The sequence below is a fragment of the Tachysurus fulvidraco genome, chromosome 4 (genome assembly GCF_022655615.1).
Source record: "Tachysurus fulvidraco isolate hzauxx_2018 chromosome 4, HZAU_PFXX_2.0, whole genome shotgun sequence".
Lineage (NCBI taxonomy): Eukaryota > Metazoa > Chordata > Actinopteri > Siluriformes > Bagridae > Tachysurus > Tachysurus fulvidraco.
This window is the reverse complement of record NC_062521.1, coordinates 15,054,427-15,198,605: the sequence shown is the minus strand read 5'-3', so window position 1 is coordinate 15,198,605 and position 144,179 is coordinate 15,054,427. Positions and strand designations below refer to the sequence as shown.

Genomic DNA, 144,179 nt, shown 5'->3' with positions numbered 1-144,179 from the left:
TTTCTTTTGTTTGTTTGTGTAGTTAGTTTTATGTTGTGTTTGTCTCATTCATTAAATGTCATAATTTTGAGCCACAGGTGATTTGTCTCTGAGTATCGCTCACAAATTAAGGTACCTGCAATATCTGGTCTGAACTACATGCTCTATTGAGTTAATTTAATTTAAATTACGGTATACAGTAAAAGGAAAGCGAATCTTTCTTGGCCGGGAAGATACCGCCTTCATAGAATTAATAAAGGTACATGGCCTGTTCGCCGGACGAACAGACCAAATAAGCGTAACCTTAATTCCAGTACCGTTAATTTCAACTTAGGTTAAAATATTTAGAAGTCACTATAACACGTTATAGTTACTTATAAATATTTACCTTGATTCGCGAGCCAAAATCGCTACATAAGACTTTCTATTTAGTATTTTGTTGCACCTATTTACATCTTTCCTTCTTGGGTAGGACTCAAACAAGCAATACGGACCAGGTTTTGACAATTTCTCTCATTTTACCTGGTAGAAGCACTCAAGCTCCGTCAGATTGGATTTTGAGAATCTGTAAACTACCATCTTGTTTGTCTAGGCATTGGTTAAGCCACTCATAGTCTTCTCTGTAATCGTCTGTTGCTGTAATCTAAACGTTGTGTGAGGTTGCATGTTTGCTAGAGTAGGTTTTCTATAAAGAACTCTGTATTTGGCTCCATTCATTCTTCTTTGAATGCTGACCAGTTCCCCTGTTTCTGTTAATGAAGAGCAATGCCATAGCATGTTGATATAACCCCATGCTTCACTGGAGAGACAGTAATGCAAGTTAATGAGCAGTACATATTTTGTCAAATGTACCAATTGGAGTTCAGTACAAAAAGTTTATCATCACACCAGATCTTTTTACTCATACTCTCATTTCATCCAGGAGTGGAAAAAAGAAAAGCCACAGACATTTTCCTCTCCTCTCTTTCCTCAACTATGGACCATCTCTGTTCTCTGTCCATGAAACCCAAGAAGACTTCTTGTACTGCTTCTTGGCTTTTAGATGTGTTGTGCAGCAATCAAAGAAACCCTCATAGCTGAATTCTGAAGACTTTGCTTTTTTTCTCAATCTGCCAGACCTTCCTTCTGCCCAGACTGCACCTACATTTCACAGCTAGGATTCCTCTACTCTTTCAAATCAAATCAAAGTTTATTCATAGAGCACCTTTTTAAAACAGCAGGTGTTCACCAAAGTGCTGTACAAACAATATAAAATAAACAACAGAACTAAAAAGCATAAAATAATAATAATAATAATAATAATAAAATAAAAACGTAATAAACATAATAAAAATGCAATAAATACAATAATAATTAGTATGTGATTTAAAAACAGCAAGTGAAGGAGCCTGCCTAATGTACAAAGGCAGATTATTCCAGAGTTTGGGGGCCGCTACTGCAAAGGCACGGTCACCTCTGCTCTTTAATCTTGCATTGGGGAGACTAAAAGCAGTTGCCCAGCAGACCTAAGAGCTCTGGATCTAGCATATGGCTTTAATAGCTCTGAAAGATACTTAGGACCAATATTATTTAATGATTTAAAAACTAAAAGTAAAATCTTAAAATCAATTCTAAAATGGGCAACCAATGAAGGGAAGCCAATATAGGTGTAATGTGTTCTCGTTTGCGTGTCCCTGTTAATAATCGTGCAGCTGCGTTTTGTACCCTTTGCAAGCGTGTTAGAGATGCCTCACCAATGCCTACATAGAGACTATTACAATAGTCCAGGCGGGATGATATAAAAGCATGGATGACACTCTCAAAATCAGTAAAAGATTTATCTTAATATTTATTAATCTGTTTTTCTAGTTTTTCTAGTCACCGTCCATTAAAACCCCCAGGTTTTTAACAACAGGCTTCACAAATGACTTTAAGTCACCCAGATCTACATCACGAGTATTAATGGTACTGCCAGGTCGAAATAAAATGATTTCAGCTTTATCTTCATTAAACTTTAAGACTTTGGGGGCCATACAGGCTTTAATATCTTCAAGACATCTTAGCAAAGGTGCCACAGAGTTTGCATCCTTCCATTTCAAAGGCAGATAGAGTTGCAAGTCATCTGCATAACAGTGAAATGAAATGCCATGTTTCCTAAAAATGGACCCTAAAGGTAATATATATATAAAGAAAATAAAATCGGTCCAAGAATGGAACCCTGAGGGACTCCACATACAAGAGATGCAGTAGAAGACACAAATTCCCAAGATGTACAAAGAAAGTTCTTTCACCCAGAAAAGATTTAAACCATTGTAATGCGGCACCCTTTTTACCAACAAAATGCTCAAGGCCAGAGATTAGTATACTGTGATCTATGGTGTCGAACGCAGCAGTAAGATGTAACAGCATAAGAACAGCATAGTTACCTGCGTCAGTGCTCAATAATAAATCATTATAAACTTTTAACAGGGCCGTTTCCGTGCTGTGAAGTGATTTAAAACCAGATTGGTACAACTCTTGCAAGCCATGCAAGTCTAGATAGGCTAATAATTGACTAAAAACAACTTTTTCCAATATTTTGGAAAGAAACGGGAGTTTTGTAATGGGTCTAAAATTAGCAAGAACCGATGAATCCAAGTTAGGTTTTTTTATCAGTGGTTCCACTATAGCGTGTTTAAAATGTAGGGGTACAACTCCATGAGTGAGACTACTATTTACAATCGTCAGTATGTTAGGGCCAAGGGTTTCAAAAACCTTCTTTAGGAAATCTGGGGAAATAATGTCTGAGGGAGAACAAGATGGATTCATTTTATCAATGATGTCTTTTAAACAAGCAAGAGACACTGGCTCAAACTGATTGAAAACAGAGGAGCACACAGGGAAAGAAGACATATCAACAGAAGGGTGAACAATATTGGCTCTAACAGTCACAATCTTGTCGTTAAAAAACTGCAAAAAATTTTCGCATGTTTCTTTGGAAAATTCCAAACTTATTTGTTGAGATGTATGTAAAACAGTATTAATAGTGTTGAACAGAACACGAGGACTATGAGAATTTTTTGCTATGACATTAGAGAAATACCTTGACTTTTCCGTTTTTACAGTTTTTTTGATATTTGAACAAGCTGTCTTTCAAGATATCAGACGAAACCTGCAGCCTATCTTTTTTCCATTGGCGTTCAGCTCTCCTGCACTCTCGCCTTGCAGCACGGGTAGTGTCGTTCAGCCATGGTTCAGATTTTGGCTTAGCACGCATAGTCCTGAAAGGGGCAGCAATGTCCAGTGCATTCTCACAAGAAGATTAAAATAATGATGTTAACACATCAGTATTATAATAGTGAATGGACACTGAGAAGGCCATGTTTGTGTTTTTAAAAACATCAGTAAACCGTTTTGCAGTTAAAGAGTTAAATGAGCGACAGTGATGAGCAAGGGCACGTGGTTTAAGACTACAGAAACAAGAAATCTCAAATAACACAGGCATGTGGTCAGAAAAAGTAGCATCACAAACATTAAGATTATTAACAGGTAGATCACATGATAAGACCAGATCTAATGTGTGTCCGTGCTCATGAGTAGCGCTGGCCACAAACTGCATTAAATTAAACGATTCAATGAGATTTAGGAAGTCTTTAACCAACAGTCTGGAGGGACAACAAATATGGATGTCAAAATCTCCAACGATGGATGTCAAAATCTCCAATCTCTCTGTCATACTTCGGCATGATTTCTGATAGAAAATCGGAAAAGTCGTTTATAAGGTCTATATGGTATTTGGGAGGACGATAAATCAGAGTGCATAGCACTGGGTCAGGTTGATTCAGTTCAAACGCAATCAGCTCAAAGCTTGAGTACGTGTTGCACATCACACGCCGGCAGTTTAATTTTTCCTTAAAAATAATAGCAACTCCTCCACTCCGTCCTGTAAGTCGTGGACAGTTGAGAAAGCCACAGTTTAACGTTAAAACCTCTGAGAACGGGCTTAACTCACCCTCATTCATCCAGGTTTCAGTCACGTACAGTAGATCCAAGTTGTTTGAGGTATAAAAGTCGTTTGAGATAAACATTTTGTTTATCAGAGATCTGGCATTTACCAGAGCAATCCTGGCTGGAGCTGGTTTATTTGCTATCCGGGCCTCACGATCCAACACCCGTAGGCACGATGAGTTTACTCCACCTCTCCGCAAGCGGGGAGACACTGACCGGGGAACCCCGGACTCCTCGTTGGCATCGACCACCGGTACCAGCCAGGTGTAAACAGGATCGAAAGAGCGCATGGAAATAGAAGAGCGCATGGAAATATAGTGGGAGCCTGCTATACTAGCAGGCTCCCACGCTTCCCCCGCCGTCTTTTTCTTCCGAGCAGGAAGCGGCATTCGGCAGAGATATGCAGGTAAATCGTGCAGGTGAGGTGAGGTTTTCGAGTCACCAGAATTATAAATTAACATATTTTCCATATTCGCTCTAATGTTCAGAAGTGTCTGGCGATCATACATCAGTAGAGAGTCTACATTGTTAAAAGTAGTTAGTAAAAACAACACAAACATGATTACGGCTAGAGAGAAGAGACGGCCTGCCACACACACCGGCGCCATCTTGCCTCTTTATTGTCACATTTCTCAACTTAAGCAGCAGAAGAGATTTTACAATTCATCCAGTCTTGCATCCTATCACCTGCCCACTGGATCCACTCCCTTACTGTGTTCCAGACAAGACCTTCTTCCCTTCATCACCATGATCATCAATGGATCCCTAACATCTGTTCATGTACCAATTACCTTCAAAAGCAATGGTTATTCCTATCCTGAAGAAACCTGCTCTGGATCCATCAGACATTTACATTTTCATATACAGCAAATTTACCTTTGCTGTAGATGATTTATGAATCTCTAGTAGTGTGGTCATTGGCATTCTAGGTCAGGTCACACTTATGTACCATCTGATTCACCTATGATTTTGCCATGATGCAAAAATAAAAACATGTTACTGACAGCAAAATCTTGTAAAATTTTACAGTGTAGGTCTGGTATTGTCAGGGATCAGCCCGGACTTCTGGGCATGTGTTATTGTTATTGTTGTTGTCACGTGTCTGCAAAGCCTTCGTCTGCTCCTCCCTGTCTCCTCACCTGATCCTAATTGTGTCATCATTGTCTTTCATATATAAGTGAGCCGCGTTGCCGATGGCACTGCGGAATCATTAGTTACGCTAGCCTTAGTCATTGTCAGTCATTGTTAACCCTTAAAGTCTAATATCAGTGTAATCAGCACAAACTGGACTACAATAATATGTGAGCAGAATGTATGTACATGATTGTGTTTTTGAGAAAACTATTTTTATGCATGGTTAGTGAAAAATGAAACATTATAAATCACTTGAATAAAACCATAAAACACATACAGAACATTGGTTCACAGGACTTTTGAGAACTGGATCTTGTAGCCTAGAGTTTTTGCTTCAAAATTATGTGAAATCATCTTGTTTACTCGCTCACAGAAAACAATATATTGATCTAAATTTTCTAAGACACTTTTTGTTTGTAAAGGGCATATGCGAGTAGGCGTCAACAATCATGCATATTAATGTAATTCACACCTGAGAAGACAAAGGCCTGCATAATGAGCTGCATAATGAGCCTTTCAGGTAATATTTTTTGATTGTAGTTTATTTAGAATATTTAACTAGTTTAAACAGTGCCAGGCAATAGATAAGTACTAAAAAAATCCTAAAATCCACATAAAGTGTATGTGTGCAACCTAGTGCAAACAGTGCCAGACAAGAGAGCAAACAGACACTATACTACAAGACAGATGCTTAAAATAAATAATAAAGTAACAATATGTATACAAGTAACAATATTGTATATGACCAATACAATATGGCTCTGTTAAAATCTTTAATGGAATCTTTAATGGAATCTTTTTAAATCTTTAATCGAATCTGTTAAAACTTGGTGCTCCTTATAGCATTGTTTGGGGGCGTTGATCTTGTTTGCATAGCCCGCGTCAGGTAATTTCCATATGAATGGCGCACGCGGTAGGTGGGATCACATTAGCGCTAATGAGGTCGAGCCAGAAAAACTGTACCTCTCTTTACTTACTGTACATACAGATTACACAAAAAGAATAAAAAAAATTTCATTTAAAAGTAGACATTTCAGGCTTTCATTAGACATATGTATCATGTTCGTGTGATAAGTATTGGCAGTTATCAGTTCATGTTTGTAACATGTTTCAGGAAGATGGTCAAGGAGACAGAGATGTCTGAATGCACACCCTGGTTATTTACTTTATTTGCCAAAATGACAGCGTTTTGTTGTTATTATGAAGGCACTCAAATAAAAGTAGACACTTCACAGTTTCGAATGATGTATTACATGTATGTGTATGATTATGAATGATGGAGTATTTTAAGTGGATTTCACGTTGAAGAGGAAAAAATGTGCCAAAGACGCGCTAGCGCGCCTTTGGACCCCAGAGGGTTAAGTGTCATCATCTGTATTGCTTTGGTTCTCATCATTTACTGTCTTTGTCTTTACCATTTATTAAACCCCTTTCATTTGAAGCTATCCTGTGCACGTCTCTTTCCTTCCCTGGTTGTGACAGAATGATTCCGCCGACAACTCAGACCAAGCAGGATAGCTTCTAGCTCAGACCAGCTTTTTTTTTGTCGTTATCCCCCCCCTATTCTAATCGTGGTCTTCCCCCAGACTGTTCCGTCAGTCTTCCTGAATCTTGGACCCGCATCTTGTTCCGGCGAGGGACGCCGCTCCATTTTCGAACCCACCGAGGAAGACGTCGCCTCACTTCATCCGTCGCTCGGCCCTTCAGCTTGGCGGTGGACGTCACTCGGCCCTTAAGCTCTAAGCTCGGCTGTGGACATCGCTCAGCCCTCTCTGGCTGCGCCGCCGTGTGCCCTGCTCCACCCACCTGCCTCGCCGTGTGCCTTGGCTCCCCTCACCTACCTCGCCGTGTGCCTTATTCCCCACACCGGCCTCGCCGTGGTCCTTGCTCCCCTCACCTGCCTTCGCTGTGGTCCTTGCTCCCCCATCTGCCTTCGCCATGGTCCTTGCTCCCCCCATCTAACTTGCCGTGTGCTTCCTCATCTTTCATATATAAGTGAAATCATTAGTTACGTTACCCTAGTCATTGTTAAGTGTCGTCATCTGTATTGCTTTAGCTCTCGTCATTTACTGTCTTTGTCTTTATCATTTATTAAACCCCTTTCATTTGAAGCTATCCTGTGTACAGGTCCGTCTCCTTCCTTCCCTGGTTGTGACAGGTATATTAACCTGACAAATTATCTGACAAAAATCAGATAATAATTATGATATCCAGTGCATAAAATGTGCATTTTAATATCTTTTATATCTTTATGTCATACTGTAGCAAAGATTTGTTTTCTGTTCTTGAAAAAGCTAAACATTTAATTTGTTTGGTGCCTCAACGTTATTAGACAGTAACACAAAGCTACAGTATAAGGGACTAACAAGTTATTAACATACTATAAACCATTCTTAGCACTTATTATTTTTAAGATAAACAAATAGTTTAATAGTTACTTTTGATGAAATAATGCACTTTGAACTAAATTGTTTCTATGAGCTTTGAATGTTATGACATGGAATTCAAAAGGTATGGCAGTTTTTGGTACTCTGTGCTTTCAGACTGCATGATCAAGGCTTGAAGAATCATCCAGGAAGCACTGTTAAAAAAAATAAAGAAACTCAGATTATGTGCTTCTGTAATTAAAAAAAAATGAATAAAACCCCTGACTCTGGCCAGACAGAATTTAACAAAGCTCCTAATTATCAGAAGCGGATGACTTATTGATTCGAAGACTTGATTAATGCAGGGAAAGTGTGGTGTGCTGATGAGATTGTGGGTTGTTTCAGTAATCAGGGTTCTTTGGGGATGCTGTTACAGGGCTTGGGGGACTGATACCATAGGAGTAAGTGTATGATGAAAGGTCAAGATTGAATTAAAGAGACATGAGAGTCATGAGTCAGGGTAGCTCAGTGTGCAAGGGGCAGGTGGAGAATAAGAGCAGAGGAACTCTTTTCTGTGAGGTACATTTGGGGGCACCAAGCTGCCAGCATATGTTACTTGCAGATAAGAAGAAACTGCATTAAAAATTTAACTGCACTGAGACTTCAGTCAGATGTTTGAGGCCTCAAATGCATATAGACCACATGTAAAGAAACTGTGATTTCAATGTGACCATTTAATAATATCTTGACGAGTGAATGATACTTTAAAACATAGAACACTCAGGCTGAAAGCTTGCAACAAATTAGGAGACATATTCAAGGCTTAACCTGAATCACACAACTTTTATAAATCCCAGAAGTTGAAGTCAGGGCTTTTCTAAGCATAACAAACAGATGAATAACTCATGCTCCCTTCCGTCACATTTTACATACAAAAAATTATAAAGAAATTATAACTTCATTATCTTGGATGAAGAAAAACAGTGTAATATACAATAAAATAAAAAAGAAGGTAAGTGCAAACACAAGATCACACCTCAAATTCTGCCCAGGTTACATGATCATTTTTATGATAACCTTGCGTATTCAGCTAACACCAGTAACCTGGATTTTCAACAGCAGAAGCAAAAAAAGACAAATAAACTAAATTCAATTAATTAGCATTAATTTCCTACCATTGTTTTTGGGCCATTGTCCTCTTCTATTGTTTTCATTCATGCGGTAGAAAATGAGTGAGTGAGATGAGTGGTCTAATTGTTGTTGTTAGATGTATTAGATGTTTGTACTGGGTCTCAGACGTTGAACTGAAACTATGTTTGATTTACCAAGTTACAAGTGACACAAATCAGATTTTCTGCTTTAAGGTAACACAAATCTGACATATCTTAAATGAGTAAAAAAAAAAGGAACTGTGCAGTTAAGCGTAATCTGTACATTGCCTCACTTGCTTGTGTAGAACCAGGTCTTCACAGGCTTGGCTCAGAGTCATAGCTCATTATGAACAACCTAAGCCATATCACTGAATCCCCAGACATAAATGTATATTTTTACGAGCTTGAATTATGTTATGTACCCCAAGATCAAGAACACACTTGATCCAATTGATATAGCTAACTAATTGCTGTTTGGATGTATTGGCTTTGCAATGTATTTGCAAGAGTGAAAATCAATCTACCAAGTTTGAGTTTATTGCATTCATAAATGATGCACTGTAGAGGTAGTTTACATTTGAACGGTAATACTGCACACATTTTATAATACCATATGCACAAAGCAAAGCATTTTAGCTGTAGCAAAATTACAAGCTGTGTATGACTAAGGTCTCCATAAAGTCTGTATATGAATCCTGTTTGTCTTCTGTTTGCAGCAGTAAGCTGTGACATGGCATTTATATTCATGTGTGTATGAGAAAGAGGGGCAGGGAGAGAGCGCAATTCTTCTTTGAGGCTGTTTTTTTTCCCACTTATTTCCATTTTAGATTTGATGCAGGGGCTGAGATTTAAGACTTGTCAGAGTAGAGTTATTACTATGGAGTTGGATATAGATGACAAAATTGGCTATAAATATTTGCAATTTGGTTTCAGTTGTTTATTTTGCCCTGTGAATGGTGATTCAAAGTGATTTACTTCACTTTATAATTACAGCTGCTAGGCTTTCTCTATCTTCCTACTTATTTACACACACACACACACACACACACACACACACACACACACACACACACACACACACACACACACACACACACACACACACTTACTTTCTGTGTATGTTTGAAATGTGACTGTTCCAAATCTTTCAGGCAAAATGTGAAGCCTTTTTTTCAGGATTCTTCTTTATATAATTTGCCATAAGCTGATTAGCCCTATACTGAAACGTTCAGACTAGCTGATATGAACTAATTCCCTATATATTTCCATTAGTTTGAAGCGGTGTATGTGTCTACCAGATACTTCATATCCACTTCCAGGCTTCTTCTGAAGAAACATCCCACCTTGAATGCTAGGTTACACACTGCTTGCATCATATTCACTTGAGCAATCACGACAAATGTTTCACAGATTTGAGATATGAGTAATGCAGTAAGCTCTCTGATTACTGCTGAAGCATATTATATTCGAGTCTGCAAATTGTCTTTTACTGAAAACTTTACTACCTTCAAACATCTCGTCATGTTATATTTACTGCTCGATGTTATATTATGAAAAGAAATAAAATATCCATTGTTAGATAGTATATATTTTCAATTGAAATTTTAAATAAAATATCCATTGTTAGGTAGTATATATTTTCAATTGAAATTGAAATTGAAAATAGAATAAAAATATTCCAGTGCAAGATTTCACTGTATCCATGCACAACTGTCCTTTCTGAGTACTAAGCAATGCACCAAATGACGTAACCAAAAATAGCTTATTCCAATTATAGACCATTAAATCTCACCACACATCGACATCTCCCATTGTCATATTTGGAGCCATCAAGATGAAACCACATGGATCATGAGACATGAAAGGTGGAAAGGTGGTTATGCTCTCCAATCACTTTTGTTTATTCATAAGCAGTAAGCTGTTTCAGAGCTTTTTACCTGTTTGTATCAACATTTCAAATATATCTTTCAAACTTTCCAGATCCTTCAGGCATGACTCAGGCAGCTGTCAAAGTATTAAATGAGATATGGCACAATAAACCTTCAATATCTCTTTTGGAGATAAAAATATACACAATGCATATCCAGGGCTATTTCTCACTCACCTTGAGGCAGGGCATCTGGACCTCTTTCCTTACTTAAAGCTTTATGAAAATCCCAAAGCTGATCCATTAAAGACTAAAGGCAATTTTGAAGTATTTTAGGCAGCAGTCTCTGGGAACAGATAATCTTCCATTTAAATAATCTTCCATCTTTCAGTTCACACCAGCTCACTTGCACATTTCTCTCTTTCAAGAAAGGTTCTGCCTTACTTTACACTTCAAATCTCTACACCATTTCCACTAAAACTCCACTGATATCATTTAAGTCACACCACTCCTGCTTTCTTTATAGATTCTGAAGTGTATTCTAAGGTGATATAAACTACAACAGTGTTATAGTTGTGCAGCATCCTCGAATAAACATGCTGTGTGTTCATTGTTCCACAATCTCGACTCATGTGATATAATTATGGGTTATATAGTTATCACTGACCTCACCTCTCAACATCAGTGTTGTTGTATATATGGCCAGTTTTAGTTTTCTTGATTAAAAATTGAAGCTTGTCATTGCTCTATGTTTCTATTTTCATAGAATTTATCTGTTTTAGAAGAAGTGTGGATTGGATGTACATTTATATATGTGTGTATATATGTTTATTAATTATTTAATTGATACTGTTATTTATATTTTATTTTTCTACACTATTTTAATGGCTAGGTTTTCACCGATATAACTTCTCTTGCTTGTCCTGCTGTGTCAACTTGAATTACCTCTTTGTGGGATTAATAAAGGTACATCTCATCTCATCTCATCTCATCTCATTATCTTAAATTAACCATTGAGTCATGCCCCCAAACCAGTAATGCGATGAGTTATTTTTGTATATTGTATTCACTGCATAAGAGATTGCTCTATAATGTTGTGCAAAGATTGTGGCATTAGAGTTGGCTCTGGCTATAAGACTCAGTTGGATGGAAAGGGCAAAGTGGGGTATTCAGCTGGTATTTCTGGCATAGATGGAATCACAGGATTCTTCCAAGCTGTACTATAATTGAGTTGCTACCCTCATTTCCATCTTGCCCCTATGCCAATAAACAGTCATCAAGTTTTGTAAGATTCAGTGAGATGTAAAATGTTATTATGTGAGTCTGATGTGTTTGGTACATCACTAAGAAAAATTGGCATGGGGCATTTGTCCAAAACATTTTCAGGGTGTTCTCCTTGAGATCAAATTCAACATTTGACAACTTGACAGTTCTCTGATTCGAGGGAAAGAAGCTCCCTGCCAGCCAGTTTGCTGGCTGAAATCCCAGAGTCTGTAGCACAATTCAAACTGCAGTGAAAACATTAGCTGCAGATCAGATGTAACAATGACTTTCACACAAACAGAGGGTATAACCTGTTTTTCATATAAAAGTTTGAAGTCAGACTACTAAACCAAACTAGTCCAAATTGTGGCATCCATATAAAATGACAGTTAGAATGATTTCCCAACCAAAATGCAGCCAATCCTTAAGACTAATTAAGGAAATAGACATCATAATATAGTACAAAATTAAAGGAAATACACACAGACAGAGCAAAACACAGTGCAGACTGGCTAATGGTATGACAAGCAAAAGATAAAACATTACATACAGAAGAGATGGAACTGGACCCTGGGTCATGGATGGATGAGATACATAACACAAACCCTAACTCTTGGCAATCCTCAGCATTTTCATGGCCTGGTGATGGCGAAAACTCCAAAGTAGCTTTTTTGTTTGTTTGTTTTATTTTGTTTTGTGTTGAAGATGTAGCTTAAAAGAGTTTTCTGATGTGCTTTAAACTTCAGACATGTGACTAGAGCCCTCCTCTAATGTATCAGAGAGAAATTGAATTTCAAAGGTTTAGCTTGGGCTAAGGATATATTTTCTGCTGAAAGAAAGCCTCTTTTCTTACACATCGAAGGATGTCCTGTTACACAGTGTACCACATAAGTGCCATTTTACTATTTTACTCTATGCCTTTCTACACTGGTTTAAAAAGGGTATCGCAATGTACGCCCTTATAAACCACTACAGGAAAAGAACATACCTAAAAATCTCTCCCTCTCTTGAACCATATGTTCTCATGCTGCCTTATCCTTAGACACTTCTACCGCTTTGGCTACTCTCTTTTTCTCTGTCTGCTTGAATTATCCTGATAATCTACTTCTGTGTGGGGTTCTGCAGATTTCTGTTGTGAATTGTCTCATACAGCCAATGATGTCTACTTCCAAACGCAGTTCATGTTTAAAACTGACCTTTGCTTCAGGTAATAATTTAAGTGAATCAATGACATTTTCTTCCTAATGTCACCTCTGGCTTTCTTATTAGGGTTATCTTTCATTACTGAAAGATTGAGTTCACACTATGTTTAGGATGTGTTTTTTACCATTTATTTCATTTTTAGCTATGAGAGTTTTTTGTTTTATAGCGATCTGTGGGCATTACTAAATGTAAGTCTGCTGTGCTGAGAATGTGTTTTCAATTTGCAAAAAGGAATCATTTCAGTTTAATTTGGCCCACAAAAGCATTTCAATGGTACTAAAAGATTTATAAACAAGGCCTTTAGTTAGTGAAAATAAGGAAACATTCAAACCTCTCTTTGAAGACTCACAGAAAAATACCCAGTGTTCCTCTCTGTTGCTTCTCACTTGCAGTTTTCCTTTGCCAACTGATTTAATAAACAGCCAAACCAAAGTAATTATTTACAACTGTTACTCAGTTCCATTGCAAAATAAACTTAGACAGATGTTGCATATTAGGAGTTATTTTTATGAAACATAATTCTTAGAAAGATGTTTGCACTGTTTTTAATAGGTACTAAGTCAAGTCTTAGGTGACCGATTTAAGAGGTATTTCCTATCACTGCAATACATTTCTGATCATTAATACTGAGAACCATTTGGAATATGTGGGTAATCTGTTAGTAAAAACACTGGGCTACAATGAGGGATAAAATATGCTAGTAAACAGAGTGACCACTTCTGAAAAAGAAATATGTACAATGTGTTATCTGTGAAGGCAGCCTGCTTAATCAAAACCTCCCTGAAAACAGATGATTACTGACTCCAGAACCATGTACAAATTTCTTAAAGGGCAAAATATTCTTTCCAACACAAACAATGATCTGCCAAATAAAGGAGGTTCTGTGGCTTCTTGATTGTATTGGATCTGTTTTTGTAGGGTTAAAGCCAGTGTTTGTGCATTTTCTTCCTGAGAGAGAAACACATTTGAAAAAGTAAAGGATAGAAGAAGAAAAAACGGCATGGTTGAATTTTAGTTTCTTTTTCTTACTCTCACATTAAAGCGTGTAATTCAAATAGGATAATGAGTGACTAATCTAGCTAGTTTATAGCATAAAATGTTATGTTCATTAAACTTACAATGTATTGCTGGATAAAATCTTAGGGTTTCACTAATGATATGAGGTATTTAAGAAAAGAAGCTTGCTATATCATATTTTTTTTACTCCTATTTAAGGATTCACCAGAAAACTCCTCTACATTTCTTAGCCATGCTAAAAGCACACTAACAGCATAAAATAATACAATTATTGTGGGTGATATCCGGGTGAGGCACTTATTAATCTCTGCTCTGCATCAGGTTCCCATCAAGCCTCTAACAAGGCTCAATTTGACCCACTGTAATAAAAAGAAGAATCGCACAAAGATTCTGCTCTATCTATGCAGATGCTGGAATGAACTTCCCCCAGCTGTTGGAACCTCGGATTTACTGAAGACATATCTTTGCACCAAGAGCTTGACTTATATAAACACTAGTGTAAAAAGGTCTCTATATAATCTTGTAGAATTATTAAATTCTGGCCATTTCATCTTGCAGTAAGATGATTTATACAGACATTAAAGGCACAAAAGCTTTAATGTAAAATGAAAATTGGAAAACTTAAGACACCAATGTAAATAAATATAAGGATGGAGAAAGAACTCTGCGGTGCACTGTCAAGACTAACATCTATGCATTTTTACTATTATTACTATTATACCATTTATTTTGAGTTCATGCCCCAACTAAAAGCTGCTGCGTTTAACTCATGTTGTAAGCATTAATTTGCCAGTAGGAGTGACTCTCTCTCGGGTCTGGCTTTGACGTGGCGAGGGAGCTTGCATGTTCCAGTGACCCCGGAGAGCGATACCGTTGGGAGCTTGCTCCTGGTAGGGTCACCCTAGGCGGGCCGGTCTCCAGGGTAGGTTCCAGACAAACAAAGACCCCAGCATGTCGGTACGCTGTGAGGTGGCAGCCTCACCAACCGACTATCCTGCGGAGGGCTAACAACTCACCCAGGAGAAACCTCTTTTGTTACGAAACCGATCAGAGAAAGAAACTGGACTACTCAACACGGTAACAGACCCCAGCCTGCCCCCGACCAACAAGTATGGATCAACCTTCGTCATATGACCCGAGTCGCCATCTCCTTGGCAGGGCTCTGTGAAGTTCGATGGCATGGCAATGGCAAAATAACAGAAGGTGACCATTGGTACTTCTGGAGTGGCCCCGAGAGACAAACAGGCCTTTATGGTGTGGCCCTTGCGATCTCAAAGGACCTCCGCAAGTCCTTGATCTGCTGGACACCCCTGAGCGACAGATTACTGTCGGCCCGCTTTCTCCACGAACACGGCAAGATGACAGTAATCGTCGCTTATGCTCCCACCGATGTTGCTGATGAGGATGCGAAGGATGCTTTCTTTAACCAACTCCACCAGGCTGTTGGCCTAGCCTCACCACATGACATCACCATCATCCTTACCGATGCGAACGCCACTTTGTCCATCAGTGATCGGTCCACAGGCTCACCTGTCGGCACAACCTTTGCTGACATGTCCACAAACGACAATGTTAACCGCCTTCTCCTTCTCTGCCACTATAATAACCTCTGTGTTGCTGATACCTGGTTCCCCCGGAAGCTTATCTGTTACTGGACATGGTAGAGCCCAGATGGCAGAACCAGGAAAGCGCTGGACCATATCCTTATCTCTCAACGCTGGAAGTCGTTTGTCACCAACTGCCATGTGTACCGAGGAGCAGAGCTTGGCAACACAGACCATCGCCTGCTGGTGGCCCATCTCAAGTTAAAGCTGCGAGCCAACCAGCACACCAAGACTCTGCCTCGCCTGGACTCCTCCCTACTCAGTGATCCAAACATCGCCACAGACTTCAGTTGCACCATCCGCCACACCTTTGATAACCTGGCTAAAGACAAGGTGAACGACTAGCAGACCTTCAAGGAAAGTATCATCCAGTCAGCTCACAATGTCTTCAGACACTTTTGACCTCCCCTGAAAAAGCCCTGGATATCTGAGAGGACACTTAACATCATCGACCAGCGATGTGAGGCCCGGCTCTGAGGCGACCTGAAGTAGTATCAGTGAATTGAACCGCCAAAGCAATGTGGCTATAGCCGAGGATGGAGAGAAGTTCTGGCAAGCAGAAGCTAAACACCTAGAGTCCGCGGCCAATAATAACAACATGAGCCATGTTTTCAGTCTGCTGCGAAAAGCCCTTAATGGCCCCCACATCAAGACAGCCCTGGTGAAAGATTCTGATGGCAACCTTATAGCAACTGAAGCAAACTGCCTCGAACGCTGGAAAGAGCACTTCAGCCTCCTTCTGCAGAATGGCACCTCCCCGGCCGATCCCACCATCTCATTGGCCGCTAACGCTGCAGCCCCAGTGTTGCCTGCAGTACAAGCCCTGTCACACCTGAGGAAGTTTGTGCTGCCCTAGGGAAACAACAACAGGAAAGCCCCCGGCATATGTGCAATTACCGCAGAGATGCTAAAGTCAGGCGGTGAAAGCATTGTTGAGTGGCTTACCTGCATATTCAGTGAGGTGTGGGAGACAGAGAGGCTGCCCAGCGACTGGACCAGAGGAGTCATCTTGCCCTTCTGGAAAAGTAAGGGTGACAGGCTAGTCTGCGGCAACCACAGAGGCATTACCCCTCTCTCCATCCCCGGCAAGCTCTTTACCAGGATCTTGCTTACTTGTGCTCTCCCAGCCATTAGAAGCAGCCATCCCCAGCAGGCCAGCTTCATGCCTAATCGCTCTACAATAGACCAAATCTCCGCTCTTCGTTTGCTGATAGAGAAGACCTATGAATTCTGTAAAGATCGTCATCTTTACATCGGATTCATAGATCTGAAGGCTGCCTTCGATACCGTCTGCCACACTTCACTGTGGAGTATCCTACACGCCATTGGAATACCATCCAAGATCGTTGCCCTGTTCAAGCTGCTTTATAGCAATGCTCAGAGCTGTGTCCGCATCAATAACAGAGACTCAGACTGGTTCCCCATCTCCAGTGGTGTTGGCCAGGGCTACGTGGCTGCACCTGACCTCTTAAACTGCATCATTGACCATCTGATGTCCAGGGTCTGGGAGCGGGTCCCCGGAGTGTCCTTCGGCAGCTACCATCTGACTGACCTGGAGTACGCCGATGACACCATCCTGCTCAGTATGTCCTACAGCCAGCTGAGAGACGCTCTGGCCATATACAGTGAAGAGGCGGAGAAGCTCGGCCTCCAGGTGAGCTGGACAAAAACCAAGTTCATGTATGTAGGTGACAGACCACATCCACCTTCCCTGCGACTTGACAATGACATTGTGGAACTTGTCAAGAATTTTGTGTATCTGGGATCCATAGTCTCAGAAAATGGGGACATAAAACCTGAGATTACCCGCAGAAGATCCCTGACTGCGTCAGCTCTGCAGTCTCTCTGGAAACCACTCTGGCGGCAACACACTATCTCACGCAAGACGAAGCTCAGGATTTACAACTCAGCAGTACTCTCCATCCTGCTATATGGCTGCAAGATTAGATGGCATCAGGTGGCCCGAGCGGGTTTCCAATCAAATGCTTAGAGCCCGCATGTGCCAGCCCAGAACATCCTCCCTGGCCGCACAACGTCGCACCCACTGGCTTGGCCATGTCCTCCACCTCCCTTCTGACCATCCAACGAGAGCTATTCTCCAGTTTGATCCGAAGGCTGCAGGCTGGAGACGACCACGAGGTAAACCTCACACCCGATGGCTTGACATCCTTGCAGGCGACCTTCAACAACAAGGAGTTGCTATAGAGGATGCAGAGCAGCAGGCACAAGACCGTCAGTGCTGGAAACAACTAGTTCATCTGGTTGGCTCAACGCACAGGGATGGGACACCCCCATACCCATTGCAGGAGCCAAATTGATTGATTGATTGATTGATTGATTGATTGATTGATTGATTGATTGATTGATTGATTGATTGAGTGACTTCATTTTTAACTTTGGCACCTTTGACAAATGTAGTGGAAAAAAATCATCTGCATCTATCCTTGCCCTTTGTTAGCATCAAACTAGCCAGCTAATTATGATGAGTGGTGTATATCTTCCTCTTCCAAACAGTAAACTCTGTTAATTGTACTGTATAGATTTAACTAGTGTCTCTTAGTGATTCATATAAATACTTGTATATACAGTGAAACTTATTTAAAGTAACAAGTACTACTTTGTCTACATTGCAGTATGTACCATGTTGATTTGACATCACTCCATGAACTGGTTTGGAACTCATAGCTGAAAAAGCTACCCCAAGATGAAAAGCTGTAGGATTTGGAGTTGAGGGAACGTTTTCCTTGGCTTTTTCTGCAGAATTAATCTTCTCTTAACCCTCTGTTAATCCATATTAGAATTTCATATGTGAGCCCACATTGGCTGCTGCTTTGGTTTATGAGATTCATTTCTGAACCTTCTGCTTTATTCATACTCATTCATTTCGATGCATTACTTGTGCAAGCAGGGAAGGAGATTGCAGTCATTGTTATAGGGTACAAATGCTTTGTAAATGTCACACTTGAGTATTAATATATTCATAGTATATGAAAAGGTCACTGCTAATGTGTTCATCAGTGTGTATATCACATTTAAACACCTTGAACGCTACCTGCTTGTAAATTTCTATTTCCAGTCTAAATGATGCGCTCCTAGGTGTGCCTCATAAAACTGACCTGTTGCTTTCAGAACATGTGACAGGATGTATACAGGCTGTGAGGAGAAAAGTTGCCATAGAATATGAGTATTAAATGACATATTTGGTGATAATGTCACATCAGTAATGGCGCCTGTCAGCACTTTCCCATGATCCTCAAGCTATTCACACGCTATGTTGATTGACACAAATCTGTTCACTATCACAGAAGACTTTAAATAACAATGGTTACTGAACATCCTTCTTTCAACATATGATTGTGAGGACTCTGAATTCATTTATTTTGTTTTCTCTGTTATCTCATTTTTATTAGACCATATTAAATCCAAGATGCTGTTTTACTGTGTACACACACACACACACACACACACACACACACACACACACACACACACACACACACACACACACACACACACACACACACACACACACAATTTGTAATTGAATGAAACTCAAATAAGACCAAGTACCAGACTTAGTCACATATCAGAAATACATCCAGACATTTGCAATTTTTTATTTGTTTGCATGCAACTGTGCAAATGGTGATATATAGAGTGTTGTAGTGTAAAAAACATTTTGTACTTTAGACTTATCAGCTGAATTCCTGGTGGCATCTGTTGCCTGAAATATCTCCAGCTTTTCACTGACGATAAATAACATGCAGCAACAAAGTCAGTATTTAATATGTGGCTTGATGACCTGAAAGACCGGCTCATTAAAATAATCTCTGTCTAAGTATTATGCACTTTGTAATGGAAAAACATGTAAATTCAAATGCAAGAAAACCAAAACAGTGGATATTGTTCTATTGTCCTTAAAAACATAATACATTTTGGTTTAAAATCATTCCAATGTCAAGATATTTCAAAATGTTTATCTGGTTTAGATAAACATTTTGAAATATCTTGACATTGGAATGATTTGCTTGATATGGTTATTCATTTCTATTATTGTTCCCAAGCCAATATAATAGGTGTTGGAAACTGCCAGTGGTCTTGTCAATGGAGATATTGACGTTTATGTGTATTACTCACAATGTCTTCTACATAGTAATGAAGGCATGCCCTCAAATCCTACAGTAACTGCTCATCTCCCAGAGACATGGCCACATTGTTAATACCTATTTATTCCTGCTGTATGACTCATTTGTCCCTTTGGAGACTTGGTTGTTTTCTTGCAACTTGACCTTCAGACACACTTTGCCTTTAAACCTTTCCTCTCCTCATTATGATAGCACAAGCCAATAGAACAGTACACGACTACAAATGTCTATCGACTGTGCGTCTGTTTTTGTAAGAGCAGCCATAAGGCCCTAAGGTCAGTCTTCTGAATAAAATCAGCTTGTGTTTGGAGAAGAAGCTTTTGTCAGCATTTTAAAATTAAACGTGATCAAAAATCTTTATGATGTAGATTATAGCTGTAAAAAAAGGTAAGAAATGGAAAATGAAGTAGAAATGCTGATTTCTCTGGGGACACATAAAACTTACAAGGTTGTTTGTTGAAGGAAGGTCTTGGTGGAGAGAGAAAAGCTTACTGCAGCATTGCTTAGGCTGTAGAAAAGGACAGAATTTTGCCCATTAATTTCTTAAACCTGTCTTTTTTGTTTTGCACTCTGCTACTAAGTAGCTGTCATCCCCTTTCAGTGTAGCTGTGCCAAAAATGTGCCAATTTTTCCCAAGTTTTAGTGCTTGTGGAACTGGAATAAAAGATATACAGGACTGTTTGTATAAAAATAGACTGTATGGCACAGAGCCTGTATAATTAAACTGCATTCAAGCATGAATATGGCACACATCTGAGCAGAAAGTTAGCATTAAAAATATGCAATTTGTGTATAAATGTGTAATACTGTATAGTTCTTTTACAATTTTGTAGCTTTACAATTACTATTTTATATTTTAGAACTGGAGTTAGGGGGTGTGGTTGTGGGCTAAGGCACAATATTTAGTTAGGGTACTTATCAAATTGATAAGTTAGTCATAGACAAATCGGAATAATACACATAGCCACTGATGTCTGGTACTGCTATTAGTACATGACAGAAATGTATTAAAAAATAGCTTTACATTGAGCAATGCAATGCATTATATCCTGAAGTCTCATCAAAGACATGAAAACACACACACACTCTTAAAGGCAGTTTCATTCAGGATTGAATTTAATGCATTTAAAGTCTGTAATGCTCTACGGGCTTTATGTCTTACATCAAATATAGTAAACGGAAAACACTACTACTGTACATCTGTCCGTTTTGGTGCAATTTTATTTTTAGATTTTCCTCAAAACACATTTTGGGAAAAATTGATAGAGTATATAATTTCATGAATGTATTTTGCATATGCCTTATCAGTCACTGCTGTCAACATGGTACTGCTGTGTCAGTGTTATGTGCTAAAAAAATCCAAAAAAAACAGTTGTAACGAAGATCAAATCCATGTTCTGTCTGATTCGGTATAATCACCTGCCAAGAGTGTCACTGACAGGCTGCATAAATCTGCCACAGCCTCACTTTTTCACACCAATCTGTATATTTTTTTCTCACAAGCTATTCCACAAGAGTGCAAAAATGTCTGTCATAACACATTTGTTAACAGCAAATAATCTGAGTTATATTGCTATTTTTAAATCTCTGATGGATAAATGTGGCCCATTTTCCAGTGTCCCCCCTTCCCCAAACATATCTATCTTTATATTACACACAAACATACACATGCATCAGACACAGGTGTAAGTCCTTGTTAGACAGCTGCAGTGACCTATTCAAATGCTGCTGTGTTGTGAGTCTGTATATAAAATGCAATGTGCAAATTTGCAAAATGTGCAAGAGGGCTTGATGAAGTGGATTTTAAATTGGAGGGGGGGTTGATTAATTAGGATCTTCTTAGCAAAAAAAATGCAACGCTAAGCACAGTGGTGCCATATATTATTGTGCACAGCTGTGGAAAAGCTATAGATCTGGTATGTTAAGCAGTTTGTATGTCTTTAATCTATTCTTCACATATATCAGGTTAAAGACAGTTCTTAATTATATGCTTCATTACATTATACTGTTCATTGAGCTCTATCATGAAGGAAGATGATTATAACTCTTACCACTCATATCCATTAACTAAAATATTAAGTCAGTGTAATTCTTGCAGCTAACTCTGATATACACACACTGATCAGCTATATCATTAAAACCACCTGCCTTATATTGTGTGGGTCTTCCTTGTGCCGCCAAAACACCTCTTTTACATTGGGGCATCGACTCCACAAGACCTCTGAAGATGTGATATTTGCCACCAAAACATTCACAGCAGATTCTTGAGAAGTTGGATCTTTTAATTCCTGTAACTTGTGAGTTGAGGCCTCCATGGATCAGACATTTTTTTGTCCAGTACATTTAACAGAAGCTTGATCAGATTGAGATCTGGGACATTTGGAGGTGCCAAACTCTGTGCTGTTCCTCACATCATTCCTGAACAATATTTGCAGTGTGGAAGGGCATATTATTTTGCTGAAAGAGGCCACTGACATTAAGAAAACAGTAGTCATGAAGCTCTGCAATGTCTTAATCAAATTTAAGGTAGGAGGTACGTATCAAAGTAACATTTGCATGAATGTCAGGACCCAAGGTTTCCCAGTACTGACTGTTCATCTTAGCCTAATATACCCCACCTTTTAACAGCTGCCACTGTAATGAGATAATCAAAATTATTCAATTCACCTGTCAGTGGTTTTAATATTATGGCTGATCAGTGTATATAAACAACCTTATTATTTTAATCAAACAATTCTGTGCTTGACTGATGCAGCTAGGAGGATTTTGGATTTTTGAATACTGGTTTGGGATTTCATTATATTGTGAATCCATTACATTATTCTGTGTTATATTATATTAAATCTCTTCCTGTAAAGCACTATTATTATACATGTTCAGTAAAATATCATGTTATACATACAGGAGCTGGTTTACATATGAGCCATATTCCTCACTTTCCCTAACAGGGATTTGGTCTCTGGACTTAGTGTAATGAAACAACCTGCCCCAGTTTTCCCTGTAGTCAGTGCTCATGGGAGGGGTTGGTGGTGCCACAGCTAAAAGTCTCTTGGGTTACATATCTTTTCTGCTTAGGCATTCAAAGTAAGTATAAGGGATAAGACATTAGACTAAAGATTTCTGATCAGAAAATTTTGAATTTCCAGTCTTTCCAAGATGACACTGCTGAGCCCTTGAGCATGGCCCATATCCCTCAACTGCTCACGTGTAAAAATCGATAAATACAACTTTAATGTCAGGTACATAGCAATGAAATGTTGTTTAGCATCAACCAGATGTGCAAATAATAGATGAAAGTTGAAAGGTACAATTGCATATAAATATAAAGAACAAATAATTAAACAAATAAATAAAAGTATTTCATGTAGTATATGCATTTGAATATGTGAATATGTGCTAGTTGTATAGACAACATATCTAAAAAATATAATTATGTATATCTGTGTACATTGTAAGCAACAGTAACCAAGATAATATACAGTGCATGTACAGATATACAGAAATGGAGGTAATCTAGGGTAGCCAATGAATTTACAGTTATATACATTTATGATGATTTATAAATAGAAAAATGATACGTCACACTAGAATGATGTCTACCAAATACTTATGTGGTAATATTTTTTCAAGTGTGCACTTTTATGCACAATTTTGTATCAAAACACATAAAAATATTCAAATATTTACATTTTTACATTGGGTACAAATGTATCCTGATCAGACTCTATTTTAATACTCTGATTTCTAGCCTATTCCTAGAACACTCTGCTTGAGGTGGGACACATATTCAGCGCACACACATATACTTCACACATACTGTATTCACCTCCTATTCATAACTGGTTTAGAGTTGTCAGCCTTACCTGTATGTTAATAGGCCAGAAGAAACAGGAAAACCTGGACAAAACCTATGGGGAGATCATTATAGAAACCCTGGAGTGGTGAGATGACACCCATTGTGCCATGTAGATGTTTTTAATTATATTTTATACGTTTTGTGTAACATCTCCTATGGAAATATTCTTCTAATTCAGTTGTGATGGTTGCCATACATTAAAAGTGTTGTTAAAAATATCAGATGAGACAGATCTCTCTCTCTCTCTCTCTCTCTCTCTCTCTCTCTCTCTCTCTCTCTCTCTCTCTCTCTCTCTCTCTCTCTCTCACTCTCTCTCTCTCTCTCTTTCTCGATCTCTCTCATAACATTTCTGTACATTTAAATATACCAGGCTGCTACTGTGACTATTTTAATGCTGCTTTTCTGGGAACCTCATGTTAAAGTTTGTTACAGAATAAACATTAGTTAAATATTCCATTCATTTTTTGATCCCATTCCACCCACACATAGTCCAAAGCTGATTGATATCACTGTTTTAGCATTTCCGGTCTTGTAGGGGCTAACATTCGGTGACCCTGTGTACAAACATAGGCCTAAGTACTTTCCTGTAATGTGCCAAGAAAACAAATGTATATAAGTAATAATAAAATAGGTTTATAAAATGCCTTTTTGTATAATGACATTACCACGGTGGCACAGTGCAGTAGACATAAATATGCTTCACTATTATGAAACTGTGGGGCATGTTTTTTCATGATCTAGCTGTTTCCTACAGGAGAAGTAGTAAGGGGAAGTAAAGTTCTAGCATGCAGCTCATATATAAGAATGAAAAGCTTCTGGGACTTTCTTGCTTATCAGGGGAATCATTACTGGCCTAACACTGTTTCATATGGAGTGGCAAACTCCTTGGTGCAATTAAAAACATATTGATCAAATCCTTTAAGCATTCTTAGTAGGTCATTATATTAGTAATTAGGCCTTATATTATATTTAATGAGTATGAAGGAGAATAATTGTACTGGTATTGTCCAACTGTTTCAAATTGTGAGTGACTCAAATGAATTCACTCACTCACTCACTCACTCACTCAGTCACTCACTCACTCACTCATTTTCTACCGCTTTATCTGACTCGAATGAATTAACTCTTCAAATGATTCTTTTATAGGAATCTAAAAAAGATCTGTAATTCCATCCTAATAACATATCCTCAAACTCAGTATAATTCACACATCATATATTATACATCTTTTTTCTTTGAGCTTAGCTTAAATTTTATTCAGTGCACATGTCATAATAGAGTGCTTCAGTTATTCATTAATGCTTGTATTTCCTATAATGACACAGCCAAATATGGTACTAATGACTGCTTAATTAAATGTAATCATCTCTCTTCATTAAACATAATAATTATGGCTTGCAATAATTATTTAAAAGAAATCCATCCTAAAATATCTTATTATAAACATGCACTTGTCTATAAATAAAAAACTTTTCATTATGCATTGTACAGGATTAATTATAAGAGGTAATGAGTTGTTTGGGAAACACTAGAGTAATTTACTAATGAACAAAAAGTAAGGCAATAAATTATTACCATGTACCCTGTTACAGATGGATATAGAATCACATAGAGTAGCTTTACATCGTTTGTAAATATGCTTGCATGACAAGACATTATAGTTGGTTTTCATACTAAAGACACACACATTGTTCTATCTTTTCATTGTAAAACATGTACACAATATTTTTATAATTGATAATGTTTAATAGATATACACACAATCAGATACAAATGTATAAAATACATATACAGTTACAATATATAGCCAAAAGCTTGAGGACATCAATCCATAGCACTCATATGAGCTGTGATCGTGGCTGTGGGAATATGCTCACTCATCCACAGGAGCATTAGTGAGGTCATGCACTGATATTGGGTGAGGAGGCCTGGCATGTAGTCATCCCGAAGGTGTTCAGTGGGTTTGAGGTCAAGGCTCATTTCTACCTTGTCTTCATGGAAAATCATGTTTTAATGGCAACGCAACAGAACAAGTACTGGAACAAGTTTAGGCCTTTTAGTTCCAGGTAAGTGAAGAGAAAATTGTAATCCTACTGCATACAAAGTGATACTATACAAGTGTGCTTTCAACTTTGTGTCATCATGAGTGTAATATTGAGGTGTCCACAAACATTTAAGCCATTCAACATTACACATATTTATATAATTTAAAGAGAATATCATGTTTTAAATGCAGGACGGACCTGTGTACTTACACAAGTCACAAATTAAGTCGATAAACCATGTATTTACAGATGAGATACTGTCATGCGGTTTGCTAAGTTTGATAGGAAAGACTTAGATTGGGTCAAGCTTCAACCTTTAGTCCACTAAACAATTTTAGGATGAATAAGAACACCGACTGAATACCAAAGCCTTCCTACTTACATCACTTATCTTCTTGTGTCTGAATGAACATAAATCCCCACAGTGATGCTACAAAATGTTGTAGAAAGCCTTCTCAGAAGCACAAAGTCTGTTATAACAACAAAGGACAGACTAACTCTGTGTTAATGGCCATGATTTTGAAATGGACATATATGCACGGGATGGTCAGGTACTGTATCCATATGCTTTCAGCCATATACTGTAACAAGATTCACATTTATTAATTAATAATAAACCAGCCTGCTTGTTTGCTCCACTTGCCTGCTATTTACTCTTATCAAACTTTGCATTCATTTCAAATATATATATATAAAAAAAATTAAATCCATAACCTGCAGATATTAAACAAAATGTGTGTCCTTTTTTATCCTTGTACACATATCATAGAAAATTAACAAAAAACTTAAAGTAACTATTTAAAAAGAAAATGAGAATTCCAATATGGAAATTCAGTTTCATAACAGTTCCATGCTGTTTGACATCTTTCTGTGTTTTTTTTGATAAACTACAGCAGTAATGGAGCAATAAGCTCTAAATAGAGAATCTCAGTGGTTGGTTTTTACACTGAAACAATGTGTTCCATACCCTCCGTTCAGAACATCTATGGCCTAGATCCAGCTAAAGTTTAAATGAGGTTTTTGAAATAAGAATGTCTCCTTTTCCAATCTGTAAAGCAATGTGAACTTTTCAGAAACTTCTGCTGCAGCATGTATAAACACATACCGTTATTCACACATCCACAGCAAGCTGCATAAGCACCATCCATTATATTTAGATGAAGCGATTAGTTTTATTTCTAAGTGTTTATGATCATCCCCGAATCCAATATTGGCTGCATGTCTGTTTGAATTGGACAATCCAGCACTACATGTGAATGATTTCTGGAGACTGTAAACTGACATTAAATTGCTTTTAAAGTAATCAGTGCTAGCTCTTCTGGGACTGATTTGCCATAATATTTGCATGCTCTGACAGTTGTAGATTAATCTGTCCCAGTTGGACAACAGCTCTTTGTAAACATTTGATGTAACTGAGTGCTGTATTACAGTTTGGTTTCAGATTCAGCAAGTCTGAAGAAGCAAGTATTAACATGATATTAATGGCTTTTCAGAGTGAAATGTAAGATAACGAGGAGGTCGAAACGTCTCTTTTTCTGCTTACTATCAGTACACTGGCTGTTTCACAATAATTTTGTTATCATTTGACAGTATTACTATATAGTCTTTCCTTACAGTGAGCATATGTGTCCCACAATACCAATACCAGATCCTTTCATTCTCTTGTCATTTATTCCTTCCTTTTATTAACCTTATTCTGTTTAAGTATAACTCATTGCTTTGTTTGTTGGGGCTCTGCTTCTGAAGATTTAATTAACCTAATGCTCTTTATTCCTTTGTAAACTGAGATGTGGCAATAAGTCTAAAACTTTAAGTAGAAAAAACATGGAAATGTGGAAAAAAGTTTTTAGAGTAATATAGAAAATATGTGTGTAGACCTTTTTACAATACACTAGAAATGGACATATGTGATAACAGTTTGAGGTTATATCTAAATTTCTTTATTTATGTTTATTTTGTGAGGGTCATTTAACTATGCTTTAACAGATAATTGGCTTGCAGTGAAATTAATCTTCTTTGCCATAAGTAGAAATGTTTTAATGTTCTACAGTTTTGGGATGTGTCTTGAAGATGATTCAAAGGTAAATCTTCATAAACAAATCATAGACATGGAATTCTGTTGTGTTGAGTACAGTTTCGGTGCAAGTGATGCATATCGGTATATCACAGCAGTTAGCCTAAAGAAACCATACAGTGGGCAAAGAAATTTATTAAAATTCAAACGTTCTCCCTCTAATTCTTTTCTAGCTAAAGGCATTTCAGTGTTTGTTTCAAAAAGACCTCTGACTTTGACCAAAATTATTGATTTGATTGGCAAGATTTGATTGGATTTTGTCAGACTTCAATTACTTTAGGTATGTGGAGTCTGCATTTCTAAGGAAAATTTACTGTTCCTAAAATCTTCTATGAAGTTAACTGTGCTGAGATGTAGCCTATTTTGATAGAAGCCTCTGTGGAAAGAAGAACAAAAATAATTATCTTCAGATTTGACAGTCTCCAAAATCAATATGGCAACCTTCACCGTTTCCAATGGGAAAATGCATTCCTCAGCCTGAGCTTTGAGTACTTTTTATTGATTTTTTATTGATTTTTATTTTTTGAGTTTTGCATTTTAAAAATGAATAAAACTGTAGCCTTAGTGACATTATTACAGACTGAATTAGTTCTGATTAGAGTTTCTAAATCATTGATTTTCATATACACTTTATAAGGCAAAGGTTTTTGGAAATCTGATCTTAACACTCATATGCTGTTTGAAAATTACAGATTTAGTTGCCCTTTGCTTTTATAATAACCTCCACTCTACTAAGCGGGCTTAGCACCAAATATATTTTGTGTTGCTGTGGGGATTCGTGCCCATTCCCCTGCAAGAGCTTTAGTGAGGTCAGGCACTGATGTTGAATGAGGAAGTCTGGGGCACAGTCAGTATACCAATTCATCCCAAGGGTGTTCAGTGAGGTTGAGATCAAGGGTCTGTTCTTATTACAACATGCTGGAAGAGATTTGGGCTTAAACAATTGTGTGCTTCTACATTTGTGAAACAGTTTGGGGAAGAACCATATATGGGTTTGTTGGTCAGGTGTCCACTTACTTTCGGTCATATAGTATACTTCTGAACATTACAATCACTGACATAGCATGAACAAGATTTTTAAAGCAGGCATGAGAGAAGAAAAGTTTACAACAGATAAAACATACAAAGCAGAGGTCTACAGCTTGGATTTGTTCTGTATTATACATGCAAGGCAATGAATTGTCTGAACTTCTGAACTGTGCACCATAATAATAGCTAATGCTGATGGAGTAAAGGAAATTTGTGAATAATATCTAAAGCACCAATAGTGAAAGACTCTTTCATAATGAAATTTCAGACAACAGAGACTTCTAGGAAACATCAAAGTAAATAATGGCAACATGGAGCTGGATATAGAAAAGGAATTATTAGTTAAATTTTGATGCAGAGGCAGCTACAACAGCACAAGGTCAAATTCAATCATACACAGTACAACATGTAGTGAAATGCTTTGTACAACCATCCTAAAATAGCCAATATTAGTGAAAAGAAGAAAAAATAAAGGAATATATATATAAGGCACAAGTGAATACAATATAAAAGAGATACGTACATACATACATATATGTATATGTATCAAGTATATGTCATGAAGTATATATCATGAAAGTATCAAAGTATATAAGTAAAATGTAATACAATATAATATAAAATATCATTTTAAAATATCAAATCAAAAATAATGTAATCTAACATGTAGAGGTCATGTGATGTAATAATGTGCATGAGTATAAACATAAAGGAAACAGTATTTGGACATATATAAATGTTAAAGTGCAGGATGCTCTTGTAGTGCAAGTGTGTAATGTGCAAATGTTTAGCTATGGTTGTGGATTTTGTGCAGATTTTATCAGTCCAGAAAGGGCTAAAGGCTCTAGCCTCTAGGTGGTCACCGAATAGCCTGTGGGAAGAAGCTACTGCTCATCTATCTCAGTGTTCACCTTCAAGGTGCGGAAGTGCTTCCCTGAGTACGACAAAGAAAAGAGTTCATTGTTTGGATGTCTGAGGGCATTCACTATATTCCTGGCCTTGTTCCAGCACCAACTGCTGTTTATAGACTCCAGTTCAGGGAGCTCTGTGCAAATGGTTTGCTCAGCTGATCGCACCAGCCTCTGGAGCGCTTGTCTGTCCTGTCTGGTGCTGTTCCCAAACCAGGATGTGATGCTTCCTGCCCGATGCTCTCAATAGAGCTAGTGTAGAAAGCACCTGAGAAGGCAGTTTAAATTCCCTTAAGCATCTGGGGTAGAGATGCTGCTGGGCCGTCTTCACCCCAGTGTTGATTTGACAGGACGGTGACAGGTCCTGCATTATGTGAACATCTAGATACATGAAACTATCCACTCTTTCCATTGGGCTCCTGTAGATTGTGAGTAATTGGTAGTTCCTCTTCTGCTTTGTGCTGAAGTCCACTATCAACTGCTTTGTCTTGATGAGATTTGAGTGATTAATCACCTCTAGGTAGGCCCTCGCATCATTGTTGGAGATCAGACCCACCACAACTGTGTCATCAGAAAACTTGATGATGGTGGTGGAGTCAGAAGTGGCCATGCAATTGTATGTGTACAGTGAGTACAGCAGGGGGCTCAGAACACAACCCTGGGGGCACCAGTGCTGAGAGTGAGAGAGAATGAGACATGTTTGACCACCCGTACTGTTTGTGGTCTGTTAGTCAGGAAGTTGGAGATCCATCACCATATGGTTCAGTTAAGTCCCAGAACCTCCAAATTAGAGTATGGAGGGAATTATTGTGTTGAATGCTGAACTCTAGTCTACAAACAGCATTTTAACATAATTTCCCTTCATGATGTCCAAGTGACTAAGGGCTATGTGATGGAGGTGTGAAATGGCATCCTACAGTGGTGCAAACTGTAGCGGGTCCAGGGAATCGGGTAGCAAAGAAATGATGGAGTCTCTGACCAGTCTTTCGAAGCACTTCATCGCTACGGAACTCAGGGCTACTGGGCAATAGTCGTTGAGGCAGGCGGGCTGGGGTTTCTTCGGGACAGGAACTACGGTGGACCATTTAAAGCACGTAGAAAGCCTTATCCGTGGGGGAGCCTTAACCGTGCCAATATGTAAGAGTCTGTAATACTGCACTAATCAGAGGCATTATGTTGTGAAATTGACAGGCTAGATAATTCTATGCAAGCTGTTGATTTGTCTCAGCAAGTGGGCTGTTATGTGCTCTTCCACTAAATAGTGAATTGTAGCCAATCAATAGTTATAGAATTAAGTAGAAGTCACATCGGATTTTCACATAGCAAATTTCTTATTAGAAGGAAATCATTAAGGTAAATCATTAAATGCTTGTTAGCATCCTAGAACTAACTGCCAAATAATGCCTAATCCAGTCGCTGCTGTTTCATAAAACAGGGTGCCATGATATAATAATAGACAGTTCCTCTATGTTGAGTCTTCCAAAAAGATGTGACCCTAAACTTGCACTCTTGTTTTCTATTCGCCCACACTTTCAGATTGGATGGGTTAAATTTCTTGTAGGAAGTGGAAGCAAAATTAGTCAAAATTATTCCACTTATTTTCAAGTCAGTAGGTTAGGAGGATTTTACTCATGCCTTACTGTTGTCAAGCATCCTGATTTTCTTAAAATAATTGTTAAATCCTGAGACAGACTGTGACTGCTGTGCATGAAAGTGGACATCAAACAGTCCAAAGCAGTAAACAGAAACAGAGCACAAAACATGGAAATAAAAACAGATATCAATAAAACTCTACTTGAGTTATTGCAAGAGTGTGGCTAAGATTCAAGGCAGGTGGAAATGGCTTGAATTATGACAGGTTTAAAACCCTGCTTCCACAGAATTGCTCCTGATGCAGCAGAAAATTCTCCCAACAGACAAATGTCTACAATGTGCTGCTTGTCTATTTAGATGCTGTTGTGTGATTATGATTAATAGTATAGAGCTTCTGCTTGTACCTTGTCCTCTTCTGTGATCCATATCCATCCCTTTTGGATATGCTTTCTTCTCCTGTGGACATTCATACAGCTGATGGCATATGAGGGTATCTTACTTTCTATATGTGAGGGACGACTGGGTACAGACATTGTTTTGATGGTTTCAGCATGCACAGATCACGAGAACTGAACATATTCTTCAACTTTCCTATTTAATGTTTGCCACCAATACAATACAAGCCAAATATGATATATATATTTGAGATTTATGTATATACCCTAGATTTCTATAACATTTTACAAAACAGTTCAGTGCCAGTAAGTGAGGCCACATTATTATTAATATTAGAGGTTGTAATTATCTGTCAGTAAAAACTTGAAATACTTCATATCCTAATTCTCTAAATATTTGGTTTATTATCTAGAACACTGGCCATACAAACATGCTTGACATGCATGCTTTGCTCCATTCTGATCCTAGCTGGTTTCAGTATATGTCCATCAAAAGCAGACAAGTCTTATACAATCAACAATTTTAAAAAGAACTAATTTCCCAGTAGTCTCAACAACACTACTCATGCTTGTACTCTTTTGTGGGTGGAATATTAGTGTTATAAATCAATATATTCAGTATTTTGTAATCACCAGTTCACTGTTAACCAAACCATAAGGCAGCACTACATATTCCTAATAGCCATAAAGGATCTCCATGCCATCTGTCACTCCTTGCTGTGTCTAAAATTGCATTTAAGAGAACCTTAATGAACTCAGTGCATGGCAAAACACAATCACACACTAATTCATTTATTGCATCCCATGTCTGTGTTTATTCAAGAAAATGATTTTCTTTTTGCCAGACAAATTTTATCCAAGCTTGGTCTGGCCAACCTTGTATTGTATAGTCCCAATGTAACAAGTAAAATCAGAAGCAAAGATGACTCAAAGTTTAATTTAATTGTAAACTATTTCTATGTATTTGGGGGATTAGACCAACTGATTAAATGTTAAAATAGTGTAGGTGGATACAAACAGAAATATCTATTGGAGTAGGCAGGAAAAGTCACAGTATGTGCAAATGTAGGTAGGAATGGTCAAGAGTGTTTGCAGGAGTAGGTGAATGTCACAGTTTCTAAAGGAGCAGGTGGCATTCGAAATACCACAACAAAAATGTCATTTTTGTACATCACTTACTGTACACTTCCTCACCTTGATTCTATCTGGCACATGGTCAACCTTTTATTCAGAAGATTGGCAAACTGAATACCACAAGGCAGTTGTTATCCACTGTGTAGGTTGGAGCATAAACAGATTATAATGCATCCAAACCCAAGTTGTCAATCAAAACCGAAAAACTGAACACTTTTCAAAACTGAGGAAAGCTTTGTTTATTAAGTGCCTGTTTCAAGTTTAAGCAGCATGGTGACATATCAAATAGCGTTTCTTAGGTCTGAGGTTCTCTGCTGAACTCTATCAGTGTAGTTTCATACACTGTGTTTGTGTTCACGTGGGTTTAAACACTTGCTGGTAGGTGGACTGGCAACTCCAAATTAAAACAAAGTGTGAAGACGTGTGTTTATGCGATGCCCTGTGATAAACTAGTATTGTAGCAGGGTACATACTGATGCACAAGTAGATTATTCTAGAAATACCACGTTGCTATGGAGAGACTTGTGGCATAAGTGAGGAATGACGGTGATCATCCCTTCAAGATGCTGCACCGTGTTATTCAAAATACTGCCAAGTCATTGCCTCTTGTTGTTTAGTGTAATGACAGTAATAACCATCATGTCACAGATTATGTCACTTTACAGAAACAGTGCTGATGATGGTAGTTAATGACCTGAGACTCAGTGCTGATTATGACAGTGTATCTGTACTTGTTCTGTTAGATCATTCTGCTGCCTGTGATGCTGTTGATCATTCAGTATTACTAGACATGAAAACTGTTAGGGAAAAGGTTTTATTCATACTTATCATAGTAATGGTAATAATTGGATCCTATAATGCTTTTTACAGGGACCCTCTTCTGTTTTCTATGTATATGCTGACACTGGGTCCAAACATTGTCTTACACTATCTACCGGTATTTTAGGATACGATTTAAATAGTGCTACAAAACTTTAAAGCACTTAATGGATTGGCACTTTGATACATTCTAGATTGTATAACCCCTTTTTCTATATCATTCACAAAGCTATAGCACTTCAGGCCCAATTGACACCAAATCAACAAAAATATGGTGAAGCAGCCTTCTAGTGTTATGCACCTGAAATGAAGCAGTTTCCCAAATAATATCAGACACTCTTTATGCTTTATGATTTATTTTCAAACTCACCTCCTTGTATAAACTCTAGTTTATATGAATTCTGTTTCTGTTTATTTCTTATTTTCATGTATATATATATATATGTGTATATATACACATATTATCCCCCCCACTGGATTCTTATTGTTATTTTATTTATTTCATTTTAGTGTCTTTTTTTTTAAATTGCCATGTTAAGCATACACTTTCAAGTGATATTTATGCATGAAAGGTGATATAAAAAAATCAAGCTGATTATTATTTCTTATTTTAAAATTTGAAAACAGTTTACGAGGTGTATTTCAAACAAGCCACAACATACAATAGTTGCTCATATTTGCTACCTGAGCCCATTTTTTAGCATGTTCCTTTATGTATTTTTTCAAAAATGTACAGAATATTTTCTACAAACTATAAATACGGAATTTCGACCTGGAATGCCAAATACCATACTACTGGTGTCCTGAAAAAAATCTGCCTTAACTCAGCAGATAATGACTATTGTAAGTTTGTAAGTGTGTTACAACAGGAAAATGACCAAAAAGTGCCGGACTCTGTCTCTTCAGGACATCACTATAGAGACCATCACCAAATACACATTTAGTTTCATGTTAATTTGGAATTTCATTACACAACATGAACATTACAACAATATGAATAGCATAAACACTGAGATAAGGTGGAACCAGTGTCATACTCTCTACTCCAGTGACATGCTTATGAAGAACTCTCTAGTAGAACAGTGTATGAATAAATCCCCTAAAATGAATTTCTTTAGATCCCAAACCATGATTTAGAGAAAAGTTGAAAAAAAAAAAAAAAAAGTTTTTTTTCCATTAAACAGTAATGTCATTCAACACATCCACATAGTTGTAGTTAGAATTATCCAGATGTTTTGTGGTATAAATAAACATTCCTATTAAAATGAGGTTCCTGTCCATGATCTGATGGCACAACATCCCAAATGAATAAACTCGACCACAAATGATTTCGATTTGCAGCAGACAATTCATACAACACCTGAAAGATTACAGTCTTCCTATAATAACACTTAAGGGCTTTAAAACATTTTTTCCTGATACTATTTATTTACATTTTTTGCATAATTAATCCAATTTAAAACAAAAGCATTGTGGTGGTTAATAATTGGATTGCATAAACGATCCGCCTCCTGAATAAAGTCATAAACTTTTCTGAAGAAGGAAACATCGCAAAAGACCATAATATCTTCTCTAAAAGCAGTCCTTTTGACATCATTAAAATACACACAGCTGGACGCCATCAATAACTTAGTATTTGACTATGTAAATGTGAATGGTCTGTAATTAATTCAAAATAATAACACAGCATTATTCACTTATCAAGCGAAGGAAATATAATTGCATTGCTAATGATGATCGATTCAGCATATAAGGCAGAGCTTCATACACTCAGTAGCTCTAGATCCACTCTCGGCAGTACTACTTTGCAGAGACCTGTAGGAATGTTTTCTTCATATGAAATATGCTTTAAACGGAATAGCTTTGTTAAAGAGAAAATAATGTAATCTGTGTGAGATTCTCATCTAGGTCCACTTCTGTACTACAAGCAGTCAATAGGCTGTACCTCTGACCATTACTAGCAACATTTAAACACAAAACAAGACAATTACCAAATAAAATGTAGTCAATAAATGACCAACCTCCTTTGTGCTTTTTCCATTGTGAAATGCCTAAACAGTCCACCACAGCAGTGTTTGCAGGTATCAAGGAATAGACTGTAAATATAATAGATAATTACATACTTATTAATATACATTATTAATTATATAGACTTTGTGAATGTAAGAAAATACTCAGTGACCCTGTCTTCTCAGGCTAGTGCTTGTATACAATGAGTGCCATCGTGATTATTAGAACCACTATAACACAGATTGACATCAGTTTGACATGAAGTTCATACTTTACTTCTACAAGATAACAGTGTTTATTCCCAGTTCATGACAGTCGAATTTACTCTGACCTACAATACAAACATAAAGCACAAAACAGTCGAGGTGCCTCCAAGGTATTAAGAAACTCAGTGAAAGATAAAGGTATTGTCCGAGGTGTCCCTTTAATCCCTGGGCATCTCCACAAATGTTTGTAAGTACATCCATTTCCTGTTTTCTTCAGCGCTTCAGTAGCAATGCCTCTGTTATGTCCAGCATTAATTTTCATTGCTGATGTTGTTGTTTCAGACTGAAAGAAAATCAGAAAATTTGGCATTTAGGACCAGAATTATGTTATAACAAAGAGTAAAGAATTATTTGAGAATCGCAAAATTATTCCACATCATGAAAATCTGTCAAAATCCTGTGTATGTTGTATAGCTTTGCATTACTGCAAGTTTTTCCATTTTCTTTGTCTATTACAAAGTTTCTCATCACTTAGTTGAAATAGTGTTTGCTTTCCATAGTGAAGGATCTATATAGGCACATCATTATACTCTTCTGGTTAACAGCTATATTTAAAAAGAGTTGTCTGAAAAGTGATAAACGCAAATCTATTTTACATTAAATGGACAGAAATGTCCATTACATAGGTTACAATCTATTTACAGCTAGATGTATATAATCTACCTGTAAATAGATTGTAACCTATGGACTTACAGGCAATATTTTCTTCTTTGTTTGTCTATTCATTTCCATTTCTGTGCAGCATTAAGGAAAAATATCAGACAGAATACCCAGTTTCCTAGGCAGCAGTAAACACAGTGGTGTTTGCTGGTGTGTCACATAATGTGTAATGTCTTTTCAGTGTATTTTTCTTTCCAGCCATATGCAAGTTTGTAATATTCTAGTATCCAGTAGAATGTCAAAAAGGAACAACAACAAAACTTAGGCTTATCTTATATATATGTAATATTACGTCTGCAGTGTGCTCACTTTTTTCACATTTTTACGAAGCAGTCTGTATGGTGTACATTTGACATTGAGCGATTCATATTAGTACAAAGCTTATACTAAGGTTGCAGTCATATGCAAAAGTTTGGGTAACTTACATATTTTATTGATTATTGAAAGTGAAAAGAAGTGAACTCAACCTCTGCAGTAAACTAACTTATTTATTTATTTATTTTGGAAAATGTTAATGCATAATGAAGTGTGTGTGTGTGTGTGTGTGTGTGTGTGTGTGGGGGGGGGGGGGGTGTTGCATGAGCAAATGTTTCCAGTTAACATATTATCTTAGTTGACTTGTTTGATCTCAACAGGCATGTCAACATAGTCACCGAAGACTACATTCTTGTTTACTGCTTGTCACTTGTTGCTGATTTACTCAGTGGTACCAACACATTCGCAAAAAACTGTATGCATTTAACTTCACAAAATTACTTTCATATTCATAATCCAAACTGAATATTAATAACATAGTGACAGGTGATCTGGTATAGCTGTAGCAGTAAAATTAAGTGGAATGAGCAGTGTCACAAAGGGGAATATGTAATGTATTTAAAGGCACTTGAAATGCAAATGATAACAGCTGACACAAAAGGACATCTTTCACCCAACTGAAGAATGTGATTTAGTAGGTTAGCTCTGATGCTGAAACGGATTTTTATCAAAGATGGGTATTTTTATCATCACACCTTCAAACTCAGCTTGTCACTGTTATTATCAACAAGGTCCATCACAAACCTTGGGGTAATGATAGATGAGCATCTGTCTGGATTACCATCAGTAACAGCAGGGAGATTGGACCAAACCTGTTGGAGTTAAGTTACACAACCTGCCTCACTCCAGTTGCTCTATTTAGCTGGTGAAACCAATTAGTCCTTGCTTGCATTTAAGTAGTTCACTTGGCATACGATAAATGTCATCATTGCCTATATTTATTCCCACTCCCTAGAGCATGCTATTGACACCTTAATTTTTTCGCTTGTGTTTTTGCAAAGCTGGAATTTGTTTTCCAGCATCTGATTCCGTTAGACACTGTATAAAAAAAGCCTAAAGACTTAGATATATTATGGTTGAAATTAGAGACATTCTTCCTGAATGTATGTATATATACAATCAGTCATTAAAGTCAGTCATATGACTTAAAAATGCAGGCTTTCAGCTTTAATTTGGTTCCAAATCGGGTGACTGGTCTTTTAAGGGGACCAAAAGTAAGTGGAAAAACTATCATAAATGAAACTAAATTTAATACTTGCTTGCAAATTCTTTGCCACCAATGACTTCCTAAAATCTGGAAGTCATAGACATCACCAGATGCTGGGTTTCTTCTCTTGTGTTGTTCTGCCAGGCCTTTACTGCAGCTTCAATCACTGTTCTAGTGAGTTTGTCTTCTTCACTCCATCAGTCTATTTATCATTTGATTGTTAATGACCAATGTTTATTATCTGTTGGCCATTTGTTGGCCTCTTTAATAAGATTATTGGAATGTATTTATATTCGTTTAAATCAGTTCATATAAAAGATTACATGAAAACAGTGGAAGGATTTGGTTGTATCTTGCAAATACAAGGAATGTTTGCTCACAATAATCTGTGTCAGACTGTTCAGTCTTCTGCAGTAAAATGAAAAAAACACATGCAATGCACAGCTGAGATTGTCTGTGCCAGACTTTAGGCGATTATGGAAAAATAAGGGAGACGGAGATTAAAGAACCAGTGCTGAAGGACAGGGAGAGAAATCGTTTTTTACAGCCAGTGTCTTTATGCCCATTTTCCGGCAAGGACCTAATCTTCAGTGACTGTCAGGCAAGCACTCATCTCACCGCCAAAGCTACTTACATGAGTCGACACTCACTCGGCCTGCTCTGGGCTGCAAACTGGGGGTAAAGTCGGGCTCAGTGGCCCACAGACTCTGAGGAGACTGTAGGGTATTATCTTTGAAGCTGTGTCATCACACTATGCCTGAATGCACTTTAGGCAGATTATTCCTAAAGAAGACAGAAAGCTCAGTCATGTCTGACACGGTCTGATCATTTGCTTTAAGTACATACACACAAAAATATGGAAAGGCTTTTAAAGCCAGTATTAAGATGTGTGTATATACAGTATCTGTTATCTATTATATGAATTTATTCCATATTAAGATTCATGAATCACAGTGCAATGTACTGGCTCTTTAATGGGCTCTCTTCTGTGTGATCATCTGCTCATTTCATCCATCATTTTAAAGTACAAACCATTTGTTATATACTTGGCATATATTACATATATATGACACAGTGGCACAATATTAACCTCCTTTCACTCAACATGTTGTTGGATAATTCTGAAAAAAGAAACATTCCATTTAACATCACTGAGAGAAATGTTTTCAAGGAAAGTTACAAGCTATTATAGAATATAACTAGAGAGAAATAGTAGCACACGATATGATGCAGATGGAGGGAGGTGAAAAACAAGAGATTCATAATTGATTGATGAATTTATGAAGTATAAAGTCATATTTGTCAGTAACAGAGCTCGTTGTTACAAAGGGGTAGTGGAGAACATTCCACTCTGAGACAAGAGACAAAAACTCACAGTGCTGCTAAAAATGCACAGCTGCACTGCCAGTATTCTGGGGTTTAAGAGTCACTCTTTGTGATGAGTTGCTAAGTCTGGATACAAATCACATGCTACTGCAGTTCAGAAATGAGGCTCTAATACAGAACACCACTCGAACTCACCAAACTGCTGCTTTGTAGTTTATTTGTAAAAGATTACAATAGTGAAGAAGACATTTATGGAATGGTAAAAGCGATAAAACTGCACATAACATTTTTCCACATTGAGGAACTCACATTTTCTATATTGCAACCTGTGACAAGTGTTCTAAACTGATACTAAAATGAAAGCTGAAAGATAAAATGGATCAGTGACATAGAATAACATAAAGTGGGATTTAAAATGGGATTAATTTTAATAATAACATATCACATTTCATGTCTAGCAATCATGTCATTATATAAAAAAAAAAAAAAAAAAAAAAAAAAGAAGAAATTGCCTGGGCTTATTTTAGTAAGGAACTGAAAATTTCTTTTGCCTTATAAAAGTTAGCTCGCTAGTGTCAATATTTCTGTGCATATTCGTTCTGTGCTCACTGCAGAAGCTGTGTTGCAGAGCCTTCTTTTTCCTTTGATAAAAACAGATCAGGTCTTTATTTGGCAGCAGGTACACCATCTTTCTGCCTCCGCTGGCCGACTCTCAGGGGCTTCCTCAGTGTAGTGGAAGTATGCAGCCCAGACAGAGTGATTACACAGGTAAAAAGAGGCCACTGAGCTGGAACTCCATATCTTTTTCTAGACAACCCAGAAAATGTGTGAAGCTGCGGATTGACTAGAAAGACTGGTCCTGAACAATCAGATCTCACTGTTCTCATTTATTTAATCAGCACGGCTCTTTAAACAGACCAGTATATTCTCGGTATAAGTCACTTTCTTATTTCTCAGTGTTACCCATTTCTCATTCTCTCGTTTCCAATGTGACAAGTTCTCTGAAGATACTGTTCATCCATACAGCTCTAAGCAGCCTGAATCTGCTCTAAGCACAATCTGTGACACACTACATCTTCCCCATCCTGCCCTTGACAGACTGCTTTCCTTCTTCCTCACCATTTGCAATAAAATGCATCATTGTCAGTATTTCTGCTCTTGGCCACGATGCTTTCGAGTAAATAACTACATTATCTATGTCTCAGCCTCTAGGATGGCAGTAAAAGCTCGTGGAAAGTGCTGAACTGTGAACAGACCCTGAATAGAAGCAGGCTTTCTTGGCCACAAAGTGACGTAGTAGGTCGTGAGCTGGCCGCTCGAAAGATAACATGCGTGTAATCACAGCAGACCAGACCTGTACCGCTCAGCTGCGAAGGAGATAAGAGCCAAGCTCAGCAGGAAAGAAAAGTCTATGTTTCTGTGTGATTTTGTGTGTGTGTGTGCTTGTGTGCTTGGTGTGGGCAGATGTATATATCAGTGAAGGGCAAGTGCTTTCCGCACCTACATCGGTAGCTTTAATTCTTCTTTGCTTTCACCTGCAATACAAGAAATGTGCCTACATGTAGTGCAGCAGCAAACGTCCTGATAATGGTTGTAAATACAGGAAGGAACTGAGCCACTGTTTTTATGTCAATACTGCTGTTTGGTCTGTAGTGATAAATGTTGGATGGATATTTTCAAAGCTAAATCTGCCTTTTCTGTAAGGACAGACAGGAGATTAACTGACTCCTTAATATGCTCTTCTATACCAGCTCTTTTATCTACACCAGACCACTTTACAATTGATACAAGGGTTATGATGATGCCATGGTTTCACTGTGTATGATCTGAACGGTTACTTCATTGGTGACTAATTACTGATTTAAATCCGCTTTAGTCTATTAACACCTAAATTTTATTTTTTTTCTCTTAAGTAGAAATGTTCTACTTAACAGCCTCTGGTCTCTCACTCACAGTCAATCTGCCACTGTAAAAGCTGGAGTGTGTGTATATCCGTATTTATATTGTAATCACTGGGTGCTTGAGGAAAAAAAAGCTTCTGACTGCACTCACTGCTGTATAATCCAAACCTGCTGTACTGTAAATAAACTTTATCTTACACAATGGCTATTAAATGCATAGAAAAACATGGCATTTCTCACATCCTTTGCTATGCAGCATTACACACTGCTCCACTAATTACACTTTATTACAGGAGTGCACACCTTTCCTCATACCTGTTTAGTCTTTTAGTTTTGTGTGTTTGCATCGATCAGTAAGCACATATATCAGCCCAGATATATGTGCTTACTGATCGATGCAAACACACAAACCATGAAACACCCCCAGCTGACAGATACAGTACACACATTGAATGGAATAACAGAGGTCAGTAGGGTGTGTGACTGTTCCAGCATTGGGAGCTCTGTGGCATTAGCATGGAGACTGAGCATTCACACTCAGGAGGCTTTAATGCTATATGAGGACTGACATTTATGCAAATGATGGCCATGTCCTGGACATATTGTCTTGAGGAGGCTTAACAAAAGCCGGTTTAAGACAAAGTGCCACTTTTTTTTTGCAGTATTACCCTGTGAGCATCCTGGTGGAAGACAGTCCTAGCCACTGGCATATAAGCACAACTAAGTAAATCTGGCAGTGCAGACAAGCATGACCCTGTTAGCCTGTTTCCTTTATTCCATATTGAGGGAGCAGAGCCCAGCATGGCTGTACTAAGGTCAGTGAGCATGATTAGCTGAGAGGCAGAATAGAGAGGAACTTGGTGGTTATAAATAAAATGGCTTTTTTTTTCTCTGCAGGTTGCCTGATGTTTATGACTGGAGATAACAACCTGGCCAGCTTACTGCAGGGCACAGGGGGTGACACCAAGGGGATCTCGGAGTGACACACCCCTCTGCCAGAGCACCAACAGACTGGACCAGGTGGAGCTGATTAGTGCTTATTAGCACTGACTGACCAATACACTGTCCCTGTGGTCTAAGCTACATATTCAATTTGTGTGGATGTCAGTTTCTGTTAGTCACAGAACAGTGTGTGAAATCCACAGCAGCCCTGATCGATCTTGGTTTAACTGATCAGTGGTTTTGATTGATCTTCACAAGTAGACCGATATTATGTAGTCTCAATATTTCCCTCTGTCTCTGCTGATTAATAGTATTAATTCAAGTGTGATTTCCTAATAAACAGCAGAAGTTCACAAGGATTTTAAAGTATAATACAAGACGATAGAAGTACAAGTTCATATAAAACAAGTAGTTTCCTTTAATAATTTCAAATTTATCTTTTGGATTATGTTCAAGATCATTTCATAACTGAATTTTTTGCTGGCAATTTTTTTCACAAGGGAAAACTGGTATTTAAATTCTGACAATGCTTTTCACAGAAAAAATAGAACACATTGTACATAAAAAAAGGTTTATAGTTATGTGTAATGTTGCAGAGTGTCTGCAAAACAATTTAGTCACTCTTATTATTTATAACAGCTAGGATTTCTTTTTTTCCACCCAAATTTAATAAGACCAAAAATCCCCACACTTTATCATGTTATGAAAAAAACAAACAAACAACAACAAAAAAAAAACACATCTGCCTTGAAGACTTTCTTATCTCAGGAACAGTTACAGTGGTGTTGAGGTCAGGGTTTCATACAGGCCACTTGAGCTGTTTTAAACCAAAATTCTTCTTTATGGACTCATGATCAGGTTTGAGCTGGCCACCTTATTTCTAGTGAAGGTAACGCTACACTGTACAAATACATTTTAGACAATTATGTGCCTCCAGCTGCATGGTAAAAAGCTTGGGTATATGTCAGCTATGGGGGCTACGATCAGGCGTCCACATACTTAGATCTCTGTGTTCAAAGAACAGTATGTGGACTGACACTGCAGATTTGGTAATTTTAGTAACTAGTGAGATATGACTGCATCCAATTCATAAGCTCAAACATCTTGACAGAAGATGACAGGAAATGAACAGGAACAGATACAATACAATGCTCCTACAGTCTATTTATGAGGTGCTATGCTAAGATTAGATTGTCTGAACATGTCTTTGGCATTTTACTCTATATATGATGGTCATTCAAGCACACATATACATGAAACTAGTTATTAGAATGTTTGTAGCATCACAGTTTGGTTGTTATTCAAAATAGCACGATGTTCATGAATGTGTGTGTCTGAGTTGTATTAACGCACTTCACAAGAATGCACTTAAGTCTTCAAAAGATTACTGTAATCTCATATATCACTCAGGCCACAAAGAGACATGGTATTAGAATGGTCTGTGTGTGATGTGTATCTGCATGAGAGCACTCCACCTCAAATAGATCATTTTCCCGAGCTGAGAGAAATAACACTGCTGCTATAAAACTGCACTGGATGTTGCTGAACCAGAAACACACACCCTGCCTTGACATGATCACCCAAACATTGCCCTCTTTAGTGAGACTTGTGATGTATTTACATCTGAACATTTCAACTCTTTCGATGTACACTTTAATTTGACGACAGCAACAAAGCACCTCAGGATCTGTGTTATTGACAGCTAGTAATTTAGCGCAGATGTGCACAGCATGTATGTGACAGCTTTCTGTCAACTCAGAGGAAATATTTATTGCATTTTTTTTAACCCATTTTGCAGTGGGATAATAATAGCTGACACACACTGTCGATGTTACTCCTCATGGAATCGCAAAATGAGAAATAAATATGATGTGCTAGGGGAAACTGGCAAAAGATCATTAACAAAGTGCAACATCGCAAAAGTGGGGACATTCTGTATTTTTTCACCTGTTTAAAACGTAAACCAGTATAAAATAGTATCCAAGTGGAAAAAATGTGCATTATTACACATAACACAAAACAATTAGTTCAGTTCATGGTACTAGTTAATTTATTAACGATTTTTTTTTCTGTAGCGTAAAAAAAAACAAAAAAAAACATTGGAAACTTCCCCTATAGCAATGTCACAGTTGGATAAGAAGATATGATTAATGTATTACTTGTTTTAGACTGATACACTTCTTGGTTTTCTTCCACATTAGTACCAGTTCCTTTATACTGAATATACCCCGGTTTGTTTAACAGTAGTATTAAAAAAACAAACAAACAAAAAAAACTTTTACAACTCACGTTACATTAAGGACAAATGTACTAGGATGATAATCTTCTTCTTCATTACTTTTATAACAGAAATTTATCTTCCATGAAGCTCTATAGGTGCATCCCAAATGGCATACCTACTGTATGTATCTATTCTATGCTATTTTGAATTATAAATAGAGAGATTAATGTGTTCACATTCAAAATAACAAGTGCACTTGTATCGAAGCTATGGGATGATGCAGTTATTCAACCCAAAAATAAAGTTCGGAATGTTGGATGCTTCATGCACTCATTAGGCAGTTGTGGCCTAATGGTTTTAGAGTCTGATTCGTAACCCAAAGGTTGTGGGTTCGAGTCTCGGGCCGGCCACGACCGAGATGCCCTTGAGCAAGGCACCAAACCCCCCAACTGCTCCCACGGGCGCCGCAGCATAAATGGCTGCCCACTGCTCTGCGTGTGTGTTCACGGTGTGTGTGTGTGTTCACTGCTGTGTGTGTGCACTTTGGATGGGTTAAATGCAGAGAACGAATTCTGAGTATGGGTCACCATACTTAGCCGTATGTCACGTCACGTCACTCACTCGCAGCAATGCTTCCACGATGGAAGAAGTGCAAGGCTACAGGCACTGAGGCTGGATGAGTATTTTCAAAATGGTTGATGACACACTGTTAGACAAGACATCGTACTAATCTTATTTGTCCACGTTCTGTGATTTAGTTTTAAAAATTTCCCATACTTTCCACATTTGGCATCATTTGCAATTACTGTAACTGGGAAATGGCTTGTGCTTCCAATCAGTAAAAAAAAAAAACTGTAATTGAGATGACACTACACTTCTAAAATTCATACACTAGATGGTGCATAGTGTATAGTACGTCATTTAGTTATATATCTTTGTACCGAATCTACTTCAGCGTGATGATTACATAACATATTGATGTCTGGGGTCTTGATTTGATAAGTTTCTTCTCAATGGTTTTTAGAAAATCAACAGACGGTAGGTGAAATGAATGAATATAAACATTTTTCAAACCAACTAGTACTATTGCACTTCAAAACAATTACTGTAGGGAAAGCTGGCAACAGTCAGGAAGCATAAACTGTAGAGTACACATATGGTGTAATTTTACTGCCAGTAGTCAAGAGCATAGTCATTTCATGTAAGAGCGTCATTCCTTTACACTCACTCAAATATGAGTGGTTTTAAATTTGGACTGATTTTCCACTCTTTTTTTGAGAGCGATGACATCCTCTCACATGTGTCTTGCAAACTGCTTACCTTTTTCTTGGGTGATTTTTTTTTTTTTTTTTAGAATTTCTTTTTCTTTTAAACGAATAAGTGATGATCTTCAGTCTGTTTATCTCTGCCATTAAACCCCAGGCAATGGGTGATCAATGCTCTAAATTGGTGTGTAAGAAATGGCAGAATATACAGTATAAGGAAATTGGCATTTATCACATGTGCACATACACAGCTGTTTATCATGCCGACGTAATCTGTATTCTGAACGCACCTCCGACTACAAAAATGGCTACCACAGACTCCATCTCTCAGGCCACATGCTCTGGTTCACCTGATAACTGATTGCACAATCCTCAACACAATCATCACCATACCACATGAGCATGTTGAAAACTCAGACTCTTTGCCAAGTATTTGTTCAGCTCTTTTTATCATCTGATGTACAAAGTCTTTCGATACATTTTCGCAATTTCCGATCAAAGTTGATTTCATGATTGAACGCCTGTTTGTACATCGCCTGACCTTCCACATGACATTGGATTTTATGATTAATATTGTGTTTTGGATTTGTCACTCGTTATTTTAAATAAAACCACTGTCACTTTCTCTGTCATCTGACAATGGTGATAAATAATACATATTCATATTCTAACCTACTCTGCATTCATAATCACACTCGTGTGAACAATTACTGTAAAACACCCGAAATCAGCATAAACAAATTCCTTTTACAAATATATATAAAGACCTAAGAAGATGAACTGTTATTTTAAAGTAGAGCACAACAAACATGGCTTATTAGGCACTTTTACACATAGTTTGTCTAAGAAATAAATTGCGATTTTTATTTTTTTTTGGCTACATTAGAAAAACTGCAACTGTGTGAAAATCCCACATTATCCTTTCTGCTGCCATATTGGGAGATGTTCCAGCATGAGGCATATGAATGAATAGAATATCATTATTTGGCCCTCAGATGGGTTGAAAATGCCAGAACTGGCTCTAATTTTTCTTTGAAATGCCTAAACAACTGTAGAACAGTGATTAACTAAATCAGCACTGGGCAAATGAACTGGAATGATGAGCCACTCATCAGCTCTCATAGAGTTTCCTTTACTCTTTAAAGAAAAAGTTCTCTGTGTAAGGCTGTGTGTTCAAGCAATCATCCCAATCAATCTTTAGATGTGCCTTTTATAACATTTTACTTTACATTTCATCTGTGATGCCTGCCTGCACCATGTGAGCACTGAAATTGGTAATTACTCTGTCAATTATGCAGATATGACTGACAACAAGTAGGAGGAGAGCTCCTTATAATCAGTTTACTCGTGATTACAATTTTCTCCCACTAGGGGTTTGCAGCTCTTGCATGGTCAGGGGTGTGTGTAAATCTGCACACATCCTTATGAACCAGTTGAACCTATAATAAATAAGATTCTAGGTGCAGGAATGTGTAGGCATATATATATATATATATATATATATATATATATATATATATATATATATATATATATATATATATATATATATATATATATATTTCTGTTCGCTAAACCAGACCCAGGGTGTTTATGTAGTGTATTGTGTTTTGAACATGCTTCTGAGTAAATTTGCTACTACAGTAAGACCTTTGAGTTGTGTGTTATGTCAATTGCTGTTAAGATGCCTAAGAAATGTAATACCCTTGTGTTGGATATTTCAAGATGTTAAACAAAATGATCTTCACAATCTTCACTCAACTTCAATGATTAGAATTGAGGAGTAAAAATCTGGCAATTTACGGCATACAATTGGGATCCTAATTTTGCCTGATTTTTTTTTCCCCAAATGATTTTAATTAAATAGACTCCATCTTATAAATACTTGTATCTGGGCAAAGATCTGAGGTCTGTTTATTCTACTCAGCACCATCATGCTTCACTGAGTCACTGAGGAGGTGTTAAAAAAAAAAAAAAGAGTCCTCTGTGGAAAACAAGTCTCTTTTGTATATTAATGCATAAACATACACATACTGTAGACTTGCATTGTATTTAGGTGACAGGATTGCAATTGGACCTGTTAGAATGAATGTACCTTACTGTTTCGTGAATATACTTCTGTCTTTAATGATTTCTCATTAGGGAGGATGTAACTGGATTTGCAGTGAATGAGTGGAAGGTGATAGAAGGCAGTGATGATTTGGTTTTCAGCGTATGTCCTCCTCTGCCTCTACTGCACTGCTGGCATGTTAAATGCAGTGTTTAAATACAGGTAGTGTGTGCATGCGTGTGTGTGTGTGTGTGTGTGTGTGTGTGTGTGTGTGTGTGTGTGTGTGTGTGTGTGTGTTTGTGAGTGTTTAATACGGGGGGTCTGTGTGGGAACTGGTGGGCACCAAATGTCCCCTCATGGATAGACTTATTTGACAGTTTTGACCTTTGGTCTATCAACACAGTACTGCTTCTGTGATAAATGTCAGGGTTAGACTTAGTTACATTCATAGCATTACTTAGCTGCAATAAGAATTGTCAGCAAAAGGTACCCAAAAGGACAGTAAGACAATCGTGTGTGTGTGTGTCTTTGTGTGTACATCTGTGTGCTTAAGCAGAGTCTAGTCTAGAGTGTAGAGCCTACATACACAGTACTTCAAAATAGGCCAGAAATAGTGTTTGTCTGACCTATTAAAGACAACGTGTCACGGATTTACTGTACACAGCAGGGTTTCTCCTACTCTCATTGTCTCTCTCTTTTTATATCTCACATATTTGCACTCACTCTCATGCCATCTTTCAGTCACATCCCTTCAGATTTCTTTCTGATTCCTTTCTGAATGATGGTGGTGAACTCACTAGTCGATTTAAAACATACAGTAATAGAAAATGGCATGTTTTTTGTGCCCATAATTAAAGAGGAAGCCAATCAGTAGCAGTAGTTTTGATCAGTGGCAGTTCTCCAATTTGTACTGACTCGAATGAGTTTTTTTACTCTAGTCTTGTTTGCCTGTGTAAAGAAAAGATGTTTGATCTGGCTTTCATTTATCACAGTGGAGGTGTAAATTCTGGTAGGCCACCATCACCCACTCAGCTTCATCTAGTCAACTGAAGAACCAATATTACCCTGGTCAGTTTTAAAAAGAAGGATAATCAAAGTTCACTTCAAATTTAAAGAAACTTTAAAAAGAATGACTACATAAGACATGTTGTGGAGGCAGAAGAGTTCACTTGTTTAAAAAAAAAAATAAAAATCATAAAAATGATAAACAGGGTTCAGTCACAACATCACAGTTAGATTTGTGAATTTCACTTACTTGTTTTGGTGTTTTGAGCCCTGGAGGTGTGCATAGTACTGCTCAATGGAGTTCAAAACCACATTACATATGCTGCATGAGTAGCTGCTACGCAGGCCTATAATACACATGAACAAAAAGAAACAAAACATTACCTTTATTGTTAAAGACCCTGTGGTGAATTCTTCTGCATCAACATAAATCTCAGTTTATTTTTGTTATAGTTTGGATGACTGCTCCAATTTGTGATGAAACCTCCATCCATCCATCTCTCCATCCATCCATCCATCCATCCACCCATCCATCCATTCACACCACTTATCCTAGTGGGACAGAGACTCAGGTCACAAACACATGGAACACCCTAGACAGGATGCTAGTGTACCTCAGTCCACATTCAAACAAACACTTGCACAATCATTCGCACACTACAGACAATTTAGCCTACACATGCGGGAGGTGAAAAATACAGTGATTAAGTGGAAACCCATGAGGAACAAGAATAACACAACATGCATGAAACATCTGGATTACTTAATAATGCAGATGTATATAATAATAATAATAATAATAATAATAATAATAATAATAATAATAATAATAATAATAATAATAATAATAAAAGTTTGTGTATTGTATTGTATCAATTGACCATATCAATGTCATTTAGAATGTGATAATTATGACAGCAGATATCACTAATCAATTCCTATAAAATTAATTATTTTCAACCCCATTAGCATTTGAAAATTCATTTTTGTTCCACTCAACTTTTGACTCGAGAGGAAAATTGATTGGCTGGTTTAGCAGAACAAAGAGAAAGCATGTGTGCAGCCATGCAATGAAGGCAAAACAGATGCGTGCTAATTAAGGGGTTTGCAGGTGGTAAAGAACAGCAGTGGCCTAAAAAATAGATAGATGGATGAAAAGAATAAAGGAGCACATGAGATGGAAAGAGCGAGAGCTGAGAAGATGAGCAGAATGAGTGCAGCAACACTCATTCGTCACATATGGGCAAACCACGTGGCTACATGTAGTGGCTTCATTTCTGTAAGACATCTGCTGAGTTATTTCAGATAACTAAGACATTTATTGCTATTGAACATTCTTCAGCGCCCGTATCCCAAAAAAGCTGCTGATATATTCTCCTAAATTACTTGGTGATTACACTGCTTAAGTACTTTGGATCACTAATGGCTTTTGAAGCAAATGTTTTTGTATGTGTAATGGAAATGAATGGCACCCAAAAAATCACAGCCTATACCAGCCAGGATTATGTCTATATTTAGTGTAATGATTTAAAATACATTAAAAACTCAAATACAATATAGTACCTACAGTATACACTATATGAGTACATGGCAGTTTCTACACTATGTGACCAAAATTTTGTTGACACCTGATTGTTACACCCATATTCAATTCCTGGATGGTCCTTGTTTGCTGAAGAATTACAACTTCTCTGGGGCCCAAACATACTATAATATGACAGTGTTGCCATGCTCACACCGTCCATGGAGAAATGGTTTGCCAAGGTTGAAGTGGAAGAACTTAGGTGGCCTGCACAGAGCCCTGCCTGCAACCCCAGTGTAGACCATTAGGATGAATTGGAATTGGAATCGTCTCTTCTTACAGACTTACTTCGTCAATCGTGACGTTCTACCCCGGTTGGTGTCTCGTCACCTGGTGGTCACCCTGCCGAGGATTGATCTGCATGGTCAGCCAGTGACTCATGGGATTGTTGTGAATGAGGCCACCTGGAGACATTTTAATGCCTTCTTTGAACAAATGTTGTGTCAGTCAGCTTTATGGTCTGATCTTTATCAGCAATCATTTGAAGACTTTAGCAGGAAGGAATAAGTGTCAGGTCCATGGTGAACTCAGAGTTTGCGCTGACCCATTAGTACCCAGTGTTACCCAAATGAAAATGGGTTCCCTTCTGAGCCTGTTTACACTCAGGGTTTCTTCATGTCATCTCAGGTAGTTTTTTGTCGCCAACATTGCTTCTGGCTTGCTCATTAGGGATAGATGTTAGAGATATATAGTAGCTTAATTTTAAACTTAAAATTTATTTTTATAATTATTTTTAATTATTTATTACTATTTCTGTAAAGCTGCTTTGAAACAATGTGGATTGTTAAAAGAGCTATACAAATAAATTGAATTGAATTGAATTGAAGGGGGGCACGGTGGCTTAGTGGTTAGCATGTTCGCCTCACACCTCCAGGGTTGGGGTTCGATTCCCGCCTCCGACTTGTGTGTGTGGAGTTTGCATGTTCTCCCCGTGCCTCGGGGGTTTCCTCTGGGTACTCCAGTTTCCTCTCCTGGTCCAAAGACATGCATGGTAGGTTGATTGGCATCTCTGGAAAATTGTCCATAGTGTGTGATTGCGTGAGTGAATGAGAGTGTGTGTGTGCCCTGCGATGGGTTGGCACTCCGTCCAGGGTGTATCCTGCCTTGATGCCCAATGACGCCTAAGATAGGAACAGGCTCCCCGTGACCCGAGAAGTTCGGATAAGCGGTAAAAAATGAATGAATGAATGAATGAATGAACTGAATTGAATGTTGGCTGTGCAACAAGCCTACTGTCAGGGTCTGACCTCACTAATGCTCATGTGGGGGAAACAAGCAAATCCCCATAGAAACACTTCGATATCTAGTGGAAAGCCTTCCCATAAGAGGAGGGAGAACTAAGATGTGTCCACAAACATTTGGTCATATAGTGTATATACGTATAACAGTATAATATTTTCTAGAACAGTTAAGATATTTTTACAGTGAAGTTTATCTTTGAACAGAGATTACTGTATCACTGAAATGGGAAATAATGTTCATTTAATAGCTTTTTGTCCAGAGAACCTCCAGTGAGCACATAATGCACAGTGCCTTTGGTTTTATCCTCATAATTGTGATGAGGGCCTATAAATTATGGTTTATTCATATTAATATGGCATATGGACTTCACATTAAAATCTAAATGGATTAAATACTCAGCAGAAAGAATATCAAAATTAGCCTCTATAACATATATGACTGAAACAACATTTCATTAATAGCAGGATTAATTATTTATTGATGTTAATAATCACTCTTTAATGAATGTTTCCTGCATGGTGGGCAGCTAATGACCTCACAGTATGATGCTAATAAACCAGACTAGCAAGACACCATGGCAATTTCAGATTGCTGGTAGTTAAACTGCCCCACATGACTGAAAGAACCATGCTGAGAATAAGAAGGAGGGAGAGAACCCAGGCTGATAAATGTTCACAGGATGTAGATGAAAATTTGCTGATGAGTGTTGGCTGGTGGCAAAAAAACTCTTATTTTCAGTCAAGTGGGTCATCAATCTAAAACCTTTACTTTGGTAATTTGCTAGAAAGCCAAGAAAAAACAAAACAAAAACAAAACAAAACAAAAAAAAAACATGAAGAATTCCACTGCATTTCTGACTTGTCTTGAATAAACTGACAAGGAAAGAGAGGTGATAGCTCCATCTTGGCACTTTATTTGTTTTGGATGCATTCATTTAAGACTCATTTGCTTCAGAGCTGCATATTCATATTCAATCTCCTTCTCATCTACTTCTCCCTTTTTCAGGACTGGCACAATAAAGTAAAATACATCAAAGTGCATTTAGTCACATTAGTGTATAGAGTAAAACTAAGTAAACCTTGATTGAGCACGTTGCAAATCTGTTTCAAATATTTGCATATGCGTTTATATGCAGAATTAAACCCGAAATGGATATGAGATGTTAGAAGGACAGTTTTTTCCATATTGGGCTCACAGTTTTGTGTCTGGAAAAAAATTCTATTAAAATTTCTTGTATCTATTTTCAAAAACACAAGCTATAACCTAATTGAAACCACCACTGGTCTTAACAATGAGGCCTTGTGAACCTTTCTAAGAAAGCTTTATAAAAAAAAAAAAAAAGGATTTCTGCTTTTTATTCATATCTGTATTTGCAATACATTATCTGTTCATTTTTGAGCAATCGATTCCTATTCATAGTTTACATCTCATACCTCGATAAAGGAAATCGTCCCAATTTCTTGACCAGAATGCCGAATTATGCTGAAAGATACAGTATATATATATTTATGTAGTATTTATGTAGTATATACATAAAGTGTGTGGGCTGACTTTTGACATGCGCTCTTGTTCATAGAACCAAGATGACATTTGTAATGCAACACATTAATGTGATGCTGTATCCCATGGAGTGGAGAGACTCACTCATTCTGTTTCCTCTCCATCACAGTAATAAGTCATCCAGGCCTTTTAAGAGGCAGGTGAGAGGTTCACTTCATCAGTGAATCTGAAGAGAGCGAGCTAGCTTCTGTAGGCCAAGGCAGATGGGGCAGTTCATTACACAGACCAGGTTTAAACTGTAACCTAGTTAACAACTGTAAGCGAGGGTCTGGTCTGTGTCAGCATAGCCACACTATACTGTATTTACAAAGAGTTTATATGAATAGCAATGTCAAACACAATGTTTGATGATCAAGCAGGTTGCAATAAAAAATGGATACACATTGATTGTATTTATTGGTATTCGGTTGCTTGTAGTTGTTCAACAATAGCCATATCTCCAGATAACTAGACTGTTTGTACTGTAATCTGAGAGCACAGTGAACCACACAAGCAATAGTAACAGTACGAGCCATCTGGAGACAAACAGAGATTAAAAGAGCAGTCTTCAATTTATTTTTGTTTTTCCTTGAGCAATTTGCTTCAAAGCTACAAATTCCACTGCATTTCAGACCTGTCTTCGGTGAACTGATCACTCAGTCTTGGCATCTGTTTCTCGTCTGTTTTGGATGCATTCAGTTAAGAATACGTTTCTGCTTTAAGATGCTGCTTTAAGTCATTACCATAGATATAAAACATCACTATAGCATCACTTCTTTTTTCTCATACCGTGTACATTTAATACAAAAAAAAAAAGCATGGCAGAATTTTTTCATGAGAGGGACAATTTTTTTTTTTTTACTTTTTTTTTCTTTACTTTTTTTTTTTTTTTTTTTTTAAAGAATTTTACATTTGGTAAATATCTGTAAGTCCAAATGATATGTGTGGTGTTTCCCATAAGGATGTCAAACTCTCCTTTATACTTAGGGGAAATTAATACCTTCTTCACACCAGCAAGTTCCCCATGATCTCAACATCAAAATAAACCTCAGTAAGAAGGTTATTATGCTGAAATGGCTTTCACATAAACAGACCAGGCTGTAATCTCCCAGCAGTCACTTCACTGATGGCTTGAACAAGTGGGAGGTCTTCTAAATGAGCCACGGGCTCTCAAACAAACCACACTCATGGAAAGATAAAAGCGATGTAGTGCTTCATACTTGTGTCTGTGTTTTTATGTGCATTCTGCTCACACACACTACACCTTCATGTTGTGGGCTTCTAATGAGGATGATGAATGAGATGTGGCATGCTTGCTGAGCTCTGACAGTACCCTAAGGAGCAGCCAAACTCAAGGTGACAAGGTTTTGGGAGAGCCATGCTCAGGTTTAGCAGCACAAAGAGAAGATGAATCTTAGCAGATCTCCCTCACTTTGATTAGACAGAGAGGATGAGCTATGTCGTTTCTCAGCCTAAATTCAGCTGTTCCAACAACACCAGTTTAGAGGCGTTAGACTTGTGCGTTCTCCCGTTGCAGGGTGTTGTAATCAACAGCAAATATTTCTGGTGAGATTTAAATAGAAGGTGACATTCACAGTGGAATGCTATAAACAAGGACATCAGTCCATTTGGTTGCTGCCTACAGCATGATTCTAGAGTTCGAGATTTTTAAGATGCTTGTTTATCTGACTATTTCAGAAGCATCTTTGACAACCAGAATGCTCTGCATGGTTGCTGTATGTTCTCTTCAAATAGAATATGTCCTGTTGGTGCAGATACAAATAATATATTCCCTGACAACATTGAAATCCCTTAGAATATCTATACCAGACTTGATTTCAGATCAGCTGTGAAAATTAATTATGACTTCTTGGCTCACACCTTTTATATATCCAGCTTGTGGTGTTTCTGTCTTTAGAAACGATCACCATATATCTGTTGACCCTCTGTAAGCTGTCTTTGGACGATGTCTTGCTGGATCTTTGACAAACATTCCAGTATGCTGATGCTTGATGAACACTGAGCTTTGATTACGGAGGTGAATTTTAACAAACACAAACACAAAACAAATATTTTTTTCCTAAAGCATAATAGAAAATAATCTCATTGAGCAGTGATACCTAGTATGTAGTAATAAGAACCTATCTATCTTTGGAAGTTAATAAAATGGATGACGAATGCCTATTGGTTGGTGAAAATGTGTTTTAGTTACCCTTGATGCCACCTGTTACCCCAGCAGGGAAGACAGTGACACTGATACCCTACAGCAGCAGTCTATTTTCCCAGTCTAGGACTTCTAGACGGTGGCCGTCAGATAGATCACATTTTTATTCTATCCCTTTTTCGCTGGCAGTGAAATACAGGGACAGTATTATTATTATAAATATTAAGTACAGTGTTGACTGTCTTGGTTACCTAAAGGCTACACTATATTAAAACATGGGTGTAGAGCATCTGTTAAAATGAAGTTGGTCTTTCACCACTGAAAGAAAAGTTCGCCTTTATTTTTCACGTATACAGTACATTACAGTACAGTGAAATTCTTTCTATCTTCACATATTCCAGATTGTTAGGAAGTGGGATCAGGGCACAGGGACATATGATAGGGTGTCTGTGGAGCAGATAGAGTTGAGAGCCTTGTCCAAGGGTCCAACAGTGACAGCCTGGACCCCCGAGCAGCTGTCAATTTTCCCAGTCTCGGACTTCAAGCCAGTGACCCTAGTAACTCAGAGCCCTGCCATTTAGCTCATCTAAATATACACATTTTTCTACTAAATATAAAAAATTTTCATTCCTTTTCTGCTCTACATTCCAAATTGTTCTCCTTTCTCCCCTTTTCCTTCTGCCTTGGCAAGCTGCCTCAGCCCTCAAACCCAACTCACCTCTGCTCTCGGCAGCATCCAGACTGCCTGCCAGCTGCTCCAGGAGTCGTGCTCTTGCTGCATTTCTTTTGTGTTTCTTGCCTTCGTAATGTTGCTGTGCCATCAGTGGATTGTTGAACCAAGCACCACACAGACAGCAGTACTTGCCTGCTTCTCCATTGTTGCCCATGGAGGGCCATGAGGGTGAAGGTGGCGGTGCTGGGTCTGTAGCCTGAGGGGTGCTTGCAGTTGAATCTGTAGAGGGAAGGTTATGACAGCTCAGTTTCTCAATCTTTATGCTTGCGATGCATCGCTTATTAAGTCATATACACGTACTCACTGGAGCATTGTTAAAGCAGTAACACTGAAATGAGATGTAGGTTAGCAGAACACCTGCACCTCTCCAGAGACATGTTTCTGTGCATGTTTGGGAATTTCCATCCATTTTTTTTTTTTTTGAAGCGGAGTACAGAAGTCTTGCAGGTGACCCACTCTCTATGTTACTACAGACTTGTTACCATGGTTACGAGTCCCAAAAGAGCCCACAGGCCTTGACACCATTGCAGGTTCATCTGTCTTTAAAGGCAGGACAGAACCTGCATCTGCTGGAGCATAAAATTAAAGACTAATTTCTAATTTACACAAGATACTTACGAAGCAGGTAGAGCACAAAAACAAAGTGCCAAAAAAATCAAGAAGGCACTGCAAATGCAGCCTAGTGTAGGTTGCCAGGCACGCAGCAGTGGTTGCTAGGATATCAATGTGGACTGAAAGAAATCTTCAGCATTTATAAGGTCTCAAATATAGCACTGTGTGTACACTCCATTTAAAGCGCATCTGTGGCACCTCTACTGAGACATACATTACACCAGTGCTACAATGACCTGTCGGGATCATGTTTAAAAAAAAGATGTTTGCGCAGATCAAAACAAAATTAGCTAGCGTAAATATGCTGGCTCTCTGCATGCAAATATGTGTATATATGCTAATATTTTCATAATGCTCAGAAGACTGGCTGAAAAGACACTAACCACAGACTTTGAATAATCCTTGAACCAATGATAACTGAGCATGGCATAAATGTATGCTTCATAATGAGGGATACGCTGTTTAATTTCTGAGACTGAATGTCACATGTTTTGGTTGTCAAGGTTGTGCTTTGTGCATTTACTTCATTAGTTAGTCATGCTGAACCAACACAAAGCCAAGAACACATAGTTACAGCTAGTATGCTTCTCTCTCCTCCTCTCACCACCCACAATGCTGTTATAAGTGAGATGATTCAAACCAATGTGAATAGATCAAATGGAGTTTTCGGCAAGCTTTCTTTTGCAGTAAGAGATTTCATTACTCCTGCATGGTGTTAGGAAGATGTCTCCTGTTATTAAAAATAAACCAAGAATAAAATAGAAATTTTATCCAATTGTTAGAAGGATAAAAGGGAAATGAGAGAGGAAGGTTTACTCCTTCACTGTGACCTTTCAGGTCAGCTTGAAAGAGAAGAGAGGAAAATTGCTCTCTCTCTCTTTCTCTCTCTCTCTGGCTGTCTCTCTCTCTCTGTCTCTCTCTGTCTCTCTCTCTCTCTCTCTCTCTCTCTCTCTCTCTCTCTCTCTCTCTCTCTCTCTCTCTCTCTCACACATCTCTTGCTGTATGTACAATGCACGAGGCAGAGCTTTTTGCTGAGAAAGCCTGGTGATGCATGGTGGTACTGTATATGTGAGAGGATGAGTTTATAGTGCAGATGGAAGGCAGTGAGATGATAACAGAGTGGCCACTTAACTCATTCTTGAAGCAATCTTTATTACAAAGCTTCAACTGTCACCACCAAGGCTCACCTGTTCTGAGCTCTGAGTGTTCATTTTCATAAATGTACTCTTGAATTTAATCTCTCCTAAATTTGCTTGCCCTCTACTTTGTTTTACTGTTTCAAAGATGCCTTTTAGCATCAACAACACTATCACTCTGTTCTAAAACTCTGATTATAAACTCATATCGATTTATAGATTGAGTCTGCATTACATTTAAAACATAATTTCTCCCCCTAATTCAACTCTGCCTAAAAGAAAAGTATAGCGTATAAAAGTATTAAAGGAGTTTAAAGTAAAACTCAATGTAACAGATGTACATGTTGATGAAGAATGTTCTGCTTGTCTAGCCTTGACGTCTAGCTTGCAAAAAATTGCAGCCTGATGAATGAAAATTGAGCTTAATATCATTGACAGGCTGAATATATTCCATCTTCCCTATAAGTGTTAGGCATCTTTGTACTGTCTTTGAAATAGAGCATAATCAAATATGGCCACTGAGTGAACTACATGAAAACAAATGTGCCACTTTGTGATTAAATAGAAACAAACCTACCCACGGTGCTGCCAAGTTTTAGCACAACAACTCACAGCTTTCGCCAGCACTGGCTCATTTCCAGTCATAAAGTCTGAGGTGATTGAAGCTTGCTTCGGAAATTAATTCCGTCTCACTATCACGGATCCAGGGTTTATATATATATATATATAAAACCATAGTAATGTCAACATTAAGTGACGATTGAAGATTTAGTTTTGAAACCCACAGCAAACAAATTATTGCTAAAGTGCAGACAACATTCATACTGAGTGAATAAACCCATCTGTGCCACAATGACACCAGGCACTTAGTTACTAATGTATGGCTTAATTGCTATATGTATAACATACCAGTCCATAAAAGAGGCCCATTAAACACAATTATAGTTGAACTATACTGTGATTGAGACGTCGACATGGCTTTTTATACTAATCATCAGTCACTGCTTGTGGACGTGTGGTACGTTTACCTATCAATCAGAATAACTTAAATAGCATTCTCTCCTCTTCTCTGTTCCATACAGTACAACACATACATCTTTTTCAAGCTGACCCTTCATTAGTATGACCCTAAACTTCGCAAAACACACTGTCACTTCTAATATTTACAGCACATTTATTGTGCAAATGTTACATCGAACTCCTCCGATTCAGATCCACAATCGACATAAGCATCAACTCCAGTCCACATATTACATCATTACCACAAACCTTTCTACTGATTGCACTTGTCTTTATTTTCCTTTCATTCTCTATTTGAATACACTCCATGGTTACTTTAATAGGAATAGGCTTTTTTTGTGATCATGAATGTGTCTTTTGATGAGAAAATGGTATTAAAGCGATTACACTGTTTGGGAAAACTGAGGCATTTAATGCCTGTGAATATGTTAAGCAGGCCGGTGTTGGTTTATTTGGTATTTAATGCAATTTGTATAATGCTTATCATCTGAGGCATTATTGCAAAAAGTACATGTATGTGATCAATATTAGTTTCAACAGTTACATGTGAAAAACGGATACACATTTCTGTACAGTACTATAAATGTTAGGATGTTCATTGTGGCCACTTTGGCACAGCATGAATGCTTTAAAAACAGATAAACATGCATGACAATCATATGGTAATTACTGTGTAATTGAAAAAAAATACTACAGTGTACTGATTAATTGAAAAAAAAAAAAACTTACAAAACTGAGCTGACAATAATTAAATCAGAATGAGGATTACGCTGTTCAGTTGTCAGATGCTCCCTCGGGGCACAGAGGAGGCATTTACGCTTTCCGTTGTAAACGCATGACATCAAGTCATAATACACATCCACATCTTTTCTCAGCATTTCCTCTCAGTATTGTTTCATGCTTCCATTTATTGTTAAACACTTTGTTTCGACAGCTTTTTAATACGGCATACCGGGAAATGTTTTAGGTAAATTTACTGTTTTCCATAATAGCCGACGGAAATAATAAACGGGAAATCATTCCACATTATAGAGAATGTTCCTAGAGTAAAATCTAGATATACCTTGTTAATCACGGTGTGAGATTCAGTTAATGCACAGGAGTTAGAGTAATGTTCTTCCTATAATTCCTGTAATATTCTTGATATAATCCGGCTCAATCTTTCCTATAGCGTTAAACTGTAAATAAATGAAATGGTTGGATAATGTAGAAGCAACACTCTTTGGGAAGGTGCGCTTTGGCAGAATACGGATGTTAAATACAAGGTGTTGTACCACTGTGAGAGAAAATAAAAAAATAAAGTGATAATTTGTGAAATAACGGTTCAGGTTTCACTTAAATGATTGCAATATATGATAATATCTATTGGCGTAACCATAAAAGCATTAGTCTATTATCTGCTGCTGGGCTCACTTTGGAATTGAAAGCTGAATGGATTTGGATATTGCCACTGGCATAAAGATTAATGGTGCTGTCAGAAAGCGACAGCCCTGTGCATACTCACACCAAATGTGACCTGAGATGCCGTGTCACACACCGGCCTTGTGAGAATTCACCCTCGCCTGCAGCAGGTGCAAAAAGCACGATATACTGTACGCTGATACTGATATATAGAGGACTTACAGTGCAAAGTGTAATTATAAATGAAGCTTCAGATTTAGTCACGTGTCTGAGGAATAAAATGAAATTAGTGTGTTAGTAGAAGTTAGTAGTCTTGATGAGCTCATGTCCCAGTGAAACCCATCAGTATCCATTATCTCCATGCAGTCTGGAGCCTGAATTCAGTTCAGTCTGAGTTAAGCATCAGGCCAGGAGGTATTAAATAAAGGCTGCTTGTCTCAGCATGCCTTCAGCCTGAGCTTCATGCCACACAGGATTTACCTTTACACTACACCAATCCCCTGCTCCATTATTTACAGGCCAGTTCTGATTCATGGCTTGGTGAAAGTGCACACCATCAGGCACCTAATTCTCGTCTGCTGACTATTTTACAGTGCATCATCGCCTCTGCATGCTATCTGCGCAGCTCCAGAGCTCTGCTGACCACAACTAATGTAGCCTCTACTGACCAGCTTTCCAGGGTTGATACAAGAATAAATTTTAATAGGAAAGAAAATAATTTAAATATCCCAGTGCATTGCGTAGCATAACCCCTGGCTAACAGGGACATTACAGTAATCAAAGCCACAGCAAGAAGAACACAGCATATTCAGATGTTAATTATGATGAATAAACATTGCTCATATTAATCTGACCTGTGGGGGTAGGTAAGCTGGGCTGCTCTCCCAGAACAAGTCGTACTCTCTTAGCATGTGTTTTACCCTGGTAGTGCGACTGAGCTACGATGGCAGATGTGAAGAACATATTGCAGAGCGTGCAGCATTTGTTCCTGTCCACCTCATTCTCGGCGCTGTCCTGTAGGAGGAGAGACAAGGGCAGGTTCAAGAATCATGAGAAAAAAAGATCGCTTAGAAACAAAGTGTTGTGAGTTAACATCAAGGAGATAGAGCTTTCTATGAAAAGACACAAACTGGTCTTATTAAGATGTGTGTGTGTTGGCCTGGCAAAACAAATTGCTGAAATGTGGCCAATTTTTATTTCTTCTCGTCGCAACACGTGTCAAACTCAAGACTCCAAATTTACCAAATGTATTAAAACACTGTTAAAAACCTTGCTATCTGTGTGTGATCTGACACAGTGAACGTCAGGAGAAAAGTCAACATAATTTCCCTGAACAAATTTCCCTGCACGCCACACAATTGTGTACAAAGAGTATGCAATACAACACACAATACAGGGAGAATAAACAAGTAAATAATGATTAAACAAACAAACAAACTGTCAGGACTCAACCCGGACTTTTGGCCACGTGCTGTTTTTGTTTACCTTCTTCGTCACGTGTCTGCCCCGCCTTCGTCTGCCCCTCCCTGTCTTCACACCTGATCCTTATTGTGTCATCGTGTCTTTTTATATTTAAGTGAGCCGCGTTGCCGAGTGCAGCGCGGAATCATTAGTTACGTTTACCCCTCGTCATGTCTAGTCTTTGTTAAGTGTCTTCATTTGTATTGCTTTTATTATCGTCTTTATGTCGTTGTCTTTATTATTTATTAAACCCCTTTCCTTTGAAGCTATCCTGCATACGGGTCTGTCTCCATCCTCTTCTGGTTGTGACACAAACAAACAAATATATATATATATATATATATATATATATATATATATATATATATATATATATATATATATATATATATATATATATATAGATTCATAAGAAATTAAATCTATAATTTAAAAATAAAAGCATTTTAAGCATTTTTTTTGTGCCAAAATTGACTTTTTCTCATGCATTCATGCTTTATAAACAGCAATTAAATATGACTAAATTTGCATATTTTTAATTAAAAAAATAGTATTTGGGGATATTATAATAAAAACATTTATTTCACTGTGAAGACACTCAAGAAAGACTCTTACAGAACAGTTTGTTTGAATACCATTTTTCTCTTATCAGTTAAGTGAGAAAGAAACCTTCATGGTTCTAAAAAGGTTAGGTAATCTTTGTGCTATGAAATGTATCATCTATCAAACATGTGATTGATTGTGTGGTGTAAAGTGTGGTTAAAATAACACCATATCTTCCTCACATTAATTGTTTTCTCGGTTGTTTTTCTTTTTATCCTTTAAAAATCTCATTATCAACGAAAAATGTAACTGATACCAGTGATTTATGAATGCACAACAGAGCAGTAGCTCCTTATATTATAAGAAAGCCATGAGATGAGAAATATGAAATAATCCTGGTGTTTTGCGTGCAGTGTTTGCCAGCACTAAGCTCATAAATCATTTATAAACCAAAGCTAATACACATCTTCAGATCACTGTCCCAATAGACAATAGTTTATAAATCAAACACACTTAGATTGTGTGTATGTTGTACCACAATTATGAGTACAAGAGCAGAAGGGTAGAAGAAAACCAAACCGTTTTATGCACTGGTTTCCAGTTTATTATTCACATCTATTTTATATGTATACATAAGGCCAATTTGATCACATCGACTCATTTTAATTCATCAAGAGTCTGGGTCCTTTCAATCAGATGCAGGAGGCAGGTAATTGCACCCTAAAAAATTTTTTTTGTCAATTTGATGTCGTAGCTTAGTGGTAAAGGTGTTGGATCATCTCTTGAAAGGTTGTGAGTTCAAATCCGAACTACACTAATCTGCTACTTCTGGGCCCCTGAGCAAGGCCCTTAAGCCCTGAGTTGTAAAAGTTAAGATTGAATGTAAGTTGCTCTGAAAAAGGGGCATCTCCCAAATGCTGTAAATTAAAATTTGCTTAATTCAAATATGTACATCTGTTCCACAAGGATGAGTTTTGTTGCATTAACATTATTTGTTTTCAAATAGGCAACATGATTTGATCCTGTATTTTCAAAGCTCTGGAATAAAACTGAACGCTCGCCCAAGGTCATGACCATGATCCTGTAAGGCAGCGGCATTTCCCACTGTACTATTACACCATATTAAAACTAATAAAGTTTAATTAATGGTATAGTCATGTCTTTCTGTCAGTGCCAACATCCTTATGGGATTTATAAAGTCATTTTTGCTGATTTTATAAATTACGTCAATACTACACAACCACTGCATAACCACTGCATACAATTCACAGCAGATTCTTGTTTAAATAAAATCTAAGTTTTCGTGAGAAACTATTCATAATATTTACTTTTTAAATCTGACTAAATATACAGTATACTCCGTATTTTCAGTGTATAAAACCTGATCCATTACAAATTATGAACCATTGGGTTGAACAAGATGTTGGGGATGTGGTAGCTTAGTGGGAAAGATGTTGGACTATTGATCAGTTTGATTGTAATGTAAGTATCAAATCCTAGTTCCACTAAACTGCCACTGGGCCCTTAAGCAATGCCCTTAATTACACATAACAAGTGATCAGTTGTGCAAAATAATAAAAAAAAAATGTAAGGGTGCTTTCACACCTATAGTTTGGTTCATTTGGTCCGGGCCAAAAGCAAAAAAATGATACATTGTAGCTTTTTATCAGTTTTGGTTCCTTTTCACACCACACTGATCATTCTGTTCCGCACCAGTTGAAACGAACCAAAATGCAGTCATGTGATAACATCCACATCACTCATTGGCCACATGTCTTTGAGCGTATTTCCTAAACTGCTTCTCGATTCGTCAGAATAAACGTGCGGGAAATTTCAACGAAACTCCGGAAGTAAACAAAAAGAGGAAAATACAGGACAATACAACATACAGTACACCATGGAGAGACGACTGCGCACTGCAATTATGTTCGTGGTTGTAATCTACTACATCGCTTGTATACAGCATTCTATGCAAAGTCTTAATTTTCAGAAGGAAGCGTGGATGCAGCTTGAAAATATCATTTTAATGCACTGCAAACGGCGAAGACGCATCGCAAGACACTTCAGGAGGCGGCGAGCATTACTTTTGCGAAACTGTGACATGCTATCTTCCGAAAATATTGCCAACGACCCACTACAGCAGCTGGTTTAGTCCAAAATGCGCAATACTTTTTGCAGTTAGGTCTATTCGATCTCGGACCGTGTTCTCACAACAAACGAACCGTACCAGAGTTCATTTAAAAGCATACCGAGACCACCTCTTCAAGGAGGTCTCGGTACGCTTGTTTGGTCCGCTTTTGTTTTCCACACCAGAGTTCGATTGCTGCATTCTCACCTGCCCAAACGAACCGCACCAAATGAGCAATCGAACTCTGGTACGATTCAACCGGACTAAACAAGGCAGGTGTGAAAGCACCCTAAGTCACTCTGCCATAAAAAGTGCTCTAGGCTGATACAAGAATCTAAACCCAGCTCCTTACTTAAACCATTAGTAGACAAACCTCATGCTTTTCATTACTTTTTTAAGGTCAAATCACTACAAAATAAATACAGCCTGGATGTCCTGTTGGCTTTGCATAGTTTCTGCTCTCACTGTCTCTGGAGAAAGGACATTTCTGGGCTATTATCAGACCTAAAACAGCCCTAAGTCTGGCATGTGTCCAGGTTTCTGCTCTGCTCAGATCTGTGTCGCCTCATTTAAACCCTTACTTACAAAACTAAGGAGGCCAGCCTTAAATAAACCTGATGCAACTTAGTGCCCTGATCATGGAGAGCTTTCTCAGTTTATACAGTATATTACGCATACTAGAACTAGAACTAGAAAACAGAGGATATCAGGAGGAAGCATCTTCACTTGTGTTTGGTGCCGAACACATTATTCTTTATCATGGATAACCATTAAACACATGGGGTTTTCATTCATCATAAATACATACAGTAGAAATCTGAGATCACATTCAGAACATTTGCCTTAATTCAAATTGGAATCTACATATCATTTTAGTATTCTAAAATATTTCAAATGTAAGTAGATGTTTAATATTTTGAATATATAATATTCAGGATCATGAACTATTTCTGGGGCTCTATTTAAATCTATGCAAATATAGTGTATGATACTGAACATGTGAACTGTTCAGTATCGTACTCATGATTTTCCTCATGTCTTATCTCCTCTATTGAAGCATATATTCAGACAGCACTCTGATGGATTTGATCTAAATCGGATCATTAGTTTACACGAACTTGTGAAGTCCTGCTTGAGACCAGGCTGTCAATGAAGCAAAAAAGTGGACGAATCAAACACTTAAAAAACTCATTTAATATTTCCAAGATTCTACTTTTCACTCACTTGTTGTCGAATTGTTGTATTATTTACAAAAGGATGCAAACAAATATTTTCAATAGTTCTCTCAAGACCTTTGGACCTCACTGATGCCATGTACTGTAACTAATATAGAACGTATCTCCACACCGGAGGGGAAGTAAAACATGTCATAATATTTAACTGACCCCAGCAGAAGAATAAAACAACATGCGTTTTATTACAGTATGTTTTTTTTGTGTTTCTTTGCCACCCAGATGCACTACAAATTAATGAGCATGGTTCATAATTACTTGTGTGCAAATATTTTGCCAGACATTAGACTATATCAAACACATGCAGAGTGACATATTCCAAGATGCTGTTCACAACTAACTACATTATTAGCTTGTCAATCACTCATCTAACAGAAATAAACTGACACTCATGGCATGTTAAGACTGTTAAGGAATAGTGGAAGATTAACTGGGAAAAAAAAACTTTTACGTTTACTCTGATTGTGAAAGAACTGCAAAGACGCAAACATAACCATGAAACTAGAACCATAAACACACACACACACACACACACACACACACACACACACACACACACACACACACACACACACACACACACACACACACACACACACACACAGAACAATATCAAACGCTTAACAATGAATTAACGCGTGATGTGCTAGGGCTGATGGGTAATATAGATCGTTATCGATTTTGGCATAACCAGAAGAATAGTATATGTGAAATTCACGGTGCAAAAAAGGTGTGTCTAATGCAATATATTCCTATTTTTTTGTGAATAAAAAACTTCATGTATAGAGATTTGCTCAAAGTTAATATCATTTGTAACAGTTTTTGTTGTTGTGTTGTTTCTTTTTTACTCTAAAATAACTCTTTAGGATTTATAATCCTGTTCCGTTTAAGATGCTAGAACATCCACAACCACCTTTCCTTTGCTCAGGTTCTACATTTTTACACTGTTCCCTAAAATGGAGGTGTCAAAATGCATAAAACCCAAAGCTGAAATGTGTCAGCTGAAAAGTCACACTATTAAAGCTGTTTCTTCCAGGGTGTTAGAGGGCTTTAAGACAGCTTCTTTTCCTACACAAGTCTTCCTGTACAAAGCTGAGGTTGTTCTGTTCGCAACTGACTGGTCTTCTTCTGTTGTCCATGATGAAATATTTATTGCTTTGGTCATTTTGTTTTCACCGCAGCTGTTCAATTGCCTTGTGGCTTACATCTAAATTAATATTCCCTGATCCTCACACCACAGTGATCACTTACATATCAATTAGTTACCTAAAAGGGGAAGAAATTAAAAAGCCGGGCTTGGTGAATCTTTCCATTCAAATCTCGGAAATGTTGCTGCCTAAAAATGCAAGTAAAGTGGGCATAGAAATGATAGAAATCACCAGGAACAGAAAACATGATGGTATAGTCGCATAGTAACAAATTCATTAATTAGTAATAATTACTAAAATTCTATTTAAATTAAATCAAATTGGATTTAAATAAAAAAAAATAAAAACAACAACTTTGTTCACAGATTATTTCTAGTATTTATTTGTGTGTGTGTGTGTGTGTGTGTGTGTGTGTGTGTGTGTGTGTGTGTGTGTGTGTGTGGATCAAGCTATCCTGAATATAGCACTCTGGCTCTAATTTTTGATCACACACTTGAAAACGATATGATGAAATACTGTATTATACCTGAGAAACGTTTCACAATACCGAACATGTATTGCAATGTTTTTCTGACAACTGTCAACTGAATAAAACGTCAATACGTCTTTGAAATTTTCCACTAAACAAAATACTGTGCATCGGAGATAAAACTGAATTTTAACGCGAGATGCTTGTTACTCAGAGTAACAGTGAAGTCAGTGAGTAGTGAAGACTAAATTGAAGTCTGAACTACTGAATTATTTCAAAAGCACATCTTATTTATTTACTGTATAGATATCTCATCATTACAGTCCAATTTACTTGCTAGAACAAAAAGAACTCTGAAAACTCCGTAAAATGAGCGTCTTGTTAGTATGTTAAGTATACGTATAAATAGAAAGAATGTCATTCGTACCATTCTTGACTTATTTTCAGCTGAAAAAAACACTTCATATAGTCAATTGAAACACAAGCCTCGTCATCACCTCTTCGCGCAACAGTCACACAGAGCATATGATAGCGTTCTGTTCTGTCGGTGCGTTTCTTTTCTTCTGTGTCTTTATATTAGGTCGTTTAAACATTTTAAATCTGTCCGCTGTCATCGGTACTGAGTGTATAAATGCTCTTCTCTGTTGAGACGACGTGACGGTATGAGAGTCTGTATCTCCTTTCACACACTCATTATTCATTAGGCATATTATGTCACATTAGAAATGACACACACTGAAATGATAAATAGCTTGGCCAGCACCATGCCACATCTACTCTCTGTCTATAAATGGCCTTTTTTTTTTTTGTTAGTTTTTTTTTTTTTTACTCAGCACATGACCTGATTCTGGTGAGCTGGATACTAGGGTGGTGTCCTGTTTGCTGGTTATAGAGGAGCTGTGCAGACAAGAGAAGAGCTACTCAGAAAGCCTTTAATGCCTACCGTCTCCCTAAAGACACAGCAAGTGTCTGCCTTGCTTGGATTCAGTGCTCAGCTCAAAAATAACGGGCCGTCTGTGTTCCCCTCTGCTACAACTCATGCTGTTGTTAGTACTGCAATTTGTGTGTATATGTCTGTAAGGAGGAGACGGGGGGTGGGGTTTGTGGTGGTGAGATGGACAGAATGGTGTTTGTACACCAGATTCATACATGTGATGATTCGCTCCTGGTTCAATTTGTGTGTCTGTGTGTGTTTGTTTGTGTGCAAGAGTAGAAAGAAAATTTGAATTAAACAAAAACCTCCTCTTATACGCCCATATTGCAAGCAGAGTTTATTATTATTTGTAGTTTATGTGAAAATACATTGATTTTTGATTCTGTTAATTTGATGATTTGACACTTTTATTCAGCCCGCAGGTCCGTGGTCAATGGCTTAATCGCTGTAATCAGAAAAAAACATTCTTAATTCTATAATTTGGAGTCAAACACTACGACTCTGGACAGCTCTGGGAAATTAGATTAATATTGAGGCATTCCTATGATGTATAAATAAAGCTGATTATAAGATCCCTCCATTTTTTGTCTGACCTCAAGTCTTACGGATCAACATGAGCAGTGTAGATTGGGGTGATAAAGGGTAAATAAAGTGGGCATGAATTGGTACTTGGTGCTTGTTCAGTAAGACTAAAGTCTTTGTGGAGAGATCAGGATTTTTAATATTATATTTAAGGTTCATTTCTACCTTTGAGTCTCAACTCAGATAAAACCTCATGAACACGGTCATGAGTTTTTTTTGTCTACACAATTGACAGCAACTTGTGCTCTATAAAAATGATGACTCTCCCTGATGTTGCTCTGCATGCTCAGGTCAGTCATCCTTTAACATCCTATTAAAGATACTCTTTGAAGACCATGAAAAAAAAAATACACAGAGATGTTTTTGCATAAAGATAAATTCTTGCTTGGATGAACGCGAAATATTTTCACAAGTTTGAAACATCTGAATAAGTGACAATTCTTTATTGATGACGCTTGTTGAGAGTAGGAGGCTTTGACAGTGTTTTCATTTGGTCTCACACTGTGCACTCGTTCTTCATCTACAAATGTTTCTCTCTCTTTCTCTCACTCACCCCCATTTCATACACATCTGGCTGTTCTCATTTACATGTGACCTATTTTGTGAACACACTAAAAAAAAAAAAAAGGTTTGAAGCCTGTGACAGTGTCTGGCCATGCCCTGCTTTTAACAAAGAGCTTTTAATTAAGTGTCTGTTTATCACTCTCTCCCATTTCCTACATTCTGCTCTTCCAGTGTTTGGAGGGGTGTGAAAACATGGCTAAAAATAAATGCTGCAAAAAAAGCTACAGACTATGGTGCAAACTAATTCTCTCTAGTTGAGGATGTGCAAAAATTACAGATGGGGAAAAAAATCAACAGAATAGAGAAAAAAAGTCCTTCTAATCCATCCTCCTAGCTTGCTCATATAAGCGATAAGACAGAGATCAATCGAACATGTTCAAACAACAAGAAAAGCTGCACAGGCTTACACAAAAATCCAAAGAAAGATATCCTTTCTTTACGTTCTTCTTTCTTTGGGTTCGTTCCTGAGTCTGAGCACCTGTGTGACTTGTATGAGGACATTCTCCAGTGCTCACTGCTGCCTAGTAGCTCTTAGCTGCAGGCACAGAGTCGCTAAAAAAAACTTTATGGAGTCAAGCAGATACAAACCAGTCCATAACATGAATATTCATAATGCGTTGCTAACTTCAGCTGGTCATGGTGGCATGGGTTCCATAAAACTGAGGCTGTCTCCATAGGAAAAACACAGAGAAGATGCAAGTCAGTGCTGAGATTACACAGTACCTAGCATCGTTGTAATACATTTAGGAAAGCTTTGTGAAGATTGAGCAGATGGATGGATGTAAGGATAGATGGATGGATGGAAGGAAGGATGGATGGATGGATAGATAGAGCAGGAATAGTGACATGTAGGGCATACCACAAGATTTAAGATGTATGGATGATGTATGGATGGATAGATGGATGGATGGATAGAGCAAGGAATACTGACACATAGGGCATATGACACGATTTAAGATGGATAGATGATGTATGGATGGATAGATGGATGGATGGATAGAGCAGGAATACTGACACATAGGGCATACGACAAGATTTAAGATGGATAGATGATGTATGGATGGATAGATGGATGGATGGATAGAGCAGGAATACTGACACATAGGGCATACGACAAGATTTAAGATGGATAGATGATGTATGGATGGATAGATGCATGGATGGATAGAGCAGGAATACTGACACATAGGGCATACGACAAGATTTAAGATGATCAAATGTTTATGAGATTTTGGGATTAAGAATAAACATTATCAGAGTAATAGGAAGGCAGACAATAGCCCTATTCGGACGGGACTAGTTTTTCAGGGGGTCGATAGAGAAATTTCAGTTTCACAGACGTACTGTACTTTGTGATTTTAATCCCGTCCGAATCTGCCATGTCTGTCTTTTTTCACACAACCTGTGTAAAAATTCCAAAGCAAATTACCTACTGTTTTTCAGCACAATTGGCGCTCCTCTGAGAAATCTAATCCCATCTGAATGCGAATGTCTGTGATTGCCGAAAATGTTTTTTCCAAAACGTGTTTTCTTGTCTGTTTTGGTCAACGTGAACTACCGTATTAACCCTAGGTATTCAAGTTTCTGCTTTCTGCACACCAATAATGGATGTAAATGTGTTTGCTACCCTGCGAAGAAATTACATAACATGAAAATTATATAAAAACCTATTTATTCCAGTGGGTTTATAAGAAGTTCTATATAAAACCATATGATGTTAAACATTTTTTACATTTGTTTTTTTTTATTATTTTTAATATTATTATAACTTGTATAACATTTTTAAACACTTAACAAGTTAGGATGTTTACATTTTAAAGGGCTTAAATGTAAATTTACTTAATTTCAAAATATCGGTCATATGACCATACGCAATCCACGCATCCTGGACACAGTCTTGTGCAACGCCCACATGTAAAACACAGACACTCCTACCTCCGTAATAAACACAGAGATGTTAGTCCCGTCCGAATCCATACATAAAATGACAAACGTCGGCTGAAATAAATTCTTACTCAAACGTCTTTTGGAAAACTAGTCCCGTCCGAATAGGGCTTATGATGCCTTATGATGACTTGTTTCTCTATCTGTCACAACAGAGTACAATGCCAGATATAGTCTCTTGGACTTCTGGTTTTGCAAGTCTGTAACACCTTACACATGTGATTTCACAATGATAAAAAGGAACCTCACACAAGGTTGATATTTAAAGGTGCTCCTTGTGCATCATGTTACTGGCAGTTGGTTTAAGTGCTGATGTCTGTTCTTGCTGCTGTAGAGTTTGATTAGTTAGAGCAGTGGTGATGCTCTCTATGGCTCCTCCAGGATAGAAAGTATAGCAAAAGGAAATCAGGCAGGCCTGACTGAGTACCTCATGGTCCCCAGCAGAATTATTCATAACAAGTGTTCTAATGAGCTCTTTATAAGCACACAGTCTCATGCTCAAACTGACTGCACCTAAGGACATTCCTCCACAGACTACCTATCAGCTGAATTTTTCATAAGCCAGTAAATGAACCCTTTCAACATCAGCCTTGAGGACATTAATTAGACCCAGGATCTTCCTGTTCAGTCAGACAGTATACATAGACACTCACACATGGTGGTTTAATGTTGCTTTATCTCTGCATTCCAGGACATTTGATTTGTTAGAAATAAAACACAACAGGTCATGATGTGGAAATAATTAACGACAGTAATAAATGATGTGTCCTGATGCAAAACTTATTTTTAATTGATTGTAGGACTACAACCGAATATTTAATAACATGTAATTGTTATTATTATTGGTCATAACATTGTTCTTATTCCCATGTATTACTACTGTATCATCAAAAAACAGCTATCCGTGCGCTACACTCTCTTTTTTCTTTTCTCTCTCTTGAATCTAATTTCCAGAAAAATAAAACAACAACAAAATTGCAATCAAAAAAAATATACAGCTTATCTTGTTACTGTTATAGGACAGAGGACACAAAAAGTCCTCTGTCCTGAAGTTATTAAGAGTGACTACAGTTGAGGGTTAAGGGCCTTGCTAAGGGGCCCAAGAGTGGAAGCTTGGTGGACTTGGAATTCGAATTCACGACATTCCGATCAGTAGTCCAACACCTTAACCACTAAGCTAAAACGTCCCCGAAATTGATTGACAAGCAACGATATCTGAAATGCCATAATGTGGAATAAATGTCTCCTTAAACCAGCTTCACCATATCAACCACCATATTTTTCCATACACAAAGTTTCAATATATTAATACTTAAAAATGGGTTATAGTTAATCATTAACCTATTAAAATGATATTTTATTATAAAATTGATATTAATTATATTAATGCACCTGTGAGCAGGCACTACGATCGAAACTCATGTTCAGACCAATCAGATTCAAGAGTGCTATAAAACAAAAAATATTTTTTTCTTGCAAAAATGGGATAATGTGCTTTGTGGGAATATATGATATAAGCCTTTTATTAATTATGCATTTAATGCCTTTTAAAACCAGATGTTCCAATCTGTGAAACCCATAGAGATGAAAATATTTAAATATTTAAAAAGCACACTGGTCACATGATCCAATTCTTTCGTGGAGAGCCTGAGCCATTACCGCGAATCATCTGCACTTGTGAAGTGGCTGACAACCCAATAGCTCCGGATCACAGTGACAGAAACATTATAGGTTATATGGTTACACAACCATGTCATGATCGTTAAAAAAAAGCCCTTTGGTAGCTTTCAAACTTCACCAGACCCAAAGCCCTGCAAGCTATAGTGTCGGCGGTAATGAAAGTCGGGCACTTTAGCTGACTTTGGAGATCTGGTTAAAATAGCAAACAAATTATTTAACATAGACTAATTCAATCATTCAATTAAGTTTTGGGAGAATATATTTATTTATTTTTCATTTTTTTTGGAAGATATGGTGAACCTACAGTGCATTTTTTTTTTTACAATATTTAATATTGTTATTTTACATTCTATTATTTTATTATAACATTTACATTATTTTATTTTTGTCATTCTGATAATCGAATCGTGATGCCGGTATCACGGATTAAATCGATTCGATGACCAGAGTGTTTCATTACATCCCTGATGTCTTTTTTGTATTTGGTGTGCCATATAGGAGTTTAACAGAAATTTAATTTTATATTACTTTCTATTTAGTCCAGTGTTCCATATTACTTTACCATAGGTGCAATTACTTACGGACTGTATTGTGAGAAGTATTGTGTTTTTGGACATACAGTACATTAGTGATAGGGATGTGGTAGCTCAGTCAGTGGTTAAGGTGTTCGACTACTGATCAGAAGGTCATTGGTTTGAATCCCAGAGCCACCAAGTTGCCACTGCAGGACCCCTGAGCAACTGACCCCTAACTCTCAATTGCTCAGATGTATAAACAGAAATAAAAATGCCACTCTGGATAAGAATGTTTGCTAAATGCTGTAAATGTACTGTACATTAATTCTCAGGATCTTGCTGTAGAGAAGGAAACTTTGGACGTTCAGGTAAAATAACTTTTCCTAGACAGACACGCTAGTTTCTTGTTCAAGTGCTTTTAGCTTTTCTAATTTATTTCCCCACATTTCAAACAGCAGGTATTAATCTCCATTTAATTCAGAGAACGCTTTGATCCTTGCAGCCAGACGACTGCTGCACTGGCCGTCTCTCTCTCCTCCTGAAAGCAGCTGAGGAGAACATTAGCATTTGGTTTAAGAAGTGAAAATAAGGCACAAATTATCTTGACTTTAGAATATGTCACCTTTACTGTCCTATTTATTTCAGTCTTACAGCAATAGCAGCCTATTGCCAAAACAAAACTCCCTGTTTGCTGTGACAGCTTCTGGCAGGTATGATTTAGAAAACAGCTATCTACAGGTTTTCCCTGCAATTTACCTGCAGGTTGACATGCAATCTACTGTTGAGAGCAGCAGCTTGACTGTATACACAAGCTGTCTGTTAAAAAAAAAGTCGCACTGAATGCTCATCAAGCAAACAAGCAAACACACAGGTCTAGCATTGTTGGCATATTTCTATGGTATACATTATCACAGGTTGGATTCATTTCCCGTTTTCACTAAGTAAAGCTCAGAAGATGGAGCAGCAATTTTTAATGCTTAATAGAAAAAAAAAAAAGAAAAAAAAAAATCAATGATATCAACCATCAGGCATAATTGTGCTGAAAAACAAGAAAGCCAGCGCTAATATTAATATTAATAACAAAGGAAATGTAGAAGTAGTAGAGATGTTGGACTCAAACCTCCAGTATGCAGACTTGGCTCAGCGAGTTAGCGAATTACAAGATGACAAGTACGATGGTGTTGATGTTGCTAGAGTGTAAAAGTGCAACCATTGGAACCTGATCTGTTTGAGCAGAGTGTACAGAAGATGAGGTGTGAGAGTTAAAGCATTACAATGCTGCTGCACCTGTCGCAAGGGGAAAATTCCCAGGTTCCCAGTGGCGCCATCAGCAAGCAGCCAAATGGCATTTTGGGTAATTATGGAAACCGTTAGCTGACATTAAAACAGACCAACATGTTAATGAATTAAAGAAATAAATACATGAATAAACAAACAAATACATAAATAAACATATTGATATAATGATTATTATTATATTACTTAGCAACTTTAGATTCAAACTTGCAAATGCACAGTACAGGTTTGTATACTGGGGTCAAAGAGAATCATTCAGAAATCTCTGTACAGCTTCTCTCGATTGGCTTCAACCTTTCCTGTGCATTCCTCTCCAACCTTTACTATGGACTGAGATGCTGATCATATACTTGTGTTAACTATAAAACCCACTACCACACAAACAACACTGACAGCACTTGACATTCTAAGACAACTTATAGCACAAACTGCATTACAGATCAAGGTCAAAAAAGTCATCCAGTAGCTCCTATGATTCTGCACAGAAAAGGTTAACGAACATTCACTGCTGCAGGGTGTTGGTGTAAGAGTAGAGCACAATCTAGTTCGCTCACATCAACATACCGGGTTGTCTGGTCTCAGTCTTTTAGAAGGAGGACCACCATCTTCTGGGTGGAGCATGTAGAACAGACGCACTTTGTTGGCATGTTTCTTGCTCTGTTATAAAAAAAACAAAAACGAAAAGCACGATATGAAAATCAGACTTATTAGAAATTGGGAAATTATGGCTATTAAACGAAGCTTTCATTCATTCTGTGTACACAAGACTTCTAATAACCTGTGGGATGTGATCATAGGTTATCATGTCCATGTGATAGCTTAGCGACCTCAGATTAATTCGCAAATACAGCAACTCACAGCTTCTATATGACCAGAGACTGGTCATTTTCAGAGAGCTGAAGATTTCCAGCCTCATGAGAAAAAGCAACCATCGGTGACGATGTGTACATGACAAATTACGCAAAGTTTAACTTTATGCAAATCTGAAGAGATTTGGCACAGAGACTACCAATGGGAGTCAAGACAGCAAAGCAGACATATTTCTCCTTCATCTTGTATAATACGATGCAGATATGCACTGATGAATTTTATATCCAAACGCCAAATCACCCTCCAAAATGTTTCAATTTAGATGATCCACACACTGATAATCATTATTACTATGGCAACCGATATCAGGAAAGCCTCCGGGCAACTTCGTAGTACTGCGACTGGAGACTTGCAGATAAAATCACTGTTTGTTTAATCACTGTACAGTTTAATGATTTTAAACTAAATTATTCTACCATTTAGGTTCTTAATTTTGCTGCCATAGCAACAGCAAGTAAAATTATAAGTCTCTGGTCAGTGAGAATGATAGGACCTTGACTAATGATTTGCAAGCGGTCCGATAAACGATCAGTCACTATTCATTATATATCTCTGGTGTAGAGCTGTAATGTGGAGAGATCCAACAAATGCTTTCTGCAGTGACATATGAGAAGTAATGGCTGATAATAACTGATGATGTAGGTTCTGTATCTTGAGTCCTTGTGTAAATAATCAACTTTCACATCTTGATCATTCGCAGGAGAACTTTTACTTCATATCAAATGGAAGCTGCTTAAAAAAAGGCATTTTTGTATATAAAAAAAAGAAACAAAAAGAAGCCTTTTGGAATAATAAAACTAATATGAGTATCACTACAATGTGATAAATGTGAGTTGGTTAAAAACAAATAGATTGCTCTGATTTACAAATTTTGTTTACTAAAACCGTGAATGTCGCGATTTGTCAGATCTCCCACAGAACACTTAATAGGATTACGCAAGCTGCTCGCAGCACATTTGTGATTTATTAAAATGCATCTTTAAAATAACCATTTTCAGTCATCAATACTGCAGATTAAGCAACAAACAGTTACATTATTTAGATATTAAAATAACACATAAAAATATTTAGGTCTCTGCTTGCCCTCAATTTTATGTACTGTCATTCACTTTGATTTCGTCCTTCTGACTGACTTCACTGTGACTAACTGGGTCAAAATCAACATGAGTAAAATAAATAAATAAATAAAAGCATGGAAGGAAGAACAATCCATTTTTCCCCCCACAAAAAAAAATATTAAAAGTTTGATGACTACAGGAAGTAGTTCACACTGACAAAACTAGGACTTGCTTCTTAGCCCAATATCTCTGCTTTCACAGGGAACAAATGGCATTTCTCACACTCGCAGAGCCGAGAAGCAGTAACGCTCTAAAGACAATGAGGATTTTGTCCTGCCGGCCAGATGGCTAGTCTGAGGGCGTTAACACTTGCACTAAGGTTACTCTCTGCCACCCAAACACTTTTATTATTTCATAGGGAACCGAACATCCCAGCATGCCAAAAGAGTTGGCTTGTACCTGTAGTTTGAAATATGCATGTACATCCTTCACTTTTAGAATAATTAGAAGCGTCTCAAGTTTCAGATGGTTAGGCTGGACCAGAGAAGAGATAACACTCACATCAAAACTACTTAATGAAATAAGTGACTCAGGGGAATGTTCCTGATTATGAAGTCTTCAGCTGCACTATTCTGTATTTGTATTGGTTAGACTATCTTTGTATGTATTATATATTCTATTACTGTACTTAGAAGAGAGCATTACTTTAGGATAATAGTTTTCATAAGACAGCGCTTGAAAAGAATGACACATTAACACATTAACTGTGTGTGTGTGTATAAAGAGTGAAGGCTATTAAAACATATCAAAGTGCTGTGTATGACAGAATCATTAATTCATATCTATGTAAATTTTAATTTAAGAGTCTGAGATGTAGAATGCTTCTGTCCACAAGATGAGCTGTATTTTTTATTTGTCTGCCTATCGCAGTCTTTTCGAGAGCTGCAATTTCCAGAGTTCATTGTGAGCAGATGCATTTTCTAACCGCCGCTAATATAATCGAAAAATACGGCTATCAATGAATCCCCATATCACGCACACAGCTGAAATCTGGCCCTTTGAAGATCATCATAATATTGAGTTTCGAAGATTTGAAGCCCTACAGCCAGCATAAGCGAAGGAAGTAAAGGAAAAGGATTTTCCGAGGATGTCAGCAACGAGGACAGCTATTCGGGTCTGTTTTTAAGCTGATATATTGCTGGAGCTTTATATGATATCATTTAGAAATAATCGTTATACTTGCTATTTAAAATTTGATACGTTTGTCGATTAGCTTGTAAGAGAATAAGAGGTATTACCAACGCTTGCCTCAGAGCATCAACAGAGAACAGACTGCTACTATATTTTGAAATGTGTGTGTGGGAAAAATGCTGCTATGGTGTTTAAGAAGACAAAAAACCTCCTTGCTGACTTTTTGAGTAGGATACAGAAAGATATAGAGGTTAGAAGTTACTCAACATACAGGAAAAATGCTCTACATCAATACACGAAGAAATCATTCCTACATGTTAATTCCCTTATATCTGTGTCTGTATTTATCTTTCATTTCTGGGCTATGACAAAATAAATAGATCATTATTTCACAATGCTTGCAAGTTGTGTTACTCTTGTTTTATATTTAAGTATGCAATCAACTGGCTGTAACTCAAAAACAAAACGAGGGTTCATTACTGTCTTCCCTCATACTTCTTGTGTAAATATAACACATTTCATTTGCTATATTATTGCAAACATGCATCAGCACTACATCACTAAAAAGTCTTTCATCCTACAAGATATTGACTCCGATATTCTGTAGTAGCTAAAACTTTCCCAAAGTTTATATTTTAACCCACGCCAGAGTGTACGCTACTGTAACGGCGCTGTGGGCTGAAATATATCCCATGTACTGTTTAGTTTATGAGCCTAGTCTGGAGAATATAACATGAATATTGCATTTTGTAGTGTTTCTAGCTAGAAATGATGCCTGTGCCCTGCAGACTGTGGCACATGGTAAGAGAAATTCAAGAGAATACTACACTTGTGTTTCCTTTTACCACACAGAGCTCAGCACAATCCAGGTGTTAGAGGCTGCCTTAATATAAGAGCTTAATGGTTATAGTGCTGATGCTGTGTAAAATGGGCTCCATTCATTAATTAATCATTTAAATAGCAATGAATCTTCATTATCTGCTTTGGGCTGGTCAGGGTCATGCAGTTGAACTCTTTTTTTTTTTTTACCAGAGACCAAAAACTATAATTTGCACCTGTTTTGGTGTGCATGTTCAGTATTAAAGGTTTTTGTCATGTTGTACAACATAGTGGTGGTTAATGGCTCACATGCAAATGTCTATGACATTCATGGCTTTAAGAATTTGTTGTTTTATAAGCATTTCTGTTTTTACCTAAACTTCTGTTGGCAGTTTAATCATTTGCAGAGAGATTTTTTCCACACAAAAGTAAATTGTGATATCAAACCCATTCCTGTGCTCTGAGATGCCCCAAGTGCTTTTTCATAATCATTTAAACTTTGAAGGCGTTATCTTCAAGCCAATTCAACACCACTCTGTGTAAGGTTATCCAAACATGGGTAAAAACATCTCACGCTGAAAGGCAAAAGTGTCCTAATTTTATATCAGATTTGCGGCGTTAAAATAATTAGTTTGTTTATACTGATTGCAAAATTTGTTCTACCTGCATAATGGACCGCCGATGTACTGGTAAAACAAAAAAAAAAAGGTTTCAATCATTATATTTTGTAAAATAGCCAAGTTCAAGAATATATAATCAGGATCGATCAGGCTAACTTTTAGAGCGAATGGAAGTGGGTATTTAAAAACTGCCTCCGACAAACCTGTAGATGTTGACTCAGTTCTGGTGTTAATGATGTAGCTGCCACATTAAATAAAGCAAACCATCATATTTTCTGCTCAAGTAATTTATGAACATTGCAAAGTTGCTTGAGGCTGTTTTACCTGATATTTTATCAAATGTCCTCTGAATATCCTTAGGCCCTTGAACTACTGCTCGAATACACCTTTTTATGCTCACTTTCTAGCCTGAAGTTAACCCAGTTAAATCAGCAAGAGAAACAAGCAGTAAGCTCTGCAGGTCACAGCAGCTCAGAATGAAGGTTGAGTAACCCTGCTCACACACTCAAAAAAACTTGGTATTGTATAAGATTTGTCAAAAGTTCGAGCAACTTCAGCCCGTTGCATCAGTCAGGAATACAGTCTTACGTCTCGGTGTATTGTGAGTTGAATTGAGAAAAACAGCCTATAATGGGTGTGTTAAAAATGCATGTGTTATCAAGCACTGGCGTGCTGTTCTGTGTACTGTACTGCTCTGCATTTCTCATTTAAGGTAAAGCAACGCTAGCTGTGAATCTTCTAGGTGTGAATGTTTCATTCATAGATCTACTGTTTGGAAAAGTAGTGATTATTTGGCCGTGTGACTGAATTCTGTTTTTAAAGTTCAGCCTTGTGGGTGTTGGAAGAAAAAGGCAAAAATATACAGCTATATTTGTTTGTGTGTGTGTGTGCGTGTGCGCGTGTGTGTGTATTTATGTATTTCAAGCACAATGCTCCAGGATTGTATAACCCAATAATAAGCATGTGTGTGGGTACAAGGTCGCTAACAGATATACTGAATGAGGTGTAAGTGCAAAGTTTTTCTTAGTAAACCATAAGACAGATGGAGGATGTAGGTCAGAGCCATAAGACCTATAGCGCGAGAACTTGTAAACGAGTATGGATGTGTGTTGATGTATACCGTCTGCTTGGTTTTAGCTCACCCTGGGCAGCGAGCATGCAGAGCCATTGATAGCCGAGTATGTGAGGAGGCTGGGGGCAGGATGGCTTGGAAAGGTACAGGGAGAAAGTGAGAGAGAGAGAAAGAGAGAGAGAGAGAGAGAGAGAGAGAGAGAGAGAGAGAGAGAGAGAGAGAGAGAGACAGACAGAGAGAGAGAGAGAGAGAGAGAGAGAGAGAGAGAGAGAGAGAGAGAGAGAGCATATCCTGGCTGAATTACACTGACCCAGTATGAGAGGATGAAAGAGGACACTGATGCCAACAATGTGTGCCACGAGAGAATTTATATATTCTACGATTCCCTACTTCTTCATGAATCTTTGTTTTACTGATCCTGGACCTCTTGGATACAAACGGATTTATTCATAAATTGTTTCGTACGAGAATATACACAAGAAAATCATGAAAATTCGATAAATTCAGAACATTCATATACCTAGCATGCTTGAAAATATTTAATACGAAGTATTAATGTTTGATATCTAATAAACCTTAACTTCATCAACATAAAGTCATATCATTTGTACAAGATACAGTACTTTTAAATAAGCATTATACTCTAACATTTTAATATCTTATTTTGACATACAGTTTACAGTTTTCATTACAATCAAAAGCGGATTATAGAAGTGCTTTGTTGTCTTAATCAAAAGCATTTCCTAACCCTAGTTCACCAGGTCAGGGACATATCTCACAGCATATCTCAATGCATAAATTGAGATAAATAAATGATAACAAAAGAAATGATGCTATGTAAATGGAGGGTGAAGTCCTCGAGGTCTGCCTTCTCATATCCCTGAGCCACAAATGCCTCAGATGACAGAAGATTTAGCACTGCATTACATGCTTATGAGGAAAAGGATGGTTTAGGACCGGTATGATTTGTTCACAGAATGAAAGCTGTCATATAAACTGCTTCTGTTTACCATGCCATCCTTTAGCATACAGCTGTCTGTTTGTCTGTCTGTCTGAGCTGCTTCTGTTTACCACACCATCCTTTAGGATACGTCTGTCCCTTTCTCTCTGTCCATCTCTTTCTGTCCCTCTCTCTCTGTCTCTCTCTCTGTCTATCTCTCTCTGTCTGTCTCTCTCTGTCTGTCTGAGCGGCTTCTGCTTACCACACCATCCTTAAGGATACGTCTGTCCCTCTCTCTGTCCATCTTTTTCTGTCCCTCTCTCTCTGTCTCTCTCTCTCTGTCTGTCTCTCTCCATCTGTCTCTCTCCATCTGTCTCTCTCCATCTGTCTCTCTCTGTCTGTCTGAGCTGCTTCTGTTTACCACACCATCCTTAAGGATAGGTCTGTCCCTCTCTCTCTGTCCCTCTCCCTCTCTCAACCTGTCTCTCTAGTACTTTTGGGGAACTTCTGTTGTCCAGAATTAAAAATGTCTGCTAACCCATTAACAGATCTGCATAAATTTAACATTCAAAGCACAATCTAACAATTAGAAAGACATTGAAGGATTGTCCTTTCTCTTTATATCCATGAAAGCCATTACTTCCATCTGTCTCTCTTTTCATTCTTGAATTCTATTATGCCTCATTCACCTTAGATTTCTTCCATTTCTTTGCTCAGATTTCAGGTTTGGATGCTCAGTCAGAACGAGTCAAACTCAAAGCTTAAGCTGCAGTTGCAGGGATAGATTTTGGCCTACATTACTTAAAGATCACAGACTCTCAGTGGACAGAGAGATTAAGAAAGGAACAGTTTGTGCACACCACATTCACTACTCTGGTATGAGGTTTTCAGTGAAGTAGCTAGTAGTCAGTGAATATACAGCCGGTCTCGATGCAGCCTGCAATAAATTCAACCATACTCATGTGAACAATGTGCAATCTGAGAATGGATAAGCTAGAAGAGAGATGACAGGCCAATGAAATAAGAGCCAGATACTGCATCACTAAATATAGTGCTTTGGATACTGGAGCTGCTATGTAAATAAAACTCGCTGAGCTAAACTGCCACTCAGAGACGCTCCGTCTGCTACACGGATTCTTACACTTCGGGTTTGTTCTCATTAGCTAAACCTGTTAATCTACTGATTGCATACTTTGTAGTCCAGAAAAGCACTAAGTGCAGACTGTAAATAATGCATGGGAATGATTCTTTAATGATCAGTCCTTAAATTACTTTCTCTCAGGCTTAGAGTCTTGAGAGAGGTGGACTACATTACTGCTTTAAAAGCAGCCTGTGAAAAATGCACAAGCTTAGCGCTTAGCTATTCTTTACAAGACTACCAGAGGTAAATATTATTTGACTGCTGATTATCAAATTTAGTATTACATTTCGAATAGCCAGCACAATGGATATTAAAGAAAACACAAGAACTTTGCTTCAGCCTGAAACATGAGGGGACAACTACTACCTTAATAACGTATTAATGTAAATAAGTCAAAAATTCCACATTGTCCAGGTAAACCATCATGGGAAAACGAAGAGTACACGTCCAAATGTGGGAAGACTGGCATCTGTTATAAACAAGCCTCCTCACTTTAGACTGCTTAGTGATGGCCTTATAACCCTTCACACACTGATGAGGAGCAGCATTTGCTTCTCTGAGGTCATGGATGATGTTCTTTCTTGGCATGATGTAGGTATAAGGACATGAAACTGCCCAAAGTTCTAATTTTATAGAGGTCAATTTTAACACCTCTCTGATTGTGACATGATTGTGGAAGTAAAAATGGTGTGCTGATGTTTTTTCCCTTTATATGCAGGGGGATGGGTGACTACATCCTGAAATGTGTTGTGTTTTCATTCTAATCTGTGTGCATTTCTTTACTGACAACTAGGGTTCCAAAATTCCGGGAATTTTCAAGGCTGGAAACTTTCCATGGGAATTATCGGGAATATATGGAAATAAAGTGGGAATTTTAAGAAAATGCAGAGTTGCCTATAACAAAGAACTTGTGCTTAATGTGCTTAAATTGCAGCATAATTTTTTTTTAAACAACAAGATTTAATGCAATTTAATGCATTCCTCGGCCACTTGCACACAGCACACTGCTAACTGGAGAGTTATTGAGGCCAAACCCCCTGCATGTACTTGCATTTTTCCATAACATGCACAGTGACACTTTAGTTTAGGGCCATTTAACTAGTTGAATGAATATTAATAGGATATTGGCTATTTATTAGTACTTATTAAGCACATATTAATGCCTTATTCTGCATTACCTTATTCTACATTCTAAATTGTACCCAATACCTAAACTTAATAACTACCTTACTAATTAGAATAGATTACAGCAATCATAGGGAAATATGTTTATTACAAGCATAATAATGTTTATTATACATTTGTGTTACTCAATGAAAGAATCAATTAAAGTTCTACTTACAATTAAATCAGTCAAGACGTCATTTTTAAAATTTGTATTACCTTGCATGCATGTCTGCTTATGACCAAACAAAATGTTTATTTATGTTTGTATATGATATAGTTTATAAACATTTCCCTATATTTCCAAATAATTCCCATACATTCCTGTAAATTCCCATAAATTCCCATAAAATTTCCAATTTTGAATATTTCCAAAATTCCCCAGATTAAGTTCCCGTGGAAAGTTTCTGGAAATTTACCGGAAACTTTCCGCCCCTTTGCAACCCTACTGACAACCGGTAAAATAATCAAAAGGAAAGTGTACTTTGTTTTTCCCATAACTCTATATTAAAGTGCCAGTTCTAATATTAGTTATTTGTCATTAAATATTGTTTAATAACAACTACCTTACAGGGACTTACCCAGGGAAAGGCATTTAATGTTGTCTAATAATACAAGTGTCATTGCTTCTTAGGAGTCAGATGTAATGCTGAATAAAAGTTTTCTGAAAGGTGGCTATCGGTGAGGTGGCGACTGTTTCTATCAAGTTGAGTCAAGAAGCTTTTACTGTCATTTCAACCGTATATAGTTAAGTACATAGTAGTACATAGAGAAATAAGTAAGCGTTTCTCCAGAACCATGGTGCTACAGTACATAGAACAAAGATAGAACTAATGGACATAAGTAAATCCTTAGCTCTGTCTTTGTTCTATGTAGATGTAATAATGCAAGAGGACCAGTAAGGATACTGGAATTCGGAGTTCTGATGGTGCTAGGGCACCCCAATCATTCAGGATTCGTTTAAATACAAATGCAGCTACAAGACATTAACCATTTTTGTCACAAATGTTCCACAACATGAAATGTTCCTAGAAACAAACAAAGAAACAAATGCTAACAATTACAAATTTGTGGAATTGTTAGCGAGTTGTTGGCTTTTTATCAGCGATGGGTTGATGCGTTGTGTCAGGACCGTATCACACCGCATGGATGTTGATTACTTTGCTTTACCTTGTGGTGATTCATTTCTTCTGTCTATGATTATGTCAGCTAGATTAGATTTGTGTAGTGACTCTCCCTGTAACCTAGGTAAGCATGAAAGTGGGAGAAAGTGTAAAACATATGTCTAGAGTGAACACACAAGGTAAATAGTCTGATTTAACAATAAAAGCTGACTCTGTGTTTGATTTACTGCTATTTATTGGCTAATTTGTTGGCCAACATAAATCACTTTATTAGAAATACATGTACTGTCAATCTGATCAACTGACCATACAGTACGTCAGCAGAGGAATGCATAAAAGCAAACATTTAAATGAAGAAAAAGGGTGACTCTGATCGTGGCCGATAGGAGTATTTCAGAAACCGCTGGTGTAGAATTCACACAAAATGATTCATGATCGTCTGCGATATGCTGCTGCCACACGATTGGCTGATTAGATGCTGCATAAATGCACACATGTAGCTAATAAAGTGGTCACGATGTGGACGTTAGTGTTCTACAGTGTTTTAAAGTTAGTGATTTTTAATTTCAATCACAATAAGCAATGTTACATTGTTTTGTTACATAATAATATATGGTTATTACATTATTGTGATAAGTTACCTTATGATAAATTACATAGAAGTCACATATACATTACAGGAGAGTAAAATTCTCTCTTCACATATATCAACTTTGGAGGTTGGGGTCATAGCAGAAAGTGTTAAGGGCCTTGATCAAGCTTGGCAGTGCGGGTGCTTGAACCCCAATCCACTGATCAAGAACCCAGAGCCTTATACGCATTATGTGCTACGTCAAGTTAGAATATCACAGAATTGGTTGAGATTTATTGTTTTATTTTTTTTTATCTATTATCCAATTCAGACTATAACAGTCTATATTTCTATATTTACATAGTCTATCTGCCGCATAGTTTATTATTTTTTTATGTTTGTGTTTATGTGTGTGTGTGATTCATTTTTACTTAATTTTACGTTTTTACATTTTTATTATTATTATTTTTGTACTTATCAAGCATTCACTGTTGACAGCAAAGAAAGAATTTCATTGTACTGGAAATTTTGTATCCTGCTCTGCATACTGGACTGGATTACTGGATCTCCCTCCATACAGCAGGTTGATGGTGCTATGGTATAAGGGTTATCAGTTTTTGGGAAAGCAAAAATATGCCATGATTTAAGCATGTGTTAATTAGCATCTTTTTAATTACTATTCAATTAATCTTAGAGGAACCTGAGAGTGTTATGTCAGGTGTGTGTATTTTGTGTGTGTGTGTGTGTGAGAGAGAGAGAGAGAGAGAGAGAGATAGAGAGAGAGAGAGAGAGAGAGAGAGAGAGAGAGAGAGAGAGAGAGAGAGAGAGAGAGAGAGAGAGCATGCTAAACAGCCGAGGGAGAAAAAGCAGTGTGAAAAACATCACTGAGTGAGTGTGGTGTGTGTATGTGTATGTTATACGAAGTCTCACCTCATAGTGCGCAACACGCTGTGACTCAGAGATGAGCTGAGCATTGCAGATGTTACAGTAGCTCTCTGTGAAGAGTCCTCCATCGCCAACTCCTGCAGATTTCATCTGAGAACACACCGCGGCACATGGTTAGGACTTATAGAGGACACCGCACTGTATCTTGTCAAGTTCAGATGCAATTCTATTTATCAACAACTTGATCTAAATGGGATAATCACTACACAGGTGTTTGCTAAGCCTGGGCTAAAACTAGTCTTTGCATAATAATTTGACAACGCTTAACTATGGAACGTGTCATTTGATATACCAGGACAAAGGAAAAAAATAGCTAGAGCAGTTCTCAAGGGCAACATTTTTCAGTGTGTCAGAGATATCTAGGTTTTGGTGATGCGTTTTCACAGCTACAGCATTTCACTACTGTTTCCTTATCATAATTAAAGGCATTACATTTCACATTTTTAGTTTAGCAATAAGTTGCGAGTTTGGGATGTCATGGAACTTTTCAGAGTTGAAAATCCGAAGGTAATGGACCACATGTGCCACATGGAGAGACAACAAATGGGTTTTGCCTAAGGGTAAAGAAATCATACTTTGGTTCAGTGTCTCAAATGTTTTCCAAATGACATTGTTTCAAACACAATCAAGACTTTTTTACTCTTTGCAAGTCTGTTCAATGCACATGTGCAACCTCAATAATTAACGAACCATAATAAATATATGTGTGGCGGTGTAATCTGCTGCAACAAACCGTCTACTGTCACAAGTGGCAAAAACCGTTAGATGAAACTAGCCAGACGAGCCCGGCTGATGTAGAGCTGCAAGTGACACGGTTTCAGTTTGAGTCCCATTTTACACTCCAAGTGTACAATTAGCCCTCTGTTACTGAATGTCCTCAACATGACAGATGAGAACATGCAGGACCTACTAATTAGCTCAACAGCAGGCTACAGGATGGGACAGTGATAGCATTGCTATCTAATTGATCTCGTGTGAAACTATTAGAGAACAGCACTGTCAGCCTGCTCTGGTACACCATTAATGTACTTCCCCCTCCTTGGTATCTCACCATATCAGAATGATCATTAGTGCACTCTGTTGCACTTATGTTAAAATAATATTAATTAGAATCCTATGTTATACCAAAATATCCTTTTAGTTACCATCCTGGGGCACAATGGGTTAGTGGTTAGCACATTCGCCTCACACCTCCAGGGTCTGGGTTCGATTCCCGCCTCTGCCTTGTGTGTGTGGAGTTTGCATGTTCTCCCCGTGCCTCGGGGGTTTCCTCCGGGTACTCCGGTTTCCTCCCCCGGTCCAAAGATTGATTGGCATCTCTAGAAAATTGTCCGTAGTGTGTGATTGTGTGAGTGAATGAGAGTGTGTGTGTGCCCTGCAATGGGTTGGCACTCCATCCAGGGTGTATCCTGCCTTGATGCCCGATGACGCCTGAGATACTGTAGGCACAGGCTCCCCGTGACCCGAGGTAGTTCGGATAAGCGGTGGAAAGTGAGTGAGAGAGTTACCATCCTCATGTCATCTCGACTTACAAGAACCCCGAATTTTACGTTATCATTTTTGTAGTAATCAGAATGTTTACTTTATGCGACGTGATAATTACACAGAGAAAATAAAATGTATACACCATATATATATCAGTATTGACTTGTCCCTAAAGCTCTGAATTTGACACAATAGATAGAATATAGTCTGAAACCTCAAAAGCAACAGAAATGCTGTTCAAATACATACAGTATGAACATTTAATTTGATGACTTTATCGATGATGATAACATGATTAACAGTTTTGTTTTTTGTTGTTTACGCTCTGCATTCGCTGAAAGACCCATCAGTAGTCATACTTCCAGCATGATTATCACAGATGCTTTGAAAAACGTCATTAAATCTGGTATGTTCAATTTAGAGCTTCTGAATAATTACAAAAGGTCAATTTAAAGTCTCATAAAACCTTGGACCGGAAAATATGTTCAAGACGGCATTGGTGCAAACCAATGGAATATTGTTGAAAAAAAAGGTTCTTGGTTCAACTAAATATTAATAACTGCATTGAAATATGTTGTTTAAAATTATAACTTTAAACAACCCTTTTCCATGCGCGAGACTTAGTGCATAGTTTCTGAACAAATATAATCAAACCCCATCTATACTTGAGTACTTTATAGGGAAATGTACAAATAATTAAGTCAGTTTGGAGAAAAAAAATAATCATTTAAATCCTTGTGAATCTAAGAAAAGTTAAAGCTTTCAGACTTGAAGCATCATGATTCCTGAGTATGTTGAACTTCTACGCATCAGACAGTGTGTTTACAGTTGTTTATACATTAAATTTTAGTAACATTTACATCTTATTCATACAGCTGAGCAATCCAGGGCTAAGAGCCTTGCTAGTTAGAACATTTTATAATAGCACTGTTGAGTAAATTCATGCTTTAACTCTACATCTATGTTTCTGTATACAAGGAACTTCAGTGTACCATAAACAGGTCACCTATTGAGGTCACTGTAACACTGTCACTCCTTTACATCTGTATTGAGGTCAGATGTAAAGGAGTAAAAAATTGGAATGCTTATTGCTACCAAATAGATCTAACAATGGTGAGATCTCGGTGTTCTTATTAGGTTGGGTTAGTGGTGTGCAAGAGTAATGTCTGAGTGGTTAGTAGAATAACAATGGAACATATTGGCAAGGCCTCTCTCTCTCTGTCTCTCTCCCTCTCTCTCTCTCTCTCTCTCTCTCTCTCTCTCTCTCTCTCTCTCTCTTCCTCTCTCTCCCTCTCTCTCCATCTCTCCCCCTCTCTCTCTCAGCAGTTCAAGGTTGGGGGAAGGTGCTCTATCACTGCTGAGTGATAAGATAGACCTCAAGGTCACCCTCGGAAATGTAATATTTTCTTCTTTATGTTGGCTTCAGCAATGCTATAGACCACTAATCTCTCAGCAGCTAGCAACATGCTTTCTGTGTCTTGTCAATCAAAATATCATGTTTATATTATATATTATTAGTCTTTCAATAAATATATAATAATAATAATAATAATAATAATAATAATAATAATAATATATTAAATGTAATTATTATACCTGTCTGTCTGTCTGTCTGTCTGTCTGTCTGTCTGTCTGTCTGTCTATCTATCTATCTATCTATCTATCTATCTATATATATATATATATATATATATATATATATATATATATATATATATATATATATATATAATGTCTTTCAATTAATTCTGCTGATATCCTTGAATACTGTAGCTATCCCAGTGATACTGAAAATGAACATTATACTGCAAAAAAAGATACTTCAAAGATGCACAGACTTAATTTTAGTTTGGTTCCTTGGTGATCTATTGGCTAGAGGCATCCATCGACACTGGAATCCCTAGGACCCAATAAAAGGGCAAAAAGAGCATATTTTCAATAAGGTTTACTTGCACCGAGTACACATGCACCAAATGACATCACACATGAAAATCTGAATACACTGCAGGAGCCAACAGGTGAAAGAGAAAGTGAGTGAGGAGGTCAACAAAGAAATCTGTGAGTGAGAGTCAAATAAATTGCTGAGCATCTAAAGTAATTATTTGTTCTCTAGCTAGGTGGAATATAAGTTTATTAAGGTATTTGTATCATATAAAGGATTCCTGATAGCCGGATAGTGACTAATGAGGTGAGCTTGTGCGGCTCTTTGTATTGTTCCATTTTAAACACTATTTCATTGGGCAAAAACAAATCTCCTGGGGTGTCTGATCACCTCGCTGTGTATATGTATTGCTCTCTGGTTTTGGCAGCATTACATTTATGAGACCCCCTTAGCCAGAGCACCTTACATTTATCTCATGTATGCTGCTGAGCAGTTTCTCAGGAACTTAAAGGCTCAAGGCTTGCTCAGGAGCCCCAGAGTGGCAGCCTGGTGGTCCAGGGATTTGAACTCACAACCTTGACAGTTGTGTTCAGTAGTTTGTTGGACAACTAACGAATAGCCCAACACCTTATCCACCGAGATACCACTTCCCTGTTGGCACACAAACATTCTCTGACATGTTTATAATGAAGTCTGACAAACAAAATACACAGATTATACGTGCAATCATATACCGGAGACTGCAGCATATTCGGCAAGAATTCATGTGTGAACTGCTCAAGTATTCTCCAAAAGGTTTTAAAGAGCAGGAGAAACTAGTAAGAAGTTTTGAAGGACTGAGATGGATGGAAAAAAAAAAGAACAAAAGTCACACATGTCTAATTTGGACAGTATTTGTAGCTGTATAAGACACTACACCTGAGCCAGCCACAGGAGTACGTGATCATTTTGTAGAATTGTAATCAGACCACAGGTTACGTATTTGGCAGTCTCTTATCTTCATCTGTGATGTGACATCATTCCTCCTTCTGCCATCTGTCTCTATCAGCTCCTGTCTGCTGGGTGTGACTGTAGAGACCTTGTCTACGCCAGCTCACTGTTATGCTATTCTTACTGACGCACAAATCCAGTCAGACTGTTTTCATGTGCAGTGAACAGCAACACCAACAACATATTCTTCCTCTCCTGTCTTCTATGTCTCCATGCTGCCTTTTCTGTCTTCTGATTTTGGAGTGCCCTTTCGCTCCATCAGACTGGAGAATAAAGAATTGCTTTGTCATAAGAAGATATATCGTACAAGATCACAGCTCTGTGATGGCTACTCACACTGTGATGGTAGTGAGAGAGGAAAACTAGGAGAGTCAGAGTGACACTTTCTGACGATGATGTCTGACCTAAAAAAGGAAAAAGAAAAAAAAGAAAGAAAAAAAAAGGAGAAGCACTTACTGAGGCTTAATCACAGAAAGATTTTTCAGAAAGAAATCTTTTCAAAGCAGTAGGATTCACTAGCAGAAGTGGAGCTGCAATTAAAATGACTGGTGTTCAGATCATCGTTCATTACACCCTTCTATACCCTACAATACAATGCCTGAAGGTTTATAAAGTCACCGCTCAGCAGCAGTCCAACTGTACAGAAGATTAAGCTTCGTTTTTATCCGTTTGACCTCCACAGTAACTGATCTGGTCAAATCTGGGAAGCACCCGCCGCCATAAAACTTTCACTGGACCTTGGATCGATGACCGTAATCTGTTGAGATTGCGTCGGTGTAAATCTGGCTGGACAGAGTCGGAATCTAAATATAACGCGCTGTTCCGATATGCAAAGAGATATTATTGTGCGGTATAATGCGGTGTGTGAAATGTGAGCTGCAGCTCAGGCTATTAAAGCGCTTGCTAAAGATTACTATAGACAGCCGTTACGATATGCATTCCATGATAACAGTATCGTGTAATCTAATAATCAGCAATTAAATGCTTGGGTGCTCTGAACACCGATAGCATGATCAGGGCAGATTATTTTTGAAAGCTAAACATCTCTTAATGTGCTCAGGGAGTCTGCCTGGACACATGTAGAGAAGCCATGTATGCAAACGGAATTCGTTTTGGCAAGACAGAGAGTCAGATGCTGCTGGCACCGGCTTCGAGCATCGTGCTTCTTCAATGCGCCATGGCCCGAAAAAGTTGATGAGTGCTGTTTTTGTCTGGGCTGCTTGTGTGAAGGGGCATTAAAAATACATCTGCAAGAAAGTGAACTGAGCATCCATGCTGCCTTCATCCCTTCTTTTTCTCTTTGTGGAAAAGAGCGGCTTTGGAAAACTCTTCTCTACTAACACCACATTAGCAATTCTGTGCTGCAAGTGCTTTGAGTTCGCGTCCTAAAGTGCACCGTGCGTCTCGTCTGTAACTCGTGCTGTTCAAGGGGAGTTTTCTGAAGATGACTTCAGGTCAAATATTTTATAAATGATGAATGGAGCAGGCCACTATAGACACAGATGCATTGATGTCAACCTGAGGCATATAATATCGATTTCTTAGCTAAAACTCAGCATTTTATCACATCCGTTTTGTTACCACAGGTTTTCTGGTAGTACTGATGCAGTTAAGGATGTTACTGACTTTGGGTGTTTGGAGACCTGTAGCAATGGCTAAAGGGAATAGTAATTACATTTTCTTGTACTCGTTAATAATCAGGCAAATAAACCACGAAAACGATAAAAATAAAAAAACAACTCATTTGAAATTGACAATACAGCCGGTAAAATGTGCTGACTGTTTTGGTCAATGGTAAAGAAGCTAAGGTCAACTCAGAAAACTTTGAGCTAGTCATTGTCCTCCTCTTCCCTTTAAGGTGTCTGACAGAACAGATTAAACTTCTGCATCCTGTTTTATTAGTAAAAACCCCAAACTGGAAAATACACAAATATATTTGATTTATGTACTGTATTAAAAGTATTAACACCCCTGTCTGCAGTCTGAGGACTTACATTTCCTGCCATAATGCAAAGTATTGATTTTTGTCTTGATGTTTGTCTGTGAAATGTCACTGGGCTCTGATTAATATTTGTATTGAATCTCTTAGATGACTCACTTTATTACTTAGAAACGACAAAATGTCACACACCCATGGTGTCATGAACAAAGAAATATGTCACATACCGAGTGCAAGATTCATTTCAAGATGTTGCATGTGACGGATGCAGAAAGCACATTTTCAAAAGCATAACACTTCGGAATAAATCAAAGCGGGGTGAAATATTGAACGTCATCTCACAAACACAACTTTCAAAGAAAACCCCATCTCCAATTGGCGGTTCCAATTATGGTGCATGACATTTTCTCTGGAATCCTACAAACACTACAGACTGCAGTCTATTTGTCTACAATGGTATTTCATGTCTAAAGTACTCATGAAACCCATCAGTACTCTAACGCATTTATAATTAATCTAACACGACTTTTATAAGCGCCTCTGTAATGAGATGTGCAAGAGAGGTGGCCATCATATCAGAGGCTAATGGGCCTTAAGTTAAGAGCCTCTGAGAATCTTCGTTCTATTTGCAATAAATCTGAAATAAACCGGCCATTTCATATCAGAAAAAAAAGATAAAAATCTTTCAATTGACCAAATGTCTCGATCGCTCTAGAATACAAATAAGAGCTTTACTATTAAACTTTGTAAACCTTTTAAAGAGCCGATCGTTTTTAAGTCTGCGTTATTATTTTGCACCGAATAAAACATATTTGAAGCCATTTACTGCTAATCGAAATCCTGCCGGATTGTTCGTCTTTTACAATGCTGTTTGTGTCCTTAGCGTTTACAAGCTCTGCTTTGTCCTTGCACTTTTTGAATTCATCATGTGCTCCCAGCATGCCATGCAAAGTCCTCGGTGAGTCTGGCATTCGCTTTGAGTAAAAGAACTATGATGATGACAAGGTACCAAAGGCCAGCAACATGTCAACACGATTGCAATCAGGCCATGAAAACCGCTCAGGCTGCAGGTCCCCTTAGCGACAAAGTGACCCAATAAGAGGATGAAGATACCACTGCATATCTCACAACTCAGTCACCTTACTGATGAATATTTGCAGCTTGCTGATCAAATATGCTATCAGAACACATTTCCTAGACTGCAGTTATTAGATTTGGTCGTCGAAGCTATAGCGGATAATCTGGTTATGTAAAAATTCAGCTATTTAAAAAAAAATCTGGCAATTGTTTTTGCAAATAAACCTAAAAAAGCAAATAATCTTAGATGTGAGATAGATTTTAGTTCTCAAATCCGTTGTTAAACTAAAACGAATCTTAACATTCTTGTTTTATGTTTTTATCTCCAGAACTCAATTGTACTGCACATACACACACACACACACACACACACACACACACACACACACACACACACACACACACACACACACACACACACACACATACACAAAATGAACTGTAAAAACTGTGCTGAAATGCACTAAAGCAACACACACTTGAACACTCATTCAACATACACCATGTTGTCACAACCAGGGAAGGAAGGAGACGGACCTGTACACAGGATAGCTTCAAATGAATGGGGTTTAATAAATGATAAAGACAAAGACAGTAAATGATGATAACTAAAGCAATACAGATGACGACAATTAACAATGACTGACAATGACTAGGGAAACTAAATGTAACTAAGGATTAACGTAACTAATGATTCCGCGCTGCCATCGGCAACGTGGCTCACATTTATACAAAAGACAATGAGACACAACTAGGAACAGGTGTGGAGACAGGGAGGAGCAGACGAAGGCGGGGCAGACACGTGACAACAACAACAGTAGCACATGGCCAGAAAGTCCGGGCTGATCCCTGACACATGTCTACAGCACCACATCACCCATATTAAAGTGTTTACATGTTGTTTTTTGCACATGGTGTCTTGCACATTCCCTCAATCGCTGTTTTGCACACCACATTTCAATACCTCATTAAACTGCTGCTATCATGTAACTGTATATATGTTTACTAGAACCCTGTTTGTTCAGATTCCTATATTTTTGCCTGTGTTCAGAGTACTGTATAATATACAGAATGCACGCTGCTCTGTGTTATTTTGTGTATTTGTAGTGTTTTGCATTGTTTTTCTTTTGTCCCACACTGTTTGCACTAGATTACGCACGATGCACTTTAAGTCCTTAGCTCTGTGTTGTTTTATGTGGTTCTTTGTTGTTCTGTGTAGCACCATGGTCCTAGAGAAACATTGTCACATTTCATTATGTACTGCATCAGTATACTGATCATATACTGTATATATGGTTGAAATTACAATAAAAGCTTCTTTACTTTACTTGGCTTGACTTCTTATTCTATAGACTAGTACAATTCCCTTGATTTTGGGATCAGACAGAAAACCTAGTCACGTCTGCAACTGGTCCAGAGTGCAGCTACTAGAGTTCTACAGGAACTGAAAAAGAAAAAGCATATTTCCTCTCTCACTGGCAACCAGTTAAATCCAGTTTGAACACTTTTTTTTCTCCGATGCATCTGAATCTATTTGAATTTCTCTATCATCCCAATGTCTGTTTCGTCTTTGTTACTTTGTTGTTGCTCTCTCCTTTTGAGCTTATTTACACTGTTGGTTTCTTAATTGTATTAATAATCTTTGACATTACTGTGCGTGAAGCTGGTTGACATTTTCTGCCCTTTTAAACATGCTGTAAAAAAAAAATGCATTGACTTGAGTCCTACTAGAGGATCGCAGAATAAAAATATTGAAATGAAATATTCAAATTCAAATGAATAAAGAAAAATGTCCATTAAAACAGCAAATGCTGTGTCGGTGATGTGGAACTTTTTCTCTAATTGCTTAATGGAATTGGTTCTATACTATGGTTTCTGAAAACCCAAACACATTAAATAAACATGTGCATGTATATGTATAAGGAGTCACGCTGGTGCTGTATGTGTCTAGGGAATGAATAAATGAACAATAATAAATTACTGCATAGCTGGGATTTGAGATCTGTCTCATCATTTACTACTGTACTTGATATTTGAGAAATTTATACTTATAAGTTTGGGCAGTCATTTCCTGTATGGTCACGATGAAATGCATTATAAGGAGCAATCTGGTTTGTTTTTGTTTTGTTTTTCCAATGAGTTAGAAGAGATGCAATGTTAAAACAACTTCTTCGTCACCCGAGCGTTGAGTGATACCTTCACGCGTTCCTCTTCAAGCTACTGTATATCTAAAGCCTACGTTTTTTCTCACTAGCTCTTTGAGTAGCCGATCGTATGCTCGAGAATTGATTCCGTCCCAAACAAAGTGGTACTGATCACTGACGTTCTGCAATGATTTTGGAATGCAAGCTTTCGCATTCAAGATGATTAAATCACAGCTGCTGATTTCATTCAAAGCTCAGGTTACTGTCTGTGTGGACTTTTCCGTTTTCTTCCCCTGTCCGTGTGGTCCGATTTCCTCCCACCACCCAAAAACAAGCTGATGGTGAAATGCTTACTCTAAACTGCCCAGAGGTGCCATGCATGGTTTATTCTCACCCTGTGATCTTGGAATACTCCAGATCCATTAAATATGCGTATGTATATGTCTGTGTGAATCCCAGGAGATCAGCAGATTACGAAATACTCAAACCAGCCTATCTGGCACCGACAGCCATGCCACGATCAATGTCACAAATATCCCACATCCTTATTCTGATGCTTGAACATTCTGAACATTTACTGAACCTCTTGATCTGTACGTTTGTATGCATTCTGCTGCTGCTTCATGATTGATTAATTGAATAACTGCTAAATGATCCTAATAAAATGGACAGTGAGGGGATATGCCTGTAATAGAATCTTCCATATTTTTAGCCTTGCTGAATAAATAATAATAATAAATCTCAGAATGAGATGCGGTTATGCATTTCAGTTACCGATTCGTTTTCTGCTGTGTGTGGAGCTACCTGGTAATGACCTTGTTTTGCACAGACTGTCAATCATGTTTTATTCCTTTATGTCTCAAACGCATGACTTCAGATAGCTTCTGTTTCTGAAAAGACTGAAAGAATAATTGGAAAAGAAAAAGCAAGCAAAGTACTCCGCTCTCACTGCACATTCTATCCAGTTTGTTGGTGCACATGAAAGGCTAGAGACCTCACAGATAGTTCAGTCCCAGCTCCTTGGGGGACATGGAAATGGCAGTAGAAATCACACATGACACATCTGACAGACACATCGCACTATGAAAAATGCAAACGATTGCAAAAAATTGAAATCTTGTGACATCTCTACGCTTTCTGACATGTGCTGGTATTCCTGGTTTTGTGAAGTTCAAATTATCTAACAGTCCTCAGTATCTTAGATACTTTCAGTACAACTATAATCTGTTATTCTTCATACAAAACATTCAAATATGTGTGAGGCTTTCTCCTGCATATACATTTTTTTTTTTAAGATTTTTTGTTGTTTCTTGGAGACCTGAATTGAAAGCAGTATACGTCTGACAAAGAACGAGAAGTCTGCTACGCAGGAAATATCTCATCTGCAGCAATAAAAATGCCTGATATTTCCTTGAATGCTTAAATCCAGATGAGGGAATGATAACATGGCATCCTTCTGACAGGATGGACCAAAGAAAAGCGAATTAAAGACAAAATCCTGCTTTGTTATTGAACATTTGCACATTACACATTGTATTTGAATTTTTAAACTGAACAATCACACACACACACACACACACACACACACACACACACACACACACACACACACACACACAAACACACACACACACACACACATACACACACACCCCCACACCACCACCCCCATACACACCACACCCCCCTCCACACACACACATGACAATCAATATACAATATCTAATGTGTCTCTCCTTCTCTTAATAGACTTAAAGCTCTGCTGAATCTGATGTGTTGCTAAACAAACATAGCATGCTATTTCTCAACAAAGGATAAAACAAATGAAATTGGTGAATACCTTGCTTATTAACGAACATATGCAGTGTATGTACTCATCGGTAACACTATGATAACACAAATAGCCACTTTTTGCAACCATATTGTTCAGAAAAGCATCTCAGAATGCACAACATGCCAAATCTGGAGGAGGATGGGCTACCATCGGCTACAGCAGGAGACTGCGTTGTGTTCCAGTCCTTTTAGCCAAGAACAGACCAGGCTTGGAGGCTACACTGAGCATAGACTGACCAAAACTACAAACTGACCAATATTCCACAAACACAAATTATATGTGTGTTTGTGTGCATAACGAATAATAAATAAGTAATAAATGTCTTTTCAGAAAATGGCAATAGTTTAAAACCTACAAGTAAACTAGGAGTGTTACCATATTCAATTCTAAACACTGATTAATAATCTTTAGTCAAATATGTCACTATTTGGGATTCTAACTACATATATGACCACATAAAAGATCTCACCAGTATAGAAAAGGAGCTTGAGCTCCACAGAAGAGGATACAGTTTGCTATTTATGACAGAGAGTTCAGTTGGGTTATGCTGCCTGTTGCCATGGAATCTTATAAGAGTGATGAAGTTACACTGTGGTCATAGAAGGCAGGCTCAATTATGAATGAACCTCAATTATCCTCCATTATAATTCTTCAAAAATTATGTTGCAATTACGTTAATTAGTAAATAACAGAGCTTTTCAAACAGCCCTCACTGGTCTGGCAGAGGAAAAGCCAAGGTATCTGTTTATCCTCTCTGGCAAACTGGCCAACAAAAGTGTGTTATCTGTTGCCATGTGTTTGTGTGCAGGTGTGGTGGCAGCCGTCATAGCAGAACAAATCAGCAGAAACTATAGACTTAAAAAAAAGTCCAGCCAAGTTAATCAATCAAAGCTGAAGGATGGAAAGAGCTACAAAGTGATCTCTGTTGAATAGAGAATAATCTGTTATCTCCTGTCCGAGCCATGTAATCATGTCACGTGTACACTGTGCAGCACTATTCAGAGAACACGCAGCACATATGACACACAGGACACGAAACACATGATATATGGGGGGGATATATGGGAGGGATTGTCATTACTGAAACATCAACGAAAATATTCTGCCTCACAGAGGCTTATCGCAGTAACTGATTTCAGTATTTGTAGTCTTTTTTTTTTATGAATTAAAGGTAACTACCATTTAACCACAATTGCAGCAAATAATTTTGGCATCTCTTTGTTTGGAAATGGAGTTTTTTGTTATTTTTATTGATATGTTAAGCAGTTATAGCTTCTCTCATAGTAGAGCAGTATTGCTGTATTTATTTTACCTACTTTAAAATAGCACATTATTACGGGGAAGACTGTAACTGTAACAAACTTGGAAATAGTTGTACCTTTCATATTACATTTAAATTAACCTTCTTGCCAATGAAACTCAACAATACACCCTCAGAGATAAATTATAAGATCTCTGGCTCTGGCAACCCGAATCACTCCAATTCAATCTAAATGAAAGCTTGATGAATGCAAACTCAACATGACGCTAATCAACAACAGCAAAGCATCACAATGGACATTCTCACTCACAACCTTCAAATTTCCACCTGTTTAATGACATGGGCTATCACTTTAATGACCTTGAAACTGGGTGTATATTAAAACCATCAAAACGCTTACAGCACAAGAGCTTCACTAGTGTTTCATACAAATTCATGCATTTTTACACATACAGGGTGAAACTTTTTCTATAAATAAAGCGCTTGAAAAGACTACACTGTCAGAAAATGAATGATGAAAAAAATTATATCTCTGATGAAAAAACTAAACTTTACCTTGTCCCTGAAGTGGAACATACATAATGTGGTTTAACACTTTACCTAGAAAACATTTTACCTAGAAAGATGATTGTAGTGAACCTTTAAAACTGTCCTCTAAATCTAATTATGAGCCATAAATCTTTAGGTACATTATATCCTTCTTTCCAAAAGAAAATACACATAAAAGGTACAAAAGACAACTGAATCATCTCAGGGACAAAGAAAGGTACACTTTAATATCCTTTTTTTTCTGAGCGCACTCAAAATAGCCCATTAGTGTAAACCTTTAGTGTCAGGATTTGCTTCCGAAATAAAGCATAAGCAGATAAAAGACAGAATGAAATATTCAGCCTAAAAGTTAATTAGGTAGGAAAGGATGTTGCTGAGGTTTTTGGGGGGGTAAACTGTTGTTTTTGTTTTCCTCGTGCTCTATAACTGGTTTTCTGAGATGAATAGCTAGTGAGTGCAACATAACTGCACAGTGTTAAAGGCACAGTGTTTAATGTTTACAGCAACGTTGTTTGTATATTAGCAGAATTACAGCATGCATATCGTACCGAAAGGTTTATTCAAGACTAGGTGATGTGCCTGGAATGTAATTATGCATGCAATCTTTTTTTTTTTTTTTTTAGTTGTGAGAAAGAAGTCAATGTGGAGAGAAACAGGTGCGCGAGACTTCACTGACCTTCCACTACGTTGTTGTTTCCTGTATAAAGCGCCTCAGATTCGCAGCTGTACTCATCCGCCTGATTGCGCGGCAAACTTTGAGTTCGTTCATGCAGCTCTACGGCATGGTCTCGGTCTCGCTCGCGCTTGTGCTCACGCCGTCGAGCTGCCACGAGTCGAAGGTGTCGCGCGCGTAAACGGTAAACGAGCAGACAGACCGTGCCTCACCTTCATCAGATCCTCCTCTAGGTCCACTACGCGCGAGCAACAGCCTTCAGTGACGCGCAGCCGATGTCATCGACCGAGCGCGAGCGAGCGAGCGAGCGGCCACGTTCAATATCGAGCGCTGTGCGCGTGCGTAAAGGGAGACACCGCGCGCGCGGCGGGTATCATTGGCTATTTAAACACCTACTAAACTCTCTCAGAAAATAAACGTTTTAAAACTGTACTTCTGGCTTATCCTTAGGGAGTGGTACGATCAAGGGTACATGTTTTGTACTTTTACTATATATTTGAAGTCAAACATTTATTCTGAATTGATATATTATGTATGTAACCTACTGTAGTGAGCCAGCATCTTAGAGATTCAAGCTCTTACAGTACGTCGCTCTGGATAAGGGCGTCTGCCAAATGCTGTAAATGTAAATGTAAATGTAATATATAAATTGACCTTAACCACTACTGATGTACCTTTAATAGCTAATTAACATTTCAACGCATGCGCTTTTAATACCTTTAATAGCTGATTAACAGTTCAGCGCATGCGCCTACGCAGGTTGAAGGCAACATAAATACAGTTATCGCCTATCGAAGCTCTTTTCTTGAACAGCTGATGAAGAACGTGAGTCTGAAAGGTTCTTATGTCTTATGTGCACTACCACATCATGTGATTCAGAAAATATTGTATTTGTATAGTGTTTTTAACAAAAGACATTGTCAAACCAGAAATATTACAGAAATATTCCATATAAAATGTATCCCTATTGAGCAAACCAGATGCAACAGTGAAAAGCAATGAACAGCAATGAAAAAACACTTGAGATGACATGAGGAAGAAACCTTGAAAGGAACCAGACTGAAAAAAACCCCAACATGCTCGTGTGAGAGACACCGGATAGAGTGATTGTAAATAATTTCCATCTATAACCGTACACTGTATAATCAAAAATGCAGTTGTGTAACCAGTAACTTGAACTTATGAGCAACTTTAATGAGTCTATTTTGTTGATGTTATAAACAGTTTAATGTTGGAGACCTGACTGCAAAAGGTTTCTTAGTAATTGATGTCTCAAGGCTATCCAAGGAAGGTGCACTTCAATGTAACTTTACTAACTTCAGTGTAATTGGAATTGTATAAATATGTACAGGGTTAATAGAACAATAGCATGAAAATATATTTTGCGGAACATGGTCAAAATTACTAGGAATAGATGCTGTAATCAGTTTAGGTCCAGTTTGGTACAGTACCTTTATTTCGGAAAGTATATTTTAAGTAATGCAAAAGGAGCATTTAGCAGTACAACAGCATGGTTTATCCTCTGACTAATGCCGTTATTCACTCTCCAAAGAAAAGATTAAATCTTGTACTCTAAATGAACAAAGGATTACAACAAAGGGCTTCCCTTTCTGAAAAGTCTGTATAAACAAGCTAGAACAATTAACCATCTAAAAGACCAATTTTACAAGAGTGAGCGTTAAATGTTTAGAAGAGGATTTGTTGTACTGAAAAGGTTATTTTGAATACTAAATCATGGTCCTCATCTATGCTCACTTCATGCAAACATACACACTCGTACTTGCTGCCATCCAAGTTAAACTCTGTTAACTCTGTAGGAGTAAATTTCATTGTGTGGGTGATCATTTAACCATGGTGACTTCACCATGCTCTTACAGACCTCTTATTATTTATTCCATCCACTAACAAGATATAGTACAAAAAACAAAAAAAAACAAAAAAAAACACAACACATTGCAAACAAAGTTACAACAAATTATTAAAATAATTTAGCAAGCAAATTCTACACATTTTCTAAAAGTGCTTTTAGAATGTGAATTCTTTCCACTGCTCCATCATGGAAGAAATGAATTAGACATGAAACAATAAGAATAAGAATACAATAGCATTGTTCATTTACCCCTATCACATTCTTGAATTGAACTGAATAACAATAATAACAGCCTATGAAATGCTTTCAGCAGATATGGCAGCTGCTTTTGTAGAGGATCCAGCTTCTTCAAGCTCAACACAATAAGAATGCAAAGAGGACAGAGCAAGCCAGTTCACCAGAATGCTAATTTAACGGGTGGATGCCAAATTCATTCGACACTGTGCTCATGTGTAACATGCTTCTTGGCAGAGGCATTTGCTCTGCAGCTGTGCAATATACCAAACAGAGTAGTACACACTTACGTTTAAAAATGAACCTAGGGGATGGTTTGGCCTAGTGGTTAAGATGTTGGACTATCAAGTAGAAGGTTGTGAGTTTGAATCCCTTGTCTACCAAGCTGGCCCCTGCATAAAAATGAGATTTAAAAAAGTAAGATGTTTTGAAAAAGCACATCTGCCAAATGCCATAAATAGCCAAGCCAATGCATAGGAATACTGTACATTCTGCACACCAAAGGCTATGGGTGCCATCATTTTCTTTCACGGAAAAGGTTACTGATTATTTCCATGTGTTTCAAATTGCTTATTTCTCTACATAAACAACAATTGAGCAGCTATTTCTTTTGTTTCTTCTGTGGGTCTTGAGATGTTCTTTCCCTGTCAGTTTGAGTGTGCATTTGTTTTACAACCCTTGTCTGATCAAGCCTGTAACTTATAAAACTTTTAGATCTTATATTGAATCCTACCATTGGAATTGTGTTTTGGACTTTGTTTACTGAATATCTGCTTTAGAATACACATAGGCCTGCAGAGTCTGTCTTGTTACAAAAGGCATACAGAGTGTAATAAGCTCTGGATGTGTCACCATGATGCTAAAATGGGAAAATGTGTCCATCCCTGCTGTGTGGAGTTATGTGAAATCTGAAGTGTAAATGAATCCACACAATAATCTGTCTACGCAGGTAGCACAATGAGACAGAACACATGCAAAGGCCTGCAAACAATAAGCTTTGCATTAGCCATGAAACTTACTTCTGTTAGAATTCCTCAGAGAGGAAGTGGATGTGTTTGATTAGAGAGCGAAGTGTTAAGGAGCCAAGTTTTAGAAGAAGCGTCAGCAGCAGAGAGTAGTGCAAACGCTTGGGAAGGACTGCTGAAATCTGCATTATACATGCTAAAATGAGGAGATTATGCTAATTAGAGTAAAATAAGAACTGTGGTAACTTAATAAAATGAAAATTTGGGTGTAAGGGACAAAAAGCACAATACCTGCAAAAACACAATACAGGTACCTATATATAAGTGCATAATTATATAAGTAGAATATATTTATATAAGCAGATGGATTTTTACATCATGTTGTGCCCTTCATATATTTAGCCTGCCAGGGTGTGTTGGGGTCAGAAACATAGCTCTGAGGCCGTGGGTTGCTCCCATCACCGTGCCTTAGGAGAGCACTGGAGGTGGAGGGCACTCCGTCTGGGCAGTTGCTGAAATTTGATGCCAGCCACGGTGAGCAGTTGCTGCCAAACGCTGACCCACTGTGCTGAGGTCAAACAGGACTTCATTGTGAGCTGCCTGCATCTCACCACCTGCTGACCTAAAAGCTAAACACACCAGGTGAAGGCCTAGATTACTGAGAGAGAGAGAGAGAGAGAGAGAGAGAGAGAGAGAGAGAGAGAGAGAGAGAGAGAGAGAGAGAGAGAGAGATGTTGTCATCCTCTCCAATTTGCCCTCTAGAAGAGCAAGGTACTGTAGTGTCTGAGCTTAATGGAGCTCCAGGGCTGAGCCACAGAGCCACAGAGCCACAGCGCTCCCTGAAGTGTGTTCCGAACTGATTTTAAGTTCCTGTATATTGTTCCAGTTTTATCTTTCCTTCTTAATTAACAGACACATAAGCTTTTTTAAAAAGCATGTTAAATGCTATAGCTCTGACATGGATAGTTTTTTTTATTAATCATTTCAATCCTTTCTTGTGCTTATATTGCTGTCATTCCATCTCCCTTTTTAAAGTCCTTAATTGTGGCCTGTCACAGGCTCAGGTAAATCTCAGTGAGCAGTAGAGGCTGATTACTACTCCTGGCTTCATTAACACACCTACTGTAATACAGTATCTTTTATCTCACTAGTTCTACATGCATTTTTTATTTTGACATCAATGTACTGAAAATAAGATGGATGTAAAAATGACGGTATATATGATATGATATGGTCTATAATATACTATCCAGATGAAGAAAGGTTTTGATACCAGAAAGAAAGGAATGCAAAAAGCAGACAGTTCTGACTCTAAGTTGTTCTTACAATCAAGTTTGACGACTCTATCATGAGTTATAAAAAATATACTGTATTAAGGTTAGCTGAATTAAAGTAATTATTAATTGCTGCAAATTAATTGCTGCAAATTAATTGGGGGCAGTGGTGGCGCAACTGGTTCAGGCTCTGGGTTGATGCCACTGCTGGGCCCTTGAGCAAGGCCCTCAACCCTCCCTGCTCCAGGGGCGCTGTATCATAGCTGCCCCTGCACTCTGACCCCAACCTCCTCAGTTGGGGTATCTGAAGAAAAGAATTCCACTGTGCTGTAATGTATATGTGGCGATAATAAAGGCTTCTATGCCCCCCCACCATTCATAATCAAGCTGTAAAATGTAATAATAATAACAGCAAGCATTGTCTTAGTAATAAAATGAGATAAGATTTTATATAATTTGAGCAGCGATAATACATAATTAAGAAACAGCATGAGAATAAAAGTACATAAAAACAATAATGATCAATAATGTAGAATTATTCAACATTTGTTTAAACAAAAAACAAGAATGCATTAATTTAGAAAAAATAATATAGGCATACAGTATAAAATTTGGTATTAATTTTGGTATAAAATGTCTCAAGCTGCTTTATAAAAAAGATGTTCTGTGGTTTCTTGACTGATCTTGATTGGTAAATCAAGATGCTTTGCCACATCTGGTTGATTTTGGGTACACTGAGCCTGCAGGACTAGATCTTAATGGATGATTTGAAACATATGGAGACAGACAATGTATAATGTATGATGGTTCTAATGCATCAGTGCTTGAACAGCTAGTAGCAGCACATTACAAACTATCCTAAAAGACTAAGAGTCTCTGTAACATCCTTTGGGTTAATAGAAATACACTATATGGTCAAAATGTTGTAAGCAATTGATTATCACACTCATGTGTGGGCCTTCTTTAAACTGTTGTCAAAAAGTTGGACAATAGTCTGTATGAGGTGTAGAATTACAATTTTTCATCACTCCAACATGTTTCAGCATGACAGTGCATGAAGCAAGCTCAGTGAAGACATGTTTGTCAAGGTTGTATAGAAGAGCTCAGGTTGCTCTGACCTCTAAACATTGGGATGCACTAGAACAACCAGTGGAACCCAAGCCTTCAAAGTAAGTACCTTTGGCTACATTATGTACAGTATAATCTCACTTCTTTTTACTTGTTATAACTTGGTCTGTGTTGTTTTATACAAATTGCATCATGCTGATTACCTTTATTTGATAGATTATAACAATAATTAAATCAAGGAAAGATTCATCTAAAACATATCAGTAGCTAGCAAACATTTTCACTTACAACACCACTTACATACACTACTGTGTTTCTTTTTCTAGGCCTTGTACTGTATATTGAGTTTTCCATCCTTTTTTTTTCTCTTTCCTGAGTGAAACCTATCATTCAAGTCAGCTGGCTTCTAGCAGTGGGATGCTAAACATTTAGGAAAAACAACAGAAACTCTTACTGAAATTACATGTTGCTGTAATGTTTTAGATACATCTTCACAGTGTGCACAATTTGATCTCTAGGCTCATTCACAGCATGATGCTGTAGCAGCTGTTGGAGTTTATAGCTTTCGGTAACATTCTGCAAAACAGCCATTGATAATGTAATGAAGGCTGGTGGAAGCTATGAAGCTTGAAGTGCTGCTGTGTGGAACTGTTTGCAAGCCAGGCTCAGCATTGCTTCAGGGGTACTTGAATAACTTTATGGCCATGCCCTGCATTTTTATCGTGTTATTTTGAAGCCGGTGACGTGTTGGTGTCATTTTTTCAGTGACTGTTGTGGGGTCTATAATCCCCAAAATGTATACGATTAGTCTTCAACGATTTAGTGATATGGCCCTGTCAACTATTTTATAAATGCAGACAACCAATACAAAGGACACTATCAAGGAACAAAGAGTGCTATGTGTTAACTTGATTGAGTAGGATGTAAGCCTGGAGTCAACATTATTGTAGCTTATATTGATTGCTAGGTTCCTTAGTGATTTGATCAAACCAAGCAGCTGCCAAGCAACCAAGCAACTTTAGAACAGAATTAGTGCAGACATTGCAACAAACCTTGATCTTAAAGTTTGTATTTGTGCTAAACTAAAGCAATTCTGAACTACTTTTTTCTTTTTCTTGTTATTTCCTTTACTCCTCAATGTATTTAGGTGGAGTGGCTGCAGGGCCTGGAACTGGAGTTAGGAAACTTGATTTTGGTAGATGGTAGCAACAACTGCTTTCATCACTTACATTTGTATATGCTGTATAGAGGACAGAGTGCTGGACTCAGGGATTTATTTGGTATTCAAATGAGTGGCTTATTATACATTTAAACACTATCAAATACAGTATCTATGCATGTATGAGAAAGCTTCTTGCTTTAATGTCTCACCAGTATTCACCTGTCTATCCATCTGTCCATCCATTCATTCTACATTAATTTAGATATTATTATTATTATTATTATTATTATTATTATTATTATTATTATTATTATTATTATTATTATTATTATTGGAGCATTGTATAATGTGAACTGTGTATATATATCCAGCTTACTAATATGAAGTGATTAAATACACACAACATACTGTAGATCTTATTAATATTATACACACTGTACTTTGTATTACGTTTTTAAGTGAATTACGGCAAATGTATTGAAAACTTAAAAAGTGTAAATCTGTAAAAATGTGTGTTTCCTGCCATCTAGTGGACTTTTTTGTGTGTCAGCAGATTTTGTTCTAAACTGAAGTATATCTGAATAATTTACTACAAATTAGTTCAAGCATATACTCTGGGTGAATGAAATGTATACATCCTGGTTGTATAATGCTGGAAGATTTATAAGGGGACCTACACCAAAAGTGAGAGTGTGCAATTGGGTTAAAAGTGATTATATAGTGCCATTTCATGAATAGTTCAGTTTAAGGAGTATTGTTAAATGAGCAAATCATAACATTATTTTTCCACATTCATCTTTGTGGCTGTTATGTGGCTGTTATGTGGCTGTTATGGTCAGTAGTTTCCATATTTGTGCTGATGTTCAGGTGGTGCTGTGGTTCAGCATATAGCATTGCTAGCTCACAGCTCCAGGGTCTTGTGTTCCTGAGCTCTGGTTGTCTGTGTCAAGTTGGCTGCGATGTTTTCTTTGTGTTTGTGTGGTTTTTGATTGGATTCTCCGGTTCCTCCCACTGCCCCAAAACATGCATGTATAGGGATTTTCTTAGATAAATTGCCTCTATTTGTGAGTGTATGTGTGTAGTCTCACAGGTGTGTGTCTATGTGTGTGAAGGTCCTATGCTATGAACAGGCATCGCATTCATTGTGTGTTTCTGCCTCACACCCAGTGACCTCAGGATAAACTCTTGATCCACTGCAACCAGTATACTGTACATCAGTTACAAAAAATGAGAGGTTGTGAATGTTGATGTCCTGTAGATGGAACCAGAGTGTTTTCCATAATCTTGAAAAACTCGTAAAAATATACTGTATATTTAAAATTTAGGATTGTAGAACCAAGGCTGAGATTTGTCCAACACCTATATATCTGGTCTTTTGGTGGTCTCTTTACACTCATTGGCTGAGATGAGTTGGCTGATAAATTGTGCGTAGCAACAGATTGGCTACGGACAATCATTTAAAAATAATGTGTAGTATGTAATGTACAATTAAACATTGCAAGACAGTGAATCAATCTTCCAGGGATACTGGCCATGCTTTAAAAGTCCCTTGTCAGCTGTTCAAAGTGTAGAAGATATGAAATTGGATATTATTATTATTAACTCCATGGGATTCTAAAATTCCAACAGACTAGATTTATCTTTAACTTTATATTTGTCATCATGATTTCTGCCTTAATTGCTTCTATAGCAACAACTCATAATTATAAACCAGGTTAACATAATGTTTTGTTGATGTTGAAGTGTCTCACCAGTGGAAATGTTAAAAGCAAAATTCACACTGCAACTTCTCTTGGGTTCCCTGACATATAGTACAATATAATACAATAAGCAAGCCTGGAGTTGTTGAGTGATTTCATTGGAGTTTCCATGCATTTCCATGTGCCAGATCTCCTGGCCGTTACTCCTGACCTCTCTATATTTATTACATAATTAATTACTTCAGTGACTCCATCGTTTCATCTATCAAATTAGATTTATTGTTGTTTTCTGATGAACCGTTTAAATAACTGCAAATGGCTCACAGTAGGCTAGTGAAGAATGTAATGAAGCACTTTTATGAAAGTGAAGCTGAAACACAGCATACTATATTTGCTCCTGCAGATTATATGCTAATTATTAAACAGCTGCTATGGCTCAGCGAGTTTGACCCCCTAAAGCAATAGATGGAGGTGCAAAGCGGTGTTGCTTGCCTCAGTACAGCAAGAGCTCATCACTGGACTCAGCAAGACTGTGCTCTGTTTAATATTGCAGTCAGAGCTGTCTTCAGGGTGACATAAGTGAAGAGCAGATAGATATAGCACCCTCATATATAGAGTAATAGAAACTGCAGAAAGGACTGGCAAGGCTGGAAAAGGTGGAGTGTAATGCTGACTGTTCGCTCTTTTTTTATGGCCCACTTAATCCTTTTGTTTCAGTGCCATTTTGTTCCTTTCAAAATTTCTAGAACTGCCAAATTCAACTTGTAATACAAACCTTTTGGCGTATTCTATTTTGTGCAATATGTTAGATATGTTCCTAATGATCCCAGAGCAGAAACCAGACTATAAAACAACAAACCAAGGAAATAAAATGAATATAAAAAATTGTATGCAATTCATTATCTCAGATCTGAGTGGGTAAAGTTCTCATCTTTATAAATCATAAAACTATGATTGTACAATTGGAACAAAACAGAAACATTTGCGAGAACACTTTAAAGACTACATCTCCAATTGCATGCAGCTTTTACATCAATATTTGGTGATTTCCCCACTCACCACTCATATCCTGATTCCCGTAGTCACTCGGTGTAATCTGTGTAAAGTGGTTCTTTGAAAGGTTGTGGGTTCTGAATTTACTAAAAAGGGTTCAACAAAAAGCTCTTTGCCATTAGGAAATATCATGTTATACACATCATGTTATACACAGAAACCTCAGGACACTAATTGTTATTATCTAAGTGTAACCACTTTATCCTCTGTTTCTGTTTTCATGTATTCAACAGTTTCCTGAGGCCACTGCTGTAAAAATTTCTATGGGGTAATAATTATGTATCATCGACATCATTTTACACAGTATTGCAGCTGCAGGAATACATGAGCACCCCACAGTTTGTGTAACATTTGATGCTGGCACTAAAACACAACCTTTATGGTGTGACACCTTCAGGCTTCGACTTTGGCTCTAAATCAACTTGTAAGTACACAAAAGCATTTTCCACTTTCTTACATAACACACCGCCAACTTTATTACTGTGAAAGTACTGCTAAGCCTCAAACTCTTCAAATTGCTCATTGCCTTACTGTCACAACTCAACAAATCAACAAAATAGCTCAATATGATACTCTAAATTATCAACAGCAGCTTTTTAAAAACCAAATCCCCCATTCCTCTATTAGGTGAGGGACTCTGTCAGAGTGTAATTCCACATCTTGCTAGAGATGAATGACTAGCAACACCATTGTAAAGGTTTGTTAATGTTTTAATCATGTCAAGAAGTCAAGTCAAGAAGCTTTTATTGTCATTTCAACCATACTGCATATAGTTGTTGCAGTACACAGTGAAACGAGACAACGTTTCTCCAGGATCATGGTGCTACATAAAACAAAAACAGAGTTAAGGACTATGTCAGTGGTCCTTGTCACATAAAGTGCATCTGTGCAAAAGACAAACAAGACAGTGCAGGACAAAAGACAGTGCAAACAAAAAATAGAAGACATTACACAAAGAAAATACACAAAATACAATAAATAGAAACAGCACAAATCAGTGTAAATACTGTATGTTCAAATAATATTGCATGTGCAGAAATACTGGAATGAACACAGTATTATAGCAGCAATTACCTGAGATATATTTAAAGGATTGTGAAAAACAGCAAACGACTGAAATGTGAGACAGCATGTGCAAGGATATCCAGTTAGTTTTGAAGAGATTTTCTTGGAAACAGTTATGAATGAATGAATGAATGAATGAATGAATGAATGAATGAATGAATGAATGAATGAATGAATGAAATTGGGGCATAGAAGCCTTTATTATCACCACATACTTTTCTTCACATATCCCAACTGAGGAGGCTGGGGTCGGAGTGTAGGGCCAGCTAAAGTATGAAACAGCACCCCTGGAGCAAGGATGGTTAACGGCCTGGCTCAACTGCCAAACAGTGGCAGCTTGGCGGTGCTGGGGCTTAAACCCAGACCTTTCGATCAACAGCCCAGGCCCTTAACCACTTGTTCCACCACTACAACTTAAAGGTTAATGATATTCTGTGTTTGGTTTCCAAAGTGGGATTAATAAATGCACTTGCCGCTATGACCAGCAGAATTGTTTTACTGTAGGTCACTGAATTTTGTTTGTCACCTGACAAGTGCTTGTGCTTGAATAGAGTTTCTGGTCAAGCCTGCTGAAGATTGCACTGTGTTTACAAACTTCAAGATCTTCTGTACAATACCTTCATATATTCCTCAGACCAGAAGTGGCTTAAATAAGACATTTCTGCTTTATTACACAGTGTCAGATCTCACAGCAGGACTTGCAGGTCAAATTTGCAGAATATGTTTGCATAATCTGGATCAATATACAGTATCAATTGTCCAAGGAAAAGTGTTTAAGAGTAATCTTCCACTAGTGATGAAACTGTACCTGCAAAAAAAAAATCACAATAGCAGAACAGAAATCTAGTGGATAGACCAATGATTCTGTGTGAAGGGGCTCAGTGTCTTTTGTGGCAGTTGATGAGTGTCATAGATACTCCATTTGTGACCATTTAAAATGAAATGCGTATTTCAACAAGAGACAATATACTCATGATCACCGTTTTTCCTGAAATCCAGCTAAGCATGACTCTCTAAGTCGAGTACTATGAACATCAACAAAAGTAGCAGACGCTGTTTTAATCATGTCATCATTTTCTTTGCTATGATAGAAGGGAGCAGTACAATTGTAACATATTTGCTTTGAGTTAAATTGCGCAACAATGATCTAAATGACAGATCTCATACTTTCCACATAACCACATGCATATGTACAAGTCTACCCATAGAGTCTGCAACATTTTCACTCAAACCAAAAGCAGTTCTGAGCTATTGTCTAAGCAAAGTGGCACAATTGTCACATTGCACCATTCATAAAATGGCATAACCATACTTTTTACTGTACATAAAAACAAACATTGACTGTTCCATGTGGTATGACTTAGAGTAACTTGGAAAAATATTATGTCATTTTAAATAAATCACTGGATGTCTATTATGCACATGCAGGGAAATGCATGCAGAACATTCTGACATTTAATGCTGGAATGATGCAAGTGTTACGTTTGTTCTGTAGGTCACACCCATGCCTTCTCACAATCTTTCTCACAAACTACCTGAACAAATGTCAGTTTTTCAACAAGTTGTTTCACTTTCACAAAGATTCTTTACACAAATATCTCCTCTCCAGCAGAATGGACAAACCCTAAATTTATTTGGGTTTTGCTTTTGTTTACTTGAACTTTTATTTCTTTGGCTATTTTGGACTTTTGAATTGTTTCTTGGCATTGGTATTTGTGCTGTTTATTAATAAACCTGAACCATGACTCTATTAATCATTCTGGCTTGTTACTGCCACAACAGCCTGCATGTTAGCATGAACATTTTGACTCAGCCCCAACACCTTCTTCCTCTGGCTCAAAGTATAATTACATTAGTGGGTTGGGAGAGGTTGAGTGTCTGGTGGAATGTCCAGGAATTGCCGTCTGGATTACCAGCTCTGAGGAAAAAAAGTCCCTGAATACTTCAGCAGGGATGCTGTACAGTTTGCTTGGTAAAGACATCAGATTTGCTTAGTTATCACTTATAATACTCTTGATCTGACAGCCATATCTATAGAGAAGGATGAATTATGACATAGCAATCATTTGTTTCTTGAGGATACAAGGATGATTACATCTTAGCAATGTTCTGTCACTTCTCTCTGTCTGTTCCTTATAGAAAGCACTGTTTGTCCCAGCTGAGCAGACTATTTTCTTGCTACTAAACAGCAAATGTAGCAGTAAGGGCCATTTTTGTCCTGCTCTATAATTACTAAATGAGCCTCAGGCCCTTATAGCACAACTTGTGCTTCCATTTCTGATGCAAATAGACTCAAATTGTCCTAGAAGACAGTGTAAAGCCTGCTGTCTTTCTGCAAGTCAAAGGGGTGTGCCTCCAATCTGCATCTCTATTTTGTGGCTGAAGATACGCATATTATCTTTGTTGAGTCTTTAACACAGCAGGTTTGTGTAATGTAAAATAGGAAAGTGTCAGGAAGTATAGAAGCAGATGCAAGGGCAGATTTTTTTTTTAATTTTTTTTATAAGATGCAAAGGAAAACGATGAGAATAAATCAAAATAGTAAACCTACCATTAGCCAGGCTATGGAAAATGCAAAAACAAAACAAAAAAAAAAAACAAAAAAACCTGTATACAGAAACTTAAACATGGGCGCTGATTAAGGGAAATGCAAAACAGGTGTGAGTGAAGTGAGGGGTCATGTGACATGCATGGGCTAATGGGTAATGTAGTCAAGTGCTGATTATGTAAATAACCTTGACAGAAATGAAGATAAATCCCAACAGATCTTTTACCATCTTTAATTTGATACAGCAACCAATTATAATTAAGTGTAAAAAATGGGAACACTTATTTAAAAATTAATACTAATAACAATAATAAAAATGATAATTAAAAAAAAACATAATAAGAGATTTTGGAATCAGTCTGAAAGATTTTTCTTAACGACTACACTGCTAACTGCACTACAACATGTTTGTAAGTAGACTCCTATAATATACTGGATATGTCTGCAAGCATATTTGTAAAGGTCAGACTTTCACAAGAATTGATGTTAGTTGGTGGGGAAAAAGAGTGAAAGGCTAGTTTTCATGATTCATTCATTCCTATTCATTTATTCATTATCCATTCACAACCACTTTATCCTGCTCATACCTCAAATATGCACAGCATGTAGGGGTTAATAAAACAAATACTTATTCAAGATGTCAATCTTTGTTTTGCCTGTACTTGAAGAGGAGTAATCTATTTATGAATATCGACATTGTAAGGCTTCCACTTTATTAGCTTGACACAGCTGTTGTTTATCAAATATATGATATGTTAGAAATTAGAGCTGAAGCCACTCATTTTTCATATTTTATGAAAAATGTAGCCTTGTAAACATCCCTCTTGTGTCTTACAGTTCTGATGCATTAAGGGATGAATTGAGAGATTTCCTGGTTTATATATTAGTAAAACTTTCTTCAAATTGCATATCCTGAAAGTGGATACAATATAATATTTGACTTTAGTGGTTAGAAGTGGATATTATGGTGGGATGTGGAATGGGGTGGTACTAATGTTATGTTCAGGAAGCCAGATACTGAAGCTAGCTTGCTACTTTGAGTAAAGTGACAACAATGATTCACCAATTGAGGGTTGATTTTTTAGCTAGTGTTGCGCAGTGACATTTAAAATAATTCAGAATATAAAGAAAAGGAGCTGCACCAGCATGAAGAGCAAAATGAGGCAACCAGAGAGCCATTGTAGGTCTTTCCAAATTATACTGATCCAAATAACTAAAGTTAGGCAGAACACAGTAATGTTAGCTAGCAATGTTACATGATGATGATAGTAGTTACTAGCCGTTAGTGAAGACAAGTATTTGCAAGTGTACATTACCTAATCGCATGACTGGGCATGTCCTCTCCTCTGGTTCTGGTACTAAATATAGATGGAATTGTTGTTTTCTTTGCATCACCTTTGGTAGAAGACTCAGTAACTCTGCTTATAAATCTCTTACATAGTTCTCCAGTTTGATGTGCTTCCTGCACAAAAAATGTTCTCTAATTTTTCTGTGGTGTATAGATCCCTTTAGTGTTTATAAATAAAAAGAGATACACTCACAGACTGGTTACATTAAAACATTGAGACATTGAGAATTTAAGTGGTTATTATCTGTTATCCACCAATTGCTAAAGATTAACCCTTTAAAAACTGGGAATGCTATTCAACTCAACAAGCAATTTTAAATAGGGTTACTCAAAATGATGTACGTAGGTTAATGATGCTAAGCAGGCTAGCTTGTAATGGTGGTACATATATACTGTACATATATCTTATAGAAATGCTGAAAGTATATGCTAAAATTGTCTATTGGCATAAAGTGGTCTACAGATGCTTAAAGCAATGTTATATGTAGGGGAGGTTCATGACAACTTTTATGATTACAACAGCAAGGACATTACTGCACTTAAAGCTGATGACAAACAAAGTTAGTTAGCTAAATATTTTCATTATACTGTAGGCAACTGCCGGTAAAAATAGTAAGAACATGAGACAGCTTGTTTCTTGATATAAATTTAAATATGATATGTGAGCTAAGTAGAAGGTACCGTATTCCTGTTAAACCCTTTTAGTGTGCCCACTTCAGCTAATTGATAGGTAGCTGATATAAAATGAGTGCTGTAAAGAACCATTTTCTGCATGTTGGCTTGGACATGTGACATGTCTCACACAGAAGTCGAGATGAGAGCAGAGATTTCCAATGGATGGAATTTCTTATTTGCGTATTTCATGCTGGGTAGTGAAATTTTGCTGTAATGATGAGTGAAAAAGACACAAAATTATGAATTCTATTAAAACTCTGACACTAAGTGATACAGCAATATTCAATAGAATACAACAAACCATGAAAATATTATAAGTTCTATTTTTATGTCCAAAATGCTCCTTTAATAATTAGCAGTCTTGCTGACTTGCCTTTTGTAGCTGCTTTATCTGGTTTAAGGTGACCATGCCATAGACATTTGAGATTTATGGTGTCTTAAAATCAGCCTTGCAATAAATATATACAGTAAGAGAAATTATCTAGAGTTCTAACCAGTGTAGTAGGCAAAGTAATACTATACAGCTGGAGTCATACTGTATGCTCTGCTGTGTTCCCTGTTTGGAGAAAGTCTTAGAATAAAGTCAGGGGGCTAATTAAAACAGTTCACCCAGGGCTGAATCTGAAAGCTAATAAATGTACTGTCTATCTTTTTTTCTTGATATGGTGAGCTGCTCCTTTGGTGCTCATTTTTCAGCATATTTTAGATATTTTTCCTTTCGCTCCTTTTTTTTTTGTTTAATAGTTCTGCAGTAAATTTTGTCTGATTTCCAGTTTAACGTGAATCTGTGGAACCATATGTAACTCTGTGATTAATGGCACTCAGCAAAGTTAGCAAAAGGAACAATGTCTGCATTTCGAACTTCTCCTTTTTTGTGAATATACTTTTACGAATACAATAAAGAAAATCTACATTTACATTGTTCAGTTGTCACTGATTGTTAAAGTGAAATGTAACAACGTAAATACTATAAAAATGAACCGTATAATAGATGCAATGTTTAGTTACGGTATTTTTTCAAAAGCTGAAGCTTTACAACAACAAAAAAAGAAAACTATATTTGAATTTGACTTTATTCATTCAGCTTTGCAGTTTATCTATAGATTATTCTAGAAAAAATGGACTCATGATGGGAATACATTCTGGATACTACACTAGTCCAGTGTAAGGCATCACACTCACTTGCTCATTCTGATTGAATTCAACATAGAATTAAATATGATATTCCTCTTCTAGATTACTTATCATTCTTCATTTAATACACATAGAAAATGTAATTAGCAAACACAATGTTGGCTTTTGGATGCCATAATGAATCATACTATACTAGATACAGAAAATTCATGGATGTCAGAAAGCCTCACAACTAGTCATTTTGAATTTATATTGGAATTGACTGAAGAGTATGGCTTGTTTTGTCTCTAGCATGTCTTGCTGTTCTAAGGTAATATTGCCATCACCACCTAGCAGAAGATTTAAGCAGTGTGTTAAAATGAAATAGGTTACTGGTATGCTACAGTATATGTTCTAGCATATGTTCTCCATACTATACTTACTCATGTGCTTTGTAGTCATTGTGTTACTTGTGTTAGTGGGCACTATTAGTATAAGTTAGTACACTGTTAGTATAAGAATAAATAAAAAAATGTCAAAAGATTTAAAATTTAAGATTTTCAAAAAATTAATTACTTAATGCTAATTCAAGCACTTAGTGAAGAGTCTTCCTTTGTAGACAAAAAGTGATTCAGTTGTTTAGATGGACAGTAGAACACTGTATGCTGTTCTCTGCATTTTCCTTTTACCTTGAGGGTTGGTGTGTGCCACGGTAGAGGCTTGGTGGCAATGTGGTGCAGAGTGAAGTGTGAAGTGTCTTGAGGTAGGTGGGGATTGGACTGTTTTGGGCTATGAAGGCAAACGTCAGTGTTTCAAATCTAATGCATGCAGCCACAGGAAGCCTAAATAGAGAATGAAGCAATGGGGTGATGTTGGGGAAGACTAAAATCAAGTCTTGCAGCTACATTATGGATCATGTCCAAAAGTTGGATAGTACAATGACTGATCTGCAAGGAATGAGCTATGTCCAGTTTTGTGATGACAAAGGTATGAACATACATTCATTAGGATCTGTGAATAAATAGGGCCCATTCCTCCTGATGTTGTGAAGGAGTCAGGATAGCAAAATAAGGTGAGAAGTATAGTGTTTGTTCAGAACTACCCCTCTGCATTGGCAGACGACCTGATTTGATCTGAGAGTTGTTAAGGGAGATCACAAGAACTTTCCATCTCCAGGGATATACAGCAGTTCATTATAGGAGCAGTTAGATATACTGAGTTTCATGCAGTATCTCAGGGAGGAAAGGAATGAGTTGAGAGTCATCAGCAATGCATTGGTATTAAAATTAATGTGAAGGTGTAAGCTCACTGAGAGCATGAGTATAGATGGAGAATACAAGAGGATCACGTATATGGGGATCCACGCTATGTCACCTGACTTTCCCTCAAACAAACCACTCTTATGCTGTTCCACTAAGCCTATACTAACAAACATTTCAAGATGGTAAAACATAGGTATGACAGGTCACCTGCAACCTTAAAAACGTAACCTTAAAAAATTTCAACGTGAACATAACCTGTGTCTCATCTCACAAGTGGTCAAAACAATGGATTACTTTAACTATTAATTTTTGAAAACTTATAAATTCAATATCCAAAAACTTTGGACAGCTGGAGTTAAAGAGAAGAGATATGTTTAAATAATTTATTGAGCTTGTCATGTTTTACACTGTAAGATTTAAGAGGATGGATGACTCAATTGCTGCTGCTGAGAGGTCAATAATAAGAGTTTGAGTTTCATTGACATAGCAGCATGAAGCTTCAACATAACAGCCAAAAGTGTAGTTTCTATGGAGTGTACCTCTTTGAAGCCAGCCAAATTAGTATCTTGGTGATTCTGGGTAATAGCTCTTGGTATGTGACCAGATGATTTGGAGTTGTTTACAGTAGAAGGAGCTATCATGAGATGGTCTGGAGTATTGTCAAATGGATGGAATTAAAGATTACTGGGCAAAAGAGTCTTCCTGATTTCTTCTGTAGTACAAGTAGAGTTAAAACGAAAAAGGGAAAGAAGAATGGGTTAGAGTGGGAATAGAGCTAGGAGAAAAAATATTGGCAGATTTTGTTCATTTTCTCATCAAAAGTCATCAGAGTTTATTTAAGAAGGTGAAGGTGTTTTTTTTTAATCCAGATGATTTAGTCAAAATGTACATATGTAGCCTATACTTATTAATTATATTTTGCCTGATTTATAGTAATTCAAGTGTTTTGTAATAAATACTAGGTTTAATTTATTGCCTGACAGGAAAGTAACAAGATTCTTGGATGATAGAAATGCTGCAGTTATTTATGTAAACAATAGAGATTAATTAGGCACATGTAAGTATAAAGACCTTTTAAATAGGATTGGGTGAAGGTGGGGAAAAAAAGAATAAAGAATTAATTGAGATGACTTCTGTATAAATTTCAATTTGTCTTACAAAACAGAATATGCCTTTACTTCACATGCTATGCACTGGGTTGCAGTGTGTGCATGAACCTGAACCATGCAACATGACACGTTCATCCTACCTGCCAAATGCTGTAAATGTACCTGGATTTTGGGCCTCCAGCAAGCAGCCTGAATGACGTAGTGTATACTGGGCCACAGCAGCAGTGACAACTGGATCTTATTCAGTCCTACTGCCATTATGCTTAAAGATTTGTATCATGGAATGAAAGAAAAATGTTTAATGTGTTTAGACTGTGTGATGTGATTTTCCTTTTTCGAACTACAATACTATAATTTATTACATTAAGTGTACATTTATGTACATTATGTATCATATGTGTTGTATATATCACAAATAGGCTTTTTGTGGCCCAGTTTTTAATTGGGCATAGGATCATCGTTGATGATTGCTTACTATATATTCACTGGGACAATAGTATTGTTTTATCCAGATTATAAATAAAGTTTCTGGGCATTTGTGTGCCAGTTAGATGGTGTGTGTGTGTGTGTGTGTGTGTGTGTGTGTGTGTGTGTGTGTGTGTGTGTGTGTGTGTGTGTGTGTGTGTGTGTGTGTGTGTGTGTGTGTGTGTGTGTGTGTGTGTTGCTCAGTGGGGTATGCAAGAATGGCCCGGGCTGGGAAGAGTGATGACAGACTGGCTCATGAATTTCATGTCCAACTGAGAATCTCATCCAGCTGAACCTTCAATCAGCCAGGATACCAGGCCAAAGCAAACAGTGAAAAAAGCTTTCACACTTAAGACACACACATGCACACATTTCTGCTATTGCCTTTTTATTCTCTTTTTCACAAGTTGCCTTAAGTGTTAAAAAAGAGCATCTTTGGAACTAGTTTCAAATCTCGTATTCTTATGCTGGAAACTTTAGTTTATTTCTATATAAAACAACGATTCAAGGAACAAACAACTTAGCTCACCCTTAACAGAACACATTGCTTGTTATTTGCTCATCATGTTTTCTGCTCTCTATGTTCAGCTAGGGTCTGAATGCTGTGCTCTTGATCATCTAGATTTCATCACAGTTTCAATCTAAAATGAATGGATTCATGGATCCATACCAAAAATACTCCAGTGAGTGTGTGTGTTAATAAATGGTTTGACTAAGTGATGTGTTCAATTCCAGGAATTACCCACTTCATTCAGCAAAGGAGAGTTTTGTGAAAAACATGGAACTTTTTATATTCACATTTGTGCCAACATGATCTCTAGACTGCAGATTAGGTAAGCATAATTAGGGATATTATTACATTTATACATAACTAGCCTTGTAACACTTTTTTTAAACAAATGCATGAGTAAACCTAGTGCCAAATCATTATTTTATGTACATAATGATTTTACCTAATTTGCAAGATGTAACTTTTGTAAGTCAGAGACTGAATTGATCTTTTGTGCCACTCCATAGTCAGAATGAAGTGATGTCTTTTACCTGGGTGAGAAAATTTGCCGTTACTCATGACGCCTGCATTCCACTGCTGTGTTTTTGGATAAGACACTCGATTACTTGACTGGTGAAGAGGCTCTGACAGGTTATACCCAGTTTCTTTCCATTTATAGACCACTCTATGAGCTCTTCATATCCTGCTCAATGTCATGCTGGTCTTGTTCAACATTATTCATGTCTACTGAAGGTGAAATATCCATACAGAGAGATTGTATAGAGATTAGATAATGGCTTTCCCAGTCTCCCTAGGTAGACATGAGCATGATCCCTCAGCTCTGCTGTTCAGAGAGTTATCGCCCCTGTTGTTGACCAAAGTGAGACCTGTTGTCATGACAGCGGACAATGAGATATGACTACTCTGCAACTCAGTTGGGGAGGCAATTAGTGCAAAGAAAAGCTCTGGATCATGCAGTGGATGTTTTGGACTTCCTTATAGTTATTTTGGGCAGTGTCCAAGGTGATCAGAAACCTTTACAGCACTCAGTATGCACAAGCTCATGCTGAAATCCCAACTGTAGGATTATTCTTAAGTAAACTCAAATGATATTGCGCTGAAACTCCTGAAAATGCTCAATACTCTTGTGTTGCTTCCACACACTACAATTCTCTGCTGTTTCAGAGGGTTCAGACTTAAACATGTGTAAATGTTATACTGTACATGTGCTGTTTATACCACATTTAGTTCTTATGTGACCTGTGTTTTAGACAGACTTGTGATGATTTACAATATGTTCAATAGAACATGATTAACTTTGTGTATGTGCACTCGTGTGCTAGTTAGAATGTGTGTATGCATGTGTGTGGCTCAGTCGGGTGTGTAAGAATGAACTGGGTTGGGAGAGTGATGACAGACTGCTACATGAATTTCATTAATTAAACTGTTGCTGTGAAACTCCAGTCCAAACTATTGGCAATCCTAAAAGTCACAATGTTTCCTAAGAATAATTCAGTGTTTTTCTCATTTGATGATTTTTTTTTTTCCAATTGGGAATGTTTTTCTAATAATCTACTCCTTTGTGAGCAGCTAATGGTAATTTGATCAATGGCAGAAACAGCTTCACATTCAGTATCATGCTAGATTGCGGCTCTGTTCTATTTATTCAGGTTGTATTGCAATTAAACGGATTTTTCTTTGATTGCTAGGAAGTATCCACTGATGAGAATACATCATGTATAGCTTTCTTTAAAAAGTATTTCTTAAAATGTTTTCTATAAAAATGTAGTCTGTTGGATATTGAGTGACACAGACCTGGGTTGATGATGAGTTCAGGTTTCTATATGTCCATGTCAGTTCTCCATTTCCCTCCTGCTTCCCAACACATGGCTGTAGGTGGATTGGCTATATTAATGCTGCATTTGTGGTGCCTTATACAGTAAGTGGTAATTTGCCATCTAGGGACGTTTCATGTGGGAAGTGAGGGAGAAAACATGAAAGCCTGTCTTTGTTTGCTCATTCAGAGCATGTAAAGCTAATAAAAAAGCTACTTTAAGTGCATTTTTACAGTTACAGGTTTGTACAGTTAGTTTTTCTGTTTTTTTTTTTTGTTTGTTTTTTTTTAACTTTAAAGTGAGCTTCATACAACAATCATACAACATTATGGATTGAAATTGCAGCACAACAATAACCTTAACTATCTAGCCCAAGCTTAACATTAGTGATTAGTGACCTTATTATTATTCAAGAGCTTCAACCATTAATATTAAAATGATCTTATAGTACTGTAACAACTGTAAAAACTGCTATAAAGTAATTAGAACTAAGCTGATGAGGTGAAATTTTTAGTTGAGTGGGGTTTGGTGGTTTTTACAAATGCAGCATGAATTGCTTTAGGTTTAAGTGTGTGTGTGTGTGTGTGTGTGTGTGTGTGTGTGTGTGTGTGTGTGTGTGTGTGTGTGTGTGTGTGTGTGTGTGTGTGTGTGTGTGTGTTTTGCTCTGCAGTGAACTGACTTCCCATCCAAGGTGTATTCCCACCTCAATTAATGGAAAAGGCTATGGTTATTTTGAACAGGAAAAACAATTACTGAAGATAAACAACTGAAAAATATGGATGATTCATGTATTCATATTCACATGGCCATAATTTTAAAACATATAAAAAGCAATGTAGACACAATTTATTTATAAGAACGGTTCCACACTGACATTTCAAGGCTGGCAAGTAGGCAGACCCTTAAAAGATTTTCCTTTTCCTTCTCTCTCTCTCTCTCTCTCTCTCTCTCTCTCTCTCTCTCTCTCTCTCTCTCTCTCTCTCTCTCTCTCTCTCTCTCTCTCTTGCTCTCGCTCTCTCTCTCGCTCTCTCTCTCTCTCTCTTGCAATATGAACACTTTTGCAATATGAATATAAGCGCCCTCATCACTTGTCAATGCATTGACATTTGGATAAGTGAGCTACTGATATGTCAAAGTTAGTTTCTATCTGAGCTTTGACGTCTGTCATGGAGTCTCTGTATAATTCATGATTCTTCTGAAAGGCAGGCAGAAATATGAACAATGAGACTCTGGTGTTTCTCATTGTTTAAAAATGAACAGAGAAGGTGTCAGGTGCGAGGATCAGGATCAGTCTCTGCAGGATCAGAATCTAGGCCCAAATATAGGAATAAAACTGTTTTTTGTTTTTTTTAAAAATAACAAAAACATGCATGGGAGAATACCAGGGGGAAAAACTATGCAACAAAAACAGAAGCAGAAAACAGAAACCAAAAGCATAAAATGCAGAACAAAACCAGGAAACAAAAGATATGGATTCAGCAGAAAACACACACAAGGTATAAATAGGGGAGGTAATTACTGAAACATAATTACATAAAAAACATCATGCGGAGACATGAATGGGATAAGGAATAGCGAGGACAAACACCTGTAAGAACACAAAACAAAGAAGATGGTGATGTGAAAGAATTTGATGTGACCGATTAATTACAATTTTTATTAGACGAATTATGAAACTAGATTTCTATAAAACTCACCATAATCTTCTTCTATAGCACATAATCTGCATTATATCAAATACACTGTAAATGCAGACTGTGAGGGTATGATGTGCATAACCATTTCTGTTATAAGATATATTCCAAAGATTGGGTGAGGGAAAAGGAGATTATTATGGAGTGTGTATCATCATAAAATATGACCTTGTTTCCTACACAAAGGAGTAGAAGAAGAAAGACAAAAAAGAAAATGTCTTCCTTTTTTTAATGCCTAAATATTCTTGGCTACATTCAGGTATTCAGGTCTTTTGTGGTTTTTAAGATGTAGTTGGGTTGGAAATGACTGTGTGATGTTAAATCTCTACTGTCTATTATGGGGTAAAAAATTCATCGGTAGGGAGTAACCTATAACATAAGTCAAGTGTAATAGCCTGTTGATTTAATTTTATTTGAGGCTATGTTGTTATTCATGTCATCCAAAATCTATGGTTATTTGCCACTGAGCAGATTCTTATAACTTAAACATTTATAATAATCTTCTTCTTCTTCTTCTTCTTCTTCTTCTTCTTCTTCTTCTTCTTCTTCTTCTTCTTCTTCGTATATACTTGGAAATTAGAAGAAAGCTCCTGTATCTCATTCATTCATTCATTCATTCATTCATTTGTTCATTTATTGAGTAAACATTTTAATTTTTTTATTGTCTTTTGTTGAACATCTCTATTACAACATTCTAGTTGGGTTTTCTTGTGAATCTGTTTTATTTTTCTTAGCCACATCATTTAGAGCAGCAGTATTACATTGCCTGTGACCAGCTCCACAGTGGTACTAACAAACAAGGGCTACTTGAGTTTTAGCAGCTCTCCAAAGTGAGTGAGTTTCAAAGCCATAAGCTATGCTTTGAAATTAAAAAGCTTAATCAAAGCCAAAAAGAACAAGAAGATGATTGAAATTCTTGTTTCTCTTTCTCTATGCAATATAATATAACATTACAGTTAGACAAGCGTGATGTCCTGTGTGGCATCATGGAGAGTAACGCTCTAATGTACAGCATATTAAAATTCCTTCTCCATATTCTAGGCTAGAATTTGGTATGTGGAAAATGCTTCTTCAGTAACATGTAGAAGTTACCAAGACATAAGAAAGTCCACATTCTGCTACACGGTAAAAATATAGACCGCAGTGAACAGATTTGGTATTAAAAGCTATTGTTATCGCACCTAGAAAAAGATGCGTATGTAATAATACAGGTTGTATTATTATTGGCTTGTGGTTATCATGTCAAGGAAAGAAATGTGTTCCTATGGCTCAAAAATGTACATAAGCTGATCAATACATGAGATTCATTAACCTGGGTACAGTAAAGTTGCAGGACCCCTGACTTGAAATGTCAAGAAGGCACAAAACTGCTTTGACATGACTACGCATTGTAAACACGTGCAGCTATGTAAAGTCTGTGCTTATCTCCTGCTTGCTTCAGGGAGAGATAAATTCCACTCAAAGGCTGTGGTCTTGACAGGAAACCAATAAAGCCAGCTTTCTGGTGAATAAGTCGATTATTACTGCTTGCCTCTCTCCTTGGAGCCTCTTAACTGAGTTGACAGACTTTAGCTCTTCAGAGGTGGGTTGGTTTTTGGGAATCTGTCTTCTCCTCTCAGTGGTCCTCTTCCTGAGTCAACAAACAGCACCTCTGAACCCAGAGCCCTGTCCAAGCAACAGAAACACAGAAACACAGTGGATAAGAGGCATTAAAATTTTGTATGTATGCTTTCTTCTGTCTGTATATCTAAGTCTGTTTTTACAGCCTCTATTTCAGTGTTTTTCTCCCTGCCTGCAAAACGCTTGCCAAAACCTAGTGTCCAATAAACTTCTAGTCTATTCGTTCATGCTCGTGCATAGACATAAGAGTGTTTTATAACAGTAGCCTCAGGAATCTTTTTAGACTGCAAAGGTAGCTTGGAAAAACGACTTGGCTCGAAATTGATTTCTACATATTATCTCTATTAGTCAGTATTTCATAGTGTGTTCAGCTGAAACAGTTGATAAATGTAATTTTATATTTAACCCAAAAATACCTATACAGTGCTTGCTTTAAAAAGCACATTCTGATTCAATTGATTAGTATTTGTGGCATGATGAAATACACACATGTGTCTTTTATGGATTATGTATACATTAGAAGTTACATGCTATAGTATAGGAACTGCATAGAGCTCCTAAATCCTGTATTATTCAAGTGGTATTTAGTGGTGATGGACAGCTGTGTGTGAACAGAATAGAGGCCAAGAGTATTAAACTAGCCTGCCAATTCTGAACCAACCAGCTAGAGGACATAACTTACACAGTGTGAATTGATAAAAGCGCACTCAAAACTGAGCCCAGAACATTTTTCGGAAAAATTCTTTTCCACTTTTCCCATGTGTGAAAACTAGATCCAGAAACATGCTGAGATAGAGATCAACTTTATCAACTATGACAGCATTATAAAATGTGTTAGTATATAGACAAAAATAAGCTATTAATTTATTTGTGGGTTTGTTATAAGATTTTTTTCCCAGTTTGGCTCAAGCAGATCATCTCTGCAATTCAAACTTAAGAAAAGTCTGCAATGTTTCTGTGTATGCTAACTGAACATGCAAAAAGGCCACACACATTTTACATTTTTTATACCAAAAGTATCATTATTTCACTCCTGTACAACATTATTCTCATTCTGACCATGCTAAAGAATCATGAGCCAGAAACTACCCATGCTGTCTCTCAGAGTTCTTGTTTTTGTGTTTATGTTTTTAAGTTTGCTTTGGCTGAAGCAACATTTTTACATTCTGAGGAAAAGTAGACACACCAAATTGAATCTTGGTGCAACTGTTCCATGTGTGTGCATGAAAGCCTGGAAGATGAATGCATAAGTGAACACACACATTCTGTGAGGTGTAGTTAGTTTTCACAGGAAGCAGTAGATTTGTTTACACATCATTCTGCATAAACACGTCTGTTAGCGATCTCTGAAAAGATGAACTCGGCTGCGCTTTTAAATCTTTTCGATCTCCTGCACATCCATCCCATCCAGGAGCCAGCAGACACAAGCAAGCTATACAGTACACTCCACACATTGCTTAGACCCTTCAGCCCACACACACACACACATATACACACACACACACACACACACACACACAAGGCTGAGTTTGGACTAACTTATAATAATTAACCAAGCTAACAAAGGCTTTTTGTTGATAGTCATGCTGTCATATACTGTATGTTGTTTTATGTTTATGGTGTTCTGTGTATGGTGTTCGTTGTGAGTTTCAGTGCATATTGTACAGCTTAATACATAAAGAAGTGAAGTTGACTCCTCTAGTCTTCCAAGGGCATCACAGCATTACAAGCACTGTCTTATCTGTATGTTCAAGGGCTTTTTTTACTTTCTGTACATTTGATTGATCACCTTTCCTGTACTGTTTCAATAACTTATATTTTTAATAATTAATCACTGATCAATTTACCCTAGTTCAGGCTTTGTCAAGCCAACTTAGTCCAACTTGTGGTACCCAGAGCAGGCCAGGGAGAATCCTTTAAGTAGCAAAACTTAAAAAAACAAATCAAATGGCTCTGTTCAACTTAGAAGCAGGACTAATCTAAGACTCTCCTGGATTGTCAAAAAGCCCAGTCATCATGTTGAGGAACCTAATTTCCAGCACCTGTTCTTGAGGCCTTATTTTCTCAGTCATTATCCACAGGATGTGACCACAGCTGAAGAACAGGGAGACAGAATTTCCAGAGCTTGTTTAAAAACTGAGCTCTTGCTTCATCACCAGAGGATACCAAAAAATATATACATCTCCACCAGGGGGGAAGATTTTCGCTAAGCTATGTGAATCATTGTACACCTTTTATGATGTCTAAGAAACATAATGGACTTTCAACACAAAAAAGGGGAACCTCACAGCACAGAGAAGCTGGATTACATGAGGTACTGTAGCATCCAAACTTTGAGGCACAGAATAACTGGCTTTCCTCAAGTCAACAAAATATATACTTCTAGAATATGGGAAAACTAGGATAGTTAACTATTTTCCAAAATCCTGATTAAAAATGTTTTAATCAGAGTATGATGGGTGTAATTCTCATTTTTTGTTTTATCTTTGTTTTTGTTTTCTTAATTCGGGACCATAATCTCAGTTTCCCCTTCAAAGGCACCGCCCTAAGATCTCCATTCAAACGTCCATGAAGACATGTTAAGGATGCAACCCAGTGACTTCAACATCTCCTGTCAAATCTCATCCACCCCTTGTCTCTTTAAATGTTTCTAACTGTCATAGTACCTTCAGTCACAATGATGGAGTCCAAAACACCAGAGATTTCTGGCACAGCCTTCTGAAGGGAAGGCATGTCCACTGGGTTATGGAGTTTCTCAAAGTGCTCCTTTGATCATTCAACAGTATCCCCAGTAGAGGTCAACACTCACCTGTACTTGCTTGTGCTTGTCTATCCATCATGAGGCTCCAAATAGTTTGCTAGACCAATGTCTAAGCTTTTGGTTTTGGAACAGCTTTTGTCACAGCCCATCTTTCTCCTGTATCACTCAATTGAATCAGCAGACCCATCTATTAGCATTATCAGTATCCAGTAGAGACATACCTTTGTATAGCTTGCTAACTTTTCTTGCCACTGGTGTACTAAGATGCATGGATGTCAGTATCTGCTAATTTAAAAGATTGTCAGCACAGTATAGTTCTTAATGACAATGCATGTTCTGAATATTATGCTTTTATAGCTTTAGACAAGTTAAAATATCTCGTAACACCTCATTTGACATTGAGCAAAGACCCTTTAACAGTCAAGTACTGAATACATCTTTTGTAATGCAATACTGGAGAATTTATGTTTAAACTTTTAAGTTGACATTAAACGATTTATTCTGACTGTGATTTATGTAAAAGAGTAGAGAGAGGAACCCTGAATATTCCACTATAATCAAAGTAAGAAAGTCATTTATTTTTAGCCTTATCTTGGAGTTTGTTTTTATTAAAATTTGGATGAGGTACACAGATTGTTAAATAAAAGTGTAATAAATGCAAATTTGATTAGCATTTTAGATTGGGCATTAACTTTGGCTGCAAAATTAGTTTGGCTCACATACAGGCTTTGTAAGTTAAGTGGAGCTTATGAAGGTGCTTCATAATAGTTCTGGATGGAGACAGACTTAATATTTTATGCTTCTATAAGAAGCTGGTTCAGTAAAATTACCTTCTAAAAGACTACAAGTGGATACTTTATAAAAGATATTTAAATTTTTTTTTTTTACCAAGTGTGCTCTTAGTAAAGATAAAACAAATAAATCCAAGACGGGTTAAAAATAAGATAAAAATTAAGTTCAAATAAACTTTAAGTCTCAAATAACTGTCATAATGGTGAATTGTCATGACCTTGTACAAGTTACTAAGTATTCTGCTCACTTTTATTTTTTATTTTTTTTAAATAATCATCAGTATTATAATTTTAATGAAAAAAAATAATGTTTACTATTTTGTGACTAAGTGGACATAGCCAAGAAGTAGCTTTATTTCTTTCTTTACTATAGTAAATAACAAATGTGCTTACAGACATTTATTAGATAAAACTGATTGCTGAATTTGTCTACAAAATCTAGTAAAACTGGCACAGTGGTGCAGATGGTAGTGCTGCTGCCTCACAGCTCCAGGGTCCCTGGTTTCATTCTGAGCACAGGTTACTGTCTGTGTTGAGTTTCACAGTGTCCCATTCTGTGGGTTTTGTCTGAGTTCTCTGGTTACCTCTCAAAAACATATAAGAAGGTGGATTGTCTACTATAAATCGCCCCTAGCTATAAATGAGTGTATGAATGTATATGCACACTGTCCTGTAATGGGTTGCCTTCTCTTTTACCTTGCCCAAACACTGTAAATAATGTGGAATCCACAACATGATTTTGAATCACTCTTTATAGAAACTTTGTAGAACTTATAGACAGAGCATGAACAGTTACACAGAAAATTCTTCCTCCTTTGTTTCTCCTATGGCAGCTACATATAGTAGTTTCTCAAATGCTTAGGGAATGGTTACTGGTTTCTCTTCTTTTGCACACATCTGCATGGAGTGTCTTTGTCTTTGTGGATGTTGTCAATTTGGCAGTTAAGAAGATTGTGCACAAGGTGATAGAGACGCAGGCCAGAAGATTTATGGCAGAAGCAGCTTACCATGTTAAACAGAGAGGAACATTTTTCAGGCACTGTGATGTGAAGGAATCAGATCAGATCAGACATTTGATTTATGGTGGCTGAAGAGCCAGAGGCCACAGCAGCCCTCTGAGGTCTTGAAATAATTATAGGAGGTGTCTCAAGCAGCACAGAGTCTAGTCATGCTAAGGAATTCCCATAATGTGGGAAGTACTATAATGGTATTAAAGGATATTAAATAGAACAGAAACATTTGATATATTTTAATATAAACACACCATATTTTCATTTATGATGTCATTCATAGCACAGGGTGTCAAAAAAAGTAGCCATTAGAAGAAGTTTGGTCTTTAAAAGAAAACGATCATTAATGTTATGATTGGTTCGTGGCAGCTTATACTTCTGATAACAGCAGATTTTGTTGTCTCAGCAGCACCACAGGCTATTTACAAATCACATTACTTAAATAGTATTTTATTTATTTACACGATTTATATAAGAATGGTCTGCTACTCCCTTTCTCTTGCATGACTGCAGTCTCTTTACATCCCTTGAGGTGAACACATTCCAGAGCATTCCAGGACGGAGGCTCATTCTTTATCCCAGATAACACTGTGGTGTGGAGTTGCGGACTCGGCTGCCTCGCCCTGTCGGGACACACTGTCTCCAGATACAGAGGAGCAGGGGCACTCACCTCTGAGCTCATGGTGCATGTGGCTGCAGTGCTCCCAGGATGTGGAAATTTGGTCATCGTGCTGGAATTCATTCCAGCCATTTCCTACTGCATGATTCCAGGAAATTACAACATGGCTCCAAATCAGCAGGTGTATGCCAGGTTGTGGTCAACTTGCAATGCAAAAAAAAAACATTTTCAATGTTCATCCATTCATGATCAGATGATGACTGTGGGATACTGTTTTCATTCCAAAATAATATATTGCAAACATAATTAACAGAAAATCACATGCATGAATTTAAATTTTGTGTTTGATGTCTATCCATAGTGGCTGACCTCTCAACATACAGTAGGTGTTCAAAGGAGCTTTAATCCTAGCTTTAACTGACTTTGCCCTTATGTAATCTAAGTGCTGACAGCATAACTTTGAGAAGATAAAGAGGCCATCAGCACCCTGGCTTCTGACTGCTACCAGAACACTGTTCCTCTGCTTTATGTGAAGGTGTTGAGTGCCTGAGACAAAGTGCACAGGTAGTGCACTATCTCTGTACCAAGGCTGTGGCATTATATTAAGTGTTCATTAAAATAGATTTCTTTTTAGCTATGCAGGGCTGTCAGAGCACACAGGCTTGTCCATGCCCTTGTGTCCTGTCAGGTCTGGTGCATAATGTCTACTTTAGCTTTAGGCACAGATTAGACACCAGTGATCCTTCCATAACAAATAAAGTGTCAATCTAGTGGAGCAACAATACCTATTATTATGGAGGATTTTTCAATACAAACTTTTCTTTTTCCTGAACAGAATGATTAACGTTAGAGCATCACTGTGTGAGGCATAATGAAAGATTTATTATACTCTATTACACAGGAGGAATGCTGTCCAGGGTACATACTGTAACATTTGTTTTCTCTTACTGTAAATGTTTGCAGAATGACATTGCACGAATGTGTTTTTCAGTGCTATCTGTTCTGCAGGACTGTATATTATCCATGGATCACTGTCCATTTCTCTAGCGGAAAGAGACTATATTTAAATATTGAAATGTGTACACAGAGGGAAAAGAACTCAAATTCCTTTGGTATATATTTAAATACTGGTAGCAGTTTGCATAATTATTGGTTTGTATAGAATTAAAATGAAACTATGTGGACAAAGAGTTTGCCTCTGAGCAATGGGAAAAAAATTATTATGTGATGATATGTCGTTTTTCAACCTTTAACCTACATCTGGTCATGTTTATATTCAGAGAAAGAAAAAAGGATGCCATCAACCCACAAAGTCTGTTGCTAGCTGTTAGATTTGTTGGTGGTTCTGTAATGGTATAGGCAGCAATCTTGTGTAAATCATTAAATCCTATGATTGCACAACATGGCTGTGTAATGGGCAAGAAATATGAGCACCAGGTGCTGCCTCTGTAGTGCACATACTGTATCCTAAGGATGCTACATTCTGAAATTATAATACTACTATTTAAAACATACGAGTGTAGGACACTATATGGTATTTGGTATTAATAATAACTGTGAAAAATAACCGTTTTTTACTGAACAATAATTTTTTGCACATTGATTATAGTAAACTCCCATGGCCAGTCACTGGGTCTTACTCCTGTAGCTACATACAATTTCATAGTGTTCACTAAATAATTAATAATTTCCAAATAATATGTTTTTGTATCTGGTAATCACCCTGGAAAACAAGGGATAAAAAACAAATAACCTGAAAGGCAAACACTTAATATTGGCATCTTTATAAATGCAGACAGTGCGTACAAATTCAACTCTGTTATATTTTAACTATTAGTACAATATGTCAGCTGTCTTAATGTAATGAATTGATACATGAATTTTCATGAATGCACATTGTGAACGGAGAAAAAACAGTTCTTTGTCCGTACTGGAAAGTTGAGTAGTGCAGCACACCCACGATTTGTAATGAAGGCGTTCAGTATGGTAATTAGTGCACATGTGCCCTTTACTCTCAGAGACTTCCATGTGGCCGAGAGCCTTCCTCCCTGTGGCCTGAGCTCACTCGGCCTGTCTAAACAAATACCTCATCCACAGGACCAGCACAGAACTGCACAATAACAGGTCTGAAATCAGGTCTGGTCCTCATGACATGCACATCCGCCATCCACCTACTGCTGCTGCTGCTTAGGACCTCTGAATAATCAAATCACATCTGGCCAAAGTGTCTTCTCTTATCTGATTTATTAGAAGAAAGAAAACTACTGAGCAGCAGCAATGAACTATATTTCACTATCCAAGTTGGCAGTTAAGGGTTATATAGATTCTATACAATATATAAAGTTTATGTCTACAATTAATCTATAAATAGGTCTAACGCCAACCTTTTATTATAAAACCTTACATATAAGAACTAAAGTCAGTGTGAAGGTATAAAATATTGATTATATCCAGGGCTTCAAATTTTGTTGCTCTCAAACATCTGTAGTGTGTCTCAATGTGTTTGGAGCCCGCTGTATCTTATTATAAGTTATAAAATACAACAAAAGAATGAATTAACCTATTGATTAAATACTTTAATATCACATAATTTTCTAAAACCAAAGGTAAAAAAAGATATTAGTAGTTTTTTCCTCTTGAACTTGCTCTTGAACTTGCTCTTGAATCAAATCCTGTTAAAACTGAAATTCATTAGCGTGCACTTGATGAGTTGTCAGTTTTTCCCAGCTCTGTAAGACAGCAGAGGAGTTGGCTGAAAGATTTTATATCTCCCAGACTTGACCCTGGACAACAGTTAATGTCTGTTATTTAGTGATACTGACCACGTGCTAAATCCGACCGGACTTACAATGAGAAACAGTGATATACAGTAGCAATACTTTTACTTATTATAGATTATTGTTGATAAGGTTTTGGATAATAACCATTGTTTTTGATGTTATACTGAGGTACAAGATAGCGTGAATTGTTGTAAAGAATATTAGATGTAGTCTAAGAGAACCTTTAAGTGAAATTCCATCTATTTTGTTTCTTGTGAACACTTTATTCTGTCCACACACTCTGAATAGTCTTTGGTGTCATTGCACAATTTTGATGATAGTTTGATTCAGCATGGGGCTTAGGGGTGGTTGAGTGGGGCATTAATTCAGCTGTGGCTGCCACCACTGATCTCGACAATTCCCATGGCACTTAAGCTGTGTTACATGATTTATAGCATACAGTATAAACAGTGAGGCATGCTGGCTTTGGAATTTGAGATAAGAGCTTAAACCCTATTGACCACTTTGAAGTAAATGGTCACTTGGCTTTGAGAGAGATCGTGGCATACCAAAATAGAGACCTTAAAATTTCCCCTTGTATGAACAAATACAAAATGAAGCAAAGAGTGTGAGGAAAATTCAAGGATAGAGTTTCCAGTCCCCACTAAGCTGAAGAGGGAAAAAAGAGCAGTGCAACTTATCATAAATCATTTCAATCTGTGTTTGAAGTAGACTCCTATTTGCACTGTTCAATGTTATATATAAAACAGAGAAAGAGAGAAAGAGAGAGAGAGAGAGAGAGAGAGAGAGAGAGAGAGAGAGAGAGAGAGAGAGAGAGAGAGAGAGAGAGAGAGAGAGAGAGAGTATTATATATGTGTGTATGCAGTATTAATGAATCCAAACACATACCCAGCTTGGTTGCATAAGACAGGCAGAGACCATGGATAGAATTCTGTACTTCAAAGACATCCAGATCCCTACGACACACAGTCTTTATTTCTGTCCAGAAAAGCTGTGGCAGGGAGTGTGGCTTGAGAGTTATCCTACCACAACCACATTCTTCTCCTTCAGCTCACCAGGCCATGACTGAGGAGTGTTTGCTTTGTCCACTACACCGTAAGGGTTTCTGTGGGAGAACACTAATCATTCCTGACTATGACTTGGCAGGTGATAACCTTCAAGTGACACTTTTGACTGGATGGATGTGTTTGGGAGGGGATATGATATATATTAAAAAGAGAGAGGGAGATATTATGGCAGTGATGGAGCATTTAATGAAAAGCCATGAATCATGAATTCTGTACCTCCCATGGCACTGACTTGCTTGGCAGCTGGAACATGGAATGAGTCAGTGCTTCCTACAGGTGGAGCCCCAGGTCCAACTCCAAACACCCCTGGCATTTCAGACACCTTCACATTGTAATCACTTTATCCTTTCATTCATAAAATCATTTGTGGTAACCTTAATCCTATATTCCTGAACAAACCTACACTTATCATCTACTTTTGGAACACCTTTACTATCCAGTTTTTTTGAGTCTGTGCCTGTTGTAGCCTCATTTATGAGTCTGTGTTGTAACTTTATTCTGAGCTGCTTTTTTCCTCACCATCATATCTGTGTTACTGTAACCTTCCTGTCAGCTCGAACCAGTCTGGCCATGCATTGACGTCTCTCATCAAGAATGTATTTCTGCATTCAGAATTGTTAAGGAGAAGCTTGAAGCAGTTAACCAGGTATATGGACAATACTATGGCAAGGCATATTCAACTCAGTTCTGCTTAGTGTCCAGAATATTGGCATATAGGAATACAAATTACATGCTGTTTTAAAGAACCAACACCTCTGGCATAAATAAAATAAAGCAGTGATTTAAATAACTGTAGTCAAAGACATTACATCCTGTTTCCTTGACCTTTACTGAGTAATGTCTCGACCCTACTGAGTCAGCACTCAACAACTTAGAATAAATATAGCATGTGGGATTTATTACTTATTCAGCTTCTGTACATGCTTTAACCTGGTCAGGGTCACAGTAGATCCAGAAGGCAGGAATTTACCTCATTAGGGACAAATGGGATGTATAACAAAATAACAACAGATGCATTGCAGCAGATGTTCACAAATATCCCAATCAACAAGGGTTTTGCTGAATAAATTAGTCTCTGTTAGTCTCTTTTAGTATGTATTCTTTTATCCCGGTGACCATTGTTCCTACAATCCTGACCAGGATAAAGCAGTCACAAAAGATATGAAATTGCTGAATGAACGTAAAATTTCACAATAAGCAAGAGGAAGTTCTCATATCTTACCAAATCAATCATCCTTGGCATGTTTTGAATTTTTTTACATAGAAGTTTTCAGTTTTTGCTCATTGAGACTTTTGGAGAGATGCCTCTATGATAACAGTTGTGTGCAGTGTTTTGCATAGGAATGTCTTCCGTTATTGACCACTGTGCATTTTTCCAGCATTATTGAGCAAGGTAACAGGATATGGATTACTTACTCATGTTGTCTAAGTAGTTGAAATCCTGCAATTATCAGACGATATTGAATGTCTGTGTTTTTGGAGCAAAGACATAAATGTGAACATAAGGGTCACCATCTCCGGTATTCACAGACAAACACAAAATGTGGCACATCGAAGATTCTGTTCTCTGAATAGTGACACAGAGACGTGAAACACTCTTGGTGAATTCAGATGTTTATCGGAGTATTATGTGTAAAAACTACAGATATAATTATTTTAGGAAGTTGCTCCTCTTACTGATTTTGTTAGTGGGTCTGTCTGTATGGAAATTATAGATTTTAGCCAGTAATACAATAGCTTTTGTCTTAATGCAGCAGTACTATATGAGTATCATCTTACAAGTAAGATGCAAATAAGGTAATGGTTGATCAGCGGATTAGACAGCAAAGCTCTCTTACTTAGCAGTTATAATTTCTGTGCAGTGAAGGAGAGTAATATACAGTACTGTACCAGGTTTAGTCTCACAAGCTTAGTTTTACATTTACAGTAATTCATTGCTTGAACCACATGTTTTCTGTGTTTGTTGACTAGGTGGAAGTGTTTGTAATTGAGACAGAACATAAATGCATATTAATACTGTTTGCAGATCCAGTGGTCATTTTGTAAAACTGATTTAATTAGAGGAAAACAAAACAAAACAAAAAAACATCAAGAGATACATAAGTATTTTTTTTGTATACTGAAATTATTCAGAAATACTTCGATCATGCATAAAATCAAGTAGAGCAAAGTTGTCAGTGATTATAGCGTATCAATTCTAATGCTAACTAGTCATATTGAAATCCTTCATATTTTTCCACTTTCTTTTGTGATTTGTGTTTCCAAAGTCAATCAGCTTCTCTGATTCTTTTTTTTCCTAAAGATTTGTCACACTGTTGTGGCTGTGTGTGGTAGCCTGGGTAATCATATGGCAAGCCCAATGTCTCTCTGTCCTCTAACCCTTGTTTGCTGGAGGTCTGTGATTTCCTCTGACATTGTATTCAGTTCTAACACAGTGGGCACAGATTGTTATGCCCCTCAAATGAGAAATGATGTTAAAGTCCATCATACCTGTTTGTTTGTCAGGACAGGCTGACACATTGATTGGCAGGCCATCAGTCCTGCTTTTTTTTTTCACAGGAAACAAATTCATATAAATGAGAAAGAGTTGGTTGGGGGAGACAGTGTGTGTGGCTGGGGCAGTGAGGGAGGTAAGGGTTAGCTGGGGGGTGGCACAACCCTAATGACCCCAATTCATTCTTTCTTATAGAAAGCTGTATTTCTCCCCTAAAGAGGCATTGTGCTCACCCCTTTCCCACATGGGAACTCTGTTTGAGTGAGGAGGAGGGCTGTAAGAGCTAGGTTGCAAGAGAAGCTATGGCAGACTGCCATTCCTAATGAACAATGCCATAGAATAGCTTTATTTGTCAAGACCTCCTCAGGCTGTACATAGAGAAGCTTTGGGTATGTTGAATGGGCTAACTAAGGCTGTTGCTCCACTCAAACTGCCCCTATCCTCACTCCCACCCCCCAGTTTTTCCACTTGCAGACCCCATTGATTAACCTGGTTCTGTGTCTGAAAGGAAGTTAACAAGATGCAGTTTAAAGTTTATGTCAATTAGTAGTCATAGTGTGATGGGACAGCTGCAGAGTTTGTGTGTTAACTCCTGACTGTCTGGTCCCAGGCCCAGACTCACGGCCCACAGGTCAAAGTTTGCAATCCTGAAGTGAAACCACATAATCTTAATTGGCAGTGTCACTCCTAAACCCTTCTGACAACCTTGACCCTAGCGGCCAGATGTTGAAAAGACTCACAAATATTTACCAGAGAACAACTGTCATTAAGTTGCTTTTCTTTTCTTTTTTTTTTTTTAGTTGTTATTTATTCATGTATTCATTGCCAATAATTCTGTAAACAGATTTGGAGGATGTGAACACTTTATACAGCGAACAGCATTTCTGGAATACTGTGATGTTTTAACAGACACCAAGTTTAATTTCATTAGACTTACTTTCACCTACAATGAAGTCCAACAACTATTCTGACATTGTCTTCCAAGCTATCTAAACTATGCTGTACCATAGCTCATGGTGCACTGTTTACTGAAGATCTCACTGTTTCCCACTAAATCTCTCTCTCTCTCTCTCTCTCTCTCTCTCTCTCTCTCTCTCTCTCTCTCTCTCTCTCTCTCTCTCTCTCACATATTTACTTACTGCTTTCTGCATTTTAACTGAAGGCCTCAGCCTAATTGTTCACATTTTCCATATAATCTGCTACATATTTATTTATTTATTTATTTATTTATTTATTTATTTATTTATTTATTTATTTATTTATTTATTTATTTATTTGCATACCAACCTCACATGGTCATAATTTTAGCATACATGGTGCTTAGTTTATGTTCAGCCTAGACAAGCTATGTTAAACAACATACCAGTGCAGCCCACAGCCTGAGATCAGCCTCAGGATCACTGTATATAATGAAATTGCTTCAGTGCTGTCAGTGTTCTGAGATGAGGAACATTCTCATACAAACACATAACATAATTAATTCTTCTTTATATGTTAGAAGAGCTGGGCAGCAGTTTCACAAGAGCTTTTTTCAAACTATACACAGCTGCTAGAGAGAACTTTCCATTTATCTTATAGTACAGAATAATATACACTATTATACACAATATACACTATGGACTAGGCCATATGACTGTGCTGGCTTTAGTGAAAAACTAATGTGAGTATGTGTTCTAAACAGTCAAAGCCTGTGTGCTTTTTAGACCCCGGTATCCACCACCACTCTTTAGCCACTAATGAGCCTTAACATAATTTTGTTTATGAGCTGCTAAATACAGCAGGCAACATTTGATGTGGTTTGCTATTGCACCTATAAAATGTTATGTTAAACTAAACTAACCACATTTGAATATGAGCAGGAAATGAATACTGGAAAACATAATCATGTAAAATCAGATGAGAAATTGGACCACCTTGAGCCACAAAAACTTTACAGTCTCTGGAACTGTACTGGAAGGATGAATACTATGCTTTGAAAATGTATTCCCTCAACTGGTGATTTGCTGACTGTGGTGTAGAGCTGTGTCCAACATGCTAGCCCAAACTTCTCCACTGTTGCTTGGAGATATGGTGGCCTCAGTTTCGTAGTCATAAAAACTTTCAGTAAGCCCTGTGTTTGGATGCATTGTCGTTCTGAAAGAGACCTCTCCCATCAGGTTCGAAATTTTTCAACATATGATACAGGTGATCAGTCTAAATATCATTGTAATTAATTGCAGTGTCACTTTACTCCAACAAGTAGAACCTTCCATGACAAGAAAATGCCCCATAGCATAAGAGAGCTACTGTGTTTTTTACCCTGTCAATCTTATCTTTGACAGTGACATGTCTAAAACGCTTAAGCATCTGATCTCAGGAAAGTATTTTTTTGGAGTACTGTCTCCCTGTATCGGTTGACCATTTTGTCAGGTGCACCTACAATATGTTTATACTTTTTAAGTATACAATTAGTGACTATAGCTCATTGATTGCTGTGCTCAAGTTACGAGCTGTTGTATAGAATTGGGAAGTGTCCTTAATAGTTAAACTGCTGAGATTATTTGGACTCTGATTACTGCAAAAACAATGACATAGTAATATCATTTAATATGGCTTTAAGAGACAGTGGATTAAACACACAATCTAACTTTGACACAGCAATCTTGTTAATGCACATTCTGCGTGTACAGGTCATATCTTATCTTTTTCCATGTATATATTGTGCTCTGTCTTCTAGCCTTTAATTGTGTTAGTGGTCATTATTCGAGCACTTGACTACTGGTAGCTGGATATTTTTGGTTAACTGACAGATTTCCAACATAGTGGGGATGTTTTAAAGTCTCAGAAATGCTGTTGTACTTGATACACTCAAAACAATACCACACACATTAGCATGCCACTGCCATGCCACTGCCATGTCAGATATTCCCTGTGATATCTTTTTGGTGTTGGACCAGTTTCCTTGAGAAAGGGAAAATGGATCAGACACACCGTACCTAGAGTACCAGCTGACATGTTATAGTCCTTTATAGTTACTTAAAAACCAAACTCTCAGATTAAAACTGAGATTAATCACAATTTTTTTTTGTTTGTGTTGAGTGTGTGAGCACATTATCCTTAGGAATTTTCCAGATAAGTGCTGAGTGCATAGTACCTCAACATGACCCATCTGTACACTCTATAATATACACTAAGGGATAAACCTCACTTAATCCTCACTCGTTTGTACAAAGACAGCACAAGTGACCTAGACATGTTATTAATTATTATTGAATTCTACTCTCTTATCCCATGTTCCTGTCCCGTAATGCCCATTTGAGCTGTTTACCTAATTGCTTTTGTGGTATCAGCACCATGTGTCTCAGCTGACCCAGAGGGCCACCTTGACATCTGGAAACGCTCTTAAAGTGTAGAAAGGAGCTTCCAGAGGAACTACTGGAAAATGCAGCACAAAATCTATCATCAGCAAGTCAGAAATTAACCAGAATGAGTGATTTTTGGTCACTGTAACATATCTCATGGAGGATCTTACACCTACTGGAGCGGCAAACTTTTGAAAGTTGGTGCTCTTTTTTTTGTATTTTTTAGGAATATGGAATGAGATGAACAATTTGTGTCTGGGAGACTCGCAATAGACTGCAATGCTCTTAATGTATATGACTGTCAATTAAGTAACCTGTGAAAAGCTGACTGCTATCACTGCACCAGCAATAGAAGTAGACAAAGAGTCCATTCTTTATCCCAGGCAGTAGACCAAAGCGATTATTGGAAAGAGAAAGAGAGAGAGAAAGAGAGAGGGAATGAAAGGCGAAGAGAGCTCTTGGCGGCACACTGCATTCCCAGTTATATTAACCTTCCAGAGAAATCAGTCTGACACAGAAGCTGACGGAGGATCTAAATTACCTTTTGATTGCTGGTGTGGCAGCCTGTTTATATTATCGGTCATCTGGCACAATACATCCCCCTGTTCGGCCCCTCTGCAGTCGTCAGGCCCTTATTAATTATAGTAAGTGACCTTTGAGCGGGTGATGAGAGAGATGAGGCTTGGGGGCCAGTCCCATAGACACACTGCCTGTTTGATGAGCTCCTATGATTAGGCTCTTTTTTTTGTAGAGAATCTTGCTTTTTTGGTACTGCTGATATCTCTTGCATGCCATCAATCCCCTTCTCTCTCCACCCCACATCTACCACCCCCACCCCTATCACAACCTCCTTCTGCCTTTGAGTTTTTTCACCACTTTAATCTAGCAACAGATTGTTCGCTATTATTTTCTATATGTTTGTGGTGGTATCACTGCTGACATTTTAATACAAGCCTCATTGTCATCCTTCACTCACCAGATCACTGTCCATTCTTACATTGGTAGGGAAACAATCATAATTTAGGCAATTCTAGTACAGGGAATTACATTGCTTGTTACCTTCTGTACCTTTTAAGCTCTTAAGTTTTGTCTTCTGTCATTTGTATTGTGGAGTTTGTAAGCACATATCTTTGTTTTAATAATGAAATGCCAGAACAGGTGTACCACATCGGATCCTAAACAGAATTGATGGGGTTTATGTTCATTTCACTGAGGTGAATATCCAACAACTATCCAATTTAGTTTTAGGTTTAAAATATATTTAGGCAGACTGTTATTTACCAAGGCATTTATTAAACTGCCTGTTTCTATATTTAAGCAGACAGTTATTATAAGGGAAGGTCTCTCTAATCTCAATTTCTTTTCTCTAAAATATGTTTATATAAACCCAAATTAGAGCGGATCATTTTGTTCAAAATCCAATTTTACATCATTGTTGGCTGTTTTCCATAATTTACACAGCACAACAGCATCCATTGGGTTTTCCCAGACGACCAGATATATGATGTGCATAATAATTTATAGTTTCTTTCTTGCTTTAAAGATTTATATGAGTGACTTTAGTTCTCATGAATCTGATGAATTTACAGTGTTTCATGCCATAACCAAATGACTCCACTAGGTTAATCATTACTTACAAAGAACAATTCCCATGCCCAATTTCAGCTGTCAGCATCAATATATTTCAACCATCAGTTAAATATGAGCATGGGACTGTATGTATGCAGGCTAACGAGACGCCAGGATCCTGGTGTGTGCTGGATAGATCTGCAGCCAGTGTTGATGAAGAATATCCAGCACAATGCCAGCTGTGCTGATACTGAAGACTTAATCTGATATTTCAGCTTTCACAACACAGCACAAAAAACAGAGAGCAAAAAATTTGACTGACAGATATCTTCTCATTTAAATCTCCGAATGTATTTACACATGTTACACTACAGTACAATATATGGCCAAATCTTTATGCATACCAGACCATGTGTGACACTCATATGTGCTTTTTGAATAAGGCTTTCTACTAAATTTTGTGTGGCTCTGGGGGTTTTGCCCATTAATTTCAAGAACATTAGTGAGATTGGGTAGTGGTGCCAGGGTGAGGAAGCTTGGGGTGCATTTGGATCTTCAGTTCATCCTAAATGTGTTCAGTTCGGGTAAAATATGCATAGGGGTGACATGGTCAGGTCTCCACAAATCTTTGACCATATAGTGTACACTATGCTGTAACTATTTTTAATATTATTGCAGTTTATATATTTTATTTTGTTTCAAACTTTGGTTTAGATGATTTCAGGATGGTCAGAAACAAGGCCAGTACAGCAAATCTGCTTTGCAATTTAACCCATTAATGTCATTAATAACAGTTCTAGCATAAAGATTTGAATCATTTATTTTAGCAACAGTAAATTTTAAGTAAATGATATGCCTGCCAGATGTTTCCTTTCTTTTTTAATTTTTTAGAAGTGTGAGTCGTAATAATTTCAGTACAAAATGTATATTTTAAAGAACAAAGTATAAAAAGGCATCAGAGATCTCACCAACCAAACTGCGAGTTTCAGTCCAGAGTCTGCCATTCAACTGGCTGGTATGAGACACTCTCTCAGAACTGGGAAGTGATGCAGGTGCTACTCATAGTCCCACTGACCAACAATCACGAATATCTGCAATCAGTCCTCTTTCTCAAAACAAACCACGTTAGATCTGGCACTTTCATAACCATAATCATATCTACATGGTTTATGGTCTAACTTTTTTTTAAATCCATATCTACAAAATAAAGTTTAACAGAAAAGCTATTTTAATCTAATGTTTACCTACTGATTGTTCTTTTCTTCACTCTTGACATAAACATGATCAGGACAAATTGATCCTACATCTTTCTTATCCCTCCTGATGTGGGATTACTTACCACACAAAAATGGCATTTCACTTGGACTTTTCTTTGGAATGATATTTTATCCTCTGCTCTAACAAAGGTAAATGAGTACATTTATATAGAGAAAAATGAAGATTGCTGAAGTATCAAACCATTAGCAATGAGTGCTTCCCGAAAGGCAACTGCTGAATAAAATGTATGCGGTAATTGTGGAGGGGGATTGAAAAGCTTTGAGTGAGCAGAGTTGAGTTATATAGTCATTGATCACTGGAAGACACTGTGGTATGTTGGACACTGCTGCGACTTCATGTATTTGAGGGCATATTTGAGTTCTTTGCTCTTTTTTTCCCATTTGTGAATAGCCATGAGCAGTAGCTGCTGGTCCACCTTACGGCCCATGATGAGGAAGCTGCTCCCAAGGTTGTCGAGTTGAGAACAGGGGCAGTTTGCACCATTCTTGATGTACAGTGTTAACTTCTTCAGGTCTTTCTTGCGCAGGATCCCCATCTTAAGAACCTTTTTCTTCTTCTGAGCTGCGATAAGCTTGCGGTCACCTTTCTCCTTCTTCACCTCTTTGATCTTCATTTTAAGAGCTATAGGAGACATAAATGGATTAAATCATTTCACTCACTGGCAAAAAGCAATATCAACATGTCATGTCAGTGTGTGTGTGTGTGTGTGTGTTGTCATTCTCTCTCTTTCAATATTTGAGGGAAAAAAGGGAGGGAAATTCTGTCATTCCTTTTAGGGCTCCCACCGTCATACTGGTTCCATTCTTTTGTACTCTCTCAAGCAGCAAGACATTTCACAACAAGCTCACAGGAACATCCTGGGATATCCCATTCAGTTGAATAGTTTACACCTCCCAAGAGAAGCATCATTTAACCATGGATGGCATTAATTGCAGTCACCCGGGACAGGACAGAGAGACGAATGGAAAGTTTTAAAGACAGATGTGAAACAGTCATACAGTGGTTACAAGCACTTCCCTACCTCATTCTCTGCCAGAGCTACTCACCTTACATAAGCAGTAAGGTCTTGTCCATGAAGATTTTGAAGACTTATGTACCATGCAATTTATTGTAGGCTTAATGATACTTTTTACGTTAAGTTAAAAGGTGCCTTTTTAATAATAAAAATGGTTTGTCTTTAGTGAAAGTCTTTCCTCACTAAGATTAACCTTTGCTGTATTTAAATGATGTGGAAAAACGGTGAATATATTTTTTAATAAGTGACACATGCATATGTCACTTTCCTCATGAACAACAAATTCCAAAAGTGAATTTACTGAATTTAAAGGAATAAATCAAATTAAATGACCCTTTGGTAGACAAATTGACTTGCAAAACAATCAGTTTCTGTTCTTCTGTTTTCTGAACAAGCAGCTACAAATCCATAATAGTGCAGTCCACTACCAAAAATCAATTCATCTTCAGCAACCACTTTATCTTGGTGTGCACGTCTGGTTTCTACTCCAGGAACATTTACTGTGATGTGGGAATAAACCAGTATTTCCCAGTGATGGGATGCCAGTCTATTCCAGGGGACAATACACACACATATTCACACCTATAGTCAATTCAAAACAGACCTCCAGATATGTTTTTTGGGGTGGGAGGAAACCAGAGATCCCAGAGGAAGCAATGCACTCGCTGTGTCTTATGTGCTGAATAATTTATTAAAGCAGTTATTGTTTAGCAAAAATATTTTACTGTAAAAGTAAAAGAAAAATGGATTTTTAGAAGTTCTTATATGTAAAGGAAATACATATAAGCACCCTAAAATTACTTCAGTTGATTCTCATCATCTAGTCAGTGATAATGATGTTTGATACTGATGTTACATACAGTACTGTTTCTAGTACATATCTTAATGAACAACAATGGAATTGCTGTTATTTT

At 37.5% G+C, this 144,179-nt stretch overlaps 2 protein-coding genes across 4 annotated transcripts in view; both read right to left on the bottom strand.

Annotated features, from left to right (window-relative positions):
• Nucleotides 1-31,934: 31,934 nt before the first annotated feature.
• On the bottom strand, nt 31,935-100,359 carry zgc:171482 (zinc finger protein). 3 transcript variants are annotated; one of them, XM_027141826.2, is made up of 7 exons: nt 100,203-100,348; nt 86,142-86,246; nt 75,206-75,298; nt 61,000-61,159; nt 55,962-56,195; nt 48,967-49,063; nt 31,935-36,107 (listed from the first exon to the last, which is right to left on the bottom strand). In XM_027141826.2, the coding sequence occupies exons 1-7, from the start codon at nt 100,206-100,208 to the stop codon at nt 36,083-36,085; spliced, it is 720 nt and encodes a 239-aa protein (XP_026997627.1). In that variant the 5' UTR covers nt 100,209-100,348; the 3' UTR covers nt 31,935-36,082. The 3 variants fall into 3 exon arrangements, with proteins under 3 accessions (XP_026997627.1, XP_047668995.1, XP_026997628.1); XM_047813039.1 differs by having other exon boundaries at nt 31,936-36,107; nt 99,994-100,354; XM_027141827.2 differs by lacking the exons at nt 31,935-36,107; nt 48,967-49,063 and adding an exon at nt 55,512-55,797 and having other exon boundaries at nt 100,203-100,359.
• Nucleotides 100,360-141,776: 41,417 nt separating this feature from the next.
• sfrp5 (secreted frizzled-related protein 5) overlaps nt 141,777-144,179 on the bottom strand; it is a 12,477-nt gene continuing 10,074 nt past the window's right edge. Inside the window, exon 3 of the mRNA XM_027141895.2 lies at nt 141,777-142,871. Within this exon, the coding sequence (XP_026997696.1) occupies nt 142,543-142,871 (329 nt within the window). The 3' untranslated portion in view covers nt 141,777-142,542. The remainder of the gene's footprint in view (nt 142,872-144,179) is intronic.

What these genes read in the sequence shown, in the direction of transcription:
- zgc:171482 (XM_027141826.2), bottom strand. An exon ending in AGCGTGTTGCGCACTATGAG is followed by an intron (nt 75,299 to 86,141) that starts GTGAGACTTCGT and finishes TTTTTATAACAG; the next exon opens with AGCAAGAAACATGCCAACAA. An exon ending in CAGCTTACCTACCCCCACAG is followed by an intron (nt 56,196 to 60,999) that starts GTCAGATTAATA and finishes TTCCCTCTACAG; the next exon opens with ATTCAACTGCAAGCACCCCT.